This window comes from Lycium ferocissimum, chromosome 6 (genome assembly GCF_029784015.1).
Source record: "Lycium ferocissimum isolate CSIRO_LF1 chromosome 6, AGI_CSIRO_Lferr_CH_V1, whole genome shotgun sequence".
In the NCBI taxonomy this organism is placed as follows: Eukaryota; Viridiplantae; Streptophyta; class Magnoliopsida; order Solanales; family Solanaceae; genus Lycium; species Lycium ferocissimum.
The window spans coordinates 72937147-73079987 of NC_081347.1; the positions used below are offsets into that span (position 1 = coordinate 72937147).

The 142841-nt window shown below is 34.8% G+C and overlaps 12 protein-coding genes, 1 long non-coding RNA gene and 1 other non-coding gene across 32 annotated transcripts; 5 read left to right on the forward strand and 9 right to left on the reverse strand.

The window, feature by feature from the left end:
- The first annotated feature begins 3465 nt into the window (after window positions 1-3465).
- Window positions 3466-8860, forward strand: LOC132060372 (mediator of RNA polymerase II transcription subunit 11). Of its 5 annotated transcripts, XM_059453395.1 has the most exons (5): window positions 4711-5193; window positions 5305-5341; window positions 6788-6911; window positions 7698-7814; window positions 8228-8860. In XM_059453395.1, the coding sequence occupies exons 1-5, from the start codon at window positions 5178-5180 to the stop codon at window positions 8423-8425; spliced, it is 492 nt and encodes a 163-aa protein (XP_059309378.1). In that variant the 5' UTR covers window positions 4711-5177; the 3' UTR covers window positions 8426-8860. The 5 variants fall into 5 exon arrangements, with proteins under 5 accessions (XP_059309380.1, XP_059309379.1, XP_059309381.1 ...); XM_059453397.1 differs by lacking the exons at window positions 4711-5193; window positions 5305-5341 and adding an exon at window positions 3466-3580; XM_059453396.1 differs by lacking the exons at window positions 4711-5193; window positions 5305-5341 and adding an exon at window positions 3696-3843.
- A 1994-nt stretch (window positions 8861-10854) lies between these two features.
- LOC132061014 (uncharacterized) lies at window positions 10855-12209 on the forward strand. Its single transcript, XM_059453896.1, has one exon. It carries the CDS (start codon window positions 11034-11036, stop codon window positions 11607-11609), a length of 576 nt encoding a protein of 191 aa, XP_059309879.1. The 5' UTR covers window positions 10855-11033; the 3' UTR covers window positions 11610-12209.
- Window positions 12210-15936: 3727 nt separating this feature from the next.
- Window positions 15937-19102, reverse strand: LOC132061016 (serine/threonine/tyrosine-protein kinase HT1-like). The gene is made up of 3 exons (XM_059453897.1): window positions 18643-19102; window positions 17423-17878; window positions 15937-16357 (listed from the first exon to the last, which is right to left on the reverse strand). The coding sequence occupies exons 1-3, from the start codon at window positions 19066-19068 to the stop codon at window positions 16106-16108; spliced, it is 1134 nt and encodes a 377-aa protein (XP_059309880.1). The 5' UTR covers window positions 19069-19102; the 3' UTR covers window positions 15937-16105.
- Window positions 19103-35376: 16274 nt separating this feature from the next.
- Window positions 35377-40585, forward strand: LOC132060373 (uncharacterized membrane protein At1g16860-like). Its single transcript, XM_059453400.1, has 4 exons — window positions 35377-36300; window positions 39228-39383; window positions 39692-39903; window positions 40047-40585. Exons 1-4 carry the CDS (start codon window positions 35551-35553, stop codon window positions 40237-40239), a joined length of 1311 nt encoding a protein of 436 aa, XP_059309383.1. The 5' UTR covers window positions 35377-35550; the 3' UTR covers window positions 40240-40585.
- Window positions 40586-41054: 469 nt separating this feature from the next.
- Window positions 41055-51060, reverse strand: LOC132060374 (tropinone reductase-like 3). Of its 3 annotated transcripts, none has more exons than XM_059453402.1 (6): window positions 50761-51056; window positions 42536-42652; window positions 42079-42213; window positions 41632-41757; window positions 41443-41544; window positions 41055-41368 (listed from the first exon to the last, which is right to left on the reverse strand). In XM_059453402.1, the coding sequence occupies exons 1-6, from the start codon at window positions 50890-50892 to the stop codon at window positions 41219-41221; spliced, it is 762 nt and encodes a 253-aa protein (XP_059309385.1). In that variant the 5' UTR covers window positions 50893-51056; the 3' UTR covers window positions 41055-41218. The 3 variants fall into 3 exon arrangements, with proteins under 3 accessions (XP_059309385.1, XP_059309386.1, XP_059309384.1); XM_059453401.1 differs by lacking the exons at window positions 41055-41368; window positions 41443-41544; window positions 41632-41757; window positions 42079-42213; window positions 42536-42652 and adding exons at window positions 46414-46858; window positions 46951-47052; window positions 47142-47267; window positions 48126-48260; window positions 49308-49424 and having other exon boundaries at window positions 50761-51043; XM_059453403.1 differs by lacking the exon at window positions 42079-42213 and having other exon boundaries at window positions 50761-51060.
- A 3780-nt stretch (window positions 51061-54840) lies between these two features.
- On the reverse strand, window positions 54841-54965 carry LOC132061734 (small nucleolar RNA snoR111). The gene has a single exon (XR_009416152.1). It is a non-coding gene; the product is annotated as a small nucleolar RNA snoR111 (small nucleolar RNA).
- A 5076-nt stretch (window positions 54966-60041) lies between these two features.
- Window positions 60042-63257, forward strand: LOC132060375 (uncharacterized). Its single transcript, XM_059453404.1, has 7 exons — window positions 60042-60307; window positions 60603-60679; window positions 60854-60890; window positions 61775-61848; window positions 61935-62028; window positions 62179-62261; window positions 62794-63257. Exons 2-7 carry the CDS (start codon window positions 60608-60610, stop codon window positions 62968-62970), a joined length of 537 nt encoding a protein of 178 aa, XP_059309387.1. The 5' UTR covers window positions 60042-60307; window positions 60603-60607; the 3' UTR covers window positions 62971-63257.
- Window positions 63258-64380: 1123 nt separating this feature from the next.
- Window positions 64381-66663, reverse strand: LOC132061017 (universal stress protein PHOS32). Its single transcript, XM_059453898.1, has 4 exons — window positions 66451-66663; window positions 66236-66345; window positions 65310-65428; window positions 64381-64728 (listed from the first exon to the last, which is right to left on the reverse strand). Exons 1-4 carry the CDS (start codon window positions 66623-66625, stop codon window positions 64644-64646), a joined length of 489 nt encoding a protein of 162 aa, XP_059309881.1. The 5' UTR covers window positions 66626-66663; the 3' UTR covers window positions 64381-64643.
- LOC132061018 (uncharacterized) lies at window positions 65592-66188 on the reverse strand. Its single transcript, XR_009416083.1, has 2 exons — window positions 66073-66188; window positions 65592-65633 (listed from the first exon to the last, which is right to left on the reverse strand). It is a non-coding gene; the product is annotated as an uncharacterized LOC132061018 (long non-coding RNA).
- An 11031-nt stretch (window positions 66664-77694) lies between the features above and the next one.
- On the forward strand, window positions 77695-83390 carry LOC132060376 (transmembrane 9 superfamily member 3-like). Its single transcript, XM_059453405.1, has 7 exons — window positions 77695-77923; window positions 80203-80243; window positions 80328-80913; window positions 81022-81159; window positions 81326-81482; window positions 82200-82684; window positions 82841-83390. The coding sequence occupies exons 1-7, from the start codon at window positions 77760-77762 to the stop codon at window positions 83058-83060; spliced, it is 1791 nt and encodes a 596-aa protein (XP_059309388.1). The 5' UTR covers window positions 77695-77759; the 3' UTR covers window positions 83061-83390.
- A 737-nt stretch (window positions 83391-84127) lies between these two features.
- LOC132060377 (pre-mRNA splicing factor SR-like 1) lies at window positions 84128-88923 on the reverse strand. Of its 9 annotated transcripts, XM_059453411.1 has the most exons (6): window positions 88471-88895; window positions 87384-87464; window positions 86087-86158; window positions 85099-85330; window positions 84783-84977; window positions 84128-84750 (listed from the first exon to the last, which is right to left on the reverse strand). In XM_059453411.1, the coding sequence occupies exons 1-6, from the start codon at window positions 88759-88761 to the stop codon at window positions 84476-84478; spliced, it is 1146 nt and encodes a 381-aa protein (XP_059309394.1). In that variant the 5' UTR covers window positions 88762-88895; the 3' UTR covers window positions 84128-84475. The 9 variants fall into 9 exon arrangements, 6 of the variants coding, with proteins under 6 accessions (XP_059309394.1, XP_059309389.1, XP_059309392.1 ...); XR_009415922.1 differs by lacking the exons at window positions 84128-84750; window positions 84783-84977 and adding an exon at window positions 86421-86472 and having other exon boundaries at window positions 85267-85330; window positions 88471-88896; XR_009415923.1 differs by lacking the exons at window positions 84128-84750; window positions 84783-84977; window positions 85099-85330; window positions 86087-86158 and adding exons at window positions 86444-86472; window positions 87608-87745; window positions 87822-87871 and having other exon boundaries at window positions 88471-88923.
- A 5555-nt stretch (window positions 88924-94478) lies between these two features.
- On the reverse strand, window positions 94479-98294 carry LOC132061019 (microtubule-destabilizing protein 60). 3 transcript variants are annotated; one of them, XM_059453901.1, is made up of 7 exons: window positions 98175-98294; window positions 97466-97561; window positions 96853-96894; window positions 96664-96762; window positions 95850-95909; window positions 95642-95736; window positions 94479-94888 (listed from the first exon to the last, which is right to left on the reverse strand). In XM_059453901.1, the coding sequence occupies exons 1-7, from the start codon at window positions 98205-98207 to the stop codon at window positions 94780-94782; spliced, it is 534 nt and encodes a 177-aa protein (XP_059309884.1). In that variant the 5' UTR covers window positions 98208-98294; the 3' UTR covers window positions 94479-94779. The 3 variants fall into 3 exon arrangements, with proteins under 3 accessions (XP_059309884.1, XP_059309885.1, XP_059309886.1); XM_059453902.1 differs by lacking the exon at window positions 96853-96894; XM_059453903.1 differs by lacking the exon at window positions 97466-97561 and having other exon boundaries at window positions 98175-98207.
- Window positions 98295-104270: 5976 nt separating this feature from the next.
- Window positions 104271-108793, reverse strand: LOC132060378 (zinc finger protein 4-like). Of its 3 annotated transcripts, none has more exons than XM_059453413.1 (3): window positions 108587-108793; window positions 105385-105797; window positions 104271-105006 (listed from the first exon to the last, which is right to left on the reverse strand). In XM_059453413.1, exons 2-3 carry the CDS (start codon window positions 105685-105687, stop codon window positions 104569-104571), a joined length of 741 nt encoding a protein of 246 aa, XP_059309396.1. In that variant the 5' UTR covers window positions 105688-105797; window positions 108587-108793; the 3' UTR covers window positions 104271-104568. The 3 variants fall into 3 exon arrangements, with proteins under 3 accessions (XP_059309396.1, XP_059309397.1, XP_059309395.1); XM_059453414.1 differs by having other exon boundaries at window positions 108577-108793; XM_059453412.1 differs by having other exon boundaries at window positions 108594-108792.
- A 32276-nt stretch (window positions 108794-141069) lies between these two features.
- LOC132061020 (ethylene-response factor C3-like) lies at window positions 141070-142200 on the reverse strand. Its single transcript, XM_059453904.1, has one exon. The coding sequence runs from the start codon at window positions 142103-142105 to the stop codon at window positions 141185-141187; it is 921 nt and encodes a 306-aa protein (XP_059309887.1). The 5' UTR covers window positions 142106-142200; the 3' UTR covers window positions 141070-141184.
- Between the last annotated feature and the right edge of the window lie 641 nt (window positions 142201-142841).

The following is a 142841-nucleotide window of genomic DNA, read 5'->3' on the forward strand; positions in this document are numbered from 1 at the left end:
CAAGAACCCACGTGAACGCATACACCGCGTATAACGCGTCACCGCGTGAACGATGGGATTAAGTTGCAAGAAAACGCTTTTATACGCGTGAACAAAGTATTTACTATTCAACTCAAAGGGCCCCACATGTCGGCGGACCTACTAACATAATCTTCATTAAATGATTATACACATGTATTTAATATATATATATATATATATATATATAGGTTTTTTTTCACGTCCCTTATTGATTAACTTTATCATTATTTATATCTAAGTTATAATCTCTCAATTAAATATTTATTATTTTTATGTGTCATTTTCATTAATGACAGAATTCTATTAAAGGGCAAATGTAAAAAAAATAATTAATTATGTCTTGCACTTCTATAACAATAAATAATCTGAGACAACTTATTCAAATGGTAATTAAAAATATTACAGCTACTTTAAAAAAATTACATAAATACAACTTATTTAAAATTTTAACTTCTTAATTACAAAAATACAATTTTTTATATTCCTAAAATATCAATAATACTTAATTTTAAGAGTTACTACCATTAATGCATATCCACTTTTTTCTAAAAAGTGAAGGTACTCGAATAAACGTTGTTGTTTTATAATCTTCATTAAATGATCATTGAAGTTTGATATCCACTTAATTGAACAATTGCGTTCAATTTACCATAATTGAGTGTTCTTTGTTGAAAAACTAGTAAAAGGACGAGAGGTTTGAAAAATCATAACACTAATAAAGAATTTCAAGGGTGGCGCAACTCATACAGCAAATTTTAGTTTTTTCTCATATAAGATAAGATAAGAAACCAATAATGTTAGCATAATTTGATGTATAATAATAATGCATATATTTAATTGGCAATGACTTTGAAATATATTGCATGATTTGGTTCTCGTGTTTGTCCACACCGGGTGTTTACATCAAATCATATAAATTTATATAGTTAAGTAATTTAACGAGATAAAAATATGTACTGCTTAACTATGATAAAATATTACTCCCTCCATTTCCCATTTTAGGCTTTTTATTTTATTTTAAAATAAATGGTGCTTTATGATTTCAAGAAGAAATTAATCTTATTCTTCTAAAATTACCCTTATTTACATAATCAAGAATCATTAAGTAACTTTTCTTTTTCTAAGATGGTAAAAACATTCTTAATTTTTTAGGAGCGTGTATAAACTAAAAACACTATTTATTATAAGACAGGGGGAGTAATATATTTGTACAAACGTATTTATACATAAGTTTAAGGACCGTCTTCAAACAGGCTCTTAGGGTGCTTAATACCTTCATTTCGGAATAAATCAAACCCTTATGTAGAAATAAACTTTTACCTCCTAGAGTGTTTTTTTTCCATTTTCTTTATTTGGGTCATTAGTAGTAATTTAGAAAAGGAGAAGAAATTAATCTTTCAATAGAGTGGTTTAAAGGAGAACAAAAGGAGAGCAAAAGCGGAATCAGAGAGCTACCACTAATACTGTCTGCCGGTGAAGGTATGATTTACTTCTCACTTTTAGATCTTTATAACAGATAATTCGCAGGCTACTATTTTTATTTTTCCTTTTCTAGATATAAATCTCGAAATAATTTAGGGTACATATTTATGAACAAATTACTGAAAAGACCATTAGGATTAGGAGAGAAAAGCATTGTAGGTGATGAAATTAGGCAGTGAATGAGTGATAAAAAAAAAATGGCAAAGAGAGAAGATGAACAAAGAAAGATTAATTAAGTAAATTGAATATATGAAATTAGTGAGATTTTGTGAGTTTAGGAGAAATTGGAACAAAGATGAAGCAGAATAATCATGATAATAGTTAGTTAAAGTTCTCTTTTTTTTTTTTTCTGTAGAACATTTGTATTTTGGGTGATATGGTTTGATTTAATTGCTTTTAACTATTGTAATGTTCAATATTATCCTTTTGTAAAACTGAGATGAATTGAATATACAACTACAACAACAACAACAACAACTATCTTCTTCATTTAATTTGAATCTCGTGTCATTGTCATACCAAATAAAAATAAAAATGATTATAAATTAGGAGAGAAAGGCATTGTAGGTGATGAAATTAAGCACTTATGAACAAAGAGTTAATGAGAAATGCAATATGAAATTGGTGAGATTTTTGAGAGTTTTAGGAGAAATTGAAGTAAAGAAGAAGCGAAATAATCAAGATAAAATAATTTTTCAAAATCTATGTTTCTATCATGAATGTCAATGGTGTCAGTTTAATGGGCGTTTGGACATAAAAATTTGAAAAAAGTAGTATTTGGGAAAAAGTTGAAAAATGGTATTTGGAAATTGGAGTTGTGTTCTGCCATGAATAATACAGCTCGGAAAAATGTTAAATTTTTTTGTGTAATTTGGAGAGAAGATGAACAAAGAGTTAATGAAGTAAATGGATTATGAAATAGGGAAAAAATTTGCGAGTTTAGGAAAAACTGGAACGAAGAAGAAGCAAAATAATCACTATAAATAGTTAGCTAGCGTTTGGCCATAGATTTTGTGAAACTTGAAAATAAGAGCTTTGAAGTTGTGTTGAAATGGTTTTTGGAACTTGAAGTTGTGTTTGTACATGCATTTTAAATGGAAATAATATGAATGTCAATGGTGGTGCCAGTTTAATGATTTTCACCATCTTGTCATCCATTGTGACACGCTCTTAGTGGGCGTTTGGGCATAAAAAAATGTGAAATTTGAAAAAAGTAGTATTTGGGAAAAAGTTGAAAATGGTATTTGGAAATTGGAGTTGTGTTTGGACATGAATACAACTTGGAAAAATGTTGAATTTTTGTGAGTGATTTGGAGTGAAAAATGTGAAAACAGGTATTTGGAGTTTTTCAAATTCCTGAAAATTGTGAGAATTCTATGTCCAAACATGACTCCGGGATACAATGCTGGAAAAAAAAAAAGTGAAAATATCATTTACTTCATCCAAAAAAAAAAAATTGAAAATTATCCATGGCCAAACAAGCCCTTAGTAGTTTACACCATAAACATCAATTTGATCTCATACTTGATGGTGGGGAGTGTGGAAAGTTGTGTGTCTCTCACACAATATTCATAAAGGAAAACTCATTTGTACTCTTTAACTTCTCTGGAGCAATCACCTATTGTCCATTCGCGAGAGAAAGATAAATTTTCTTTCCACAATCCCAAAAAGGAGAAGCTTTTTGGTTTGTTCACGAAGGGAATATTTTTGTTAACAGAACTCAAAATAGTGGTCCTAATAGTCATATATATATATAAAAGCAGGCAAAGGGCCAGCTGACGTGGCGCTCCCAATGACCAGCATTTATATTTATCTATTTTCTCCTTTTTTTCCAATTTCTACTTCATACTACTAAAAAAAACGTCAGGGAAAAAAAAGAAAAATCCCACCGATTCGGTGCTTTAGCATAGAATCTCAAGAGTCGCTTCTTAAAAACCACCCAATAAGCCAAAGCCTTCGGCCTCACATGCCGGTTCAACCAAACACGACTTCTCAAAAAAAATAAAAAAATAGAAGAGAAGTTTACCTGTGAGGATTGAGGAAGATCCATTTGTTAATTCATCTATTCTCAAATAAGGTACAAACTACAAACCTTCCTATCGCCGGCCTTGTATTGGTTTTTTCCCTTTTCCAACACATTCTTTCACATAAGAGAGAGGAAACCCTACAAACTTTGATTATTTATTTTGTGGCGCAATCTTTTTGTTGCTACAATTGTATCTTTTGATCAGTTTGTCATCTTTTTCGGTCTTTATATCGTATTGGATAATTCTGGTGGGATTCCTTTTATTTGTGGTTCATCAGATGTGGCTCAATGCCTCTACTATGGGACTCAGTAAGGTAGATATTGATGTGAATGATAAATTAAACTTATATAGCATGTTATCCAGGAAGGAAAAGGAATTAGTGCAATGAATGATTGAAATTTGTTTTGTTCGACTGATGTATGCCAGAAACTTCCTATTTGTTGACAAAAGGAATTTGGATTAGACAAAAATAATTTTGTTTCAGGGGTTAATTGAAGTTTGTTTTCATGGTGCAATTAAACTACTAAAAGTATAGCGATCTGTGCGGACTGATTGATACAGAGAATACGTGAGTTTTGCAGGCTTAGTTTTGAGGCTTTATTAGGAAGATGAGAGATTGAGAGTTGTGAAACAGTGAAGGAATAGGAAACATTGGTAGAAACAAAAGTTGAGGAAGTAGAAACAAAAGTTGAGGATGATGAAGTACCCACCCCCACTGTACACGACACCGGTGGCTGCTTCTGCTCCTGTTAAGGACGAGAACTAATGACGGCCATACTAGCCTAAGGTTGAAGAAACACCAGGAATAGCAACTTCAGCATTAAAGGCTTAATATGACAGTAAATAATGAACAAATCAATAACTTTTCTTATAATCTTCTTTTTATTTGCTCTTTTCCTCTTTCGTTTAAAGTAGACAAAAGCTGGATGAATTATCATTCATAGTTGTTCTTTCTTTCTTCCTTACCATTTGTAAGTTTATTTGCAATTTCTCAAACCAGTGTTCCTTCTGATTCCTCAAAGCCTTTTTCATTAGTACAGTACGATATATGTTTCCTACTTTTTATTTCTCTTAATTGCTATTTATAGTATTATTGTTTCTTAAGTATGATAATACAGAGGAGTCATTTCATTAAGATGAACCTACATGTAATATATCTTATGTTTTGGCTTTCACTTTCAACCGAGTAAGGATACAAATTTAACTGATAACATTGATAGTTTAAAAGCTTTCCGTTGTTAATGTAGTTTTTTCAATTGTGTTATACAATTTGCCCATTATGATCGTTCATGGTAGAATCATGAAGAGATTTTAGTTATCAAGGATTGTTTTTAAATGCCGAATTATTTAGCCATATTTTTACTTTCTTTATGAAGTATGGATTGGGAATCTCCTTAAATAGGCCCAATCTATATATTTATATAAAGTGGGCTATAGCTTAGGTGATGAGGCACTTCCAAAAACCAAGAGACTCATTTATCTTCTTTTTTCCTTCTTTTTTGTTGTTCTTTTTTTGCTCATTGTTTGGTTCGTGTTTCCTTTCCCTGATTGTTTATTTGTTACTGTAGTCAAGAAAGACAATAAAGAGTTGTGAGAGTTAAAATAAACAATCATGTCCATTATGACCCTCTAATTCTGGTGATAGTCATGGATAAGTTCTTCGGTTAGTTATAATCCTTTCCCTCTCCATACTGTTTTAAGTACCATCTTTTTGAGTTTCATATTCTATCAAAACGTTGAGCATTATTCATGAGTTTCTTTTTGTAATTCTCAGAATCTCAAGTTCAAGCGAATAAGCAAAGAGCTCATAGGTACATGTCGAAATGTCTTTATTTCGGGAAGTCCACGATAAATAATGTTGTTAATTGAATATGAACAGAGGTACAAGCATTACATGCTGAGAAGTAAGAAGCACAGATGATGCTAGGAGAATCCCCAAGATAAAGATAGTACTTCATTACATCGAATATATAGTTGCACCTTATCCAGCAGCCTTAGCTTTCTTTCTAGCACACACATTTTAACGGATATAGTTCAACCATTGTCCTCTGTTACAAAATTGGCTTCATCAAAGATATAGTTTTCAACCATTGTCCTCTGTTACAAAATTGGCTTCATCAAAGATATAGTTATACTTATTTCTTACGCTTATTGATATTGTCTCCATATAACTTAATGTTCAATACTTTGTACCCGAGTCTGTGAAAATATGAGAGTAGTGTGCTTGAGGCAGTTAAGTGTTCATGCAATGATCCATTAAGAGATCGATGTTAGTATTATTCATAATAATATTCTCGTAAGTGAACTTATTCAAGGAGGTCCCTCTCTTTCTCTCTCGGACAGGTTTGTGTCAAACTATACTAGATTTATTGGTGTATTGATGTTAGCAAGTGTTCTTCTATACCAAAATCTCTATGAGGAGGTATCGTATTTAGCGGATGGATCCCTTTTAGTTATTCTATATTAAAGCAATAATCTCCTAAAGCTAAAGTGATAATTGTGTAGATACTAACTTTTATATTTTCCTATAGTTTATTTTCCTATAGTTTATATTTGAAGCATATGATATTCTTCCCCTGAAGTTGGTTGTTGCTTTATGTGGAGGGAATCTAAAGTGTGTGCAAAGGGCATGAGTTTCGTAAGACTTCTTAAATTTGACCCCTCATCTCCTAATTGTTTCTTAGGTATGAACACCATGGTGCATCACAACCGAAAGAATTTAACATAAAAAACTGATATTTGTTTTCAGTAAAACATGTAATAGTAAAAAGGTGGAAAATATACCTTTTTAAAAAAAATTAAATAAGAGACTGAAAAGTTGCCCTGCCGAATTCATAATCTACTATCATATCAAGCCTTTAGTGTTTCCAGTGTTGCTGCTGGTGCTGCTTCTACCTTGGTTGGTGAGGCGTCAATCCATTTTTAAAAAGTTTTATTCTCAGATTGAAGTCTTTCAGAGCATTTCATTTAAGGTTTTCGCCGATATTTTTTATGCATATTTTATGGAGTCATGGATATGTTTGATTATTAAAGAAATTTCCTTTTATGAAAGTTAAAACATGGACTAATCAACAATATTTAGAGACTTCTCCGACCGCGCGAAGCGCGGGTAAAATCCACTAGTTTTTGTAGTATTGCAAGAGTATAGTGGTGGTAAGTTTAATGGACATAAAACTTATTAGAGGTAGGTTTCTCTTCTATTTTCCCCATTGATTACAGAAGGTTTCTCTGATTGCCCCTTGATTATTTGACTGCAGCAAAATTCTGTTTAATTTCTCCACATTAGCTCGCTCTTCGGCGTTGCAATTCAGTCATCTTTTTAACACCATGGATTCGCAAAGCCAGAATACTTCGTTGCAGAGACTGCAAAATGTTGAGAAGGTAGGTGCTTTACAGAATTATTGACTTAAGATGGGTTGATTTCAGTAGCTGCTATATTTGTATCTTTGTCGTAAAATACTTTAAGTTTTGATTTCAGTAATTGATACTAAATTATCATTCCTTCCCTACCTGAGTTTTTGTTACTTGCTCTTCTTTCCCGTATACCAAAATGTTTCAAGAAAGAGAGAGAGAGGGAAAAGAAAACAAAGAGAAGAGTCTGCTTTGTGAATTGAGGAGGAATCCATATTTCGTTGATTGGGTGAAACACATAGACACGCTTAGGGATGTGTTACTCCTTGGAAAGGAACTCTACCATTGAGCTCTCCTAAGCCTTCTGGAGTTCCGGATCCTTCCTCAAATCTTGGGTCTAAAACCAGTTCAGTAGATCCAACTTCTCATTGTTTCATTGTTTGTGATGATTAACTGTTTTTACCTACAATTGTGCATCTGAATCTGATGATGGTCAATAAAACAACTCTATTGTTGATTCTTCCTATAAGCATACGTGATACTACCCTCTGACTAATTACCTTCCCCTAGGCCGAATTATCTAAACTACCAGCCGTATAGGTGTTGTGGGATCTTTCTTAGTCAATAAAACTTGAGAAGATAGGATGACGATGCTGTAGTATTTCAAGTGCTATGGCAACTAATTGTAACTTGATGAGGAAATGATGATCTTTACTTTCAACAGGGAATCATTTATCGCTTATCTTGATAAAAAAAAAAATGTAACTGAAACATTATTGACACATACCGGCTGTTGTTGTACTCTGATGTTTGCAGAGGATAGTCAGAGTTCTGGAGCTAGCAGGAGGCGTAATGGATGAAATGGCAAATCCGAGCGGTCCTAGGAAGGAGCTTATTGACAGCCATTGCAGTGAGTTCATGCAACTAATCAAGGTTTGGATATTCTTTACTTCTTTGTGAAAAATTGTAAACAAAACCATGTAAATGTGTAATAAGAAGCTGTTAAACTTTCTTGTTGTTACCCCTGGCATTTAAATGTGTAATTCGATCACTATTCTCTTGTTTACTTACTGTTTTCGGTCCTCCTTTATGTGCATTTATTTGCTGTTTGGTACTATAAAATTTGAAGTTGTACTATAAAATTTGAAGCTTCTTTCCATGTATACAAGATAAAAATGGACAATTCTGGTTGGTCTGTGAACTTTTACATATAACAAGCTAGTCTGCTGTTGTCATGGCCACTTAACATTATTTTTGTCCGGAAGTACTGAGTCCGTACCTTGAGTTCTGATTGAACTAGATTCATTTTGAGAACTAAATGAATGATGTTTTACCAATTACAACAGGACATCCAGGTCACACTGCGAGAAGAAATCAAAAGTGCATGTGAATATCGTCCTTTCGAGAAGTGTGACTATGTACCGAGAATATCAAACGAGATCTGTTGCAAGAAACTGGAGTATGTCATCTCTCAGTTTGATGATATGAAGCGAACAATTGAGGGGTATCATGCTGCATCATTAGACAATATGGCCCTAGATTAGTAGGTATTAGTCAGTGCTGCTTCCTGTTCATGTGGCAACATAAATATATACAACAACCACTACACCTCAGTTCCAAGCAAGTTCGGATCGGCTAATCTGCCAAGGTTTAAGCATTTAAAGATTTCAAACCAATGCTTTTGTGTGAATAAGATTGCTGATGGATCTCTACTAATGATTTTAAAACTCTTGTTGTCGTTGAAAATTTCTTCAAACATGATATTACATGGGTCTGTGAAATTGTAGGCTCTTGAGTAAGCGATGATGAGTTGAAGTACTTGGAATATTGAATCAAGAGTTCCCTTTGAAACAATTCTTGGATTTCCCTGTAATGCTGGGTTTATCTATTCAATCAATACTTTAGTTCACTATTCTGTTGTTGAATTGTAGGAATGATACATTTGGTGCTCACTTGTTTATGCAATGAACTTTGCTAAATGTTGCAAAATTGCTCTATTGTTGGTTATGGATTTCATATTGTCCTTATTCTTCTCCTGTTCAACGGAGACCCCATTATTATTCACTGCTGTCCATGCAAGTCGACATGTGGATGCCATGTTTAATTTAAGAGCTGGCTTCGTGCAAGACATTGCTTAGGACCTACGGGTCACACGACAAGTGCACGATCTACTTTGCAAGTTCCATTCTTCAACCCTTCGCCTATCGGCTTGGTAGGCAAGCTACCTTTATCCGTTTTTGGTTTTGATTCGTTACACTCATAAGCTCCAACAAGCCCTAGAGTCTCTTGCTGCCTAAAATTCTGCAAAGAGAGTATTGCTTTACGTTTGATCCTTGTACTCGTAGAATGTTTTGCATTCTCCACTTTTGGATCTCGCAAAGAGAATACATGTTTTTCCCTCTGATTCTCTCTCATTTGCCGAGCGAAGAAAGCGGGATTTGCCCCAGCTATCGCTATCTTTGGGAAACCAAAAGAGCTGTCGAATAAAAGAGATGCAGTCTCTCCCTTGGTCTTTGGAGAGGAAAGGGCAAATAAGAAAATGTTCTTCATGCAAGTATTTTTTGTTTCCTATGTCCTTACTAGTCAAAAAGGGGGTAACTCAATAGAAATAGTTGCTTTTATGAAATATCTAGATCGTCAGATCTACGTATGATTTTACCTGCATGTCATAGCTTATAACTTAAGGTTATTCTGTTTACATTTTTATAGGTATCATATAAGGAGAATGTTGTGTGTTTGGAGGAATGGAAGGCGTACTCAACTGGTACAAATATAAGTTTTGTCCAGTGAGTGATAAACACTAGCAAGTAAACTACATAAGGATCTTGCTTGGTGCAATATAAGCGGACAAGTTAGTTATAATTAGCTAAAATGTTACTCAAATGTTACTTCTTTGCCCGGTTTTGGTTGTTTTGACTTAAGTTAGCAAATAAGTGAGAAAATAATAATAAAAAGAAAATTTAATAGGGTAGAGAGATCAGAGTCTTTATTACATTCCGTGAAGTTGGGCCCGTAATTCTCATCAGATGTCTCTGTTTACTTGGGTCAATGAGAATTCAATAAGACCAATCAAAACTCGGGCAATTCGCAGAATTGCCCTTGTTTGGAGTGGCTGTTTTAAATTTTGCCCCTCATATTTGAAATCTTTAAATTTTGCCCTTCGGCTAAAACCCATAGGTTCCAGGTTCAAACCCACGCATTGAGTCAAAATTTTAAAAAAAATTCGCAAGGCAAGTTTAAATTTCGATCAATTTGCCAACGGCATATACAAGGAATTCTAAAGTTTTCCCTTTGCATACTTATGCCTTATGGGCAAGATTTAGCATAAGTATGCTTTCCCGATAACTTTGATAATTCATTCAAAAGTTTATGCTTGGATCAAGCATAAAAGTTTGCCCATTAAAAGTATCTTCCGCATAACTTTGTGAAGGAATTACCAAAGTTATGCCGAAGCATACTTATGCCTTATGGGCGTACTTAGCATAAGTATCTTAGGGTCCCGCATAACTTGATAATTCCTTCACAAAGTTATGCGGTCCGCATAAAAGTTTGCCCATTAAAAGTATGCCCCCACCGATAACTTTGTGAAGAATTATCAAAGTTATGCGGACTCGGCATACTTATGCCAAGTCCGCCCATAAGGCATGAGTATGCCGGTCCGCATAAAATGTGTAATTCCTTAACAAAAGTGATGCCGGTCCGTATACACGCGACCTAAACCTTGTCTTGCGATTTTTTTTTTTTAATTTATGCTTGAGCGGGGTTCGAACTCGAACCTCATTATTTCGACGCGAAAGTTCAAAGTTGCAATGCGAAGGGCAAAAATTAAAGACCAGCAATATGAGGGGCATAATTTAAAGATCACAAATATGAGGGGCAAAAATTAAAGACCACCCCAAAAGAAGGGCACTCCGCGCAAAAAAATGTCAAAACTCTCTATAAAGCCTTTCATCATTTACAATAAAGCCCAAAAGTATTGTCATCAACTTCTAGGCACCTTGTCTCTCTCTTTTCTCTTCTCAAAAAAATAACAAGACCTCATCAACTCTTCAAAGACCTCAAAAAAGAATTCTTTCTCCCCTTATCCTCTAAACCACAAAACCCCCTTATTTCTTTCATTTTCCTTAGTACTTCCATTTCTTTGAATCAACTATGAAGAATCTTTGTAGAAAAAGCACAGTTCATCCAATTACTCCACCTTTAGTATTATCAGACCAGCTTTCTTTGTTACCAGCTACAATTTTGGCACTAACAGCAGCTTTATCTCAAGAAGATAAACAAGTCTTGGCGTATCTAATTGCTTGTTCTTCCAATAATTTCTCCAACAATCTTGGAAACACTCACAAAAACTCAACCACCACTTCTACAGCCCATCCATATTGTTTCAACTGCTACTGTTTCAATTGCTATATGAGTTACTGGGTAAAATGGGATTCATCTCCTAATCATCAACTCATTCATGAGATTATTGATGCTTTTGAAGATATGGTATTGAAGAAGAAAAAAGGAAAGAGCAAGAAGCAGAGGAGGAATAAGAACATAGGATCATATGGTGGTTCTTGTGAGGTTAAAAAGAACACTGAAATGTGTGAGAAAACTTGTGGAAGCAATGATGGTGTTGTTAGTGAAGATGGTGATCGAGAACTGGATGAAGGAAATGAGAAAGGGTCTGTTAGAAGATTTGTGAGCTTTCTTGGTCAAAGCTTCTGGAGTGTTTGGCTTATCTGAAAACTTTAAGGTAATATTGAAAAAAATTAGGTTGGTTTTGTTCATTTTGGTTGTTTTTCACCCAGTATCCGGTACTTGTATTGTGGCCTGGTTAAATGATTCGAGTCGGAAAGTCCCACATTGCGGTTAAAGTGCTGTCTAACAAAGTAGCCAACATAAGCTCGACCCCAAAACCTTTAGTTAAGGATGAAAGAGTACTTATTACTTTTCCACAACCCTGGGTGGTTTGTCCATTTTTCACTTCTATAGAAGTTTTTTTTTAGTTTCTTGTTGTTCTTTGTCCCTGTTCCTATTTTTTGGGGGTTCTGTAAAGACCCTTTATAACAATGTAAAATATGGCCCTTTTTGAATGTTCACTTTCAATTTTATTCTGTGTCTCCATATTTTTCATCAATGCTTAGTTAGGATTTCCTTTTAATTTTCCCTTTTGCTTAAGAGTTATGAGTGATTGAGATAAAGAATAAACCAAGTCCAAAGAAAGTGAGTTTGTTTCTTTTTGAGGAAATATATTGTAAAGGAGATACATTCTGTTGGATTTTTATGCTAATAAATTCAAAAAAAAAAGAACAAAAAGAGAGAGAAGTATTCAGTCGATAGTTATATGTTTTACATTCTTTGAAAAATGGAACTTTAGTGAATTTTGTTTATTACTCGCACCATGAAGGTGTTACTATTCAGAGAGTCATATAAATTGTTTGGTTATCATTTCTCAATTTTTTTAAATATTCAGAATTGTCGATTTGTAGTACTTTTCATATAGCGTGCAAACATGTACATTTTGTTTTACAAAAAATATAAAAATATATACCCGAATTCACATTTAAAATTAAGTGTTTTGATCATTTTGCTCGGAACCCCTTAACATATATTGAGACATCAAAAGTACTCCACTTCTTGATGATAGAGAAATTTTTTGCAGCTGACATGGTTCGATACTTATAAATAAAATAATGGATTTGTTTCTCCATCTTTTTCACTTAAATACCAAATTTAGAGAATTTTGTTTATTTATGGTCAATGTAAGACAGTAAGAGGTGGGAAATTCTTGGTCATCTATGGACAGTTTGAAGACCTTATTAGAACTGGTCGGCCACTATTATTGTTATTATCTTAAAATTGAGAAAAGTAGTACTCCATTGACCTTTTGGTAGCCTGATAAAATGACAAGGTCTAGAATTGTGGTTTACAAGTGATTCGAATTGATTTTGTGCATATATTCAGAACCAACATTCCTTCATTTGGCTCGAGGAAACTCAAAAGGCTACTTCTAGTTTTTGTCATATTGCCATGAATGAGTCAGATATGCATGTTATGCTACTTGTGTGTTTCCTCAACTATCACTAAATATTTGTAATACTTAAGATGAGAAACAAACATACCCAAAAATTATGTGGTAGGCTATAACATGTACGGTCGTTACCGTCCAAATTCATAACGCGTAGTATTTTTTTGGTACGATAGACCTCACAAATGTATCTTTTGGGCTACGCTATAATCGAGCTCAAAAGTGCGTGTACCATGTGAACTTATATTATGCCTTATGAAACGCTTCACTTTCCTCTTCTATTTCGATGTGAGATTCAACTCAAGTGTAATATGCATCTTTCTTCAGAAGTTTGCTAATCTAGAAACTTGTCAAGTCGTCTTTTCGGCTAGCCATAATTGGCCCACCCTCCGTCATGGGTGTCATAGGAAATAGATCCAACTATTATCAAGGAAATAACTAGATGAGATGGCAAGAATTTTGAGTAAAGATTTATTTGACTATCGAGAAATTCTCGAGCCCTGAAATTTGTTATGTTAAGATAAAAATTTATTTGCATTCGATATTTATACCAAATTATTATTTAATATTGTGTATTCCATTTACAACAATTGTTAAACAGATAGGGAATATTAAACTCGATTTTTAATTTGGACAGGTCATGATCCCTTCTCTCCCTACCAACAAACTAGTTCGGTAGTTCCCTGCATCAGCACTATTTTAATTTTAATTATTTTCCTTAAAATAATTACAAATTTTTCATTGATATAAAATGATCAATCATTGGTACCTAATTAAAACCTCTTTTTTTTCTTTTGGTGAAGGACGTTGGTCTCAACTCCTATTCCCTCCATAATCAAATTATTAGATGTTGTTATCAGAACCAAATCTCTAATTTAATGATATTATAATTCCTTATTATATGTCCTTTTTTTTTTTTTTTTTTTTTTTTGTTAAGGAACTTATCTCAACTCCTATTCCGTCCATCATCAAATTGTTAGATTTTTTTTTATAAAAATAATCAGAACCCAATATTTAATTTAATAGTATTACAATTCCTTGCCACATGTCATGTCTTAAATATTTTTTGCTAAGAACATTGATCTCAACTCCTATTCCCTCCATCATCAAATTATTAGATAAAATAATGAGAACCCAATCTTTAATTTAATTGTATTATAGTTCCTTGCCATAGGTCATTCTTTTAAAATACTGTTTTGGTAAGGATATTGATATCAACTCATATTCCCTCCATCATCAAATTACTAGATGTTGAATAAAATATACAATACACAAGCTTCATTTTAATGATAATATAATTTTCTAGAATATGCCAGTATTATAAATTTATCCTAGATTCCCTTGTCATTATTCTTCACAAAGCTTCGTACTATAACATCTTTTCTTATGTCAATATCAAAATTTCTAAGTAAGATATATTTATCTAGACTAGAGGATCCAAAATATAAAGAAGTACGTAAAAGAAGAAGTCATAAAATAACATTTATAAAAAAAAAAAACAATTTTGATCTTATATATAACGTGTATTTATTCTAATGGAGAAGGTTCTTAATTAACCCTTTGCATCCCCTACCTATATGTATAAACACTTATATAGTTGAATATTTTCAGAAGAAACAAATAAAATCTAAATTCACATCCAATGTAACTAATGAATACTATTCCACAAATGCTGATTTGAAATTTTGAATCGGTCTATTCCATTATAAGGTAAATGGATAAGAGATTACCTATGTAATTAATACTTAATGTGCCAACTGGTTAAAACTGAGCACTGAGCACCAGAAATCAGTAGGATCTTACGGTATGTTCAACTACGTAATAAAAATGGGATGAGATAGCCATGGACTTTGTCTCCGAATTAGTCATTAGTCAAAGTCTATGATTACAAATAATCAAATATTACACGTAACTATAGTAAAGACTTTTCTTTTTATTCTTTTTTCTGAGTAATTGTGACCAAGTCAAAATTAAATCTACGTGGAGCATTTTCCTGTTGACGACTCAACTCTCTGTTGAATGAGTCTTTCTACGTGTGAAACAAGTCAAGAAAAATGTTGAAATTAGTGTTTTTGGTGCCATGAAAGAAAGTGGAAAATGTTTGCCATTGAATTAATGATAATACCACCGGTAGTACTTTGACGAAGATTTTAAGTCCTAAAGATTAATGAATAATGTCAAAATGGTAGCTCGAGCAAGTAACATTAAGTTAAAATTTAAAATAGTTTTAAGGAAAATATATAGATTCAAAAAGTATGGCATCAATCTTGAGTACAAGAAGCAGTATTTTCAATGAGTTTAAATTTCACATATTGATAGTGTGAAAAGAATTAGATAATCGTATGACTTATAAAGGTAATTTCTGGTAAATTTATATGATATGCATTAATATGTCCCAATGCGAGGGCCTAACATGTTCGTAGCCATCCCAAGGTGTGACCATAGAGAGGACCAAGCATATGCAATGCGCCACAGGAATATGATAGCAAGTTAGCAAGTCCAGGCTGAGGCCATAACATAAAACGGAGGGTCGTGCCAAGAAATCTGGGATAAAAGAAGATTGACTTGTAGTCAAGTGGAACTACAGGCGCCATGTGGGCTATTTGCGTGCCACTGACACTAAGGAGAAATAACTAGCCTCTTTAACAGGCTAAACTACACAGATCATGTAGAAACTATTTACACTATCAGAGTGTGTAACATAAATTCATTTGATGTTTAAGTATAGGATATCTAAGAATGCTCTGCTTGTATAACATCTCTTTAAGATTCAAAATCAATCCCAACCCTTATCAATGATTAGTTCAAGAAAGGTAATACGTGAAGTCTTAGGTGTAGTCACATGCAAAAGGTGGTTAGTTGAACATCCTTCGTCGGGAATTTCTACTATGTATATAGAAAATTATACTAAGTATATGGGTAAAAGTTGCTTTATATACATATATATATTAAATCTTGAACACCTTTAGCTAAGTTCCTAACTTCGCTGACCACTTGATCAAGAGATCATAGACAGAGATACTTGAAATGCCACCTTTGAAGTCCATTCACAATAATGTTTATCAAATTTCCTCAACACATGTTATGTTACATCATATAAACAAGAGCAGAACTGAACATATATGCAAGTAACTAGTAATTTACCTATTACCTGTTGAATAACTAGATGATACTATATAATGACTAAGAATTATTAATGATTGATAAAGATTCAGACATTTACAGATATAGATGAAGAACTCATGGATACACAGCCTTTCAAGCGTTCAATAATGGCGTTCCGACTAACTAGCCCTGAATGAAGGGTCATCGGAAGCCCTTCCTTGACACACTCGTCGTACTTTTCTAGAGCAGATACAATGTACGTGAAATCTGGCCTCTTTGAAGGGTTAGCGGCCCAACAACGCTTTATGAGTTGTGCAAGTGCGGGTTGACAACTCGCTGGCATGAGTGGTCGTTCATTCTGCAAAATAGCGAACGTTAATCAATCAATTAATCAACTATATCTTAATCTCAAATGTGTTGAGACTAACTTAAAACGAGAAAAACTTTTTAAAAAAATGGGTAATGTGACACCAAATGTAAAAGAAACTAAGGCCATGACTTCCATTTGGCACATCACCAGAGGTGGATTCAAGATTTGAGCATGATGGGTTCTATCTTCATATTCTTACTACAGAACCTGTTATAACTTTAGAATTATGGGATCAAAATGTGATATTTATTGGAATTTGAATGAGTTTCACATATAATATATCCAAGCTTTGTGTCAAAGATGCTAGGTTCAGTTGAACCCGTACCTTAAGCCACTAGGTTCTTTGTAGGGAAAAACTTTTGGTATAAAATGTGGAAGTCAATTCTACTTCTCATATATTTGGTTGAGACTTTTCTGAGTGTTTTTTGTGCTTCCAGGACCATAAACCATCCAACAGTAATACATTATTTGTAGGTAATATAAGAGGTTTTGTACCTTTTGTGAGTTACGTAGCAAAACATGAAGTTAAGAAATAAACTGCAGTAGTAATATTCAAGAATACCACCTGTTCCTGCATTTTTATTATCATCTCTCTTTTTTCCTCTCCATTAAAAGTTTTCTTTTTTGTGACCGAAAAAACCGCGAGAAGCCAAACCTTTGGGACAATCACAGCTTTAGAAACTCAGAGATAATGGGTTCGCTCCTCTATCCTTCTCCACTTAAATAATAGAGTTAGTTCCTTTCTCTCCATTATAAGTTATGATGACATGACAGGTATCTGAACCCCTAAACGTGTTAAAAATATCCACTTAATAAGTACAAATATAAATTTCGAACCTAGTTAATCAAATAGATTGTGATAGAATTTCGAACTTGAACTCGTAAAGTTCAAATTCTGAATTCGACTCAACAAGAAGTAACGGCTAAATAAGGCCATTTGCACCCTAGGCTTCTTTGCCTAGCTCAGGAGTCGTGCAATTTCAATTAATCTAAAGACCCAAAATCAACTCTGAACTTCATTATGTGAAAGAATGAGATTTAAATTAGGCAAACCTTTTCAGCAACAGCAAAAGCAGCCTGCACTGGTGTCATTCCTTGAAATGGTAACAAAGCTGTTGTGAGTTCCCACAGCACAATCCCAAAACTGTAAACATCAACTTTCCGCGTATACGGTTTCTCCTTTATCATCTCCGGTGCCATCCATCGATAAGTTCCCATATTGCCTTTCGCCTCTCTGCACTGTGTTTCAAGACACGACGTGCCAAAATCAGCGACCTTAACACGCATCTCATCGTTTAAGAGTAAATTACTCGATTTCAGGTCTCTATGGATCACTCCTTGGGAATGAAGATACTCCATTCCTCGCGATATGTCGAGGGCCAACCTAAGAACAGTTTCTGTTGAGAGTGAATATGGCTCTTTCTTGTTGAGGTACATCCTTAGAGTTCCTTGTGACATGTACTCTGTGATGATACAATATACAGGAGGTTTCTTACACGCGGCGATGAACTGTAAATAAACAAGAGATGTTTTTGTAAGAAAATTTGGACTCATTCGCAAAAATTTATCAATAACTATGTTGCTCAGATCCTCCAAAAATGCTGCTGCACCAGTGTTGGAGCGGATCCTTTCTAAATTTGGAAATAATTTAACTTGAACGTTCCATTTTACCCTTAATGAAAATATAAATTATTGCCAGACAAATTTACGACATGTTTAAGACCACGAGCTTTAAAATTTTTACAACGACACAAATGTTATAACATGTTTAAGACCACGTGTAAGAAAAGTCGTATAGCTACTCAAATGTTATGAAATGTTTTAAGACTACATGTTTCGAAAGTCTTATGGCCACACAAATGTTATGACATACTATTTGATATTTAAGACTACAAGTTCCAAAAATCTTACGACCACACAAACATTATGACAAGTTTTAGCCCACAAATTTCTAGAACTCTTCCTTTCTATCTCAAACTCTTTGTCAAGTCAAAATTCTCATAACTACTCAAATCTTACAGCATGTTGAAGACTATAAGTTTCAAAACTCTCACAAATGTTGACATACTAAGATACAAGTTTCAAAAATCTTACAGCTACACAAAAATGTTACGGCATGTTTAAGACTATAAGTTTCAAAACTCTCACAAATGTTACGACACGTTTTTGACCACAAGTTTCAAAACTTTTCCTTTTCTATCTTAAACTCTGTATCGACTCAAACTACGTCACATAAATTGGAACGGATGGAATATAAGAAAAGGAAATTTGACCTGAACTATATTGGGATGATAGAGTCTAGAAAGCAGAGCAACTTCAGACTTGAACTGTTGTTCAAGCTTAGCTCTAGTCTCCTCCTTATGAGTTGGAATCCTCACCATTTTCACAGCAACTGCTCTTTGCTTGTAAATTCCTCTATAAATTCTGCTATGTGCACCTGATGCAAATTTATTACCAATAAAAAGCTGAGATAAATCAGCTGTCCAGTCTTCTTTTTGATCCTCCTTTGAAGTTTCCCATGTCTCAACATTATCAGATTCCAATATCATTGACCATGAGTCTAAACTATCAAATCTCTTCTTCTCCATTGTGTCGTTATTTGCTGAATTCCACTGTCTTCTTGATGATGATGGTGGAACTGATAATTGATTGCTCTTCGACCTTCGCAGCCTAAACGGATTGAAACAAGAACTAGCCATTGAAATATTATTTGGTTAAAGATCAAATCTTTTTTACTTGTTTCAGCCTAAAAAGATGTTGGAAAGTGCTGACAAGAATAGAGACCAATTGTTGATTAAAGATCAAATAATTTTCACTTGTTTCAGTCTAAAGAGATGTTGGAAGGTGTTAAAAAGAAGTAGCCACTGAAATAGAAACCAATTGTTGGTTAATGATCAAATCTTTTTTCAAGATGTTGGATAGTGTTAACAAGAAGTAGCCATTGACATAAACCAAAAATTGGTTAGAGATCAAATCTTGTTCACTTGTTTCAGCCTAAAAATACGCTTTGAAAAGGGTGTTTTTTGATCTTCTTAATGTGTGCACTGATTTCAAGAGACATGGATATCAAAGGGTATAAGTTAAAAACACGTGAACTTCATTCATATATCTATCAAAGAAGAAGGAAAGATGAGTTAATCTCCAAAGAAGAAAAAAGCCCATCAAGACTTCTACAAGTTGTACAACAAACAGATAAGGAAAAAAGTAAAAATTGGTTAAAAAGATCAAATATTTTTTCACTTATTTCAGCCTAAAAAGATGTCGAAAATCGTCAAGATAGAGACATTTTTCCAAAGGGTGTTTGTATTTTTGATCTTCTGAGTGTGTGCATGAATTTCAAGAAATGCATGGAACTGATTCAACAAACATGGATTGCAAAAGGTAAAGTTAAAAATAAGTCATGAACTTTCATGTATCTATCAAGTCTTGCAAGTTACAAGAAACAGAAATGGAAAAGGCTCATCAACATTTGCAAGTTACAAAAAACAGAAATGGAAAAAGTAAAATTGATTTAGTAAAGAAGAAGAAGGCTCATGAAAGTGCAAATTTTTCCAAGAAAGAAAGAGAGTTGTTGTCTTGTGAAATTGCCATAACTTTTTTCTGTAATAGTCATCTGAAATAAAAGCAGTTTACACGAATTTTTCTCAAAGCAGAGAGTTTTTTCAGGGATGTCTCGTGAGTTTCTAAAATCCTAACTCTTCTCTTGTTCTCCTTTTGCATTAATCAATCAATGCTAAAAGTGCGCAAGTGGCCACATTGTCAAAGCTTTATAAACTCATTTCTCTCTTCTTTTAATTTCTATTTACTGAATTTTCAACTCCTAGATAATTAATAAGAATTAAGAACATCTTTCATTAATAATAACCACTGAATATTGTAGTGGGATGAATAGAATTTTTTCACCCTTAACCAAAGTTCTCAAGTTTGAGCAGTAATATGGAAAAACTCTTGATAGGGAGTGATTTCCCTTTTAATAGGCCTTACGCAGCTCAGATAAGTCAGGGCCGGTCATCGGATGGGAAGCCGAAAACAAAAAGGGGAAAATTACAGCCTAATACCATTCGGCAATCTAGTTTACCTATACACAACATATACAGCCAAAGTGTACACTTTATACTAAATATACATATACTATACATACCTATACACAACATATACAACTAAAGTGTATAGGTAGTGTATACTACGGCCATGTTGGTAAACTAGTTGGCTGAAAGGTACATTTACGTAAGTTTCCCTGCATAAATACTGAAGATTTTCATGTTACAACCTCTAAAGTAAGGCTCGGTTATTCTTATAAGATTTAAACGTTTGAATCTAAATATGCACTTGAATATTGCTTTTAAAAATAAAAAATAAAAAAAATAAAAAGCTTATTTTGAATTCCTCATCCTATGTTAGCATTCCATCCCTTCTTTAATTTATATTACATCTCTTTATGTTTAGGCAGTCCTTATTAACACTTTATTATTCTTGTTAAAGTTGTTTGTTTGATTTGGCATAATTTGAACCAAGTTACAGGGGCATTCTTAATTAGCCAAAGGAATCAAAGTATAGCTACATGAGTCTTCAATCTGCTTGTAAGACAAGTCTAGTAATTCCAAAATAATTCGTATAAGTTTGGAATTATTTCAAGTAGGATACCTTCCTATTCAAGATGGCAAAAGATATTCCTAAATTCACTAGAAACATTATCGTTTTAAATATTTTGACCAAGAAGAGAGTCGCAGATTCTTTAAAAAAAATTGTTTTCAAATGACAAAGTGGCAAGATGACATATGACACATTGTCATATTTTTTCAAGTTATCGAATTTTTCCACTAAATTTTAAGAAGGCACATCACATTTACTACATGCCTAACTCTTCGTTTTGATAGACCGTAAATGAGAACGTGTTTTTTAAGTCACCTCATTCGTCCAAAAGAGACTGGACCGGATTTAAGACTTACACGACCACAACAAATTTAACGCGATTTATACTCGGAGTCACTCCCTTAGCTGTCCTGCCACCACGCCGCAAAGTGGAAACTCTTGTAGAACCTCTAGTGGATAACACTCTCTCGAAGTACTAATTAGTAAACAATATATAATCATATGAAGTTAATTATATGGTACAAATAGAATAAATAAACAAGTATTATACCCGAGAACTAAAATTACATTAATTGAACGTGATTCATGTAAGATGGACAAATCTCAAAAATATTTCAGTTTGGGTTTAAATTTCAGTTTTGTGTGAACAACCAAAAGATTGTTCAATGAGTTCCTTTTGTAAATGCATTTTTTGCATGGATTGACCTTCAAAGGCGCTTGTCTTTATTTTTGCCCTTCGCTTAAAAAAGTGGCCGAAAATCCCCGAAGTTTTGGGTTCGAACCCCCACTCAGTCAAAAAAACAAATTCGCAAGGCAAGACTTCGCGAAAATTCTGCCTTAAGGCAAGTTTGCCTGAAGACAGAATTTGCCTTCAGGCAGAAGTTTGCCTTGAGAAATTTTGCAAGACGTGATTTTTTTTTATTATTTTACTCTGCTGGAATTCTACAAAAGTTCCCGAATAGGCCTAATTTTGCTACGAAATTTGCCCTGCGATTAATAATTTTTATTGAGCTGGGGTTCGAACTCAGAACCTCGTATTTTGGACGAAGGACAAAAATTAAAATCAGCAATTTGAGGGATAAAAATTAAAAACCACCCCCGAATAACGCTAACCGTGCAAATTGCCTTGTAAATGTGGATGGTCCATGAGGAAGATGATGGATCTGGACTGGCTTCAGGCCCAACACTTGAAAAACACAACTGTTCTGGGCTGGGGAGGAGGCCCAAATCAATCTCAGTTGCCCATGTAAATAGTCACAATTTTTCATCTGTTATCCCTTTTTGGGATGATTGTTTAGTACATTATCCTCTTTTTTATTTTTTATTTCTCTTGCAATTTATGTGTCTTTTAGATTCAGGTTTAAAGATTTCTTTTTAGCAAATTGAAAATCTTATGAGAAAACGTTAGGCCACCGTCTATGATTTTGTAGACTTAAACAACATTTTAATGTTTTTTTTATGCCTCATAGGTAATATTTGCACTTTTTTGAAAAACTAGAGATAAAATCTAAATAATGGCATAAAAACGGACATTTGTGTTAATCGTCCGTAACTAGTTTATATTTTTTTCCAACACTATTTACAAAATTTAATTGGCAATACCAAGTTCATTTTCTCCTAATAGGAAATGGATGGAAGAGGCAGACTAGTTTGAAATCAAAGTTTTCGTTCAACTAAATTCTGTTGACAAACACGTCAAAGAATTTGAAAATTAGATATTCAACCTCAACTAATTTGGTGAATCACTTGAAGAATAGCATTGTACTCTAAAAATAGAAGAACAAACATTACTTTCCATCTCATTCCTCATCAATTTTGGCTCTTGGAAAGAAACCAAAATAACCTAACTATATTGTCATTATACATTTGAATTATTTTGATTTTCTTCCCTTGTCCCTCAAAACTCTCGAATCGAAACTTCTTTCTCCATTTAAGTCTGGTTTTTACCTATCTTTATCGATGATATGTGCTTGGGCTAATAAAAAGAAATAAAGAGTTTATGCCTTTGAATTAATTATCATTGATTGATCAATGAAACGAGAAATCAAAAAATAAACAGAACAGAGTGATCTATCAATCGTTGATCTTTCTCTAAGCAAGTCACAGGAGACTCTCTACTTAGTTGAAAACAAAAACTACATAGAATAATTTGGAAAACTAAACAATTAAAAGGTGACCTTATAAATATCAAATATTCTTTTTAGAGTTTATAGCTAGAAAGTCATTTTGTTATGCCTAATTAGTGTTGATACCAATTATCATCATCCATTAGAGATGGATGAGTTTGAGCGTACAAAGAAGAAAGAAGACAATTCGTGTCATTTTGAGCTCCAAAATAAGCTATGAGCTGTACAGTGAAAGAGACAGCCACGTGGAGATAAATGAGTCATTGATCAAATGAAAATAGATTAATCTTGTGCGTCCATTTGTGTACAGCTGTTGTACTAGAATTAGATTTATTGCTTTTATAATTATTTTATTCATGCAATAGGAGATAGACAAGTGTAGAGAGTTTGTTAGAATTAGATGCTTTTCTTTCCTATAGATGATCGTGTACAGTGAATAATTAATACACAGAAAATTCTGCAATTCTCATCATTCTCATTATTTCATTTTTGTCTTCAATTCCTTTATGGTATCAGAGCAGGTCTTCTAAAAGATCCTGCTAATTCACTCTTTCTTTTTTCTTCCTGAAATTCATCTTCAATGGCTATTGAAGAAACAGCTCACATCACAACCACACCTGTTGCTATGGATTCTAGCAACCCTCTTCATCTTCATTCGTCAGACTCTCCAGGAATGAACTTGGTTAACTCCACTTTCGATGGTAGAGGATATGGTGGTTGGCGCAGATCTATTCTAATCGCTCTTTCAGCAAAGAACAAAGTGGGGCTGATAGATGGAACCTGCAAGAAACCAAATGCAGATTCAGCAGATTTCAAGCAATGGCATAGGAGCAATGACATGGTGCTATCTTGGCTACTAAATTCACTCTCAAAAGAGATCTCAGACAGTGTGATATTCTCAAAGACTGCAAGGGACCTCTGGACTGATCTAGAGGACAGGTTCGGACAGTCGAATGGTGCACAACTATATCATCTACAAAAGGAGCTAAGCGACTTGGTTCAAGGAGAAAATGATATAGCAGGTTATTTTACTAAACTCAAGAAACTTTGGGATGAACTTGACACTTTGAATGCTAATACAAAGTGTGGATGTGACTGCTCTTGTGGTGGAAAGACCAAACTCACTAAATCTCTACAGGATGAGAGGTTAATCAAGTTCTTAATGGGTTTAAATGAGTCCTATGCAGCAGCTAAAAGTAACATGTTAATGATTTCACCCTTACCTAGTGTCAATCATGCTTATGCACTGCTGATTCAGGATGAAAGGCAGAGAGAAACCTTTGTGAGCAACCATTTTTCTACAGGGTCATCTTCTTTCCATGCTTCCGCTTCAACTCAGTTTGTAGCAAATCAGAGGTATGAAAGGCCAAACCAGTTTGCTGCAAATCAAAGGTATTATGCTGGAAATCAGTCTGTGGGAAACCAAAAATATGGAAATTATGAGTCAAGGACTGGAAAAGGAAAGATGGATGCAAGAAGGAATGACCAGTTCTGTTCATACTGTAAGAAACCTGGACACAGTATTGAAAAGTGTTACAGGATCATAGGTTTCCCAGTAGATTTCAAATTCACCAAGACAAAGAAGGGTCAGTCAATTCAGCCAAACATCAGTAGTAACTCAGCTATAGGAGAAGGAAGTTCTTGCTATTCAAGTAATCAGGGAAATGGAAATTTTGGACCTCAGCTTTCACCAGATATGATTAACCAGCTCATTCAAATGCTCAACAACACAAAAGGAGAAAACCAGGAAACTACAAACACTGAAGCAAATGCTAACATTGTAGCTTGTGCTGGTAAAACTGATCCCATTAGACAGTGTTTAACTTGTCTTAATCATCCTTTTGTTTGTGCTAATCATGTTAAGTCTGATTCTTGGATTATAGATTCAGGGGCCTCAGAACATATGGCCTTTGATCTAAATTTATTTTCTAATATCATCATGTTCCCAATTCCTGTAACAGTTACATTACCTAATTCACAAAAGGTAAAGGTAACACATAGGGGGACTGTTTCTATCTTAGACAATCTTATGTTACAAAATGTCCTTTTCATTCCAGACTTCAATTATAATCTTCTTTCTGTTCACAAGATTTGCATTCAATATCATTGCAATCTAATTTTTTCTTCTCTAAACTGTGTCTTGCAGGCCCCTTCACTGAAGAGGCCACAGGTTCTTGGTAATTCAGAAAATGGGCTATATCTTTTGAAGACAAGTGATCAAACATCCAAGATAGAGTCTAGAAATGATGTTTCAGTTTCAGTCTGTAATAAGAACTCTAGTGTGTTTCCTTTTTCTACTTCAGTTTCAGTGTTGCCTAATAGTAATTTTAATGTAATGTTATGGCATACCAGACTGGGCCATCTTCCTTTTTCATCTATGAGAAATATCAATTCCTGTTTCAGAGATTCTTGTTCAAATTTAAAAGTTCCTTGTGATGTTTGTGCTACTGCTAGACAGACCAAATTAGTTTTTCCAACTAGTGCTATTTCTACTAGTTCAATTTTTGAAATGATACATATTGATACATGGGGACCTTATAAATCCTCCACCTATGATGGATATAGATACTTCCTCACAATTGTTGATGATTTTAGTAGAGGAACTTGGACGTACCTTTTAAAAACAAAAAGTAATGCATTCCCAATTCTGAAAACTTTTCTTAGCATGGTGGAAAGACAGTTTTCAACAAAGGTCAAAATCATAAGGTCTGATAATGCAATGGAACTAGGAACTAGTTTGATTTCATCTGATTATTTTCATTCTCAAGGGATTATCCACCAAACCACTTGTGTGGCTACTCCACAATAAAATGGAGTGGTGGAAAGAAAGCATAGACATCTACTTGAAACTTGTAGAGCCTTGTTACATCAATCAAATGTGCCCATTTCTTTTTGGGGAGATTGTCTACTTACAGCTACTTTTCTCATCAATAGGTTTCCATCTAGGGTCCTCAACTTCAAAACACCCTATGAAATTCTTTATAATAAGAAACCTTCCTACAATTTCATCAGAAACTTTGGTTGTCTCTGTTATGTGTCAACCCTTTCCATTCACAGAAGCAAAATGGATCCTAGAGCTATGAAGTGTATATTTCTAGGATACCCTCCAGGAAAGAAAGGATACAAAGTTATGGACCTAAACACTAGGAAAATTTATGTTTCTAGAGATATTATATTTCATGAATCCACCTATCCTTTCAAATCCACATCAACTGATTCTACAACAGTTGCTTCGCCACATAATCCTGAAGAACATACTTTCCCATGTAATTCCTCTGATGATGAACCAGAACCAGCTTTACCTCTTCCTTCAACACCATCTGGTGAACCAGAAAATACTTCTACACCTCCCACTTCACCTTCTGCCCCACATTCAACTCCTATCAATCAACCACAACAAATTCCTACCACTCAACCTCAAGAAATTCCCACTTCTTCCAGACCAGTCAGAGTACACAACCAACCTAGATATTTAAAAGATTACATTTGCAACAGCCTTTATCTTACTGATCTGACCACTGCCTGTTTCACCACTCCTCTCCAACCCTCCATTTATTCTTTTTCAAAGACTCACACATTCAAACCAACAACTTCTAAATTCCATTTCAAACATCACAGAGCCTTTAAGTTACTCTCAAGCTGCTGCACATCCGGGTTGGCAGGAGGCCATGAAAACTGAATTTCAAGCTCTACTTTCTAATCAAACTTGGGTTGTTGTTCATTTGCCACTTGGATGCAAAGCTTTGCCTTGCAAGTGGGTCTACAAAGTCAAGCATAAATCAGATGGCAGCATTGAAAGACTAAAGGCTCGTTTGGTTGTGAGAGGAGACATTCAAAGGGAAGGGATTGATTTCACAGAAACATTTTCCCCTGTGGTCAAGATGACCACAATCAGGTGCTTATTTGCTGTGGCAAGAAGAAACAATGGTGTATCTCTCAATTGGATGTAAACAACGCTTTTCTATATGGTGATCTACAAGAAGAGGTTTATATGAAATTCCCACAAGGTATGGAACCATCAGATCCTAGGCTAGTTTGCAAGTTGAAGAAATCACTGTATGGGCTTAAACAAGCCTCAAGACAGTGGTATGCAAGGTTGACTGCTGCTCTAAACTTCAAAGGATACATTTCATCTCTCAATGACTATTCCCTATTTTTTAAAAGAATTGGGGATCTGATCTCAATAATTGCGGTGTATGTTGATGATATCATTTTGACAGGGAATGATCCCACCGAACTGCAGTTACTCAAGGTGTTTCTAGATCAAGAGTTCAAAATAAAGGATTTAGGAGATGTGAATTATTTTTTGGGTATGGAAGTTATACGTGAACCAACTGGAATGATCCTAAGTCAGAGGAAGTTTACCTTAGACTTACTTGCTGAGTTTGATTGTCCGGATTCTCCTGCAGTTTCCTCTCCACTTGATTCTTCCCATAAGCTCAGAGCTGATGAAGGTGATCTCCTACCCAATCCCACCATTTATCGCAGACTTTTGGGGAAACTCAATTTTTTAACCCACACACGCCCTGATTTATCTTTCACTGTTCAACACCTCAGTCAGTACATGCAAAATCCTCGAATGCCCCATTTCTTAGCTGCACTTCGAGTCATTCGATATTTACGTTCTTCTCCTGGTCAAGGGCTTTTCTTCTCTATTAATCCCTCTTTTCAGATCCTTGCCTTTTGTGATTCCGATTGGGGAACATGTCCTGAAACCCGCCGGTCTGTTAGTGGTTATTTCATCAACATTGGGGGTTCCCCAATTTCGTGGAAATCGAAGAAACAAACTTCAATTTCCCTATCATCTGCTGAAGCCGAGTATCGGTCTATGCGCAGAGTTGTTGCAGAATTAACTTGGCTTGCTCGTCTTCTCGAAGATCTTTCCATTTCCCCCTCTCTTCCCATTCCAGTTCATTCTGATAGCCAATCCGCGATCCACATAGCTAAAAATCCAGTCTTTCATGAACGAACAAAACATGTAGAAATTGATTGTCATTTTGTTCGACAACAATTTCTCTCTGGTTTAATTTCTCTCAATTTCGTTCCCTCTTCATCTCAGTTAGCTGATTTATTCACTAAACCTTTAGCCGGACCTCCTCATCTATCTATCCTTCGCAAGTTGGGTGTCTCGCCTTTCCCCTCCAACTTGAGGGGGGGTGTTGATACCAATTATCATCATCCATTAGAGATGGATGAGTTTGAGCGTACAAAGAAGAAAGAAGACAATTCGTGTCATTTTGAGCTCCAAAATAAGCTATGAGAGTACAAAGGAAAGAGATGACCACGTGGAGATAAATGAGTCATTGATCAAATGAAAATAGATTAATCATGTGCGTCCATTTATGTACAGCTGTTGTACTAGAATTAGATTTATTGCTTTTATAATTATTTTATTCATGCAATAGGAGATAGACAAGTGTAGAGAGTTTGTCAGAATTAGATGCTTTTCTTTCCTATATATGATCGTGTACAGTGAATAATTAATACACAGAAAATTCTGCAATTCTCATCATTCTCATTATTTCATTTTTGTCTTCAATTCCTTTAATTAGTGATAACGGTGGGCTAGGGAGCGAGGAGTCTCGGATCGCCAGAAAATTACACTTTGCTTATGTATATATACTTATATAGTATATGCATGTTGAATCCGTCTGACTTCTTCGTCTATTTACTTTTTTATATTTTAAATTTATATAGTGAAAATCCGCCATAAGTTGCAAATATCAATTGATATAGTATAGTAGTACTAACAACTATCAATTGACAATAATAATGAGTACCAAACATTAACGTACAAAATAGCTTTCCTAAGCCTAAAAGTTAGGTTTTTGTTTATTCATGTAGCTCAAGTTTACCTACAAGTTGGTGGTTTATTAACATTACTATTATATTGTTTGCAGCATATGATTAGCTCTAAGTTATTTAATAGAATGATTTGGTTGGTACGGTTTAAAACTTTTAAAATTAGAAACCTTGAGCAAGTTTGGTCAACAAATGCATTAATTTCTGTCTACGTCAATTAACAGCCTTGCTATTTTAAGGAAGATTAAGTAAATAAAATAACAAATTATAAATGATTGTTCCATAAAAAAATACAAATTGCAATAAATAAGAAGCAAAAATTAACAAGTTATTTCATATGTCTGGTCACGTGAAAAGATTTTCATGAGTCCTTTAAATGTGTAACTTTCTTCAGTTTTGTAAAAGAAAATTATGAATTAACTATTACACTTAGTAAAGCTACAAACCTGATCTATATTTTTCTCCCTGATTAAAATTCTATTAGATTGCATCATATGAGTCATGAAAATAGTGAAATTGCCTAATAAAGCAAATATCTAGCTCGAATTTTGTGTAATGTAGGAGTAACAAGCAACGAATTTATCCATTGACAACCATAGAAGTCCATATTGCTCTATTCAGCTTCTTTTTTTTTTTTTTTGGGGGGGTTAAAATATTCAGCTTATCATTCGACATGTATTTTTGGTTATTCAAAACTAGTTAACATCAAAATAGTTACCACCAAAGGTTGTGTTTGTGTGGATAGAATCCCTCTACTCTTAACTAGAGATTTCAAGTTCGAGTTTTGAGTATGAAAAAAATCTTGATAGCCTTAAATGGCCCTTACGCCGTTACACAGAGCAAATCTGAATTAATCGGACTCACTGCGGATACTGGATAACACATAATATGCGTGAAGAAGTCTCATTTTGGGGTTAACTAATTCTACCAAAGGCGTCTATACTCAATCCGAGACTTCAGATTAAGAATATATGAAGAGGTACTTGTCATCCCGTCACGACCTTTAATCATTAAATCCAAAATTATTTTCGTAGCCCATTAGACTATGATAGCTTGGTATATTTGATTATGATGTGATAATTTGAAGCTTATTAAGCTTGAGAAAATGAATGTGTTTCATTAATTTGAGTCTAAATTGTGACAGCAAAGGTCAACCACCCTGTTTGGACATAAGATTTGAAAGTGACTATACCAGTTTAACAAATTGAGAAATTCAAATATCAATTATCTTGCACTCATTTGGGTACCTTCTAAATCTCTATTCTTGATTCCTCTATATATATATATATTTATATATATATATATATATATATATATATATATATATATATATATCAACTATTAATAAATATTAGCTCTATATATGTATACTAGCAAACTATGCCCGTGCGATACACGGGACCCAACATGATTAATTTGGTTACTCAATTTAGTTAGTCTTTATGGTTTATATATTCTGCAAAGGATATCACGATTCTCCTTAGGGAGTCTCCATATTTTTTTTCTTTTCGTCTTATTTGTCCCCTTAATCTCTCAATTGTTGTTAAAATTTGGCTTATTTTGGTTATGTCCGCCTCTTTTTATATTTAGTAAGTTGACAATTCAAATATCCTACATGTCAAGTTTATAATCACAAGATTCAAAGGATATTTTATTATGTTATACACATTTTTAATTTAGAACCACAAGATAGTCTATCTTTATTTCTTAGACTCCGTGTCTAGTCAAACGTATACACTTAAATTGAGACGGAGTAGGAGTATATGCCAATGAAGGAAATGAAAGGACAATTGAGACAGCTATGACACGTTAATAACTTAAAAAGTAAACACACAAGAGATGAGTATTATATTAATGTTAATCTTCTGAAATGTACACATGTTAGTCCTGGCTTAGAGTAAAATTTCAGTTGCTTTTTGTACAACTTATTATTTCTGTGTTCGTCCACTTGGGCGTTTGTTTTTAAAAAATTAAGAAAAAAAATATCTTATTTTGATTATGTCCGCCTCTTTTTATATTTAGTGAGTTGAAAATTCAAATATCCTACATGTCAAGTTTATAATCACAAGATTCAAAGGATATTTTATTATATTATACACATTTTTAATTTAGAACCACAAGATTTGAAAGTCTATCTTTTTTTCTTAAACTCCATGTCTAATCAAATGACAGAAATGAACGAGGGAGTACATGCCAAATGAAGGAAATGAAAGGACAATTAAGACACTGCGGACCTGTGGAGACTTAAAAAGTAAACACACAAGAGGTAGAATTAATGTTCAACTTATGAAATGTACACATGTTAGTAGAAGCACAATTTCAGTTGCTTTTTGTACAACTTATTGTTGTTGTGTTCGTCCACCTTGGGCGTTTATATATAAGAAGAAGAAAAATATAGAATAGAAAAATAGACATATATTTTTAGTGATGTGGCTAAGTAATATGGGACGAAAGGAGTACTTCATTTTTATTAATTTTTAAAGAACGTGAAAAGTCAAGTATAGGTATGTGGCTAAGTAATATGGGACGAAAGGAATACTTCATTTATTAATTCTTAAAGAACGTGAAAAGTCAAGTAATGTGGCCAAGTAATATGGGACGGAGGGAGTACTTCATTATTAACTCTTAAATAACGTGAAAAGTCACAAGTGAACAAGTAAAAGTGTACGGAGAAAATAAAAATGTATCGGAGAATTAAAATTGAAGTGCATACATGTATACATGAGATGAGAATTAATATTCAGCAAAAACGTAAAAAGTCAAAAGTGAACAAGTAAAAGTGCACGGAGGAAATAAATATGTGTCGACAAATTAAAATGGAAGTGCATACGTGTATACATGAGAATAGAATAAATATTCAGTACTATGACATATATCCACGTGGAATTTATTAATTATTAAAGAACGTGAAAAGTCAAAAGTGAACAAGTAAAACTGCACGGAGGAAATAAATTTGTGTCGGAGAATTAAAATTGAACTGCATACGTCTATACATGAGAAGAGGATAAATATTCAGCAAGAACGTGAAAAGCCAAAAGTGAACAAGTACAAGTGCACGGAGGAAATAAATGTGTCGGAAAATTAAAATTGAAGTGCATACGTCTATACATGAGAAGGAAATAAATATTAAGTATTATGACACATGTCCACGTGGGATAAAAAAATAGTTGGGCAAAGTGTACAACTTATATAGCTTATGGTACAAACATTCATTGCGTGTACAAATTTTCAAGCTTTTGGTACAAGTTGGTGATGCTGTGTTAGTCCTCCTTAGCCGTTTATATATAATAGAATATATATATATATATATATATATATATATATATATATATATATATATATATATATATATATATATATATATATTTTCTATTATATAGGCAAAGTAATATGGGACGGAGGGAGTACTTCATTTATTAATTCTTAAAGAACGTGAAAAGTCAAAATGAACAAGTAAAAGCACACGAAAGAAATAAATATGTGTGCGAGAATTAAAATATAAGTGCATACATGTATACGAGAAGAGAATAAATATTCGCACCATGGCATATGTCCACGTAGATAAAAAAGTAGTTTAGTAATGTGGCAGTAATATGGACGGAAAGTACTTCATTTATTAATTCTTAAAGAACGTGAAAAGTCAAAAGTGAACAAGTAAATGTGCATGGAGGAAATAAATGTGTCGAGAATTTAAATTGAAGTGCATACGTGTATACATGAGAAGAGAATAAATATTCAGTAGCCTAGTAATATGGGACGGAGAGGGTAAGATGGGAAAGACTTAATTAATTTTATCTTGGTTTTGTAAATAAACAAGTAATTTGGACATATATTTTTAGTAATGTGACCAAGTAATATGGGACGGAGGGAGTACTTCATTTATTAATTGTTAAAGAACGTGAAAAGTAAAAAATAAACAAACAAAAAAAGTGCACGGAGGAAATAAATGTGTCGGAGAATTAAAATTGAAGTGCATATGTGTATACATGAGAAGAGAATAAATATTTAGTATTATGACATATGTCCACGTGAAATAAAAAAGAAGTTTGTTAAAGTGTACAATTTATATAGCTTTTGGTACAATGTCTTAAAGAACGTGAAAAGTCAAAAGTGAACAAGTAAAAGTGCACGGACGAAATAAATGCGTTGGAGAATTAAAATTGAAGTGCATACGTGTATACATGAGAAGAGAATAAATATTCAGTAATATGACATATGCCCATATGCAGTGTAAAAAAATAGTTGATTAAAGTGTATAATTTATATAGGTTTTGGTACAAATACTCATTATTGTGTTAGTCTCTGTTGAACACTTATATATAATAGAAAAATTGGGGAACTATGACAAACAGATAAAGAAAATTAGGCAGAGAGAATGAGAATGCAATACACGTGTTAATAAGGAAGAGGGCAAGAGACTAACTACCAATGAAATAAGTTCAGATTTGCTGTACAACTTAGATAGCTATTTGTATAAGTTGTTGATGCTTTGTTAGTGCTCCTTAGCCATTTATATATAATAAATAAATAAATATATATATATATATATATATATATATATATATATCAACTATTAATAAATATTAGCTCTAAATATTTAGATAAATATAACTTTTTCTCAATATGTGAATAAGTAATATTATCTTTATTTAAGAATTGATAAATATAAATATACATAATCAAAATATTACACAAAAACCTAACTTATAGGGGTGATATAAATTCTTCTTGAGGCTCAAACAAAATAAAATGATCAGAATATAAGGACAATAATTTAATTTAAAACACAATTATGTAACTAAAAGGACAAAGTCCTTTAAATACAGTCAGTCCTCTTCATAACCGTTATCCTCTATAACAATATTTCACTATAATAACGAAGTTTTCTTTGAAACCAATATTTCATGTTATGTGATATTATAATATGTCCTCTGTAACAACAACAAAAAAATTTGAGACAAACGGCGTCATTACAGAGGTTTGACTGTACTATCATCTTTATAATATAATAATATAAACACAATATTTACTAAAGGGTTTATTTATATCATTTTAATGATTTAACTAAACTTTAAACAGTAATATACGTAGGGGGCCTTGGCCAAGTTATTCACATGACAAACCAGGACCTACAGATGGCAATAGCTTATTTGCCACCGACACAAATAAACAAAAGAGAAAGATTGGAAAGAATATGGAAATTAATAAATAGATTTTAAGAATTATTTACATAAAAAGCCAAAAATTGACGGACTAACTGTCACCTCAAGATCTGCTGTGTAACGTCATTGGCTTTCTGTTAGCAACTTAAATAGAAAGTGCTTCGTCTTCTTTAAATGTGTTGAATTATTTAAATTTTGAACTTTAATGTGATGTGTTCTCTGCATAGGTAATTTTCAACCATAATTATATATATAAAAAAATCTCGTCAATTCCAATAAAATAAAATAATCCAAAATAACAATTTAATTTTATTTTGTAATAAAATATAATCACATAAAATTAAAGGGAAACATGGGTGATAAAAATTATATATATTCATTATTTTGCTTAGCAGGCGTTTGTATATGATATAGTTAATACTGTAAAATGAAGAGTATTTAAAGTTTAAGTTGAAAAAAGGTATAAGTTGAAAAAGGGTATCCGGAAGTTGTCCTATTTAAAGTTTCAGGCCAAATATATTTTAAAAATCTGTTGATTGAGTTACACCACATCGAGCACGAAAGCTTGTGAATCTTTAGAATTTGTGCTCAATTTGTTCTACATAAAATTATTTTTTTCGAACATTTTTGACGTGAGGGGCTTAATTAAGGAGACTAGCGCATCTGGTCTTGAGAAAATTGTTAGCAATAAAGTATGTGCCACATATATTTCACAGATTCGTTGGTCAAATTACACCATATCAAACATAAAAGTTTTGAGTATCATACGTAGTTATGTTCTATACTATAAAAAAAAAAAAAAAACTTATTTTTTTCCCTTCCTTTTTCACGTTAGATTTACTTAAGGAGACGTCTGCATCTCATTTTCAAAAATTTATTACTCCTTCCGTTCACTTTTGACTTTACACGCCCCATAAGAATTAATAAATGAACTCTATATTTTACTATGATACCTATATTAATTGGTGTATAGTTTCAATAGATTTGAAAAATAATTTAAAAAAGAATAATTAATGTTAAGGATAAAATAGAAAAAAAAGTTTATCTTTCTCTTAATATGTTAAAATAGACAAATAAAAGCGAAATTTAGAACGGAGGGAGTAGCTTAAAAGTACTGTCAATACTTCTGCTGTCTATTTTTGTTCTCTGTCACATTTTAACAGTATCTTTTATTTTAGTTTGGAGAATGTAATGTACATTAGTACTAGTTATAGGTGAAAAAAAAAAAAATAGTACAATAAATACTTATAAAACTTAAATTTTAAGACCGCGTAATATAGCGACACACCAAAGAGAGAATGGACAGCGCACGTTGTACAGCAATTTGTAGACATGGGACACAAATGTCAGTATCACTAATCTACAGCTCCTTTTTCGTCTTTGTACCCATCCATCATCTTCATTTCCATCCCATTTTCCTCACTCACTCACTCCAAACACTCTCACACTCACCTTCTGCAACTTCACACAAAAAACACACTCTTTTCTCTCTCTAAAAATGGGTTCTCGAACCGGGTCACACCAGCTAAGCAACGGGTTAATAGTCTCGGGTCGACCCGAGAATCACAAGGAACGTCAACCCACAATGGGTTCCCGGGCCGTGCCGTATACCGGCGGCGACGTGAAGAAATCCGGCGAGCTTGGGAAAATGTACGGTGTTGGAAGTGGGGACCACCACCATCCGGGCCCACCGCCAATTCTGAAACCCTCATCAAGAGGATCATCTGCATCACAGCATAACAGTGGATCCGTGAGATCCGGCCCGCATTCCGGCCCGATGGGCCACAAACTCACCAACTCCGGCTCGATGCCGAAGAAATCCTCGTCTTCTTCCGGTCAGCTGACTCCGATTCAACCTACCGGTCTCATTACATCCGGTCCTTTGAGTTCCAATATCGGTCGGCGGTCAGGTCAGCTTGAACCGACCGGTTCGTTTAAGAAAGTTGTTTACGGTTCGTCGGTGACGAGTTTAACTGATGATGTAAAGATGGGTTTTAGGGTTTCTAGGGTTGCAATGTGGGTGATTCTCATAGTGGTGTTGATGGGTTTGGTTGTGGGTGTGTTTCTGACGGTGGCGGTGAAAAAGGTAGTTATTGTTGTTGCATTTGCTGGAGTTTTAGCTCCAATGGTGTTGATATTAATTTGGAATTTTGCGTATAAAGAACGAGGGTTGTTGGGTTATTTGAAGAGATATCCTGATGCTGAGCTTAGAGGTGCCATTGATGGACAATTTGTCAAGGTCACTGGGGTAATTTCACATCCATATGCTAGCTTTGATTATATTAGTTCTCAATTTGCATTCTTATTATTGAGTATGATTTGGTGGAGTTGATGTGTCTAAGTGGGCGTTGGGCATAAAAAAGGTGAAATTTGAAAAAAAGTAGTATTTGGAAAGAAAAAAAAAAGTTGTAAAATGGTATTTGGAAATTGTGTTTGGACAGGAATACAACTTGGAAAAATGTTGAATTTTTGTGAGTGATTTGGTGCAAAAAAATGTGAAAACATGTAATTGGAGTTTTGAATTCCGGAAAATTGTAACAATTCTATGTCCAAACATGATTCCGGGATACAATTCCGGGAAAAAGTGAAAATTATCCATGGCCAAAGGGTGCCCTAATTCTTGTCTTTAGTTATGGTTTTGTCTTTGGATGGTAGTTAATTGTAGTTAGTTTAATAGGAAATAACTGATGCTAGTTTTGAGATTTACCATTTTGTCCTCGGAGGTATAGATTAGAAAAGATTGCTTATTTTCTGGAATGATATTCTATGTGTGAGGATCTTTATTGTGCTTTGATTTTGAGTTAAACAGAACATATGCCTAAACAGAACATAAGTTTAATAGGACATAACTGATGCTAGTTTTGAGATTTACCATTTTGTCCTCGGAGGTATAGATTAGAAAAGATTGCTTATTTTCTGGAATGATATTCTATGTGTGAGGATCTTTATTGTGCTTTGATTTTGAGTTAAACAGAACATATGCCTAAACAGAACATATGCCCATATTGGCTTAGTTAGAAGTAACCAAGATTCTGCTTAAGGGTGGGTTAAAGCATATAACTTTATCTGTGGTTGCAGAATATTGGCAGCTGCACTATAGATACTTGTAACGTGGAATATATATTGTGGGCATATCTTCATCAAAAAAAAAAAAATATTGTGGGCATATCAAGAGGGGTAGTGTCATGACACAAATTATAGGATCCGTGACAGGCACCCGGCCACTACTGCCAAGCGAGCACCGCCTTATTAACATTCTAAGGCAATAAATGGTAGTTTAAATACCAATATATAGAGTTCACGAGCTAAATAAATCCCTCCTCAGTAAGCATCTTAGACATAATATCTTAATCCTAGACAGAGTACATGAAGCAACTACGAGTACTAATGCAGACACAACTCAATGATATAAATGAAACAAAAATAGAAACTAAGAATAGCCGTCACAATGGAAGAGTGGACGGCTCACCTCTGTGCGGAAGCTCGATGTTATCTACTAGCCACCTCTGTGCGGAAGCTCGATGTTATCTACTAGCCACCGCTGCTCACTAGTGCCAAGTGCCAAATATGCATTTTATGCAACTTTGGGTCATAAGATTTTATAAATATATTTCACAATTAAGGGGAAAGTTGAAATACATTGACACTATCCCCTCTGATATTTCTAGAAAATCCATCTACTGTTCCATATTATCAATTTGCCTACTCCTACACCTGAAAAATAGATTGTGCAAATGCTTTTTCTCAGTGAACCATATCTGATTCAGATCCTTCTGAAATTCCTGTCCCTGTCAGTACTCTAGCAAACCCCTTATGCTATTAGGCATTGTCCAAGGAATACCACAAATATTTAGGCTGTATTATTAAAGAGGCAAGCTTGAAAAGGAAATTCTTTTACTGGCATAAATTTAAGGTTTATGAAACTTAAGCACTCCTAAATAGAAAAGTAGAATGATGAAGTAGGAATTAAATTGCATTTATGTAGCCCCTTAGGGCCTTTTGTTTAATGATAAGAGCACAACACTTGATGTGTCGGTTAGACGTACGTCGCAAGTTTGAATCCTGCGGTGAACTAAAAAGCTTGGTATCTAAGTGAAGAAGGGTAGAGAGGCAATTTCATTATTTACCGAGTATTAAACGTTGTGTCAGCTCTCCCTCGGAAATCTCATGGTTATCTAAAGAAAGTGTACTTTTGTAAACCCCCTAAGTAATGGCTATGAAATATGCATATTTACTGAATGTCTGTGCCTTATTTTTTTGATAACCGAGAAATTATGAGGACCATGGTGCACGGTTCCAAACTTGGTGGATAATTATTCCCTTACTCAGTTACTCTATCCTTCTCCATTTAAATTCCAGGCTTTTGCTACTTTACTCTCTGACCACTAGAACAAAGCCCTAGGGCCCTAAAGGTAAGGGAACTTATTCTGGTAATAGCAAGCCTATTCTTAAAAACCCCTACCTTTGCCCTCAAGACCTTCCGTAAGATAAAGAAAAACTAAATATCTAGACAGAAGTTTTACTGATAAAAAAAATTAAAATCCAAACAGAAGTTTTCTGTAATGAAACAAATGAAAAACGTAGAGATAGAGAGGAAGAGAGAAAAGCCAGGATGTATATTGATCCCCAAGCTTTATGCTATCATTGTCAAAACAAATAAACTATTGATCCCCAAGCTTTCCCTTTCCCTATAGTAATAACATGTTTTTTAACTTGTGGCCTGAGATTGTGTAAATTAGTTTCCAGGAGTCCATCTTTAAGTTTCCATGGTAAGTGGTTACCTTCCTTCTCAGACTGCAAGATTACTTAAGAGTATGATGTCACTTCAGGTACATCTGATAAAAAATTGAATGTCTACTTGCTATCGTCTAAAATGAGAAAAAAAAAAAATCTTTCTTATATTCCTCCTCCAAATTTAGCCTGAGTTAAAAAATTGGGCATGTGAGGTGGATTCTGCATATCTGATTCTGCATATCTAGCTGGACACTTTACCAAATTTCTTACACATTCAAGAGCCTTTGAAAGAAAACTTGAAAGAAATTACCTAACATTTATTAATATTTGTTTTGAATTGTTATAGCATGTTGTTAGGCTGTAGTCAGATATCCGATTCCATATTTAAATTTCTTCCATTCCGAGAATAATATGAAGGGTATAATATATTGTTTTTTGTAGGTTGTCACTTGTGGAAGTATCCCACTCGAAACTTCTTTTCAGCAGATACCAAGATGTGTATATGCTTCTACAGAACTGTACGAATACAAAGGTTGGGGTGGAAAATCAGCACATCCTAGCCACCGTTGCTTCTCATGGGGACGCAGGCATTCAGAGGTTAGTTTTGAATATCTTAACTATTGCATTTCTAGGCAACATCACATGCTAACAGCTGACTTATTAATATCACAAACTTCATCATATGCTAGCTTTCTGACTAAGGGTTTGGCTGGTTATGGCTTTTGCATGGTTGCTGAGATTCTATTGCTGTAGTATTAGTGATAGTAATTTCTTCTGATGCTGTATTAACTCCCAAGACTTAGATGCTTCCTGCCAACCGGGTTTCTGTATGGGCCTTAATTCAAAATATTTTGTCCAAAACTCCTTTTGGAAATTCATGGTTTGTTTTTAACTCTTGATAACAGAAACATGTGGCTGATTTCTATATCTCGGACTTCCAGTCTGGATTAAGAGCTATGGTGAAGGCAGGTTATGGAGCAAAAGTTGTCCCATTTGTCAAGCCAACCACAGCCATTGACGTAACAAAGAGTAACAGAGAGTTGTCTCCCAACTTCCTGCGCTGGCTTGCTGATCGCAGCCTCTCAAGTGATGACCGCATAATGCGCCTCAAAGAAGGGTAAGTTGTGTTTATTTCAGCAAGTCACGAATTTGATAGATGATTGATTTCACATGGGGTTTCATATTTATATGCCTCCACTATAAAACTAGTGACAACCTTCCAAGACGTAGCTGATTCTTTATGGTGTCTCCTAATTATAGTTACATCAAAGAAGGAAGCACCGTAAGTGTAATGGGGGTTGTAAGACGCCATGAGAATGTCCTAATGATTGTTCCACCAGCAGAGCCTATTTCGACCGGATGTCAGTGGATCCGTTTTCTGCTCCCTACTTACATCGAAGGTCTCGTCTTGACGTGCGACGACAGCCAAAATGCAGATGTGATCCCTGTGTAAGTTTGCTCGTATAGTTTCAATTTTGATTTCTGATGAGTCATGGCGAAAGAGTTAAGCCGATAGCAACGTGAGGCAGCAGAGCCTCCTTGGTTGTGCCCATGCAAAGATTCTCATAGGGAACACGAGCAAGAGAAAACTGAAGATCGTAGATGTCTGAAGTCGATTTTTCCCACGTTTTCACCATTTTAGTTGAGATCCAGAAGGAAGAGAAGTAAAAATACATTCTACCTTATGCAGCTAGGCGTGTTGTATGCTGCAGATTTCATTCTGGTTTGGTTCTAGCTACTTTATTATGTACATAAACTATCTAAGGTGTTTATATATATATGTTCATATCTTGGCTCTAGTTTTCGTTTCATATGCACATTCGGCTAGATTAATGAGTTTCCCTATCAGTGTAATAAATCAGCTTCTCTTATAATTGTATGAGTAATATTTCTATTTCATTAGTTCCCTAATATAATCTATAATCACCGATTAATGAAGAATTTATTCCTCACTTTCTGTTCTGCGGTCTTACCTAGCTCAAGGTTTTCGATGTCTAGTTTCAGCTTATGGCAGTTTGTGACCTCCTCAAGGCTAGGAGTTTAACCCACTTTTAAACCAAAAGCATGAGATCGGCTGTTTGAATCCTCACTAATTATATTCTGTGGTTGCCTCAGGTAACCGTCCTTTATCTGGATTTGGGACTGGCAATGGAAGCAAGCTCACACTGGCGAAGTTATTTGTTCTGGTTGCTTGTGGGAAATTATTAGTAATATCTTTTCCTTCTAGCAATTGATAGAAGTAAGTGAACAATGGCCCAGAGTGAATGATTTGGTTGGGAAGGATAATATAGTGTAGCACCGACACACAATGTCTAAAACAAGTAGTACAACAAGTGGGGTCTAAAACAAGTAGTAATTTATAAAATGCATTGAAGTAAACACTAAAGTCTAAAGGGGATAGCATACTATCCCGAAGGAGACCAATAAAAAAGTTAAAGTCTAGAATGCATTCCTCCAGCGACAACCAGAGTTTCTCCAGTTACATAAGCAGCATCATCAGAAGCCAAATAAGCAACAGCTCCGGCCATATCTTGTGTTGTTCCAAGCCTATTGAGTAATGTCTCACCCTCAATCCCTCTCCTCTAAACACAATCAAGAACCAGTTAATAAATAAACAGTGAATATTCATAAGATATTTAAGTCAACGAGTACTCACCAAATGTTCATTCTTTGTGATGAAATCAGTAAAGTGTGTAGGTACAAAACCCGGTGCTACACAGTTTACACGAGTATGCGGACTCATTTCAGATGCGAGAGCCTGAAGTTCCACAAGACAGTTAGAAGAACATTACTAATAGGATATCGTTAACTTATGTGCTAGGGATGCCAACTTAAACATTAATACCTTAGTAAGTCCAAAAAGCGCGGTTTTTGTCACCCCGTACATACCCATTAAAGCTGGTGGTGAGAAACCAGCAACTGAGGAAATTAGAACAACTGATGAACCTTTCTTAAGGTAAGGAGCTGCATCCTATAAACGGTAGAAAGAGCAGAATATTGAACGCGCTATATCCAAAACATGAAAAAAAAAAAAAAAATTCGGACCAAGGAATTTGAAATAAATAGAAAGATGTGATAGAGAACAACCGCTAATGTGTCCGATGAGCATATGAATGCTCAACGAAGCTATGTTGTTCGAACTCTTCAAATATAACGACAGGTTTTTGTTGGATCCTCCAAAAGTAGTGCATTTTTGGAGGATCCTACATGGGTGTAGTAACATTTTCGGAGAGTCCGAGCACATTCATTTGGAACATTGTTCTTGTGGATTTATTCTCATCAAGTGACTTACTTGTAGTAATAGTATAGAGGCTTTGACATTGATATTCCACAGCTTGTCAAGGACTGATTCTTTGGTTTCTAGTATTGCATCAGGTGAAGGACTGACAGCAGCATTTGACACAATCACATCTAACTTACCATATTTCTGGAAAATTCCAAATGTCAATTAACTAAAGCTGGATCATACAACGTAAACAGCATTTACCTCCACGAGACAAAAGCACAGACCAAGAAGTGTCAATAAAAGGAAGATAGATAATAGGACATCGGAATATACACCAAGTTATCACTTTGCAAATTAAAGAGTTTGCTAGACAAAAATATAAACTAAATTAGTTTCTGCCAGTGTAAATATGAGTTATTGAAAAGACTCAGCAACATTAGAGACCTAAAAGAAACGCGTTGATTCAAAATTCTGAAGCAAAGTTGCAATTTTAAATCAAATTTAAGGGTCAGGGAATTGATACCTGAATGGTCTTCTGTATCAAATTCTTCCTCTCTTGTGCATTTGAGACATGACATACTAATCCCAACACTTCAATTCCTTCATTACTCAGTTTCTTTACTGCTTCATCTACATTTTTCTGTCGAATGAACAAACAAAACCTCAAGTCAAATCCCCAATATGAAGCCAATAACAATACACGCATATACACACATATATTCCCGTCCAATAAAGAAGGGGAAAGAGTCAAATTTGTCCCTTTACTATGCGAAAAGTATCTATTTTATTCTCTGTTACACTTTCCGCACAAAAATACCCCACCGTTACTCAAGTGGATCAAATATACCCTCTCTCTATCCAAGATGGACAGCCAATCCCACTTGGAACTGACATTTTGGTGAGGTGGATACCACGTGGCATGCCACCTCATCGTTCCAGCCCAATTTACCCGCTCCGGTCCACTTCTTTGACCACCAACACTCCCCCCCTCCCCCCCCCCCCCCAAACCCCCGCAATCATCACTATCGCCATCAACACCACCATTTTCACCACTTCCACCTTCTCTAAACCATAGATGGTTCCATCCTCATAAATCCAAACTCTCCAATTCGCTTTGACTGAGGAAGCATATGTGTGTTCAATGAAGTGGGATGAGAATCAGGTCTCAGGTTCAAACACAAGTAGAGGCGAAAACACCAAGTGATTTATGTCATCTGTCCAAGCCTAGGTGGACAGATAGGTGGACAGAGTTACTAGTGGTCACCAGTGCCGGTGGGAGATAGCAGGTACTTGTGGAATTAGGCAAGATATGCACAAGTTGGCCTGGATATCAAGATTATCAAATAAAAAAAATCTGAAAGGATCAGCTCTTCAACAAACACTCACTTTATGATACTTGTGTTTTTAACAGCATAGGAGAGACAGAAAAGAGTAGACAAGGTTGACTCCTTTAATATGGAAGTAAAATAGTTCTTATTGGGTAGATGAGAGCTCATCATTTTGTTCTGAATTTGATAATGAAAGCTGAGCCCACATTAAATGATCATCAGACATCAATATCAATGTTCTGTAATGGATGAGTAGTAATTTTGAGATGGTAAGATCTGTGAGTATAAGTGTAGGAGCAAGGTTTGATTTGTGAGAAGAGTCAAAGACTTACTGGATCATGTTGCACTTTATATGCCATAAATAATTATTTTTAAGTAAGAAAAAGTTACTGTTGTTATGAATGCACTAAATTTGTGAATGTCCATTTAGTGCTCCATGCAGAATCAAGCAGGCAGTTTTCTTAAAAATCTTGCATTAATTTTTTAAAGAAACTTGCAATCAGCCAATATCTTGCAGGTAGCTCCAATAGGCAGCTTCTTTCAAAACCCTTATCATCAATTTACTGATGTGAAACAAATATATCATTCTCTTGATATTTTTCTTTGCTTTTCTTTGTAATTTAAATATTGTAACCCGTTATTATCACGAATATTTTGGAAGCATCTAAGAATATATAGATCCCTCAAATTTTATTTGGATATCATGAAGACATTTGTGTAATCGATAGTGAAACAACACACGCCATATTCCCTGTTTAAAATGTATTGTAAGGATATTGACCAGTTTTACGCTGGTTGGCAGCCTAACAACCTTCGAGGGGGAGAGGAGGGGGAGGATCGAAAAGGATAATATAGTGCTAGCATCAAGATACAATGCCTAAGTAGTTTTATAAAAGGGGAAAGGGTCAAATATACCCCTCTATTTTAGTTTAATAGTTAAATATACCCTCCGTTAGTCAAAGTAGATAAATATATCCTTTCCGTTAGTCAAAGTAGATAAATATAACCCTTCCCTTAAGAAAGTACACAAATATACCCCTCAGTTGACAGAATCCCCAATTCCACCATTAATTATCCGATTTAACTTTAAAAAAATCATGCCCGACCCGCCCCGCCCCGCAAATTAAATTCTTTCCACCCAAATGTACCCACCACCACTACAACCGCCCCAACACAACCACCACCACCACAACCAGTAAATTCTTCATAACCATCCTTAACTATGTCCTCATGCATCACTGAACAAAACAAAAAAGATCATTCGATCTCAGTAAATACATTAAATCCTCAATACAGTATTGAATATCATATGCAAAATACCAGAGAAAGCATGATTATCATCAGTCAAACATGATTATTATAATATTTCATACTTTATAAAATACTTAGGTATCCAACAGAGAGCTTTGGCTTAGAGCAAACTGAGATAAATTTCTTTAAGTATCACTGTATCACATATCTAGGTAGATAGCAACATTAAAATCAATAAAAATGAAAGTTCTAGGCTCAAAAAGGCTAGAAAATCCCTACCACAAGCCTCTTGTCTAAACAACGGTCCTCCAATCTAAAATTAAAAACTAAGAATCAACAATCTCTTGAAGTTTTAGACACAAAACAATTGGGGTTGTGGTTAAGGATGGTTATGAAGAATTTACTGATTGTGGTGGTGGAAGTGGTGGTGGTTGTGTTGGGTCGGTTATAATGGTGGTGGGTATATTTGGGTAGAAAGAATTTAATTTGTGGGTCAGGGCGGATCGAGTTTTTTAAAGTTAAATCGGGTAATTAATGGTGGAATTGGAGATTCTGTCGACTGAGGGGTATATTTGTGTACTTTCTTAACGGAAAGGGTATATTTATCTACTTTGACTAACGGAAGGGATATATTTATTTACTTTGACTAACGGAGGGTATATTTAACTATAAAACTAAAGTAGAGGGGTATATTTGACCCTTTTCCCTTTATAAAATGCGCCGAAGGAACAATAAAGGGGATAAGCATACTATCCCTTGTGTTCGCATTGTTGTATAAAGCAACGGGCCCAATCACACTGTCAAAAATAATTGTTCCAATTACAGCATATTATTTCTTTTTTCATTTAGCATGTGCTTTTGAATGCATGATATATGATGACTATTGAATGTACAGTAATAAATTAATTATCATATATCATAGTAGTTTACCAGGAGTTTTTTCCCCTTTGAGATTTTTGTATTGTGATCTTGCTGATAATGTAACGCAGGATCGGAGGAGTTTCACCTATATATCTTATTTTTCTTTTTAAGTTTGTAAAAAATATTTATACAATTATGTCACTCATAAAATAATTATAATAAATTTCATATAAGTTAAATTTGCTAATACATGTGTTATTTTATATATTTTCTTGGGAAAAGCCCAACCTATAGCATAGCGTCAAGAATGGTCATGGTTAGGTCTCAAATTGAGATAAAAAGCATGTACTAATTAATTATGATGTAATAATAAGAGTGTATATGAAAATACCGAATTTTGGATAAATTTTTACCCAAAGATGAGCTCTATGCCTTTATTTCAAATTATGATTCCTCGAATACTAATTAATCTCCTGAGGAGTAATGTCATTTTAGCAGATTGAATAGCTCCATTTGATGTAGCTTACAGATTAAATACTCCTTTAAGGAATGTTGTGAAGTGGTTCACTGTGATGAATAGTTGATTGTCCTGATATTATTGGTCATTGTAGAGTGAATAATGTTTAAATTAAATTAAATTCCAGAAAAGATATTACATATATGCTTTACCCTGCTATAGTGACATCGTAAAGGCTGTAAGTAGAATAGGTGTTATGCATATGTGTCAAACTGGAAAATTCATGGCCCCATCGTCCAAAGGGCACACAATTGTCTCTAACAAAACTCTAGGCAATAGAACAAACAAATAATGCACAAAATAAAAATGTAATGACCAAAATACCGTCAGCATGCCTAAGCAGGCATGTTGACCTCGTGTGTGCTAACTGCCTTCTATAAGATAGTAGAATATCAGCATGGTACTAATAGAGCTAAAAGCAAGCACCTATTACACAAGATAGGATTTCCCTTAAACATCATAATCAGGTAACACTTTCATTTGCTCTCAAGGTGATCGAATAGAGCAAAAAGCAAGCAAGTTCTACACAAGGAGTTTAAGAATAAGGTAATGAAATTTCTGTTGAAATTCCGGCATAGACTTCTATTGCTGTAACGACAGGTAGAGAGCAATGCCCTATTGGTCTAATTCCTGCTTCCTTTTGGTACCGGTCACAAGACTCACATAACATCATAAGCATATCCTCCTAAGCTGACCCAAGCGAGCTAAAACCAGAAGGAGAGGTACTGCAATCAAGAGGTTAAAGTCTGGAAGGCATTCCTCCAGCGACAACCAGGGTTTCTCCAGTTACATAAGCAGCATCACCGGAAGCCAAATAAGCAACAGCTGCGGCCATATCATGTGTTGTTCCAAGCCTATTGAGTAGCGTCTTACCCTCGATCTCTCTCCTCTAAACACAATCAGCAACTAGTTAATCTATTAAACAGCAAATATTCATCAGACTTTGTCATGAGTATTAGATTTAAGTTAACAAGAACTTACCACATGTTCATTCGACGTGATGAAATCAGCAAAATGTGTAGGTACAAAACCCGGTGCTACACAGTTTACACGAGTATCCGGACTCATTTCAGCTGCAAGAGCCTGGCATCCCAAATAAGACAATAAGAAGAAACATTAATAGGATATAGTAGTTACTCATATACCGGGGATACCAAGTTAAACATTAGTACCTTGGTGAGTCCGAGTAGCGCAGTCTTTGTCACTCCATACATACCCATTGAAGCTGGTGGCGAGAAACCAGAAATTGAAGAAATTAGAACAACTGATGAACCCTTCTTAAGGTAAGGAGCTGCATCCTACAAGCATAGAAAGAACAGAATATTATGCACTATAGCCAAAACATGAAAAAATTAAATTTGGCGGTTTGACAAAAATGGTCCCTTAAAATGAGGGTGAGTTTAAAAAATGGGCGTCCCTTAGTCAATAACAGTTTTGGTCCTTTAAGTTTGAAATGAGTTAACACTAAAGTCTCCATCAAATATTTGCTCCTTTTCTTATCCACATTATTATTAATTCTAATTTCTTTGTTTGTTCTTTTATAATTTTTTAATACCTAAGAAAATTTTTCTTCTTTATTATGCCTATATATAACGTATCCATAAAAAAATTGTCTTTTTGACAATAGTTTGACAAGATTTCTCATGGATCAAGTCGGGCGACACATCACCCCAAGTTTTCATGGGCTGAAATGATCTGAGCTAATAAATGGGCGGGTCAATGCCCAAACTTGGATGGGTTGGAAGGGTCATGTTTTCATGGGTAAATTTTTCCACCCCTAGCAATGGCCAAAACATGAATTTACCCCAAAACTATCTGAAAATGTTTTATTTTATCATTCGTTATATTTTTTGTCTATTTGTGTCCTTGGAGTTAGCAAATCAGCCTCTTACTTGCCCTTGTTATTACAGAGCTTCACCATGAAATAAGTGGATCTAAGTTCCTCAAGAAATAAGGCCTAAATTTATACCGTCCTTTTTTAACTATTATTAAAATTAGCAAAGAAGTAGGAAACCGGACTAAAGAATTTGAAATGGAAATATGAGATAGAGAACAAATAATTAGTCTCAATTAATATATTCGATTAATGCTCTAGGAGGGCAGGAAGTAACACATGCAATTGCAACATTGTTCACTTGGAATTATTCTCAACTTACTTGTAGTAATAGTATAGAGGCTTTGACATTGATGTCCCACAGCTTGTCAAGAACTGATTCTTTAGTTTCTAATATTGCATCAACTGAAGGATTGACAGCGGCATTTGACACAACCACGTCTAGTTTCCCATATTTCTGAGAAGATTACAAATTTCAATTAACAAAACTGCATCATACGAAGTAAAAAGCATCGACTTCTATTTTTTCGTAGTCAGACATCAGACAAAGCAATTAGCTTTACATAAATTGTTGGATCTTAAACCGTTCCCAAGGAAATAACAAACACTTGACCTCCAAAAGATGTAAGCACAAACCAAGAAGTGTTAATTTATGGAAAATAGATATAGGACATTGGAAAATACTCAAAGTTTTATCACTGATTGGATTCCATTCAAGACTAACAGTTGAAGAATGGTGAAAATTAGGAATAGGAATACCCTGCTGAATTTCATATATGGAAATGAAGGGGGTTTAGGAGTAGATAAAATTTTCATAACAGAGATTGAAATGGCAACTTTACACTCCTGCAGAGCAACCAAATATCTTATACTAGATTTCTGCAATTTTGTATGTAATCATAATCCGACAGATAAACCAATAAGATACTTAACCTTGATCAAATTTGCCTATACCTGCAGTCCTGTATATGAACTGATCACGAAGACGGCGATTGATTAAAAAAACAGGTGTAAAAAAAATTCCAATTTATTTTTAAACCAAACGCCAACAGAGAGTTTTTCAGGTTTACAGACGTTTTTTGGAAACAGACACCTCTAAATCTATAGCCTATTGAAGCTCTCTTTTAGTTCCTAAAATCTTACTATTCTTCACCCTTTTCAATCACTGAATTGGAAGTCTTACTGACACTTGGTAGCAAACTTCAAGAATTATTCCCCATAAAAAGATTTTGTAGAAAGACTCTGCAACATTTTCTTATCGAAACGATTCACGAAATAGTTGTACTCCCTTAGAGACACCCTTAAACGAAGAACAACTGGAGAAAGGGTACACTAAAGAGTTTGCTAAACAAAATTAGTTTCTGCCCGGACGAATATGAGGTTTTGAAATGATCACAGACACTGATAGACCTGAAAAAGCCCCAGCTAACTCAGTACTGAACACAAGTTACAACTTTGAATTTCAGGGTCAGGGATCACAGGTACAGTGCATTATCATTCATACCTGAATAGTCTTCTCTATCAAATTCTTCCTCTGTTGTGCATTTGAGACATGACATACTAATCCCAACACTTCAATTCCTCCATCTCTCAGTTTCTTTACTGCTTCATCTACATTTTCCTGTTAAAATGAATAGACAACACCTCAAGTCACATCCTCAATATGAAGAGAGCAACAATACACACATACACAAACATATTTCCGTCCAAAAAAGAGTAACACTATTTCTTTTCTTTGACGCAATTTTTATCAAAAATAACTTGTAACTGTAAAAATTTGTGACTTATTGTAATATAAGTCATGTAAATTCTTTTTGATGACCATGGTGTCCGGGCCAGCTTGCACGCACCTCGACTAATTCCATAGGATCACTGCTACCTCCCACCAGCACAGATACTGGATAACTCTATCTACCAAGGTTTGGACGGCTAATTCACACAAAATTCCATTTTTTTAGGCAACCAGTTAGATCTTGTTCCTATTTCTAAAAGTTGTGCAAATATAGCTCTTGAAAAATTACTCTCTCGTTAGACTCGGACCTAATGTTTGCTAATATATTATTCAAACTTACAGACAAAACATTAGACTGACGTCTAACGTTTTGCATAACTAACAAAATTTCAGATCGTGATCTAACGTTTTCCCATAAGATTTTCAGTCTGTTCAAAAAGTATCTATTGGCCACGGTCTAAAAGGTTCACAGGTTGCAACTTGCAAGAGAAATTAAAAAGAGTCCAAAAAAGGACAAGGGGCAAATTTTTTGTGCTTGGACAGATGGGATTTGAACTTGATACCTCATCATGATTCTCTACCCACTTCATTAACCACCGAAGCGTTAATCCCGAATTCACACTGAATTACATGTGTCCATCCTCATATTCCAAACACTACCATTCGTGAGGATCATATGTGTGTGTGTGACTGAAATTCTAAAAGGTTCAGTTCTTCAGTAAACACCCTTTTTAGCATATGCAACCAGATAAAAGTAAAGGCATTAACTTTAACAAAATCTGAAAAATCCATTTCAAGAATCGTCCAAATTTTGGCAAAAAACAACCCAGAAAATATTTTTAAAAAGGCATTAACAAATTTCAGCAAACACCCTTTTTACCATATGCAACCTTTCAAAACCTGAAAAATAAAAGTAAACGCATTACCAACTTTCAGAAAAATACACCTTTTAGCATATGCAACCAGATAAAAGAAAAAGGCCCTAACTTTAACAAAATCTTGAAATACCAAGTTCAAGAATTGTCCAAATTGTGGCAAAAAAATAAAAACAACCCAGAAAAGATCAAAAAAATAAATAATCAGAAAACTCCCTTTTTATCATATGCAACCAGATAAAAGAAAAAGGCATAAAGTTTAACAAAATCTGAAATACCCATTTCAAGAATCATCCAAATTTTGGCAAAAAAAAAAAAACTAGAAAAAAAAAAAGAGTGAAGAAACAAACCTGTTTGCGAGATGAGATAACAACAGAAGCACCTTCAAAACCAAGTCTTTCAGCTATGCTAAATCCAATACCTTGTGTTGAAGCTGTTACTATAACCACTTTCCCTTCAAATCTTTTCCCTATTTTCTCCATTCTTATATGAGTTTATGATGTAAACAAAAATTCACAATACAAAATAGAGGAGTAAAATAATTGTACTTTTCTTCTTGTTGTTGGATAGATGATGATGATGATGATTACTCTTGCTGTTCAGATTTGGAGACTTTCACGTATTGAATTTTATTATAATAATGGAAATATGGCCCACATTACAATCGTCAATGTCAATGTTAGTGTAGTACTCATTGGTTTCAACTTATGCTAACTTATTTAAATGGATGCAAAATTTAAAAAAAGAAGAGAAATTTTTAACGTTATGGTGTTAAATAAATCACATATATTTTATATGGTTATAGTTACGAACTTATTTAATTGGATGCAAAATTTAAAAAAAGAAGAGAAACTTTTAACGTGATGGCGTTAAATAAATCATATATATTTTGTATGATTATAATTCATTGCATAAGGTAAATTGCTTCTAAATATAGAAAGTGATCATATTTTGCACAGATTAATAATGAAATAGGTTCACATAATTCTTTTTGAGGGAATAAATTTAAGAATAACTACATGACATAACAAATATATAGTGGGTATTGACATTTAGTAGCTATAGTTTAACTTAATTACTTTTTATAACAAATATTTGTGTATTAATGACATTTAGTAACTATATATATATATACACACAAAGTAGAATACCCATCACACTATTCACTTCCAACCCAACCCTCCCATCTCTCTCCCCCCTCTTCTCCCCACTGCTCCCGCGCGGGCCAACGACTCCCGAGCTTTCGTGAAATGCCGTGCCCCTTCACCACCGTCAAATTCCCCTTTTCTCTTTTCTTGTCCGACCGTGCCCCTTTTTCCTTTCTTCTCCGGTGTCAAAAAGGAAAAAATAACTCAGATCTACGCCAGAAAAGAGCCAATACCGACAGATCTGAGCAGTGCATACAGTGTTTTTCATCGGAGCGACCATGGAGCTCCAGATCTATAGCTTTTCTGGTGAGATCTGAAGGTGACGGTGATGATGACGGAGAAAAGAAGCTGAAGGAGAAGAAGGTGTACACAGATCTGATCGGAATTTTTGACCGAAATTTTTTTGGCAGATCTGTGTATACATATTTTTCGAAAGTTTTTTTTTCAGATCTGTGTATACATACACTGTATACAATATTTTTTGCTTTTTTCGAAGAGATCTTTTTGTATGCAAATGAATAGAGTGAAGTTATGCCTCTATACAAATGAATACAATCAATTTTATTTTTTGTATTCAATTTTTGAGTGTATTCATTATTATTTTTGGTGTACGTATGTTGTATACGGTGTTTTTCGCCATTTTTTGTTAATTTTTTTGGTATATCTATGTTGTATACGCCTGTATTTATTGTATACATACCGAAAAATATGGTGTTTGTTAATTTTTGGTGTATATAAGTTTTTATGTATTCATTTTTTACTCACTGTATTTATGAATACAGCAAGCCAATTTATAAATACAGATAGTCATTTTCATGAATACAGTGAAAAAACAGGAAAAAAAAAACTGTTGTATTCATGAATGCAACTAAAATATAAAACGAATACAGTGAAAAAAACGTATACAACCGTTTGGCGTACTGGTAGTTGCTACAAAATGTAAATATTGAAACATTTGCTATGTGGCTTGATTAAAGCCCAAATGTTTGTCATTTATGTAGTTTGCCCATAAATTTATCGCCTTAAATCTATGAGTATATTTTATTAGGAGTTTCAATTGAGTATCTGAATATATAAATAAGTATTTTTATTAGACAATTTCAATTCAACTTTTTAAAAAACTTACATACATGTTCTTAAACATCCATAATATGAATAAATAAAAAATTTAAAATATGTTTATGCACATCGGCCTTAATTGGAATACTTATTGGCACATTAGCCTCAATTGGAATGGGCACAAGGTTTTACTAACTTATTGAGGTTGTAAAATCAAAGAAGGCAACGTATTTCACTTTGTTTGGATTGTTGTTATATTGTTTCATAATGTATCGCACTGTATCGTAATGTGTGTTATTGTATTATTTTGATTAACACAACGTTTGGATAGATTATGTAGTTTTTCGTCGTTACATAATCTCACACATCAGCGATGTGATGGATAAACCAACAAAAAAAGTAGGTTACATGATAAAGCTACCATAAAAAGATAGGGTAAATGGATAAAATAAAGTTATTAGATAATAAAAATGAGAAAAAAAAAAAGATAAGACAACGACAAGATAACACCAAATCGGTCGTTACATAAAATGGAACTTTTCGTCTTTACGTAAAGATAGATTTGATAATACGATACATTAAAATTTAAGTAACAATCAAAACAAGCATTGTATTTAACAACCATCCAAACAAGCTATACCTTATCTATGTAATGGCTCTTGAGAACACAAAAGCTTTTACAAAGTTTTGAGTTATAAGCGTCCAATAGTACCACTTTATCATATGTGCATGTGTTAAATTGAAATGTGTTAGTGTCTAAACAACTTGGTAATTTTTAATGGTAAATACGTCTAATTTGCCAAACTTTGTTGGACCGCAACACGCTTGAAATTTCACATGGATGAAGATCTGTTATTGAGTAGATGGTCTTAACTTTATTATCATTCATCTATTGATGGTATATACTTGCTAATTCCACTTAATTGAGTTTACCAAAAATTTTCCTCTTATCTCCGTGCCTACATCCATTTTTCCTATGCCATCTTGGCTACTCTTGCCTTATATCCCACTAGGTTAAACTTTATCAATAAGATCTTTTGGTCACACTATTTTGACCACAATATTTCAAATGAGGTAAATTCATATAATTATTTAGGATAAATTTAATAATTTATGCTTACTTAATGTCATTTTTATTTTTTTCTTAAAATTTATCTTAATTTAAAATTGTGCAATAGTGATTATGATGATTTTTACATAAATGTGATCAAATTTGAATCAAATTGATGTGACCATTTAGCAACTCTCAAACTTTATTATGTATGTGATCTGTGGTATGATTTATGAAGAAAGCTAGGAGTATGAACCTAAGGTTTCTCGTTTGACATTTCTTACATAAACAAATCATGAAGTTATTGTCGTATTACACTTGTTTTTAATTGATTTAGCAACACGAACTAGCTCAAAATTGAAATTTCAGCTTCAACGGTTGTTCATCATAGCTTGATCAATGCTACAAAGAGGCTGAATGCAACTAATCAAGCTTATGATGAACATCCATTAAAGCTAAAAAAAAAAAAAAAATCCATCTCAATGAAGTTTTTCAGATTATAAATTTATCAATTTCATAGTGCATAAGACTGACATTTACTCAGTTTACATCTTTTATACTCCCTCCGTGCATTTTCACTTGTCTTATATTAACTTTACACATCTTGTTAAATAATTTCTCAAAATTTCCAACTCTATAATTAATAAATAGGTACGATTTAATAAATTAATTGATCTCTTGATCAAAATAAAAAAGCAAAAATGAACAATTTTTAATATAAATAAAATCGATGACTATTCAACAACACCAAAGAAGAGTAAATCATCTATCTTGATCCTGATTGACAAAAGAATAAAAAAATAAAAATACTGCATATATTACATTTATTTTTAATCAGAGCCATCGTTAACCATTGATCGTTAAGGCGTATTCTCAAAATCCCTATATCTACAGCTGTGACAATAGGGGCATGATTTGGTAATATGCCAATTTGATCACTATTTTTTCTTCCACTCCCCAAACAATTCGAAATCAGTACACTAGAATTAATATATTTCTTCAAATTGCTTCCATTTCTTTCATTTAAAAAAACCTACCAAATAAAAGGCCTCAACAAGTACAAGTAAAATTGGACTATTTTTTGTCAACTCCACTAAATCTAAGAATAATATATTTTTATGTTTTTTTTTTTAAAAAAAGGAGAAATGAAAATGAAAATGAAAGGATTTAAGATGTAGACGAGCAACAATCGAATCGTCAATTTAGAAAAATAACGACCGAAACGATATCTCGCCGATATTACTTTGCCTCCTGTAAATTCATATTAAAATGATGATACACATCAAAAAATGTTCATCATTCGATCAGAAGGAGGCATAGAACAGATATTATTTCAATATAATAAAACAAATAGTATGAGAATTTTAGCATTTCTATAAAGCCTAGATCACAAAGTTGCCATTAAATTAAAGTTGCAGCATTTGTTAGATACCTGAGAGTTACTATTAGCGAAATAGACGAGTGAATATAGTGAAAGCTATTAGGCTATTTATAGAGATGCCAAGCAAACCCTAGAAAAACCTTTAAGTTTTCGCTTTACGGTAATACCCCTTGGCTAGGTTTAGGCCCATTTCGAGCTTAATGGGCTTTGACATTTGCACTTCTGACTCTGTTTTATACTCGCCTTTAATTTTTGTTCCTCAAAGCAAATATAAGTTTTTTGCGTACATAAATTTATATTTTCACATTATAATATCTCACAAATTATATCCTTATTCTTAAAGAATTTATACTCGGCTAGGCATAATTTGATTTTGAATAGCAGAAATTAAAGATCAACCCATTTGAAGGCCAAAAATTAAAAACTAGCTCATTGAAGTTTTTGCATTGATTTCCCTTCAAATGAACTAGTCTTTAATTTTTATCCTTCATATTTGTAATCTTTAATTTTTATATCTCGAAGAAAATATAAGTTTTTTGTGGGCATAAATTTATATTTTCGCATTATAATATCTCATAAATTCTGCCCCCGTCCTTAAAGAATTTATATCCTACTAGGCATAAGTTTGATTTTGAATAGCAGAAATTAAAGACCAACCCATTTGAAAGGCAAAAATTAAAAACTAGCTCATTGAAGTTTTTGCATTGATTTCCCTTCAAACACGTTTGTCTTTAATTTTTGTCCTTCATATATGTAATCTTTAATTTTTGTCATTGATCTTAAATTTTTGTCTATGCTGCTCATTTAATGAAAATATTCAGACATATTTCATTCGGCATAGATTTTGTAACATTTATCATTGGAAACTGAACTTTTGCCTCGCTTGGCACAAGTTATATACTCCCTCCTTTTCAATTTATGTGAATCTATTCACTTATTAGTCCATGCAAAAAAGAATGACCCCTTTCTATATTTGAAAACAATTTATCTTTATGCAATGATTTATAACCACACAAAATATATGTGACTCATTTAACATCACAAGTTTAAAAGTCTTATTTTTTTCTTAAACTTCGTGCCCAGTCAAATGGGTTCACATAAATTAAATATGTTGAGTGTTAAAGTTTTGTCGTATCCGGTATAATTTGTGAGATATTGTGATACATATGGCGAGTGAATTACAAACTTTGCCGAGAGAAATTTGAACTTACGATGTGCGAAAACTGGTGAAGGTTTTTGACAAAAATTAAAGACCATCTCGAAAATATGACATTTGTGCGAATGACCCCAGATCATTTGAAGGGAAAACCGTGCAATTTCTTCCAGTAATACCCCTTGGGCCAGGTTTAGGCCCACTTCGTGTTTATGGGCTTTGGCCTGTGTCTATCAACCGACCCAGTTGACCCCCCGCAGCCCAATTCCTCTGCGAATTGCCCCTTCTTTTGGGGTGGTCTTTAAATTTTGCCCCTCATATTTGAAATCTTTAAATTTTGTCCTTCGTCTAAAACCCATGGGTTCCAGGTTCGAACCCCCACTCAGTCAAAAATAAAAAAAAAATCGCAAGGCAGAGTTTAAATTTCGCTATGCCCCCACCGGTATACACTTGTTAAGAAATTACCAAAATTATGTCGTACCTGGCATACTTATACCTTATGGGCAGACTTGGCATAAGTATGCCGGATCCGGCATAACTTTGGTAATTCCTTCACAAGTTTATGCCGGATCCGACATACAAACTTTAATGGGCAAACTTTTAGTTAAGCCTTAACTAAAAGTCTTTTCCTAGTTATACCTTATAGGGGCAGACTTTTAGTTAAGGCATAACTAAAAGTATGCCCCATAAGGCATAACTTTTCCTTAAGACATACACTTTGTTTTATAAGCCAAATTTGGTTAGTTCAAACTCCGCATATTGGCAACCAAATTGAACTTAATATCAGCAAAGTAGTAACGCTGGGAAAGAAACAGATCATACATTGGCAGAAACAAAGCATGCTCATAAAAGGCTGATATTTTTTTTATATTTTATCTACTGGTGCATCGTAGGATGTGTCAATTTGCACAACTTGGTAAGTGCAAATACTAACAGACTGAGGTACATTTGCAACATTTTAAGACCTGAATATACATTAAGATACATTTAGTTAGAATAGAACATTCACATTCTTTATTGGTTTGTTATGATTTACTGGTCTGGTCCCATTAAAAGTTTGTCCATAAATATGGCTGACCCGGCATAAACTTGTTAAGGAATTATCAAAGTTATGCCGGACCCTGCATAAACTTGTTAAGGAATTACCAAAGTTATGCCGGACCCGGCATACTTATGCCAAGTCTGCCCATAAGGCAGAGTATATCGTGTCCGACATAACTTTGGTAATTTTTTAACAAGTGTATGCTGGGTCCGGCATACACCCGACCCAAATCTTGCTTTGCAATTTTTTTTTTAATTTATACTTGAGCGGGGGTTCGAAACCAGAACCTCATGATTTCTGCGTGAACGCTCAGGGTTGCAACGCAAAGGGCAAAAATTAAAGACCAGCAATATGAGGGGCATAATTTAAAGACCACAAATATGAGGGGCAAAATTTAAAGACCACTCCAAAAGCAGGGCAATCTGCGCAAAAAAGTGCCCCTCATCTCTGCCGGAAAAGTGAAGAGACTCAATTTTGGATCATTTGCACTTTTGGTCCTATTTTGTGTTGGTCTTTAATTTTGTCGGCCAATTTGCACGATTGTCGTTTGTTGCGGGTGGTCTTTAATTTTTATCCCTCAAATTGCTGCTCTTTAATTTTTGTCTTTCGCCTAAAATATTTTAAGGTTCTGAGTTCAAATTCTTGCTTAGTCGTAAAAATTAAAAAAAATTCGCCAGGCAAGGCTTTGTAAAAAGTTCTGTCTTATGCGACAGACTTTGGCTTAAGATAAATAAAAAGCATAACTAAAAATTTGTCTTAAGGGATAATTAAAAGTCTGCCGGAGAGGGCAACACTTTGCTTTATAAAGCAAACTTTTAGTTATGTCTTAAGGAAAAGTTTTGCTTTACAGGCCAGACTTTGCCTTAAGGCATAACTAAAAGTCTGCTCCGTAAGGCAGAACTTTTCCTTAAAGCATAACTAAAAGCCTGCCCCGTAAGACAGAGCTTTTCCTTAAGACATAACAAGGCAAAGTCTATGCCTTATGGGACAGACTTTTAGTTATGCCTTAAGGCAAAGTCTTTTTTTTTTGCGCGGATTGCCCTTTATTTGGGGTGGTCTTTAATTTTTGCCCTTCAAATTGGTGTTCTTTAAATTTTACCCCTCGCCTAACAACCCAAGGTTGTGGGTTCGAACCCCAACTCAGTTTAAAAAAAAAAATCGCAAGGCAGACTTTGTAAAATTCTGCCTGCCCATGCAAATTCTGCCTGAAGGCAGAATTTCTGCCTTAAGGTAGAATTTAAAGACCACTATTCTGAGGGGTAAAAATTAAAGACCACCCCCAGCAAAAGGCAATCCTGCAAATTGCCCGGTAAAGTCTGCCGCATAAGGCAGAACTTTTTGAAAAGCCTTGCAATGCGAATTTTTTTTACTGAGTGAGGGTTCGAACCCAGAACCTCAGGATATTTTCGGCCACCTTTTCAAGCGATGGACTAAAATTAAAAACCACCCCAAAGGAAGGATAATCAGCGCAAAAAAAATGATTTTTGTCCCCTCGTAACAAATAGCTTTCTCGTAGGTTATAATAGCCTGTTTGGCCAAGTTTATTTTTTCTCAAAAGTATTTATTTAAAAAAGCGAGGCTTTTAGGTAGAAAATAGTTTCCCAAAAGTACTTTTGAGAATAATACACTTAGAGATACTTTTTAGTCAAACACTAAATTGTTGTTTAAAAGTGCTTTTTAAATTAACTGGTCAAATACAAACTGCTTTTTGTCAAAAATATTTTTTTGAAAAATACTTTTCAAATAATTTTAAAAACTTGATCAACCAGGACTATAAATATATATTTCGCATTATAATTTTCCACAAATTATGCCTCGGTCCTCAACGATCTCGTTTAGTTCGATTTTGAACGGTTAAAAATTTAAAGACCAGCCCCATCTCAAGGACAAAATTTAAAAACCAGTTCATTTAAAGCCAAATCGTGCAATTTCTTCAAGTTGAAGAGACTCCAATCAGCTGAACAAAAGAAAATTTCCGCTGGAAGTATTTTAACTCGATAGCTCATAGCTCAAAGGTCCAATTTTAACTCTGTTCATTTCTGATTCTTCATATTTCGTTTCTCCTTTATATTTAAATTAGATTTGTTTGGTTTCATTTTTCTCTTTGTTTTTTTTTTTTCTCCTTAAAATGAGAGTGTTGCCTTTGATTACTTTACACTTTAACTGTGAAGTAAATAGGATTTTAATTTACTGTTGGAATAGAACTGTATCTTTGGTTGATTGAAATCCTTTTTAGCACCTTGAGTTTAAGGGAAAATTACGCTCTATATCTACCAGGCGAAAATATTTACACGCTTTAGCCCATATTTTGAGTTTGTAACCCGGTTTAGCTCATAGTTGTGTATAAACATCTTTTATATAAGGTTGATACATTCTGTATAATGCTTTCCCTAGGTATAATGTTGTATAATATTGTATAAACTGAAAATATGGCTACGTGCAGTGGCGGAGCCACGATTTTCGCCTAAGAGGTTCAAATATATGAAGAAGTAAATGCACGAAGAGGTCAAGGGGGTTCAACATCTACTATATATACATAAAAAAAATAATTTTAACCTCGTATATAGTGTAATTTTTCGCCGAGGAACCCCTTGGAGACTAGTTAGCTCCGCCACTGGCTACGTGGCGTAATATTTTATGTTAGGGCTGTATATTTTTGAAAAATTTCCCGTGTTAAAAGCGTTATCTTTCTCTTTACTTTTCTTCTTTGTTTAGATTTGTCTTTTGTTTCAATTTATTGTAGGAATCTAATTATTAGATGTTGGGGTGATCTTAAGTTATTATTGGTTTTTTTTTATTATTGGTTTTTTTTGCTTGAAAGGAAAAGCTTTATTAACTTGTAGTAACTAGTTAGAATTGAACAATGCAGAAGCAAGAGAGAAATAGTTGTGAATTCGTGATTAAACTAGTTAACTTGTATTTTGTGATGGTTTCGCTTCCGTTATTTATTTTTTCCAAACTGCTTTCATTTGCTTGCCTTGAGCCGAGGGTCTATCGGAAACAACCTCTCTACCTCTGCGTACACTCTACCCTCCCCAGACTCCACTTGTGGGATTACACTGGGTATGTTGTTGTTGTTGAAGAATCATTTAGTATTTGAATGAAATGGACCAGAGTAGAGTGGAATGGATATAGAAGATTTCATAGTCGACCTATAACTAGTATAGGATTGAGCCGTAGTTGATTGATACTAGCTCGTTTTCATACTTTATTACTTGGAAAATGTAACCGAGACTTTTTGTAGTATGAATCCTAGTTGCGTGATGCAGAGTTATATAGTTACTGCTAAGTGCTAATCTTGGTCTATGTATGCTTGATAAATGTTAAAATGTTTAATTTCTATCTTCCCTTCTTGCAGTTTACATGTTTACAAATATCCAAAGGCAAGAAGAGCGCACCGGAAAATATGGGACTCCGAGGGTGCAATACCTTCAGGTTAATCCTGCAACTCATTATATTGATTGCCTGCCATTATGAAAGAAAGAACACTAGAACTGCAATATTTTACATGTCAATACTAAGTAAAAAGTATTTGTGCATGACAATTCCTTGATTAGCACAGATCTTGTTTGCATGTTTTCCCAATCAGTTCTTTGATTCTTGTTTCAGGAATTGGTGAGTCAGTTTCAGAATGCATCTGCTGAAGGTATGCTTAGATATTTATTTAACTGCTTTGTTCTGTATCTACAAACTTGGTTGCTGATTAAGACAAAATCTTTTATCAGAATATCATATTGACCTTCTTGTTGAGTCAACTCCAATTATTTTATCAACAAGTTCATAGGTGTTTTCCAGCTTACAACAATGCTTATATTAATATAAGAACAAGGTAGCATTAATACTGTCAAGTCACTAGGAATTTGAGTTCATATTTGGCACCCAAAGGTGTGGTCTAGTGGTCAATGAAGTGGATTGAGAACCATGAGGTCTCAGCCTCTCAGGTTCAATTCCCAACGGAGGCAAAACACTAGGTGGATTCTTCCCATTTAATCTAAGCCTTTGTCGATAGAGTAATCCAGTACCTGTGTAACTATGTTAGTGGGAGGTAGCAGGTGCCCCATGGAATTAGTCGAGGTGCGCAAGCTGGCCCGGACACCATGGTTATCAAAAAAAAAAAAAAAAAAAAAAAAAGTTGTGTTCATATTTGTGATTTCAAGGTGATTTATTGCGGTTTTGAGTTTTCATGCGAGATGTTGAATGACAAAGCAACTGTTAGTCTGACCAACAGATATCTGTTAGCTGTGGCTACACAACTACTTTGGTCCCCTCAAAAAGAAAGAATTTTTTTATAGGAGTAACTGCCTAATTACTCAGATGTCTGTCCTCCCATTAGTATCAGGCTATCGCTCAGAGCGCAATCAGTAATGCTGACTAATAGAGTCTAGCGTATTTTGGTGGCTGTTTAGTGGAAAGTTAATTTCATGTTTGTCAAGATTATGGCACATATAGTAGTCAGTAACTGCAATTTGCTTTCGTTTCTCACTTCTTGTTGTGGCCTCTATATGGTTTGATAAATTCTTGTTATTACAGAGACAAAAGAGAAGATTGTTGCTAATTTGGCGAACTTTGCATATGATCCTTTCAACTTTACCTTCTTGCGCCAGGTTAAGAAACTTCCTAATGAGTGTTTTGAGTTGTGTAATCATCATATTTGGTCTCTCGCCTCAACATATCTTGTGATATTAAACAGCTTAATGTTATAGAACTTTTCCTCGACTGCTTAACTGAGCCTAATGAGAAGCTTGTGGAATTTGGGATCGGAGGGATCTGCAATGCGTGTGCTGGTAAGATAAAAGCTTTTAGAATTTTATCTTGATTCCATGATAGGGGAAAAAATTTCCTCTATCATGTCAGAATCATTACAGACTTTCTGTAATAAACTGCTCCAAGAATTAACTCTGCTCCATGTCAGTTGATGCATTTGTAACTTGCAGATCCAGCAAATGCTGCTGTTGTCACTCAAAATGACGGTATCCCTCTCGTCATCCAATGCTTGTCAAGTCCTGTTAGGAGCACAGTAAGCACATTAACAAACATTTTCTGGTGTTACTGTGTTATTGAGTGCTTTGCTCTTTACATGGTAAAATTTGCACATATACATAGTGAGGAGCACGTCAAACTAGCTGTTGTAATTTGAATTTCTAGAGTACCACTGTTTTGTCAATCTTGTTAATAAACTTGAATAGAATTTGCTAGGTGCAGACTTATAACTCTTATACAATGTACTTACTGTTAATAGTTGGTCTCATGACTTTTTGCCACTTCAGGAAGACTTAATCTTTTAGTATTTATGGTCCAGTCTCAACTGTTCTTTTTTTTTTTTTTTCCTTCTTTTCGGCTGGTCGTTGTTACTTCTCAAAGTCTAGTGTCAATCACTTACCAACATCCTCTTTGAAGGCTCTCAGGAATCCTAATTGTCGATGTCTTCACACTTGTCCTACAAACACATTATTGTCTTTGCATATGCACACGAAGAGATACAGTCACGTAGTTATATGAGTTTATGGATTTCAGTCCAGGTTGTAATGATATGAAGTTGAAACTGGCAGGTAAATTACGCGTTAGGAGCTCTGTATTATCTTTGCAATGCATCGAACAAGGAAGATATCTTAAAGCCAGAAGTAATTGATGCAATCAAGAGTTATGCAGCTGCAGGTGAAGTTAGTACAAGCTTCAGTAATTTGGCTCAGGCTTTCTTAGATAAACATGTTCCTGAGCGTAACTGAGATGAGTAGAAGGTTACAAGCACTCTCTGAACATACTCCAATTGTGGTGTTGATTGAGGCGAATCTAGGACTAGACCTTTATGGGTTCTGAATTCTAGGACAAGGACCTCAAGTGCTAGTAGCTGGGTTCTTTAACTTAATTTTTGTACATGTTTAATGTATTTCTTAACACATATACAGGTTCTGGGAGGGAAAAGAAATGAACTTCTGTTGGAGCAATGTTTCGGCCACTTTTAAAGCCATTTAAAATGCATGACGTGAAGAAATCGATATTGATCCTAACTCAATTCTAAAAGTTAGCTCCTGAGTTAAGAATTGTGTGAGATATGTAAAGAGGCAAACAACCTCATCCTACACTGATGTGAGACTTCAACACCTACACTGATTTATTCTTCTCCTTTTTTCCTTCAAGTGAAATAGAAAACTCTCTTCACCATACAACACCTTCTGTTCTCATTCTTCATTTGTTGTGTTTCCTTTTCTTTTGGTTGATGGTGTTTGTTCACTAGATTTACTAAAAAATTCCATGTATCCCAGTTTAAATGATTGTTTTAGTCAGGTTCTTCTGAACTTACCATTTACATTATTCATAAAGAAACTCTTTCTTAAGTGCCTGCTTGGACATGCATGGTTTTCACTATTTTCCGAAATTTTAGTCCGGAAAACTATTCGGACATAGAGATGATACAATTTTTTCTTAATTCAACTTGAGGTTGACTCCCGGAATTTGCGGATTTTGAAAGCTTCAAAAACTCTTTTCACGATTTTCATTTCAAATCACTCACAAAAATTCAAAAACAACTCCAATTTATATTCACGTCCAAACAAAATTTCAATTTCCAAATATCGTCCAAACAAAATTTCAATTTCCAAATATCGTTTTCAACTTAAAAGCAGATATTTAATTTCACAATTCTTATATCCAATCGCACACTAGATATCGTACAAATGATTCTTTCACGAATCCGTCATATCCCATAACACGAAATACAAAATGGTCCTTTTATGTTTGCGGATTCAAAATGATCTTTTAAGTATATTGGTCGAAATGTCAAAAGTGAATATTTTCATCTCCCGTAAATAATTACTAATAAATTTTGACTCTTGAGATTTTATGAAAACTTCCAAATGCTACACTTATCTTCCTATTTATTTGTACGTAACAGAATGGACTCTCAACTATAATTAGCTGTTGTACGTAAAATATAGTTAGCGTTCATCGTAAACAAAATTTTATGCACTCAGCGTAGTAAATAAAAATGGCATTATCTCTTCTATATAAGTCAAAATGTTTTTCTTGATACTTTCAACCAAACTCGACGTTTCAAGGTTTTGCTTTTCGTTACACATCAATTCTAAAATTAAACGTTTGGCTTCTAACAAAGACAAGTGTCCATAATGACAAACAAGTAAACAACAAATATACATAAAGATGATAAACTTGAAATACAAAGGATAACCCCACAATCGTCTCTCATCAAAACACACTCAAACAAAAGCCAACTCATACCTAAAAATCAGAATAAGTAAATCCAAACAAAATACTATTCAAAAACAAAAATAGAAAATGGCTAAAAGTGCAAATTAGATACATGAACGGTTCTCCCAAAATAAGGAAAAAGAATTTTGTTGATTTTTTGTTTTAAAAATAAGACACAAACTTTGTAGGCTTTTTACTTTGGAGGATTGGCCTTCACAACAGTGACAGGACACGTTGCATTTTGCACCACGTAATTGCTTACACTTCCAAGTAATACCCTGCAAATATTAAGCAGTTGCAAAATTAAACCCCACATTTAGTACAACTTATTATATTGAATTATGCTAATTTAAGATCACTAGAACAATCAGTTGGATAGTGCAGCTTGTATATTCTTTTATGGCCCTTGAAAAATTACTGAATGTTTGTTATATTTTTTTAATCTTATAGATAAAATATTAAACTATCGTCTAAACATTTGAAAACTTTAGACCGTGATCTAACCTTTTTTATAAAATTTTCAATTTGTTCAAAAAAATCTTTAAATCATACTGTAAAAAGTCCATAAGTTGGAAGAGAAATAGCCCTCTTTTGGACAACTCGTGAATTTTTTAAAAATAATTCACCTAAGTGTGACCCGACAAATGAGGTCTAGCGAGGATGAGTGTTCGCAAACCATACCCTCATGACCTTACCCCTAACTTGTAAAAAGGTAGAGAAATTATTTTCAATAAAACCCATTGTAAAAAGGCAGAGAAATTATTTTCTATAAAACCCTCGAAAAGAGATTTTCAAAAACAGGTTTGAAAAATACGAAAGAAAAAATGACCACTTTGATTGATGGAATTATGGGGTTTACCTTTTAAGAACTCCTAAACCTCTGCTTCCAACCACAAGTGTATCAAGCTTGAGATGTTGTGCAGCTTCACAAAGTTTCTCCCTTGCATCTCCCCAATACACCTTTGACATCACTGTTACCTGTTCTCAATTTTCCCACAAATTAATGAATTCATACCATAAAGCGGTAGATTCAAAATTTTAAGTTTATAGGTATCTACAACGATTTCATGTAGATATACAATAATAACCGGACCAACAAACTAAATTCCAAGATAAATATTCTTAAATACTTAAAAAAAAATTAATACAAATGCATGATTCAGATAAAAATTACTGGATTCCCCTGAGCCCGCACTAATTAAAAATCTCTATCTTTCTTTTTCAACACAATCTCTCGGACCAACAAACTAAATTCCGAGCTAAATATTCTTAACTACTAAAAAATTTAATTTTTTTGATACAAATGCATGATTCAAATAAAAATTACTGGATTCACGTGAGCCCGTACTAATTAAAAATCTCTATCTTTATTTTTCAACACACTACAATAAAAAGGGTAATTTGCGGAGATTGAAAATTACAATTTGCCAGAGTTTTGGCCTCCTCAAGCAATTAGGTGAGGCTAAAACTCTCGCAATTCAACCCCACAAATTATTCCTTTTTTTATAGTGACACAATCTCTCGGACCAACAAACTAAATTCCGAGTTAAATATTCTTAAATATTTAAAATTTTAATTTTTTTAATACAAATTCATGATCCAGATAAAATTACTAGATTCACGTGAGCCCGTACTAATTAAAAATCTCTATCTTTATTTTTCAACACAATCTCTCTTCCTTAAATAAGAGGAAATTTGAAGACACGTGTCGTTGGTCAAGTCATCGCGACAGAAGAAGGTGGAGGAGAAGAACAAGAAGAGAAATAAGAGTGAATATATTACTACCTTTTTAAGCTTGGAAACAGGGTCAAGCATATCAAGAACCTCTTTATCAGGGTCTAATCCATAATACTTAGACACATTTATCTCTTTAAATTCATCCAAAGGTATCAAAGCTGCAAAATGATACCAAAAAATGAAAATCAGCAACAAATATATCCAATTAATCACAATGAAATAAGCAAAAAGAATTAAGAAAAATAATAATAATAGATACATACGTGATCCAGTGTCCTCAAAGAGTTGCTTGTTAGTTGGATCAACTTTAGAAGAAACAACATGGATGATTATAATTGTATCACCTTCTTCTATTAGATTATCAATTGCCCATTTTAGAGCTAATTTGCTTGTTGCTGAATAATCCATTCCTATTCCTATTGTACGTACTTTTCCCATTTTTTTTCTTTCTATTTTTCTCTCTTTGTTTTTTTTTTTTTTTTCTATGTATTTATCAGTAGCTTGTTGGGTTCATATATATATATATATATATATATATATGAATATCTGGCTTTGGAATCTTAATCTAATGCATAGAGTAGATGTTCTTGAAGGACCTAGAAGGTGCATGACTTTATGTTTCTTAATTGAAAAAAGGAAAAGAGAACTAAATTTGCTATCCAGATGGATTTCTGGGTGTGTGGAAAGACGGAAAAAAGTTTCTGGGGGCGGAATATAACGTTTATTCCTTCCGTCCTAATTTATATCAGGATTTAATTGAAAGACGAAATTTAAGTAAATGAAATTTTTTGAACTGTATGGTCTAAAATAAGTCAAAGAAATTTTTATGGTTAGATTTCATTGAGGGTAAAATTAAAAAAATTGAGCTAAATTGTTACTAAATATGAAAATGTGTCATTCTTTATGGAATTGACTAAAAAGAAAAGAGTGTTACATAAATAGTGATGGAAGGAGTATATTTTTAACAATACGGCTGTTCGATTGAATTTCTATGGGTTCCTGTGATGATTTTAAGTTAATTTATACGATATTAAGTGACAATTTTAAGTTAATTTATACGATATTAAGTGAATATTTTATTATTATATCATATAAATAAAATTTGAGCAAAAGATATTAGGTTTTTGTGCCCTGATACTTAATAATTTGTTATTATATACACAGAATCTGAATCAAGATCACGTTGAACTTATAACTTTCTAGAGGTAGTATTAAAGACTAAGAAATGTAATATTTGTTTTCTCTCTTGAGATTTTTTTTTCTCTTTACATTTTTTTGATATTTTACTCGGCGTTTGTATCTACTATGAGATTCTAATTAATTTAACTTTGTATCGTATAATATTCATAAAAAATAAATTACTCTCTATTAAAAAATTTAATAATCTCTAAGCTCGAATCCAAGATTTCAGATTAAGAACAAAGAACATGATAAATGATGATTTAGGAAAAAATGAGAAATATACACCGTACTTTTACTATGTCTTTATGAGATGACAAAGTGAATATGGCAAGATGTCTTTTGATGATAAAGTTGTCCCAATCCGATCTAATCATGCTTTAATTTGTGTCATTTTCATCTTTTTAAAGTTTTTTAATTACCATTTTGTAGTTAATAAATTCTCACAGTTTCTCGAATATTTTGTGTGATGTCGAAAAATAATTAGAGAACTTCGAATATTTTTAACTTCTCTTTTTAAAGGAGTCACCAATGGTATTAAATCATACTATGTTATTTAATTGGTCATCTAGTTTTCTGTCTAGTAAGAGAAATCAACTAATATTCTCACGAAATGTAGTTATTTTTTGTTACAATATTTTCTTTGCTCTTAAATGTTCTGTTCTTTAATCAACACATAAATTTTATATTTTCACTCTTTGATAATCGATATCACCAAGGACCAATCTCTAATTTCTAGCACTAAAGATTTAACAAATCAACCTCCTATGCTCTATAACTTCATGACAAACCAAATGTCGAAAAATAAGTTGTGAATAATCAATCATAGAATATTTTTCATAAAAAATATACACATCTCGTGAATTATGAGCTTGCCTCTCTACTAATTTTCACTTAAATAATGGTCTTAACTCGCTTATCACAGGGTTAGAACTTATAACCTAGCATACAAATCCCTCAACCTTTTCCAATGGAGCAGACCTAGCTCACCTTGGGGCTAATTTTGTAGGGTTATTAAGATATAGTTGTCCCTTTGGGAGAGAACTATTAGTGGCCTTTTATCTTTTAATTGAATTAGTCATCGTAAAGAATTGTGGTAAGATGGATATAATCCCTTCATTCTTAATAAGAGATTTCGCGTTCGAGTTCTGAGAACGAAAATAATTTTTAGTTTTTTTTTCTTTAATAGATCTTGTGCGATACGAATCCAAATTACTCAAGGTCCCAAAATAAATACCGAATACTGGATGACAAAAACAAATTAGTCAATTCTTTGGTTCTCTTCAAAGAATCTAACATATGCAAATATGTTAACCAAGGAAAACAAGTTGGTGGATTCTCCATCTAGACTTCTCACCAACTCATTTGCCTTTACAATTATACCCTCATGATTTAACATAGTGCTGCTTGTTTCTCATTCTGCCATGTGGACAAGAATAGATTTTTATACTACATCATATTTAGGCACTAATTCTTGTCTTCTTATATCAGAGTAAGCTTCTGGAGACAGGATCACTACAAAATAGAAGTGTAAATATAGGTTTCCTTATTTATATTCACAAATTAAGGGCGATAACATATTTTATATATTTAAAAGTAAAGTAGAAAAGTTCTTAATATGTATTTCTTAGTTAAGAATTTAGCTAAAATCGAGCTGCCAAGCTTCTTGATGTTCGGCCAAAAATTGCATATATTTAGCCAATGTTGCCTCATATTTTTAGTACTTTTAATAGTCTTTTGAGTATCGATTATATAACTTTTTGCTTAATATTATATTTTTATTGTGTAGGAATAAAGCGGTGTGAAATTGAAGAAATTTGAAGCAAAATTGAATAAAGTGGAAGATAAAAGAAAGAAAGAAAGAAGTGAGACATAAAAGAGAGGGCCAATGATTGGCATATCATGATGCAATGACTGAAGAATACAAGAGAATGAAATTGAAATTTGAAGAACAAGTAGTACGTGGCAGCAGATGAAGAATGGAAGTGCAAATATGATGTGTGTACGTGGAAGAAGAATTCTAGAATGGGAATTGTTTCAGTTCGTGAAAGTGCTTGTGCGTCGCGGAGATTTCATGTCTCCGAAACTTTTTTTTTTTAATTTTAATCATCGGCGTTGCACCCCGCGGCGCGGGTGCGACGCGAGCCCGCTAATTTTTTCCGATCCGAGTTGAATTTGGTTTTTAAAAATTAAAAGTTTTTTGTGTGTTAAATATATATTCTACACTTTTTGACAGAACTTTTTTAAAGACTAGAAGAGCTTGGAGGCCGTGACAGGTCGTAGTCAACTATTTATCTTCTCTTCTGTGTATTACTCGTTTTTACGTTTTTATTCGGATGATTTGTTATTTTTCCTTCATTCCATTTTATGTTACTATCTATACTACGGTTTTGATCCAAAATTTAAAGTTGTCGTTTGATTATCGTTTATATCTATTGATTTTCCATCTTTAAAATTTATTTATTCTACTATATATTAATTTTTGATTATTTACGAAATAATTTATGCTCCGCCTATTTGGGGTACAATGTGAATTGAATAGGGATATGGAATTTGCATGCGTAATAAGAATAAATAGAGAGGATTGTCGATTAATCGTTTCTTTCCTACTTAGGATAGGAATATCTGCTTTCGTTTTTACTCACTTCTCTCAATATCTTTGAAGAAACGTGTTTTTGTCACCCCCGACGACCATAGAAATTTAGGCCTTATAAAGGTAGGGGTAAGATACTCATAAAGTTATAATTAACCCGTCAACCAAGAATCGCACCGGGTATGATTTGTTGACTGTTGTTGTTGTCATGTAGTTCTATCTCTTTCTCCGATAAAAAAATCCGCTCTTTCTTGGTTGAAGTTCATTATTTGCTTTCTTTTATTTTTATTAGTTTATAAATATAAATTTGGATTTTATTTCTTGTTTAGATAATTAGCATTAGTTTAATTTAGTAATTAGTTAATCATAGGTGTGGGTACGATATCTGGACTTTAAATCCTATTTTATTTTATGACAACCGCGTATACTTACGTGTGTGTTTGGGAGCAACAAGTTTTTGTTTTTCTCTGAATTTTTTAAAGGCAAACATCTTTCTGAAATTCTAACTGTGTCCTTCTAAATTATATACACTGATCAGACCTGGCAAATTTTAATTCTTAAAAAGAATAATTTAATTGATGTTGAATTCTATTGAATAATCGCATCGGTATACTATTTAAATGAAGTTCGACTATTTAGACCATTATATTATGCATAAATACATGCATATAACGAAGTCGGTATTGTTATAAATATTTGCCAAGCATATAAATATGTAATCATGTCAGATTAACCCGCAAATTATACATTTAAATAAGGTTATGAACTCAGTTTTCATGTGTTGTAACATTTTGAATGAACCTATTTTATTTTTCTTTCATACCAAATGCCGAATCTTTGCATATTACCATAACACGGCTTGTATAATTAATCACTCTGCACCTAAGTGGTAATTAAAGGTTTAAATTTCAGCAGGAGTTAATTATACCTAAAGATGGTCCCATTTAAAAACTATCTACTTAACTCTTTTTAATTGAAATTTACACTTTCATTATTAGGCACTCAAGATTTTTTTATATCATAGTTACCTACCCCACCCATACCAAAAAGAAAGAAGAAAGATTCAATATATACCTACTTCAATTTCTTAAGATTAAACCAATACTCAAATGGCTAAGAGGTTTGTCATTTGTGCACGTAAAAACCATAGTTGGGCCATTTGCTCAATTTTCACTAAACTGCTTTTAGAGGGTAAGCTAGGAGCCTAGGACAATAATATGCATGTGACACAAAAGTAACTTAGAAGTAATGTGGAACATCATATTACCTTATATCTGATTTATTTTTGTGACAACTAATTAACTGTATCCATATGCCACCGACACCTCTGGCCACTAATGAATTACTCGCTTTTCAATTTTTTTTTCGACATAGTTTGCTTCGGCACGAATTTCTAAACTTTTGGTATCCATTTTTTTGTTTGGTTAATCCGAATTCGCGTTGAAATGTCTCTCTTTGAAGGGTAAAACACTTCCTATCTAAGGTGACTCTTCCCAGTCCTCAAACCCAAGATTCATGATTAAGAATATATGATAATTAATACTCGGCACACAAATTTTATTATATTTTATTTTGATTTTTTTAGTTCTCATCCAATGACCGGTACTCATATTCACGCTCGTAGTTTGACTCGACGAATTGGTACAAAATTTAAGAAAATAAGAATTTATAGTTGTAATTTTAAACTTGTCATAGCATTTGTGTAGTTATGTGACATTTCAAACTTGTGATTTAAATATATTACAATATATGTGTAACTGTAAAATCTTCTCCTTAAGAAAACATAGAAACATGTCATTCTTTTAGAACAAATTTAATGAGATAGTGTTAAATAACGGGGAAAGGGTCAAAAATACCCCTCTACTTTCATTTATTGGCTAACTTTTTAGCCAAAGTAGTCTATATGCCTCGTTACAAGTTGGGGCCAAATATACCCTACCGTTAGCAAAGATTCAAAACTACTCCTTATTTCTAACATATTCCCACATAAGCAAGCCTAGTCATTGGAATTGGGTGACATGGACGCCACATGGCATTTAACTTATTCTATGTGGTGCCTACGTGGCAATTTTCTAAAAAACAATATGGAATTTTAAAAAAAAAATCTGAAAAAAAATGACTTTTATTAAAAAGCTGAATTTTTTTATTTTATAAAACCCTTTTTTTAAAAATAAATTCTCAAAAATTAGATTTTTAAATTAAAAAAATCTGGAAAATGATTTTTTTTTAATTTGGAAAACTGTAAAGTATTTTTGTAAAAAAAAATGGCCTAAAAATATGTATTTTTTTAAAATATGGATTAATTTAAAAAAAATCTGAAAATACTAATTTAAAAAAAATCATTTTCCAGATTTTTTAATAAAAAAATCCATTTTTCCAGAATTTTTTATCTTAAGACACATGTTTTATAAAATCAAAAATTTTAAAAAAATTAGATTTTTAATAAAAGCCATTTCTTCCAGATTTGTTTTTAGAAAAATCAATTTTCCATATTGTTTTTAAAAAAAATTGTCACGTAGGCACCACATAGAATAAGTTAAATGCCATGTGGCATCCATGTCACTCAATTCCAATGATTAGGCTTGCTTATTTGGGAATATGTTAGAAATGAGGGGTATTTTTGAATACTTTGCTAACGGTAGGAATATATTTGGCCCCAACTTATAACGGAGAGTAAAAGTAGCCAATTTATAAAAGTGGGAGGGTATTTTTGACCCTTTTCCCTAAATAAAGTGGAATGAAGGGAATAGCTTAATAATTTATAGCGCTGGAAGCCTTTGGAATAATTGCTTCAAGCTAAATATATACTCCCATATGCAACTTCATTTTTTCAAAATCCCCTTTTACTTAGTAAATTGATACAATGAGGCCTTAGTGTGTTCCATGTCTCACATAAGAAAAGAGACAGGAGTATGGGATAAAAATTTCTTCCATATTCTCCCAAGTGATGTGTTTTACGAACAAAAACACACATCTCTATGAGAAGTGCACCGAAGAAATTAACTTACACCATGTGCTAGCAATTATAACACATCTTTATTGAAACTCATATTCGTCCGAGTTTTTTGTTTTTTCACAACAGACAGTTCAGTGCACTAAATTCTCACTATATTAAAGTTTGAAAAGTATCTGAATTACATAAGTCTATTATATGTTTGAAACTATGTGGTTTGCAACAACCTTATATAAGGATTCATATGTCTAAATTAGCATTTCTAACACAAATTAAGGTCACATTGCAAACAAGATTAAATTTCTTGTACTTGTCGATCTTAATGTTGAGATAGTGAAACAAGCATATTGTGTCACTTCAAAAGAAAAGATAAATTCTTAAAAAAGTGGGGGGATATGGATAGGTTTGGTGGGTAATTTTAAATGAAAATCTATCAGATTAAGGATGGAGGGATTTCATTCATACATCATATCATCCCTTTTCAAATTTTTTTGACGTAGTTTGCTTCGGCACGAATTTCTACCCATCGTTTGGTATCCGTTTTGAGGTTTGATTAATCCGAATTCGCGTTGAAATGTGCCTCTTTGAAGGGTAAAACACTTCCTATCAAAGATGACTTCAGACCGGTGCTCAAACCTAAGATCCATGATTAAGAATATATGATAATTAATACTCGGCACACAAAATTTATAATATTTTATTTTCATTTTTTTAGTTCTCATCCAATGACCGGTACTCACATTCACGCTCGTAGTATGACTCAACGAATTGGTACAAAATTTAAGAAAATAAGAATTTATAATTGTAGTTTTAAACTTGTTATAACATTTGTGTAAGTACGAGACATTTCAAACTTGTGATTTGAACATATTACAATGTGTAATTGTAAAATGTTCTCCTTAAGAAAACATAGAAACATGTCATTCTTTAGACCAAATTTAATGAGATAGTGTTAAATAAAGTGGAATGAAGTGAATAGCTTAATTTATAGCGCTAGAAGCCTTTGGAATAATTGCTTCAAGCTAAATATATACTCCCATATGCAACTTCATTTTTTTTAATCCCCTTTTACTTAGTAAATTGATACAATGGGACCTTAGTTTGTTCCACGTGCTAGCACTTATAAGTTATAACACATCTTTATTGAAACTCATTCGTATGAAACAAGGAAAAGGGTTTTTTGCTTTTTCACGTTTTGACAGTATTAAGACATTGGTCACTAAGTTCTCAATATTAAAATTTGAAAAGTAATCTGAACAACATAAGTCTATTATGTATTTGAACCTACGTGGTTCGCAACAAGCTTATATAAGGATTCATATGTCTAAATTAGCATTTCTAACACAAATTAAGGTCACATTACAAACAAGATTAAATTTCTTGTACTTGTCGTTTCAAATAAGATTAAATTTCTTGTACTTGTCGATCTTAATGTTGAGATAGTGAAAGTGTGAAACAAGCATATTGTGTCACTTCAAAAGAAAAGACAAATTCTAAAAAATGTGGCGGATATGATAGGTTTGGTGGGTAATTTTAAATGAAAATCCTAGAGAAGTTGACAAATCAATTCACTAGCAAGGACCATCATTATATTGCTACCAAACCTAAGATCTAACGAAAGGTGTAATATTTGACATTAGCATGTGGAAAAATCTAACAAATTTTGATCAATCTTTCAACAGAATGACTTAATTAGTGGACAATAGAAAGACTTTAATGAAATTAATAAGATTATTGCAGCATTTTGCTGTAATTTTCTTGTTTATTTATGTCTACTGGGATGACTAAAGTTTTGTTTCGATAAATTGTGTTGTTTATTTATGTCTACTGGGATGACTAAAGTTTTGTTTCGATAAATTGTGAAAGTACATTTTTTAAAGTAGATGATGAAGTGGTGAGATGGATTTGATTTCTCTATCCTTAATTAGAGGTTCAAGTTCAAGATTATTGGAAATAGAGAATTTTAGTAGGGAGCATTCTCTTTTGAATAGCCTTACACGGCACAAATTCGGATTAATCGAGTGGATTTCTTTCCTAAACTAAATAATTTACTTACCTTCAATCGATATCATTTCACTTCGCCCTATGTAGCGCAAAATTGGATTAATTCGATTAATAAACAATATCGAATGGTTACACCGAAATTAAAAAGTAGATGGAGTGATGTGATGTGTAAATGGAATCCCTCCATCCTTAATTTGAAGTTTGGGGTCCGAGACTTGGGTATGAAGAGAGCGCTCTCCTTTTAATAGTCTATAATCTAAATTAATTGGATCTTATGTTGCGGGAATCCGAATTAATTTGGTACTGGATCAATGTAGTTATATATATTTAAAAAAAAAAGAAGAAGAAGAAGTAGATGGAGTGATCATTTTCTTCTCTCAAGTACATCATCATTATCCAAACACTGCTAGCGCAGAATTTGTTTATTCTAACATACTTAACATTTCCCGTCTTTAAATTGATAAATACTAATATTAAGCAATTTAAGTTTAGAATTAAGAGAATACATATATCATTCGACCATGATTAGATGTGAAAATTGTGTTTATGAAAGACACGTATTTTCTATTCATTGATTTGATGAAAATACCAAATGCAAATTAGTTTTTGCCCTTTTTATTTATCTATAATATTAGAAAAATGGAAAACTTGAAAGGAAGTTTACTTCTGTCCTAATGAGGCAAATTTGGGACATTGAAGGGGTAATGAACTTGAAACCTCATTTGAGGTAAATTATCATTTATTTTCTAACTTGATTATAGATAATTAGATATCTACAAGATTACAAGAATTCATAGCCTAATTTATTGTTCATAAACGAGTTAGATTCAAAGTATGTTCCTTCAATGTGTGTATATTCATAGAATGAATCCCAGGTTGTTTTTGTTGCTGGATTTTCTTGGAATAACTTTGAAAACTTGTTTGCTTAATTTTTTTTTCTATTTATGTAGATTAATTCCACCATTTTTTTTCTTTTAAAGATTATTAGTCCAAAAAATTGTCTAAATGTCATCTTTTCAACTAGGAAAATAGAGAATTCTATCTTTATTTTTCTTGAGAAACTCCACTATTTTACCGGTAAAAGAAAATATATGATGAAGTTCTTTTCTTTGTTATTAATAAAGGCTTAGCTAAAATTTGAAATCTATGAGTTTCGAATTTTAAATTTTCAAAGTTACTGGATTTTAAGTTAGTAATTTGTACATGTTCAGTAAATCTTAAGATTAGTATAGAACTTAAACCAAAGTTACTTATGTTTCAATGAATTCAGAATCGACACTCTACCTTTTGCCTCCAATTATTAGTATAGATAGTTGGTAGCCGTTTTAATTTAAATTCACATCGTGTAGAGTCATTAGGGGGAGGAGCATTTCCTATGAGAGATCTTTTCATGATAAAATTTCGAACACGAGAATTCTGATTATAAAATAAAAATAATAATAATAATAATAAATAAACAGAAAAATAATCTTTAAGTTGACGAGTCACGTTCTTCTTCCTAACACCCGTTCACACGTCGACGTTATTTCGGCTTCACTCTCTAGAGAAGCGCGTGGCGAATACCCATTGCCTGTTATTAGTTAACCAGTTACAAAAAAAAAATCCCCCTTCTTCCATATCTACTCATTTCATTTCCCAGGTAGATCCAGATCTAAACAAAGAAGTATATAAGCACACAATTCTATTACTTTTCCCGCCTCAATTTATGTGGTATTCTTTGACTTGACATATACTTTTTTTTTTAAAAAAGGAATTTTTTGGATCTTTATGGTCAAAATAAATCTTAGATAGTTGTATGTCTATAAATCATCTCATAAAGTTAAATTATTTCTAAATATAAAAACGTGACATTCTTTTTGGGACATAATAAAAAAAAAATGTGCCACATAAAGTGGAACAGAGGAAGCACTAATAACATTGATATGCACAAAATTGTAAAATGTCTCTATATTTTTTAAACAACGTGTCCAGCCAAACTAATAGCCTGTTTGGCCAAGCTTACTTTTCTTCAAAAGTACTTATTTTTTTAAAAATGAAATGTTTAGCCAAGCTTTTAGGAGAAAATAAATGTTTTTAAAGAATAACAGAATTTGTTTTTTCAAAAGCTAAAAAAATAGTTTTTCACCTGAAGCACTTTTTTGAAAACTAATTTTAAGAAAAATACACTTATAAACATTTTTTAAAAGCTTAGTCATAAACTAATTGCCGCTCATTAAAAGTACATTTTTGAAAAGTATTTTTGAGAATATACTTTTCAAAATAAACGCATTTTAGAAGCTTGGCCGAGGGTCTTTCGGAAACAGCCTCCTTACCTTTCAAGGTTGGGATAAGATTTGCGTACACTTTAAGGAGTTGGGTGGTATAAGATGGGATAACTTATCCAACTTCTATATGAGATTACTTAACTTATCCCACCTTTTATCCCATTTAGATGGGATTGGGTGGGATAAACAACCGAGTTATCCCACCAACCGAACATGAAATAATTCCAATCTCATGGGACTAATAATCCATCCCATCCAATCCAATTTCTCCTACCAAACGACCTCCAATCTCCCCATACCCATGTTGTGAGATTTTACTGAATATGTTAGACGAGTAAATAATCTTAAGTTGACGAGTCACGTTGAGCTTCACTCTCTAGAGAAGCGCGTGAGGTAGACCCACCCCCAAATATATTACTACTTACTCTAGTAAATAAGATCCTTCTCTTCCATATCCATTTCCCATTTGTTTTCTCAGTTAGATCTCGATCTATGCTAAATATATACACACACAAAATCCCATTATAAATATATAACACATTGAATCTCCACAAAAGTTTGTGAAGCAAAAAAAAAAAAATGGAGAAGAAGAAGAGAACGATGACGTGGCATTACGTCGTCGTTTTGCTGATTATTATCAGCTGTTCATCGCCGGTTAGATCGGACGGTTCAGATCATAAGTATAAAGCTGGAGATCTAGTTCCTCTTTATGCTAATAAAGTCGGTCCTTTCCATAATCCAAGGTAATTAACTTAAATCGCTGTTAGATCGGTAAATTAATGTGATTTTATGCATGATCAAGGTAAATGTAGTAGTGTTGATGCTTTTATTGTGGTTAAAAAGTTGTCGGTGGTTATAAAAATGATAGATTTCTGTAAATAATTATTGATATAAGCTTAAATTAAGTCTGTTTTAAAGGAGTGTTGTTAGTGTAATTAGGTATTTTGTATGTTAATGATGAAATAAAGGTGAGATTTAGGGATTGTGAACATGTGATTTATCGTTAAAATGTGGTAGTGTTGATTTTATTGTGCTTAGAAAGTTGTCGGTGGTTATAAAAATGAGATAATAGTAAAAAACACACCTGAACTATAAGGTGTTTGTGTTTCTTGTGTGTGAGTTGACCTACTTAATGTACAATGTAGAAAGAGCTAAGATTTGGTGAAATCGAGATAGTGATCCATTTGGCCATAGATTTTGAAGATGCAATTTGAGTTTTTGAAGTTGTGATTTTTGGAACTTGAAGTTGTGTTTGGCCACGCATCTTACTTTGAAAAAAAAAAAAAAATTGAAGTTTTGTAAGTAGAAGTGAAGTTTCTCCGAAAAACTGGTCTGAACCAGTTTAACTTGAAAAGTTGAAGATAAATTTTCACAATCTGATCCAAAATCTATGACCAAACACTAGCTTAGTTGGTGTTGATAAGCTTAAATTACATTTGTTAACGAGATTTCTTTTAGTCTAATTAGAGCTTTGATAAGGGTGAGATCGTGAACGTTTACAATGTGGGAAGCTGAGTTAAAACTGTATTCTATCTGGCATGATCAAGCTAGAAGCTATGTGATTTCTTGTTGAGATGTGGCGTTGTTGGTTTTATTGCGCTCAGAAAGTTGTCGATGGTTATATAAATGAGTGATTTCTGCTGAACTATGTGATTCCTGTGTTTGAGCTGACTTATTGTTTGTACAATGTTAAAAAAATAAAAAAAAATAATAAAAAAAAAGTATAGAAAGAGCTAAGATTTGGTGAGATTGAGATCTCTTATTGGTGTGACTCCATTTTTTTGTCGTATTGATATTTTTAAATTAAGTCTTTTTCGGGGCTTTGTATGTTCATGATGGAATAAGAGTGAGATTTACAGGACCTCTTGTTTTAGAACTACTAATTTTACTTGAACGACAAATTATTTAGTAATCAAAAGAAATGGGCCTTAATAGAGCAAATGGATATAGAGGATTTATCTAGCTGACCTTAGCTAACTTGAGGTTGAGGTCTAGCTGGTTGATCTTTTTAACTGAAACTTGGATTGCAGCTCACTGGAGTCCTGCAATCTCTGACCAGGATGATCACATTTAATTTCCGATTTGCCAGGCCTAGGCTCTTGGCACTCTCTTATAAGTGCCTTACTCACCTACAAGCTGGTAAAGCGAGTTGATGCAAATATAACCCAAAAATGTTGAGGCTTAAATGGTTTAATGTTCCTGTGTGTAACATGCTCTAATTATATTTGAGTGTACATGTTAATACGTACGAATGTGTATGATAGTTCTCCCTCCTCGCTTTTTACTTCATTCTTAGTTTGATCCTTAATAAGATGGTCTATCTACCATTCTAATTGGGTGTGTGTCTATATACACACAAACACATATATAAAGAGGAGTTAGTTATATAAGTTATCATGGGGTATAAACATCTCTCATGAGAATATTTATGCTATGGAGGAGCAATTTTATGGGGAAATTAATGAATAAAAGAGTCAGTTCCATCCTTGGTATGTTACAGCAAATTTAAGTAAAGAAACAAAGCCAAACTTGGTTTAAATTGTTGATGGTGTACTTGTCAAAACAGGAAAAAGAATAGATTATAAAATGTAGAGCAGACCACCTTAGTAACTTTCGCTACCAATAATTTGCACAATTAGTTGTTAGTACCTAAGTTGCTCGGACTCTCCAAAATGGCTGCCGCACCCATGTCGGATCCTCCAAAAATGCACTACTTTTGGAGGATCCGACACGTACCCGTCGATATTTTTGAAGAGTCCGAGAAACATAACTTGTTACTGAATCCCCTAAATAGTCACTAAGTCTCTTGTCCTGTTACAAATGGGTGGTACTAGTAGTAATAGTGAGCAAACTTTTAATTGCCAGGTCTTTTTTTCATGAGTTTTGATGTTCAAATTCTTTGGAAAGAAATAGTTGCCTATAGCTCTGCATATATCATATATGAACACGTCTCTGTTCTGTGTTTTTTAAAATTATCTGGGTAATAATTGACGGCTTGTTATGTTTTGGATTATCCTTCCAGTGAAACATACCGGTTCTTTGATCTTCCTTTTTGTACTCCAGGTATGTCACTATTGTTCTTAAGTTTCCGTTCTTAAGTTACCCTGTAGACTTTAAGTTTCAATTTACCGAGACACGTTCTTGCAGATCATGTGAAAGAGAAAAAGGAAGCTCTTGGTGAGGTCTTGAATGGTGACCGATTGGTTAGTGCCCCTTACAAGCTTGACTTTTTGTACGACAAGGACTCGGAAATAGTTTGCAGGAAGAAGTTGTCCAAGGAAGAAGTTTCTCAATTCCGCAGCGCTGTTGCTAAAGACTACTACTTTCAAATGTATTACGATGACTTGCCCATTTGGGGTTTCTTAGGGAAAGTTGACAAGGAAGGAAAATCTGACCCCAGCGAATACAAATACTACCTGTTTAAACATCTCCATTTTGAGATCTTTTACAACAATGATCGTGTGATTGAGATCAATGCACGAACTGATCCTAATGCCCTGGTAGATATCACAGAGGATAAAGAGGTTGATGTTGACTTCATGTACTCTGTAAAATGGAAAGAGACAAAAACGCACTTCGATAAGAGGATGGAGAAGTACTCACAGTCTTCGTCGTTGCCGCATCACTTGGAAATCCATTGGTTCTCAATAATTAATTCCTGTGTGACAGTCCTTCTCTTAACTGGTTTTCTTGCCACAATTCTTATGCGGGTCCTTAAGAATGACTTTGTCAAGTATGTAACAAGTTAGTTAATTTGTTTGGTATTTACTTTTGTTGGTCTTCCGACACAAAGTTTTGTCTTGGTCTTTGGCTCAAATATTATTCATATTTTCTTTAAAAGGTATGCACATGACGAGGAGGCAGCTGATGACCAAGAAGAAACTGGGTGGAAATACATCCATGGTGATGTTTTTAGGTACCCAAGTCACAAATCCTTGATGGCTGCAGCACTTGGTAGTGGCACCCAGCTATTTACACTGTAAGTATTTTATGAATGGCTTACTCTGAAAAATAAAATTTTCAGTAGAATATTCAAAAGGTCTGTTCCATGTGTATTTAATCTGATAGCTTCCTACTTGGTCATTAGGAAATTTTTCGTCTCAAGCATGCCTTTGCTTAACACTCTTTCTTCTTTCAATTCTCAGGACCATCTTTATTTTCCTTCTCTCACTTGTTGGTGTCTTCTATCCATACAACCGTGGAGCTTTATTCACGGCACTGGTAGTCATATATGCTCTCACATCTGGGATTGCAGGCTATACTGCTGCCTCTTTCTATTGCCAGCTAGAAGGGACAAACTGGGTTTGTTTTCTTGTCCTTATTATATTGCTTTTCCATTTGAATGTAGTTATCTTCTTACACTATATTCCTAATTGTGAATATTTGCTTATTATCATCCCAAAATCAAGGTAAACGCTTTGATTTTTTTTTTTTCTTTGTCCAATCATACTTTGTTTCTTCCTTGGAATATTTTTCTATCCTTTTCTTAGGACACCCAAAAATTGAAGGTTTGTGAATAGCAAGTCAAGTCATTTGTTTGCTGAAGGCACATACTCTAATGGCATAAGTTTGACCCCCTATATTGAGGGTTTAGACGATTCATGTGTTATCGATACCATTGCTCTTTTGCTAATCAAAGATAAAAAACAGAACTTGGTTACTCAAGAATCCTATTCAAGCAATCAAAACAAGCTGAAGATAGAGCTTTGTTCTTTATCCTTGATTTAAGTGTGTGATAATTTGTATGATAGATGATTTGTTACTTATTCCTTCTGGACAGAACATTACGGAAGCTGAGTTGTTATTTAGAGTAGTAGTTTATCTTCATCTTTTATGGGTTACACTTTGTCAAGGCCAATATATATTACACGCTTCGTTCTTTTTTGGTTTGTCTATGCCATCAAATAACTATGTCCCTGTGTTTGTTTACTTTATTGTTGCCTTAGCTAATGAAACAAAAAGTTGCAAAATTGAGGCGCACAGCGAAGTTAATCATTATATTTCCTTTCTTCTCTGCAGGTCAGGAATTTGATATTGACTGGAGGCTTGTTTTGTGGACCTCTGTTTCTCACATTCTGTTTCCTTAACAGCGTAGCAATTGCATACAGTGCCACTGCTGCACTGCCTTTTGGAACCATTGTGGTCATCTTTCTAATATGGGCTCTTGTAACGTCACCTTTGCTTGTATTGGGAGGGATAGCTGGAAAGAACAGCAGGGCTGAGTTCCAAGCTCCTTGTCGAACTACCAAATACCCAAGAGAGATCCCACCATTACCTTGGTACCGCGGAACTCTACCTCAGATGGCAATGGCTGGATTTTTGCCTTTCAGCGCCATATATATTGAACTTTACTATATATTTGCAAGTGTTTGGGGTCACAGGATTTACACAATATACAGCATCTTATTTATAGTCTTCATTATTCTCATAATCGTCACCGCTTTTATAACCGTGGCCTTGACATACTTTCAACTCGCTGCTGAAGATCATGAATGGTGGTGGAGGTATGTCTCTCATTTACTCGTGTGATTATTCCTTGATCTTTCTTATGAATAATTTATGCATTCAGCAATTTGAGAAACACCTTGCAATATGTTAATTTGATATTCCTTTACCACATCATCATACATTCCTAACTTGTATATGTTTGATCTGAATAGGGCTTTCCTATGTGGCGGATCGACTGGACTGTTCATCTATGGCTACTGCTTGTATTACTATTATGCCCGTTCCGATATGTCTGGCTTCATGCAAACCTCGTTCTTCTTTGGATACATGGCTTGCATCTGCTATGGTTTCTTTCTCATGCTCGGAACTGTTGGTTTCCGTGCTGCCCTATTTTTTGTCCGTCATATATACCGGTCAATCAAGTGCGAGTAGGAAGCTGGTGGGACGGTCTTCTGTCTCACACGGAATGCTTTACAGATCCGGTAGGGCAATGTTGTATCGAAGAAGGCCATGTAGGATCTTAGGATCTCTTGAGATGAATCATGTATTATCTATCACCGGGAAATTTAAGAACCATTTTTCATTTACAGCTCAGCGATTTATATCGAGTAATAGATTTAGAGTTTGTGTTCCATATTCTTATCCTTCAACACATTATCCTAGTCTCTCTAGTATTCCTTGTACTGCATTGGACAAACTTTTGAGGTATAATTGTACTTGCCCCAAGTTTCAAAAGATTGTATGAAATGATTCATTCACTGATTTGATGATATTCTGTTGGTATCTTACACTTTTTCTTTTTCTGTTTATGATACTTGAACATTTTCCCTTACTCTATTATTGCCACTATATGTTCTCTAGTTGTTACAAAAGTCGTTGTTGTCTGCACCTCCTCCAATTGTAAATGATTTAAAGATAACATAAGTTCATAACTCCAGTACGCAATAGATGTATCATTTAATTAAACGCACATATAAGAGTACTTCCTTCATCCCATTTCATGTGATATTATTTGACTGGATATGAAGTTTAAGAAAACCATAAAGACTTTTAAAACAAATTATATATATTTATAAATCATCTCATTATTGGTAAAATGAAAAAGTCTTGATGTTATGTTGTTTCTAAATTGTTCAATCATCTACCTACTTACAATCATGAGTACGTACAAGATTCTTTAAACCTAAGAACACTTAACTATGCATATTACATGGTATTCTATATCTTTGCTTATAACGTGCTCTTATTCAAAGTTCGACACGGTAGTAAATTCATTTTAACTTCATGACCATTTCAATGGAAATCGTGTGATAAATCAATTTGCTATTAGTGATTTAAACCCATTAAATGATATCATGAAAATAACTTCATAGCCCTCTATACGTCTGTTCATCCCATAATGCAACTTTCCAAAATTTAATGATTCCTACTCGTCTATCAATCTATCAGTTGCAAGACATCAAGCTAGGTAATAAGCAAAGCATATAGAAGAGAGCAAATCCTGCAATGATGAGTCCTATAAGTTTGTCAATAGCTTTTAAGTAGTTGAGTCAGCTCCATCTAACATAATAAGAAATAATGTTTGATCAAGTTACTGACAAAAATGTTTGAACAACAATATATCTTAAATCCATCCGATAATGTAACATGCATTTAAAATAGTAAAGGAAATCCAGTTTACACGCAGCTCTGCCCGACTGCACTATCATGAAACAGTATGTCCTCGCTGCAGCTATCAGTTGCATATTCCCTTTTGACAAAAGGCATTATACCGACAGTGTGCTCTTCTGGGCAAGTGGGAGGGTGAGGGTATCCAAACGACTCTTACAAAATGTAAATGTGACCAACTACCTCCATGAACCACCAAGTCTGATAACCTCCTCAGTACTTGAATCCCTATTTGGAGCCCTATCGTAGTCGCCTACGTTCTCCTTTTGACTGCCTAAGTCACCATATAGATCTTTAAGCTTGGCTAGATTGCTAGATGTAGATGGAGCCCTCTTCTCCTTGCTCTCATCTCTAGGTGGAGTTCGCTGTTGATCAAGATTGGCGCCTTGATCATGCAAGCTTTGGCTGTGGCTTCTACTCCTACTACGGCTTCTTCTGCTTCTCTCTACTGACCTTCGATCATAATCATACCTCCTGTCTCTATCCCTTCCTCGATCTCTGTCATAATCACGCCTCCTGTCTCTATCCCTTTCATCATACCTCCTATCTCTATCCCGATCCCTGCCCCCCTCCCTTTCTCTATCCTGGTCCCTATACCTATCTCTATCCCTATCCCTATCCCTATCCCTATCACGGTCTCTGTCCCTTGTTCTTTCCTTGTCCCTCTCTCTGTCCCGGCCCCTGTCCCTTTCAGAATTTTCTCGGTCAGATAAATCACGGCTTTGACTCCGGCGCTTGCTGGGGGACCGTCTTGAATCATCTGCAACATCCCTATCATAGAGTGGCGGTGGTGCAATTGTACGTCGGACGGGAGATGAATCTCTAGTTGATGCACGATGAGGTGCACGCTGACCAAAGGACACTGAAAGGGAAGCTTTGACAGAAGGTGGCCGGCGGGAAGTTTCCTCAGATCCACGACTAGAGTCCCCAGTTGAGCCAGAGAGTTTGGTTGGCAGATTCATTTTTTCAAGATTGGCAACTGCTGCTCGCATAACAGGAACAGGAATGCGGGGTAGTAGTGTGTCAAAATAATACTGCAATTGAAAAAAAAAAAAAGTGCAAGTGAATCATGGGAACAGGTTTGAAATACCAATAATAATAGCATTATCCAAGAAAGTCTCAGGTATAGTAGATCAATGCATATGAATGGAAATTGAAAATCCTGATCCAACAATGCATAATTCTTGCCTACGCCCTCCGGTAGAGGCTCCCTACTGCTAAGTAAATGATCTAATAAGCGAATTGCATAAATGTGAAGCTCCAGAACTCATCTAAACAATTAGGGAAGTACCCATACCAGAGCCTACGTGCTGTGACAAATGAGAAATCTTCCAATGAAGGGTCAGTCAAAGCATCTGAGTTACACCCAGCAGTTCAAAAAGCAATAATCATCAAAATTGGAAGATGTAGACAGCAGCTATTCGAGGCTAAGGAAACAATAACATGAAAGCAACACTCAGCTGTTTTTATTAAGTATAGGCGCATAATTATAGCCATGGAAACAGTTAGGAGAAAATTATCGCACCATTCTTTTCATTCAGCTGTTAAAATCGCACATGTTCTGAAGCAGAGCCAAAGAATTATCTAGTGTCAGACTCCTTTATATCAACTGGTTCACTTTTGACTAAGCTACGAATCATGATGTTCTACTTTCAAAATCAGCAAACAAATAAGAGGCAAAAAGAAACACCAGAGATAAGTTAAGCATCCATTAGAAACATTATGAGTGTATATTGCATCACTGTACTAAAATATTCTCCAAAAGGTCAGGTTTAGAGGTGGCACCTTACCTGTCCGAGAAATAAGTCACGCACATATACGCCCATTGTGGTCATTTTGCCACTGGATCCAGGAGAGAATTCCTGACATAAATAGTTAATAATAATCAGAATGAGCCCTAAAAATCAACTCTGATCATGAAGAATAAACACAGTAGGTGAACAAACTAAAGACATAACGGTTCAGTTTTCAGAGATGCTGATAAAACTACTGAAAAGGCTCCCACTGCTTCAAAACCCGGTTCACAGAAAAAGAAGGGACAGAAGACGAAAACTGTACAAAAATGAAGCGCAAAAGGTAAAATATCATAAGTATACCACCATACAAATATTAAAAGCAGTTCACCTGCAAAAAAAATCATGTCCACGCACCTTCAAGCAAGAGTGGTCCTTGCATCCTAAGGCATAAGGTGTAAGAATCATAGCATAAAGTATGCACAGGTCATGTAATACTTACGACACACAATCAATATCAATATCTCAGACGCAGAGCTGAGAACAACATGGTCCTACGGATACTAATAGCCTATTTGGCCAAGCTTCTAGGAAGCCAAAAGTGCTTATTTTCGAAATTTAAAGTGTTTGGCCAAGCTTTTAGGGAAAAAATAAGCGCTTTTGAGTAGTACCAGAAGCTGTTTTTCAGAAGCTAAAAAAAATAGCTTTCCCCAACAGCACTTTTGGAACATTGGCCAATCACAAAATGCTGCTCTAATATTGGCAAAAGTGTTTTTCAAATCAATTAGCCAAACACAAACTGCTACTCTCCATAAGGACTTCTTCGAAAATCACTTCTGCCAAAAGCAACTTTCCAAATAAGCAGATTCTGGAAGCTTGGCTAAACAGGCTATAAAAGAGAGAGAGAAAGACAATTCTACCACTAGGACTATTGGAAAGTGAGCTCTTGCAGTAGAAATGGTTAAGTGGTGATTCAAAGGAGACCATTAAGATTAAAAAAATGCTGATTCAAGACAGATTGATCAGCTAGTTTAAAAAGAACGAAAGCAGAGAGGAAAAGCATTATCATTCAGGAGGGGCAGGAAATTAACTATGGAGGCAACTTTCTGGGTGGATGGACAAGACAAGAGAACAGTAACAAATGATTGCATCTCTCCTTCAAACACTATATTCCACGAAATTGATGAAATGTCAAAGTTGCAAGCAAATCTATAGCATGGAAATGATCGGGATTGACAGACATGTAATTTGTATGCAAAATGCTAGAATCCTAACAGAATGCTCCAATGCAGCACCTCAATCCAGAGTAATACAAATAGAATGATCTAGTTCAGGTACAGCGCTTCATTTTTACCTCATCATCTTTGAGATAAGGCTCATACCAACTCCATAATGTCTTAAAATCCGCAAGATATCTCAGATAAAGGAACCCAACCTGCAAAAGAATAATACAAGCATCAAACCTTTTGCAAGAGGCTCAAGAATGTAAGTAGAACAATATAAGAAAACAAAACCACATGAATTTGAGGAAGCAGGGACATGGTTTAACTGGAATGCAACTGAATTATCTATTCATACATGTGACCATGAAAGGGACTGCTGTGCATTAGATGGGATTCCAAAAGCTTCATTTGATTCATTACTTGGTAAAGCAGTGAACGTGATGGCAAGGAAGTGGAGGGGGTTCCAGTTTGCTTAAAATCTAAGCATCAGCAACTACAAAAGGTAATTTTGTTAGCTTTCTGCAGCATTTAACAGAGAAGAATTGAGAGAGGGAAAAGTACGACATAACCTAGCTGGTTAGGAAAGACGAACTCGGTACGCCTCATTCCTCAATATCACCTAATTGGATGAAGTGGGTCATCTAAAACATTCTTACAGCATAAAATGTAACTTTATTGTCTATCAACAATTACTGAAAGCAAAGAAGTAATATTTTCTTCTCCCTTCTGCTTTTGGAAACACATGAAACAATCCATACTTCCACTCCTTCACTTCCAAATAGAAACCTTTCAATGGAAAATACTGTTAGAAGCGGCTAAAGCTGCAGATTAGGGTTCTCATTTTATCGAACTCCATTTATCATTTTTCCTCTATTATGGCACCTCCAACGACCGACACAATAGAATCACTGGACCAACCGCCAAGCTAACTGACAGCCTCGAAAACTCTCAACTTTCATTAATGGTTCTAAAGTCTTTTCTAATCAAAATTTAAAAAGGAATGAAGATTTTTAAGGGGGAAAAGATGCGCACTACTAGTGTACTACTAAACAGGCATGATCATCAGTTGAAAATAAAAGCAAACATCCCCTAAATATCTATACAGAAATCCTTAGGGAATCACAGTCAGAATCTGGCGAAAAATGAAAAAATTCACAGCTAAGAAAGCAACAAATCTAATAGATCAAGTGCAAGACGAAGACACAGAACACCACTTACAGCTCTAATGTAAGGAGAATCCGGATGCTTTAACAGGCCATGCATTTGCTTGACAGTAAGTTTCATTGTAAAGAACTTGTAGAGAAGACAGAAGGCTGTTGAAGGACCACGACAGTTGCCAGTCATCCATGGTTCCACATGGTCAACTTGATTATAGATTTCATCAATCACTTCATGATAAGTTTTCAGCCGCAACAGGTCTCTGAAGTAATCAGAAGAGAGAATGTTCATGCAGAGAACCTTCTCCAACAATTGGTCTATAGGTCTCCCAGAAGTCTTAACCTCAGCCATACCCTTAGTGATGTAAACACCAAAGTGCTATCTTTTCCTCCCCTTGCGTGGCCAACAATAAAAAATGATAAGTGGAAAAAATTGAGGTTCAGATACTGAATTACCTGCCACAGGAGAAAAATGAATAAATTATAAACATAAAGGCATTGAGTGAATCGAAACTTGCAAAAGAGCGTACAATGATATAACCAAGTTTGAGCTAAGATAACCATAACACGTCTGAACAACTAAATGATCACTATTGCTTGGCACATTCATACAATCAATCAACTAAGTGCCAATCCAACTTAGTTGTGATGGGCTATATGAATCATCTTAATTCATTCAGCCCTTAGATCCATTTCATCTCAACAGTAAACAATCATCTTTCAAGACAAATAGTGAGTTAGCTAAAAGGCCTCTAGAACTGATATGCAACACACAAGTCTCTTACCAAAATGAAATGACTCCTGACAAACATCAGACCTAATGCAAGTATACCCGTGCTTCTCACCAAACAAATCCACCAACAATGATTTGAGCTATTTTCCCCCAACAATAAAGACTCAAATTACACATCCAAATGATACTTGAATGAAAAAGTAAACACGAAAACAGATTTCTTCTTTACTGCAAACTTTTACAGATGAAAAGAAAATATCTTTCAAACTCAACTTCTTCCTCCTAATTCTACAGACCAAAATACACCCTCCAGCTCATAGAAACTAAACAATTACCTTACTGCAAATTTTACAACTAAAATTCTTGCTTTTACACAAGACACAATTAAATAAACTTTAATTTACAGGTTAGAAACACTACAAAGGAGCTAGATTTTAGATGTACCTCTACACAAATATTCACAAACTCGAGATTTCAATTAAAAACCAAATCGAGAAGATTTTAATGCTTTCGAGCTGAGAAGATCATTAATAACAGGAAAATTTGAATTATTTTTTACCTTCTAGGAACTTTTTCAGCTGTGTTGCCCCAAAAATTCCTTCACTAAAGCTTAAATTAAGCAAAAAAATGATAATTTTATGCAAATTTTACAACTTACTCTTGCTTCTACACAACAGACTATTAAAAAAACTTAAATTTGCGAGTTAGAAACAATACAAAGGAACTAAATTTTAGACCTACCTCTACACGAATACTCACAAACCCTAGATTTCAATTGAAATCTAAATAAAGAAGATTTTAAAGCTCCCAAACTGATAAAAATCGATTAATAACTAGAAAATTTGAATTAATTCAGCATGTTACCCCAAAAATTCCTTCACTAAAGCTTAAATTAAGCATTTAACTAATATTTGAGTGCCCAAAAAACTTAAACAAAAAACAAAACCAAAAAAAAAAAAAACTTTATGCAAATTAAACAAATTTTACATCTTACTCTTGCTTTTACACAACAGACTATTAAAAAACTTAAATTTACAAGTTAGAAACACTACAAAGGAGCTTAATTTTAGACCTACCTCTACACGAATACTCACAAACCCTAGATTTCGATTGAAAACTAAAAAAATAAGATGTTAATGATTTCAAGCTGATAAAATCGATTAAGAACTGGAAAATTTAAATTAATTAAGCATGTTACCCCAAAAATTCCTTCACCAAAGCTTAAATTAGGCATTTAACTAATACTTGAGTGCCTAAAATAAGTTAAAGAAACACAAAAAATGATAACTTTATGCAAATTAAACGAATGGAAAGAAGTTTAACAATACAATATTAAAAAAATTAAATTCACGAAGATTTTAATGCTTTTTAGCTCCAAATACCAATCAAAAATTGATAACTTTATGCAAAATTAAACAATAGAATATTAAAAAAACTTAAATTTACAGGTTAGAAACACTAGAAAGGAACTAAATTTTAGACCTAACTCTACACGAATATTCACAAACCCTAGATTTCGATTGGAAGCTAAATAAATAAGATTTTGATGATTTCAACCCGAAAAAGTCAAATAATAACTGGAAAAATTGAACTAATTTTTACCTTCTAGGAACTTTTTCAGCTATGTAACCAAAACAATTCCTTAACTAAAGCTTAAATTTAGCATTCAAATAATACTTCAATCCAAAAAAATAATAATAATAATAACTTTATGCAAATTAAACAAAAGAGAAGAAATTTCTTCTACGCTGCAAATTTAACAACTTACTCTCTTGCCTTTACACAACAGACTATTAAAAAAAAAAAAATTAATTACAGGTTACAAACACTACATGAATATTCAAAACCCTAAATTTCAATTAAAAGCTAAATAATTAATATTTTAATGATTTCAAGCTGAGAAAATCGATTAATAACTGGGAAAATTGAATTAATTTTACCTTTTTCCGGTTATTCACCGGATAATCAATGAGGAATAATGGAAAATTAAGCATTTAAGTAATACTTGAGTGCCAAAAAACGTTAAAAAAGAAAAAAAATGATAACTTTATGCAAATTAAACAAATTTTACAACTTCCTCTTGCTTTTACACAACAGCCTATTAAATAAACTTACATTTACAAGTTAGAAACACTACAAACAAGATAAATCATATTCAAAACCCTAGATTTCAATTAAAAAGCCGAATCGAGAAGATTTTAATGATTAATAACTGAAATTTTGAATTAAATTTTACCTTTTTTCCGGTTATTCACCGGATAATCGATGACGAATAATGGAAAATCAAGCATTTAACTAATACTTGAGTGCCAAAAAAAAAGTTAAAAAATTAAAAATGATAACTTTATGCAAATTTTACAACTTACTCTTGCTTTTAGACAACAGACTATTAAATAAACTTAAATTTAGAAGTTAGAAACACTACAAACGAGATAAATTATATTCAGAAACCCTAGATTTCGATTAAAAGCTAAATCAATAACATTTTAATGATTTCAAGCTGATAAAATCGATTAATAACTAGAAATTTGAACTAATTATACTAATTTTTTCTGTTAGAAACTTAAATTTACAAGTTATAAACACTAAAAACGAGCTAAATTTTAGACCTAACTATACACGAATATTCACAAACCCTAGATTTCGATTGAAAGCTAAATAAATAAGATTTTAATGATTTCAAGCAGATAAAATCGATTAATAACTGGAAAATTAAAAAAAATTGAATTTATTTTACCTTTTTTTTTCTTTCTTTGTTTATCGGGGAATCGAAGAGGAATAATGGAGAATTGACGAGGGAGAGAAGAACCGGGGATCGAGGGATAAAGTTGAATTTGGGCTTTGAGAGATCCAATTTGATAAAGTTTTGGACTGAGTAGTTAATAAGGAAGAAGTTATGGGTGGGCTTCCCGGTAAGCAGAGCCCAATATATATGTAAGGGCAATTTGCACGATTGGCCTTCATACGGACTAGTCTTTAATTTTTAGCCTTCACTTAAAAAGGTGGCCGAATATACCCTCAGGGGTTCGAAATTCAGAAAAGTAAATAATAATAATAATTTCGCAATGCATAGGTCTATTCGAACGAAGTTACATACAACTTATGCCGTAGATGACAGACTTTGCTTTGAGACATAACTAAAAGTCTGCCGGAGACGGCAGACTTTGCCTTATAAGATAAACTTTTTGCAAAGCCTTGCCTTGCGATTTTTTTTTTTTTTTTTTTTACTGAGAGGGGTTCAAATCCAAAATCTCGGGGTATTTCCGGTCACCTTTTTAAGTGAAAGGCAAAAATTAAAAACCAGCAATTTGAGGGGAAAAAAAATTAAAGATCACCCCAAAAGAAGGATAATCGGCGCAAAAAAATGAACTGAAAAACCAGGGCAATTTGCACGATTGCCCTTATTCAGGGTGGTCTTTAATTTTTTTCCTCTCATATTGGTGGTCGTTAATTTTTGTCCTTCACTAAAACCCCTTGGTTTCGGGTTCGAACCCCGCTCAATTAAAAATTTTTAAAAAAAAAAAATCGCAAGGTACAGTTTGGATTCGCAAGGCAGAGTTTGCAGTCAAACTCTACCTGATCAGCCAGAGTTTGACTCAAATTTTGCCTAATCAGGCGAGTTTGACTGCAAATTCTACCTTAAGGCAGAGTTTTGCCTTCAGGCATAAGGCAAATCTCTATCTTAAGGTAGAGACGCATTAAGGCAAATTTTTTTTTACTCAGTTGAAATTTTGCAAAACTCTGCCTTGAGGCCTAACTTTAGTCCGAATAGGCCTAATTTTTCTGCAAAACTCTGCCTTGCGATTTTTTTTTACTGAGCAGGATTCGAACCCCAAACCTTATGGTATTACGAAAAGGTAAAAAAATACCAGCAATTTGAGAGGCAAAAATTAAAAACCAGTGCAGTGCACTTGAAGGGCAATCCGCACAAAAAAAGAAAATGAAAAACGGGGTTGTGATTTTAGGGAAAGGATGGCAAGTTGGCAACGGAACAGAGCAGGGTGCTAGTTAAAGCTTATGTGGGGCCGGATGGAGGTAAATTTTAGGGGAAAGAACGTAGATGCCTCCTAGAAACAAAATAATTATACGTCCATACCCCTTTACTTTCATGCCCCAAAATTATTTATTCGGCCCCAAAATTATGATACCATGGTATCACTCTATCTCTTAAATACTGTAATGGTATCACAGAGGACTTCTTTCATTTCTTCAAAAACACTCATCAGCCCTCTATGAAACCCATGTGGTGTATATAATATATTGACAGGGTATCATAGATAATGTTCATTTATTCAAAAAAAAAAAAATCTTTCCTCAAAAAAGCCTCTATGATATATCATCTTATATACATATAGTGAGGTGGCATCGTGGAGGACTGCTTCAATCCTTCAATGAGACACTCTTCAGTTTTCCATGATAGTATCATGATATATACCATATACTGAGATTGTATCATGGAGGACTGCTTCAGTCCATCAATGAGACACCCTCTTAGTCCTCCATGATACCATCATGATATAACAATATAATGAGATGGTATCACGGAGGACTGCTCCAGTCCTTCTCATAATCCTCCACGATATCATCATGATATATAAAAATAGTGCGGTGGTCATGGAGGAAGGATTTTGGGCTAGGAGATACTCGAGTAAATATTTTCGGCCGGCTAAGTAAAAGCAAAATTGGTTTAGGAGGGGGCATGAGCGGGTTAATCTTTTAAATTTTAGGGGTATTTTGTGTTGTTTTTCCAAACTGAAATCGAGGTTCTAATACGAAGGATGACAACGGAACAGGGTGGGTGAGGCGGGGCAGGTTAATTGTCTTTTCTCTCACGATGTTGTTCTTGGGTTTGTCAGAAACTTAACGTGGTCAAGAAATTACACTTGACAAGAGAAAGTTGCGGAAGTGTTTCTAAATCTCATTAAAAGGAAGATTTTTTATCAAAACTTTTTACCTCGAACTTCCAAAGAAAAAAAAAACATTTAGGAAATGAACACCTAGTTACATTATGTGCCATTTTACGTTGGGATTCTTTTTTTTTTTTTTTTTTTTTTTTTTAAATATATATCTAACCAAACGATATTTAGAAGTTATGTCGGTATAAGAAATGCAGAATCAATAAAAAAAATAAAGTGTACGTTATTATGCATAGTTTTATACTAGAATCAAAAGTTGAATATTTAAGCGAAGATTACATTTGTAATAATGATATGTGAAATTCTATGCAATTTTTTTTTTTCCTTATGTTATGAAGCTCTTTACTCTTACTGCGGGACTTTGCAGCGCGAATCCAAATTAGTCGAATTTCAATGTAGATACCAAATACTGGGGTTGAAACAAACAAAGTCATTTTTTATGTAAAGGAACTACATATAGATTGCATTTCTTTATTCAACAAGGGCAAAAATTAAAATACATCAAAGTAGATCCTAACTCCCTAACTAGAATGTACAATAACCTAAACAAAATTACACAAATCTGATATCACAAAACAAACCGCATTTTATTTTTTATTCAACAATGAAAGTTAGAAGATGTCAAAAAACAAAAACTAGTAGTACAGAGCATATATATACAATAGACAAAAATGACAATTGTGAAACTAAGCTTCATTGTGCCTTCAAGAATCAAGATATATCACTTGACTTGCTTCATTGTGCTGAAAATTGAGAAGTCCATGCAGCTAGAGCATTTGTCATTCAACATGAAACTTGGTTCTCTTGGAATAGTCAAAGGCCTTGTTGATCTGAGGTAAATAGAACATAAAGTCTTAGTTAGAGGATGTATGTATAAAAAGTAAATTTTAACTTATATAAGCAATATAATTTTTCAATTAAAAATGTTCAATTGACTCAATCTTCACTCTATGTGGTTACGCCACTCGGACCTATAGTGTTAGGGAGAATTCAATTAGCCCATTATGTTTGACATATAAGACCGTATGGATGTGTGAAAATCTCGGGAAATAGTATAAATGTTAGGTCTTGAACTGATACTCTCAAAGAACTCAGAATCTTCAATTCATTAAGTTTAGATTCTGGAATTGTCGTGCAACACAAAGAGGGAGATATAAAAAAAATTAGGTTGTCCCTCAGCAATATGACAATATCTTATGATCACTATCCTCAGGGAAGGAGCCACTGATATAGTTATGGATTCGGCATGACTAGTAGCTTTGTCTCAAATCCTGTAGTTGTGTTAAATAAAGTATTTAATATATATGTATTAAAGAAAATCTATCCAAAATCCAATAAACAAAAAAAAATCATGGTGCAAAACCCATAATTTAAAAATTATGAATCCACGCGTCCTCTGACTATCTTTCATAAAAAAAAAAAAAAAACGTTTGTTCTTTGGCTCAATTTCATTTTTTTTGTCTAATTAGAAAATATGCATGTGAATTTAGGAATTTCATCTATTTTTTTTAATTTGTTCAGAGGGGAAAATTTTATAATAGAGAACTAACTTTTTTGTCCTTTAATTTGCTTAACTATTATACCTTTGTGGAAGGAAGGGCTTATCAAAAATTGGCATCAATTGAGCTCTTGGTATCATTTCTTTTCTTAGCATACGAACTTCTTCTTCCTCTATCATCTGTCCACAAAAATATTTGTTTGTTACACAAAACAAAACAAAAAATGGTATATATAATAAGAATGTGAATGTTATAAAACAATTAATGATTTTTAAGAGATATATATTCTTACCTTTTGTACCTTCTCTACTGTTTTCTTCTGTTGCTGTATGAAGTAAAACTTGGTTGCCATCTGTGAATTTCTTTTGTTAGAGTAGTATTTTAAAGTTTTCATTTTTTTTTCCTTGTAAGTGAAATTAAAGCAATGAAATGAGGGGATTTTCTCTAAACTAACATAATATTTAAGATGACTCTTTGAGCGCATCAAGTTAGATATAAATTAAACTCTCAGATAGTGTTTGATCAAAGGTCACACTTTTCAACGTAAGCAATTCTTTTCAAGTGTAACCTTTCTCTAAGGCAACTCTTTTCAAGAAGCAATTGAGACCGTTTACCAAAAAGCATGGTGTTTTCATTGACCAAAGGCTAGTGACAAATCTACATTATAACGAGCGCAATTGAATAGTTTTGACTTAGACACTTTACATATGTTAAAAAACATATTACATAGGTACAAATAATATTCTGAACAAAAAATTCAAATAAAATGTACGTACAAAAAATTCCGAATCCATAAAGTAAAAAAATCCTGGAACCATCTATGTCAAAAGCCATGCTTGATGCCCCCTATGGCTGCGCTTTTGATATTCTATGACTTGATCCTTATAGGCCACAATTTTCATGTGTGATTCCTAAAACAACACTTGTAAAATACAGTGGCCTTTGTTATCACACTTTTGTGAAATAGGAAAAAAATCGTATATATCCTGTTATCACATTTATTATCAAATAGTGAATAGCAGGCCAAATGTTTCGAAAATCATGCTAATTAAGGCGAAATTAGCCACATCTAATGACATGAATAAACATCAACTAATTACACTTACAGAGTAATTGAATAATGCACGGCTCCTTGCTCTTTGTTGAGTATGAAGTTTGATCTCCACTTGTTTTGTGTTATCCTTTGCTAGTGACTTTTGTTGAGCCTATACATAATTAAGTTTAATTTTAATTAGCTCTCAAATTTTGTGCTTAATTTTGAAGGGAACTTTATTAATCATACTCTAGTATTATACCTTGTTTTTGTCAACTGATTTCTCTTTTGGGTCATCTCTCAACTGTAAAGACATTTTAAAGCTAAGTATATAAATGTTGAAGCATCTTAAAAGTCAAGGCATAACATATAGACCATACAAATATTTCATATTTGAGAAAATTAAGTCAAGATTTATGAAAAAATTAGTCATTTCATTAAAGCTCAATTACATAAGAAACTGACACCAATGTCAAAAGAAAAAGACATTAATGTCTCCTTATAACTGTCTTTAGTAACTAGTAAATGTCATCACTGCCAAAAAAATCTGACGTTTTCATGGGAACACCATCGAAAATATGATATTTCCGATAAAAGTTTGTCGATAAATGTTATCAGCGAGTCAATTTCCGACGAACTCAGTCAAAAATTTGTGATTTTTTAATATGTACGGATTGATAATTTGGAAAAACAAATTAAGTAGCTTATTACAGCTGAAAAAGATCACACTGATGATGTAAAATTCTTCACACAAGCTAATAAATGTATATTCCTATATTTATTAAGTAATAGTTTATTCTATCAAAACATGTGATTGACTAATGTGTGAAACACTAAATGAAATGAGACTTTAAAGTTTAGATCATCTTAATTACCACATTATTGTTCTTCATCAATTGATGTCGAGGAGAACTTGATCTTGTTACTCTTCCAGGAGAGTGGATTGGAGATTGTGAATTGCTCTTCACGAGCTGAAATTTAAACAATCAAAAAGAAAAAGGAAGTTGAAAATATTAAACCAAATAGTAAATGACTTTAACTTATATACACCGATAATATTATAAATTAAGAATTTTTTACACTGCGAGATCAGAACGGAAAATATCTACAAGTAATTAACTCTCTCTAGAAAGTGAGATCTGGTGTAATCTTAAAAATAAGTCAAGAACCTTCTACAACAAGTAAAGATGACCTAATAGTGAAACTTTTTTAAAAACTCTCGTGTATATAAGTTCAAGTCATATCATAGAGTACCAACAAGAGTAATGATGGGATGAATAGGGTCTTCATTTAAACCAGTAGTGCCTTGGTTCGAGCCCCCATGAAAATCTTAGCAGGTGGAGCATCTCCCCCCCCCTACGTGTGGTGCGAATTCGGATTCGTCGGGGCACCAATACAAACATTGAACACCATGTGAACAACCAAAATAATTCATACTGAATAGTAAAATACATGGTGGAAGTTCAGAGTAATTGAGATATGTTCTACCAATAGAAATACTAGACACCGAGTAGAACGAAAGAAACTCATAGTAAAGAGTAGAACAGGTGTTTGCAGAAAAACCGGTAAAATCATAATTCTCACCTTTTGAGAAGATTTGATGTTTGGTTTCTCCATGTGGTTAGCTAAAGGGATATGATTAATTCTAACTGAAACTTACATTTATATAATACAAACACACCATGTGATAAAAAGGAGTTTGGAGATTTGCACTTGTCTTAGGATCAGAATCACTTGTTGTTGCTCCATCACAAACATTTTTCAGAAATTTGTGATCTCTCTTTTCTACCAAACTTTCAGATTAAAAATCCCTCTCATATCATAATTTAAACTTTGTAATTGCATATGTTTAATTAAGTATCATAATTTAAACTTTATAATTGCATATGTTTAATTAAGTATAAGTAAAAACTCATGCTTAATTCTTCATATGATGAATATTCACTTATGATATTCATGCATACATATCTTATCAGTAGCTTAAGTTAATGATAAGTTTACATTCTTAAGTCTGGTGATGACAATTCACTAGACATAATTACAACAAGTAACACCAAGGGGTTGTGGACTTCTGGCGGGATGGATATGATCACTCCACCTTATCCAGAGTTCGAACCCGTGAACTCTGGATATGAAAAATATTCTGATAGCGAGCGCTACCCCTTAATGGGCCTTACACGGCGAATTCGAGTTATAGCATGTCAAGAAATTCCTAAATGAGTAATAAAAAAATAAAAAAGCGAGAGAAAATTTTGTGGCTCAAGATAATGATAAAGGGAAATTCATGAGGTAATTATCCTCACACATATGTATGCCTCATTTTTAACTTTAATTTTCTCGATTCCATTCATATATATTCTGTCTTTATGATCACTCGGCAACTAAGGTGGAGTTCAATACCTAGACAAAACGGCAAAAAAGAGACTTACGGGTAAGCATTTCAGTAGACAAGATTATACCACATTATGTACAATATATTTTTTTTTTTTTTTCTGACTCAGTCAGATGTGATCTTAACCCACAAGCACAAATTATCGACGTGAAATATGTAGAACATATGTACAAAGGCATAAGCGTAGGCCGGACTCACGTTATATGATATATACTTTGTATAACTGTTTCCTATTCGTCTTTTTTTTTTTTTTTTTAATTTTCCACCCGATGTCCAATACTTGCTTTGAGACTCGACTAATCTCAGTTTATATGATATATACTTTGTCTATCCTATTCACCTTTTTTTTTTTTTTTTTTTTAACAAAAAATTCCACCTGGTTTCCATTACTCGCTTTGAGACTCGACTAATCCCGATTTGCACGGCAAAGTCTCATTATGTTGGGGAAAATCGTACCTACCAAAGACAACTTCATTCTCAGCGATCGAACCCGAGACCTCTGATTAAGAATGAAGGAGTACTTACCATTTCGCCACAAGTTTTGGTGGTCTTGTTCCTCATGTTGAAGATATTTAAAACTATTTTACCATACTTTAAAAGCTTAAGAATTGTGCATTAAACAATAAAAAAGAAAAAGGAAGTCAAAATCCATGTTAATTAAACAATCTAACTGTTTAACAAACTTGATGGAGTTATGAGTTTATGTCATTGTAATGAAAAGGGTTCAACGTAGGGATTAAGATTTTGATTAGACTAATTGCAGTCAATTATTCAATTAGTAAAACAGTTAAATAAACAAAGATGGAAGGTAGTCTTTCATTTCTTGGGCAGTTTGTTGGTATCTTATCAAAGGGGATAAATTAAATTGAGCATGTCATATAGTTAGGTCATGAAATCGAATAGCAACCAAACTAATTTTGAAATGCTTATATTTCAAGTTTGTTAGTACTTATTGCAACTTTATTCACTGATAACATAGTGTTCATGTATGACTTGGACAAAAGAGATCAGACTAAAACTAATTTTATATTAAAGACTTATAATGTAAGTGACAGAGCAAGAAGGAAATAGACAACAAAGCTAAGAACGTAAATATTTGACTTGGCAGCCAACTCCGCCATTCAACGGGTACCCATTTTCTTAAAAGTTTTGCACATATATCCATTTCGGACCTTCAGTGTCTGAAGCTAAGCTTGAAAAAAATAAATTTCAGACATAATATTTCAAGTTATGTATGAGTGAAGCTCATGCATCTCTGTCTGAAGTTCAAGAAAAAATGGTTGAGCTTTTATCATTTTTGTCTGAACTAAGATTGAAGTTCAGTCATTTTTGTCTGACTTTCTCCATTTTTGCTTAAACTTTAGCTAGATGGGCCATGAACTTTGGCCAAAAATGACTAAACTTCATGAAAAAATTACTAAACTTCAGCCATATATGCTTGAATTTAGACATAAATGAGTGAACTTCAGCGAAATATGACTAGATTCAAGCAAAATGGCTAAAATGAGGTAAAAATGAATGAACCTCAAACACATATAGCTGAAGTTCAAGCAAAAATGGTTGAACTTCGGCTATATGTGACTGAACTTCAGCCATATGAAACTTCGCAGATTGTGTATGAAATTAGGCTTGCGATTTATTAATCTCCGGATAAGTTCATAAGAAATTATTAGGCTTGCGATTTATTAATCTCCAGATAAGTTCATAAGTTGATGGGTCACGTAGAACTTCCCACGTGGAACTTAGTTCAATGAGGAGATTAGTGGATTTGCGAACAAAATCTCACATTGATAGTTGAAAAAAAGAAGAAGCTATAAACGTATGAGGTTTAGGAAAACTCTTAATGGTATAAGACCTTTTGAGAAAAATCGTGTGGGCGTGATGTATGAGCGGCCTTTTCTTATGAGTTGAATTAGTTTTCCTTGTTTTTAATCAAATAAAACTCCGATGGAAGGGGCAAATATAAGAGACTATTATTATTGTGCTGTTGCTGCTGCTGCTCCTACTGTGTATACATATGGCTAAGCGATGAATATAATTTGACCAACCGCAATTTAGACTGTTAATAATTCCTTCAAAGTAACTCATGTTCATATTTCATTATATCTATTAAATCCTTAGTGAAGCAAAAGCCAGGGCCGACTGGAGGGGGAAGCAACTAAAGCAATTGCTTTAGCGGCCCCCCCCCCCCCCCACACACACACACACAAAATGAAGGCCCCAATTTTTTCTATTTTATATACATTTTCTAGATATTATAAAACTATGAATAAAGAGACTAGATTTTATACTTCTTTTCTTAAAATGTGATAGAAGTTATTGAAATAAATAATTCTAATTTTATACTCTTTTCGTCTCATTTATGTGACATTCTTGCTTTTGCTTTTCATCAAAAGAATGACATCTCATTTTACCCTTTATGAGATAATTTGTAGTCACAAAATTTCTTTTGGCGTATTTTAAACCAAAAGTTTCAAAAATCGTTATTTTCTCTTATACTTTGTGTCTAATCAAACACCTTCACATGGTTAGAGAGTAATAAACATTATGCAATATATAAAAGTGAACAAATTGATGACTACTTTGATAATTTTAAAAAGATGAAGTCTCCTGTAGAGTTGATTGTTTCTTATAAATACTGGATTAAACCATTTTTTCACTTCAAAATAGACTTGAATTGTTCTAATTGTATGAAATTATTTTGACATCTAGATAGTGTTATGAAATTGAGATTATTAAATTATGAGAAGTTAGAAAAATATTATCGTAACCGTCTATATGTTTCTTACACAAATGTTTATTTAAATTTTAGTGAATAGAGTTACTAAATATCTCTAATAGTAAAGCTAGCATGTAACTGATTGAATAATCAAGATATACAAGATGAACTATATACCATATTCACAAAAAAAAAAAAAAAAAAAAAAAAAGTGAAGAAGAAGAAGGATTTAGAATAAAAATATATAAAATTTTGCTAAATATTTTTAAGGTCCCTGATAGAGGTTGAAAATTTTTCGAATGGATTTCGCAGTAGCCACGGCAAAGCCTAGTATACGTGAAACAATATTTGATGTTGATAGAAGCTTGACACGTCTAAATTGTGTAAATATTAATCTTCATTCTCCATAAAAAGGTTAGAAAGCTAAAGCTGAAAAAAAAAATGCATTTCTTGAAATCCCAGTTGGGAGAAGAGCAGACAGAGTAACAACCCAAGACGTGAAAGAGAACAACACATGAAGGCAAGAAAAAAAAAAAGTGATCATTGGCCTAACAAATTCATATTCACACCGCATAGGAATTATTAAAGAGGAAGCGTTCCTACAAAAAAGTTTTCCATAATATTCCCACATATGTATAACGGTACAAGAAAAAGAACATGACAGGTAGAAAAAACCAGTACAAGAAAAAGAACATGACAAGTACCAGAGGCGGACTTAGGATTTTGACACAGAGGGGGCACTAATAACTAAATGCCTTAATATTGACATGTCAATTGTTACTGTTAAAATTTGGCGTGCAACTCTTTGAAAACTTAATAATTATGATAAGGTATTAGTAAAATAGTATAAACTTCAATATTGGAAGGAGGAGAACGTGTTTAGAATGGGAAAAAGATTTGATTTGGGGCTTCTTCTTCTTCTGTTTTTTTTTTTTTTTGTGCGAACTGCTATAGCCAGAATCGAACCCAAGTTTCATGCAAGGACATAAGGGGCCCAACAATCAATTGCACCAAAGTAATGGATATATCTTGCTTTCGTCCTTTTAAATATACATACGGTTTTTACTGTGTATACCCCATATATATGCAATGTTTTTTCGAGATTAGAGGTGGCACGTGACCCCCCTCCGAATAGGGTGCGTCCGCCTCTGACAAGTACAATAAACCAGTGAAAGAATATGAACATCCCACTTAAAATTTTAAGGCAAAGGAGGGAGAGTTATAAACGCTTACACAACCAATGAGGGATAATTGTACTATTTTCTAAGGGGTCGTTTGGTATGCGAACTAAATTATCCAGGGATTATAATCCCACGATTATAATGCCGGAACTAATTTATCCCATCTGGGAGATGGGATAAAATAATCCCAAGGTTAGGCGGGGATAAAAAAGGGATATCCCATCCTGTGATTTGAGCTCATTTTTATACTCGTTTGGTAGCAGATAAATTTATACCTTCTACCAAGATGCATGATAAAAAAACGCTGGATATCCCGCTTATACCATGCACCAAATGTACCCCCTAACAAAATTTCGCACATACGTAATCAGCTTCGCGTTTACACGTGGATTATTATTATTAGTATTTGCATTTTTTTGAAGCAGAGGAGGCCCAAGAGGAGTGGGCCTGAAGTAGATGCGACCGGGCAATTTGCACGATCGTCCTTATTCGAGGGTGATCTTTAATTTGGCCTCTTCATTAAAAATATCCCGAGGCCTTTCTCGTCAATACCGCTAGTCAAAAAAAAATCGCAAGTGCGAGGCCTATCTCGGGCCCAACTTTGTGTAATCCACAGAGAAAAAAAAAAAAATTGCCTTAAGTCAAACCTCAGTCTTAAGGCAAAAGTTTTTATTTTTATTTTTATTTTTTATTACCTTTGCCTTCGGACAGAATTTTAAAACAAATCCTGCTTTATAAGACAGACTTTTCGCGAAGCCTTACCTTGCGATTTTTTTTTTGACCGAGCGGGTTTCGAACCCGTAACCTCGTAAGATTTTCATCACTTTTTGTGCCAACGGTCAAAAATTGTAGTACACTGTACTTTGAAGGACAATCCGTGCAAAAAAAATGGATGGGTCAGCATGCTAACGTTAGTGGTTAGGGTCGATGGGCTAATTTGAGAGCAAGACAATCCAAGAGCATAAGAACATGAGGAGAGAACAAAGATAGACACTTTGATACAACAAATCTCATTCTGGATTGTCACAAGTGCCTATGTATAACAAAGTTGCAAGTTTTTTTACCTAATATATTCTGGATGGTAACTCGCACCAGGAAAAAGGAAAATTTATCGCATTGGAGCGTCTGAATTGCGAGGATAATAGCTAAATGACATAAATGAAAATTTATCGTGTTGGAGCGTCTGAAATGCGAGGATAATAGCTGAATGATATACGTGCTTCGAAGTTCTGAAAAAAATTTAAGACATTAAGTTTTTGCAATCAAAACAAATCAGTTTTACAAATTGATTTGTGTGCACATTGTGCTACTCATATTAATACTGTTAGAGCTTGGAGGAAAAATAATTACAATTGCAGTATACATACACTATCCAGGGCATTAGTACAAACACAAAACTCTGTTTCTCTATTAGGATTAAGATTACACACCATGGAATTTGTCAATTACAATCATAACCTACTTAATACAGTAGCAACATTTGTGAAAAGTAAATACTAAAATTGGACCATTGTTGCAAGTCTTATCAATACATTGTACAACAATCAACTAACAATATTCCCAATACACTGACCTGAGCTGGTACTGGAGCAAAGATCTCGAATACAAGGATATGGAGACGAGCACATATCGTTCGTTAAGTTATATATATATTCCATAATACACACATTTTTCAGTTTCAACAGCCTAAAGCCTCAGTGTGAGATCTGGTGTCAATTCATCTTTTTCGACAGATGGAGTCCACTCTACAGAATTCACGTTCGAACATCCAGTAAAAGTAATCGTAGGACGATGATCAGAGCAATCAGTGTTAGTTACTTGACGAAAACTGCCAGGCCATAATAATTGATCAGCCCCATCGATATCCTCCACGTATAATGGCGGGCCCTGCTGATACTGGTGTCCATATTCAAATCTCGCGCTCGTCCTGAAATCAAGTGATCCCATTGCTGGTGGAAATCCGTGCACTGACGAATGCGCTTTGATCCCTAACGACCGTGCAGTGGACCCGTGCAATGGCAAAGCAGCTAAATTAGCATACCTTTCTGAGAAAATCCCCATCCTCATAGCTCGTTTTGCTAATGTTCTCTCTCGTTTGTGAGCATTCTGGTGACCGCCAAGTGCCTGTGAGTAGGGGTGGAAAATGAAGCTCATGAAAACATGACACGCCCATTTAGTAGCTTAGCACATTTCAACATCAAAAAATTGGGTTGATGTGTAACCCAAACTGACCCATGAGAAATATTGTCAAAATATTTTTGAAAAGATTTTTTATTTTGATATATTATATATAGCTATAATATCGAGAAAAAAAATATTAGTAGGTACTAAAAAAATTATAAAAGACAAACAAAGAAATTAAAACTTGGTAAGAATTGCGCGGGTGTTTAGCCCATTTCAGTCCAAGTAACTTTTGGACGGGTCAATACTCCGCTCATTTATTAACTGAGCCCATTTTAACGCGCTCAAATTGAGCTCAACTAGCCCAATTGACACCCTTACCTGTGAGCTGTAGAATTTACGCTTGCAGAAATTGCAAGTGAAAACTCTTCTAACTGCTGCTTCTCCTGAATTTGGTGATGCTGCGAGTTCATTGCTGCTTTCGCACGTGCTGGATACTGAAAATCCTATTGAATCTTGGCTGGCCAACTCGTCGATACCAGAATTAAGGCCGAGTGATAAACCAAGTGAAACAGGTTCGGAACTTAATTGAGAAAACTCAATGTTGGAAGCAACTTGGCTTGTTATATCAGAATCATTTCCAGATAAGGCTTGTAATTCAATGTCGAATTTTGATGCTTCCATTTTAATTCGGTTTAAAATCCGTTACAATGGAGGACAGTTTTGCGGAATTTAGTGATCAATAACAAGATTTAACAAAACCAATGGACTACATCTGCATTACTAAGGTCGTCCTGCACGTGACAAGAAAATAACATGTCATTTCCCTAAAAAAACTCAATGTTGTTCGGACTCTCCAAAAATGTATCTGCACCTATGTCGGATCCTCCAAAAATACACTACTTTTGGAGGATCCAAATTGCGCCCTCGACATTGTTGAAAAGTCAGAGCAACATATGAAAAATATCTGATCAATGCAACAACCATATCTGTGTTTAAAATAAACTGCTTCAAAGTGTATCTCTGGCTATATAGCACTATAGCAGACAGCTGAAACTCATTTTATTGTCAAAAATTTATAACTAAAGCTTCGCGACAGCAATTAGAGGCCAGATATACGCGAAATACTAGTTAAACATACGACACAAACTAGCCAGATGATTTGGTCGTGGATAATTTTTTCCCTTAGGACCATTGAACTTTTGTAGATCTACAAACTTCTGCAAAAGAACTCAAGTGACATTTGAATTTGATCTGATTTATTTGATAGGCTACTACCCGCAATCAATAGATTGAGAAACATAGTAGTCAAAAACAAATAAGGCACAGAACTTTGTTAAGTGAGCTCTGAGCAAATTGTGACTAGATGGCCAAATTGTTACTTGATCTCACTACACACACATTCTCACCATAATTGTAGACAACTACCAAGATAATAAATTGAATATAAATGGTTTTTCTTTTTCTGTATAAGTTGACTGTTTGAAAAGAGCATTCATTCTGCTTTGTCATTTGATTTGTATGTAATTTATTAATCCCAGAAGAAACTGGGAAAGTATGATGTAGTCTCTGTAAGAAGAACAGCGATGAAGTTAGATTAAATAAGATTGTGTTTCCTAAACGCATACAATTCAAATGTTCTGACTCAATCTTCCAACAAAATGATACTCCTATAACAAATCAAGATTGTAACGCATTGAATTAAATATGATGGTTAAGCTGGAGGAAAGTTATAAGAGGACTATGCAATCGAAAGATACCTCAAAGTAAAACGCAAGTTTTTATAGAACAATCCTGAGATCGGCAATACTAATATTATAGGAGTAAATGTTGAGTCTTAGAAGCTCAAAATAACCACAAGATAATTGTTTTAAAAATGTGAATGCTAGGATGGATATGCGATCAAATAAGATTGAGAAGAGTAGAAATGGTCAAATGAGTGAGCAAAGCGTGCAAGTAGCACACATAGAGGATAAAATGGAAGAAGATCGTCTGAGATGTTTCTACCATGTCCTACATAGACCTTTAAATGAAGTAATGTGAAGGTCGGATACTATGATTTGAAGATACTAAAACGAGACAAGGTGCATATCAATCCTATGGAAGTAAGGTACCTTAAAAGATCAACAATCTCTTGAAATCAGTACGAACTTAACTAAGAATAAAATACAATGGAAGCAAATGATCCATATAGGCGATCCGACCTAGCTGGGATTAAAGTTTTAGCTATTGTTTGCACTTAGATTAGGTTTGTTTAAAAGAGAAATTATTTACTATTTGAAAGAAATGAGCTCCATAGAAATGGAACGAATATAAAGGATTCATGTAACCAACCCCAACTAATATTTTGAAACTAAAACTTAGTTAAGTGATACTTGAACGTGATCAAACTTCAGCTGATTAGAATTTAAGTTAAGAGTTATGATCAAGTTCTACCATTTGTGGGATGGGAAATTCGCAAGGTCAATACAGAAGAAAAAATGATTAACATCCATATTTTTCTAATTTTAATCACTAAAACCATGATTTTTTTTCCAAATAAAGCTCATGAGTCATCTGACCCTTGGACAAGTAGCCAAGTAGGGCACCTCAGAGATCTGTCAGAAATATAAGGTACAGTAACATAAAACATTAAAGCTCATCTTTTTTTTTTTTTTTTTTTTAAATAGTCTGGTATTCGGGACTCATGGGCCTAGTTATATTAGATTCGAGATGTGTATGGCCAGCTAAAAGGGAAGAGCTCCCTAATAGAGTTTTTTTTTTTTTTTTAATTCCTAAGAGTTAAACCCTAGACATCTGGTTAAGGATGGAGGGAGGTTAGGTGATCGAAAGCTCATCTAGCAATCAATTCTAAAGAAGTTATTGTCTTCTATAATTTTTGATCCTGAAAGCCTAAAAAAAAAAAATAATAATAATAAGAACAACTGAATTCCATTTGCAACAATTTTCCAACTATTGATGAGACAAGATAAGTTATTGAGTACACAACTAACCATATAAGATACTATATGGTTATTGAAGAAGAGATTAACAAAAGGTTCTCTCACCTTAATTTGAAACTAGATTTATATATACACACTCCTTCGTAAACTTATCAAGTTTATTATATAGCTTCAAATTTGCAACAAGACATGATAATATCTTGCACAAAATCTAGTCTCTCCCTCTCTCTCTCTCTCTCCCACTCCATCTCTTGCTGAATATACAGAAAGTCTTTTATGATCAAAGTTCAAGATTGGTCGAAAAGAAAAGAAATACAATTAAAGCAAACATAAAACAGTTGAGGATTTTCATCACGATGTAAAGAGAATTGCATAGGATACACACAAAGATTTTATTTAGATAAATAGACTATTATTTCTTTACAAACTAAAACACTTCACTATTTGAAAGTACACAAGATTGAAGAAGCAGTAAGAATGTAAGATTGTATATGCTTGTTCACCAAAATCCGAGCTAAAAAAGACAGACAAAATTAACCAACAACTACACATAAAAAATTTGAGTAGAAATACCCCAATAAAGATCAAAATTTAAATTCACTAAAGTATATACAAGAACAAAATAAATTACTAGTACTAACAAGATACCTGTGCAGGCAAGCATACACATGTTCTTGAAGAGGAGGGGGAAGTTGTTGTTGTTAAGTGGTACCAATAGTACTTTTCATCAAAGGACAAAATATGGTGCTGTATAATATAGGTCCACACTTTCAAAGTTATGTACAAGAAAAAGGAACTTTAGGAGTGGGGATATGGAGGTCTTCTTTCATGTTTAATTATGTGAAACCCAAGTTCAGTTTGTGGGGCGGGTGGGGGGATGGTATTTTTTTTTTTTTTTTTTTTTATCGGTCATCACGTGTGTCCACCAAACTAAGCAATTTAACCTTAAAAAGAAGCAATTCGGATGTGAGTGGGTTTGCATGATTTTCATTATAAGCGGCGTCAACGTTATATATATTTATACCCAATATTTTCATTTTTCTTATCATCTATGTATACGTATCTATATAGCTAGTAAAAGAGATCAACGAAGTGATGTACGAAGCATCTCGCATTCATGCAGGATTCGAGAAAGAGTCGTACCTTAAGGGAGTGTAATTATCCAGGAAACCTAAGGTAAGTATTAATGGTTGATTTCACGACTCAAACCCCCATGACCTTTAAGTTATGCGGAGACGGCTTTGTCGTTGCTCCAATATTTTCTTCAATAATTTAGTTACTGTGTTAGACATACACATTAAGGGAATTATCTAAGGTACCGTAAGGGGTTCATGATCTGAATGCCCTTATGTCCTACTGGTTTCTTTCATGTTTACTTTGTTGTATTTTAAATTATCTTAGTAAAAATTCTGATTCCGTCGCTGAACCTCACCCCCTTTCAAAACTTTAGGTGTACTGTCTCTTTTGGTTATAATCACTTTTAAAGTAGACACAATTTGTGAGGAAAATATTTAGAATAAAGTAGAAGACGACAGAGAATCTTTGGTGGGACTAACGACATGAATGACTATATAGTATAACTGTTTTTTTGGCTTTCTTTTCACTTAGAATCTCATCCTTTTAGCTTAGCCATGATCTATTCTGGATTTTCTTGAAACTCACCATTTTTTAACAAACATGGGAGAGAGTTGTAGTATGTCTTTTTCTTTTTCTTTAGTTTAACTCAAAATATCTTTTCTCTGACCCTCTGACTTCCCACAATTGTTCCTCTTATAATTTTGGATATTCTTTTTTTCATATCTGATATTTAAATCAAACCAATAATATAAATTATATATCTTTCGTATTGACGTTTTCCATTTAGTTATGATTAAATGATATGAACCCGTAATTTTATCAAAAATATAAGAAGTTTAATGTTAAGAATTTTAAAATTTAAACCCATTAAATGTGTGTTTGGTATGGAGAAAAATATTTTATATTCGATTGGTTATTTTCGCACAATATTTTTTCTAGGAAAATAAGCTTAGAAAAACTTTCATTGATGATAGTAGGGGAAATTAGCTCCATAGTGGTATTTCATGATTGTCTCATGCCTACCCCCAATACCCCGCATCCAAACCCACCAGGCTCTCACCCCACCGACCAATAGTATTTACCTAAATTATATATAGATACTCTTCGACTATTAATATTGTTTGCTTACTAAGTAAGAAAATAACTTTCTTTGCAAAAAATAATTTTTTTTGTGTGTGTGGAAATGCTTTTCATGATCTCCTGCTCTTTCCTATTAGCTCATTATCAACTTAAAGAAAACTTATTAGGTCAAAATATTTTATATCAAATCAAATACACCCTAACTTTAAATCATGATTTCACCTTTTGCCACGATAAAGGGGAAAATAGACTTAATTTCGTAGTGGTGAATTCATATATACCGTCACCAGTCACTAACCTACCTTTCTATTTTGGTTGCATGTCCACCATGCCTCTCATAATGTAATATTTCAGTTCATTTTTTTGTTCCATTCATTCACCATGCAGTATTGCAGACTGCATATATAGAACAATAAGTTTTTTTTGTTTGTTTCCTTATTATACAGTCTGCTTCTGCGTACCAAAACACACAGACCACATGCCTGGTGCAGTTTGTTCAACCTCTCATTAATTACTTTCTCTTAAATTAAAGTATTTATTTTTAAAGATAATATTTATAAAATTTGATGGAGGCAAAAGTATAAGATGATGTCTTTTTATCTGTTCAAACTTTAATTGAGACAATTAGTCATATTTGTGCTAGTATAAAGTAGCACGTACCTCTAAAATTAGTAGAGGGGTGCAAAAGCAATCTGAACACAACGATTACTTTTATATATATATATATATATAACTATGAATATTTCTTTTTATACTTAATTGGATGATTTATAGCCGTGCAAATATTTATGCATTATTTTAGATCATAAATTGTAATAATTTTTCTCTTTCTTAAATTATGTACTCAGTCAAACTACATCACATAACTTGAAACTAGGGGCAGTGTGGTGACAGGGCCACAAGCAAGTTTTTATTTGGAAGTTGGATCCCAAGTTTTAATTATTAGGTAATTGGACCCCATTTAGGATTAAGGCTAATTAAGTGGAGATAAGTTATTGGGGCGCCAAAACAAGCCCCCAAGTTTTAAAAAAAATACATTTTCGTCGAAGGATTTAAAAAATAAAAAAACAGTAAAATAATAAAACAAAAACTATTCCAGGCTGTCAAACAATCCCCCAAGTTTTAAAAAATACCCTTCTGATCCAAAATAAGAAATAATAAAACAAACCAAAATAAAAATCTAAAAATATATCTTTTACCTTATAAAAAAAAATTATATTCTCCTCTCTCCATTAATTCCCACGTTTTTTCCTCCTACATCTGAAATATACTCCATTGACAGCTTTTGTTGGGGTTGTGACCTTCAAGCTTGAAAAAATGAGTCTTTGAAAGAGTGCTTCATTTCAAGTGGTGTTGTTAAATTTTATTGGGGATCTTTTGATGGATTTAAATCTAAAATTGTAGAGATATTCGAGAAGATTTAAGGTGATTTTGTATTGAATTTCATAGTTGAGCTTGAGGATAGCCATTGTTGAAGCTTGAGCTTCAAACTTGAAAAATTGATTTTATGAAGGAGTGATTTATTTCAAGTAGGTGTTATTGGATTTTGTTTGGAATCTTTTGAGGAGTCTAAATCTCAAATTTAAGGGAGTTTTGAGAAGATTTAAGGTAGTTTTGCGTACAACTTCATTTGAGTTTGAGGTAAAAGATAAACATTTCACATTTGAGCTTGAGCTTGAGGTTGAAGATGAATATTTCAGATTTATAATTATTTTAATAGACTAGACAACGTTTATGCAATAGACCAACAACAGAAATACATTCACTGCTGATTATGCCTTCATGAATGTCTTGTACCGCTTAGCTGCCTCATGTCTTTACCACAAAGAGGCCATTACCCATCAAATCCTAGCAATACATTTTGGCCTTCTCATGAATTAGAGATTGGCAGTTGTTGAAATTGGTTAATGAGGTACTTTGGGACAGGAGAATGGAGTACTCAAAAGAACTATGTGATCACACTTGCATACTCTTCTAATGCGCCAGTTACATGTTATTAGAATTTACAACCTAACACTTGCTTTTGTAACCAAATAATATTTTTTAATAAGAAATGAACTAATTTTAGATTATAAAACATATATTTGTAACTAAACAATATGTTATCACTATGAAATTAGTGAAACAACACTATAATGATCTAAAATTATGATAATTAATGAGTAATGTTAATGATGTGTTGAGGAAAAAGTTATGATGATCATAGCTATATGTAAAAACTTGGAGTTGGTGACATAACTATATGTGAACATCACATATTTTTTTAGCCATGTTGCAAATGGTTAATATACCAAATATGATCCATGTTGAAATTGATGACATAATTAGATGTGATCAATGTGTAATGTAGAGTCTTTATTGCAATAAGTGAAATAATTATGCGACCAACTAGTAGTGTTTTGATTAATAGCGAACGACTTGTATAATTTCATCTATTGTAACCAAAAAAAGATTCTTTTTTAATAAGAAGTGAACTAATTTTAGATTATAAAACTTATATGTGTAACTAAACAATATGTTATCACCACGAAATTAGTGAAACAACACTATAATAATCCAAAATAATTATAATTAATGAGTAATGTTAGGAATGTGTTGAAGAAAAAGTTGTGATGATCATAGGTATATGTAACAAGTCGGAATTGGTGACATAACTATATGTGAACATCACATATTTTTTTTAGCCATCTTGCAAATGTTTACTATACTACATATGGTCTATATTGAAATTGGTAACATAATTATATGCGAACAATGTGAAATTTTCTTGTCTTTATTGTAATAAGTGAAATAATTACGTGATTAACTTATAATGTTTAGATTAATAGCGAACGACTTGTATTATTTCAATGATATTAGTATTTATATCAATCATGACGTTATCATTTTGTTAAATATTCATTTAAATGCCAACAATGATAAGTTTCAAGAATTAATTCATCAATTTTCAACATAATTTCATCTAAACCGTAGGTTGCTTACAAAAATCATAGTCGCTTCTAATAAGCATAGTCTCTTCTAGCAAAATCTTTACTAAAATTTGAAATTTACTAAAATACACTAATCGAAGACACATTTGTAGCTGCTACATTCCATATAACACCCCCTTATAGTGTAGTAGAATCCAAATACAGTCTATGAGAAGGCATACTTCTAAAACCTCTCCTGATAAGGTGCTGCTTCACGAAAAGGTGTCTTGTTCAGGAAAAAATAGAATAGTCCTGATAGTGTATTAGAATAGAAATGGTCCTTGTAGTATAGTAGAATCTAGATACAGTCTATTAGAAGACACACATATGAAACATCTCTTGATAAGGTGCCGCTTCATGAAAAGGTGCCTTGTTCGGAAAAAAATAGAATAGTCCTAATAGTGTATTAGAATAGCAATGGTCCTTAAGTGTAGTAGAATCCAAATGCAATCTATTAGAATACACACTTGTGAAACCTCTCTTGATAAGGTGCTGCTTCACGAAAAGGTGCTTTGTTCGGGGAAAATTAGAATAGTCTTGATAATGTATTAGAATAGCAATGGTCCTTGTAGCATAGTAGCTTCCAAATACAGTCTATTATTAGACACACTTATTGATTCTAGGGGAAAGAGTGTGTTATTGTAGTTTACGTGCGTCTGTAGTTTACGTGCGTCTCTCCCCGAGCAATGGGAGTGCAGCAAGAATCCTATTGATTCTCCTATGCTACCGCTTGTTCTTATTTTCCCCCGTAAAAGTAATATGACGAATATTCCAGAAGTTACCATCAAGTTGTCGCACAAATTGTCTTAGCGTAGTGATGCTGGCATTGGTCGTAGCTCCTACATTCCATATAATAACTAATTCTTCCAAGTGATTAGAATCTATATATAGCCAACGCAGAAGTTTAGTAGAAAGTATAGAATGCTCAATTATCTGTTATAGACCTGACTAAGATTCTACTAGACCATTCCTAGCAGTGTCGTCTTCTTCATTTTAGACGAACAACTACCATAATTTGATCCGAAATCATATCAAATCTTAACGAAATTGCTTCAAATTTTAGATATGAGCTCCGCTCCACGTTCCGGTTCTTTTGAAATGTCACCTACGTGAAATAGAGCTATATTGCAGTACTCCAAAATTTGGACAATCATCTTCTTCGACCTTGAGGGTTGCTATAAAATCGATCCAAAATCATGTCAAATCCCTATGAAATTGCTTCGAGTTTTAGATATGAATTCTCCTCGATGTTTCAATTTTTTTGAGGTATCACTTACTCAAAACAGAGCTCGTTTGCGGTAACCCACATTTTTTACTTAGAGCTTCGAAGCTTTGTTAATGGCCGTCAATGGCTTCCAGCTTCTTCTTCACGTTTTTCAGCAACCAAAATGTATATATACTTCAAGTTTAGCTTTCAACGACAATTGCACACATAGAAGATGAAAGAATGAGAGAATTTGGGAGTAAAAGAATGATTTTCGGAGAAAAAGAACATGAAAGAAGAAAGAGAGAAAGAAAAATGAGCTTTTTTGAAAAATTTAAAACTTAACCCCGAAGTGTTTAAAAATACAAAGAAACCCTCATGTGTGTGCTAACCGCTAATCCTATCATTAATAATTTCTGAAGCAAAAAACAAATGTAAAAAAAAAATAGGGGCCTGCCACCTAAAAAAAATAGGGCCTGCCACCTATAAAAAAAAGTTTTGGGGCCCTGCCACCTAAATCTTCCTTGAAACTAAGGGAGTCTTTTCTCAAAAAATCTTTGAAACATTGATTCTTGATTTGTATGTCTAGCACAGTAACACGCATTATATATATGTATGTGATTATGAAATCAAAGAATCTTTATATAATTCCAACTCAACTTATTTGATGCTAATAATCTACGTGAGCTTCCTAACTAAGCTAATATAAATGTGTTGTGAATAAAAGTGCTACTATTATGTAGGAAACGGTTCTATATGATATTTTAAAATGGAGAGACTAATGTGACTTTGACCTTTTGAGACTAGTTTCTTCAAGCTAGCTCTAATTATTTCCAGGATTGGTAGCAAATTTAGTCCCTATATCTAACATAAAATTAGCAGAATTAACGAAACTTTTTTCATTCTCAAATAAAAGAATTTTAATTAAAATTGAATTAATTCCACCATAACTTTTGGTAATAGTGAAAAGTTGTTAATTGCGAAAAAAAAGAAGTCAAGTTTACTAGCACTAAACCACGTGCACATAGTACCAATCAGATCAGTTCAAGCAGTATTACTACTTTGTAGGGTTTGTCGGAGCTATAATTACTTATCGGTTGACACGGATTCAATAGCTTTTGTTTAAATTTTATATTTATGTTAAAAAATTTATTAATACATATCAATATTTAATTGTGATTCAAGTAACTAAACCAATCTGTGAATTCTGTAGCAATATTAGAATTTATAAAAATTTATTCTGACTCCGCCCCTCAGTATAGGGTACTCATATTCCAAATTTATGTGGGAGTTAAAACTATTTTTTTTCTCTCTATTTACGCTGTCTGCCTGTCCAGCCACTGAGTCACATATGATTATCATATGTAAGTATTTATTTCATAACCATTTTTAACTGCAACGTCCTTTCATATCAAATCTTTTGTCCCATGATCATATCATTTCCTTTATCGTAACCCATAATTAATTGTTTTTTACTTCAATTAATTATCATGATATTTGACGAAGCCCATAACCTATTTGATCTTCACCAATCTCTAGGACTAGACCCTAAACGTGCCCAACTAATTAACACTTGTACTCTTTAGTATTCTCTTAATTAACACCACTATCCCAAGTTAGTGTAAAACTTGGCTAATTTTATATGTGAAAACCATTTTATTTTCACTTTTATTCTAACTTTTTTAATAATTTGTCCCCCAAATCCATCACACAACTTGCACGTGACACCCTTAGATCCAACATAAACCATAGATTAATAAAATTAGGTTTTGGCTTAATCCCAAAATTAACCGACAAATGCACGTTGGCGCCGCTTAAAACGCGGCTCAAGACAGTTGCTTTAGACCCTTTAACCTTAAACTAATCTTCAATTAAGGATTAATTAATCTAATTGAAGCTTTTGTCAACTTGTAGAATTTTATTTTAGTACACACTCATTGGTTCTCCACCAACTAATAAAGCACCCACTTAGCTTTATTTTCCATTTTTTAATACTAACTAAATTGTAATGATCCAAAATTTATAATGCTAGGTTAACAATGAAGATAAGGTACTGTAATACGAGGCTATTGACGCAATTAATTAAATACTAATTAATTGACTATACATTCTTCCACCAAGTTAAGGTAGTGCACTTGCTTTTCTATACTCACATGCTTTACTTTTATTAATTGTCCTTTGGGTTAATTGTTTATCTATAAACATGTGGTGTATATCTCTATATCTCAGTGGTATATGCTTCTCAAGAAGTAATTGATAGATCTCCCTTTGGCATTAGATTCTCCAATTTGGTAGGATGAGGAGGGAAATTGAAAAATAGGTATAGTCAAAATTGTTGAGTTGTCAATATCAAAATTAAATTAATAGACATATAATTCAATTTATATATAGACTAATGGTTGCATTTATACTCTCTATATATCATTTAGATGCAGAGTTCAAACATTAGGGCAAAACCCTTTCCGACTTGCCACTACCTAAAAAAAATTAAAAGTGAAACAATGATGGGAAATTACTCTTTTTTTTAAAAAAAAAAAAAAAAAAGGGATGGAAAATTAGTCTATGTATAAAATAAATATCGGTTGTGGATGGGTGCTCTGCACAAATAAGATTTTTCGTGCCACCATTTAAATTTTTGACTCATTAAAAAAAACTTTGGAAAAAATAGTCTCCATGCCAGAAACTGGAAGCATGCCCTTGGTGGTTGCCAGGATTGCTTATGGTTATAAGATGTCAAATTTTTCGGCCTTCAATTGGTAAATATATTTTTTGACAAAAAATATGTCATTATTGATTGGAATTTGTATATATATAGGTGTTAATATCCCTAAATTAATTCTGTCGTGTATCCAACTGTGAGGCCCATTATCATCATACGTCCAACTTAAATGGAGTTTTTGTGAAAACAGTGAGTTGTCTTCATAAAGCCCAATTAACGGCCCAATCATAAACTCTGTCTTTTCATGGATTTGAACCTTGGTAGACTATAATCAAGCCTATTTCAGATACCTGTTTAGGCCTTAAAGGGGTGGGCATGGTACGGTATTGAAAAGTTTGGTATCGTAATTTCGATTTTCGATTTTTAAAAATACTATACCATTATCATACCAAATTAATTCAGTATGGTTCGGTATTTTTAAGTTCGGTTTTGGTATTTTTCGGTACGGTAAATCGGTAACCATAATTTGTTCGACTTCGACCTACATATACTTATATAATAGATAATTACGACTTCGGCTATTGAATAAACGTCTCAATTATATTGTGCCAACACATTACACATGTAAATATATTCAAAAGAAGCACAATTAATTCCCTTCGTAAATCAATTACACAAAAGGACATTTCAATTAACATAGATTAATCAAAATTCCAACGTTTAAACAATTAATTTCGTACTAATACTTGTTTATATATTTGTTAGTATTAAAATACTAATATATATGACTTGTATATGTAACTACATACTTCGGTATAGTATTCGGTATTTCGGTATATTATTTATAAATACCGAATACCGAACTTTTTAAAAATGCATACCAAATACCGTACCAAATACCATAATACCAAAATCACGGTACAAAAAATTTCGATTTCGGTATGGTAATCGGTATATACCATACCATGCCCATCCCTAGGCCTTAGTCCAAATTGGTAAAATGAAGATATTATAAAAGGGAAAAGGGTAAAAAATGTCCCTCTACTTTCATAAATTGACTACTTTTACCCTTCATTACAAGTTGAGGCCAAATCTACCCCTTCCGTTACAAGTTGAAGCCAAATATATCCCTACGGTTAGCAAAGATTCAAAAATTGCCCTAATTTCTAACATATTCCCACATAAGCAAGCATAGTCATTGGAATTGGGTGACATGGACGCCACATGGTATTTAACTTATTATATGTGGCAGGCACGTGGCAAACTTTTTTAAAAAAAATGGCTTTTCTTAAAAATCTGAAATTTCTTTGATTTTATAAAACTCGCTTCTTAAAAAAAATTCTGAAAAATTGGACTTTTTTTTATTAAAAAATCTGGAAAATGATTATTTTTTTTAAATCAGTTTTTTCAAATTCTTTTTAAAATTAATACAGATTTAAAATAAATAAAAAGTTTTTTAGGACACTTTTTTTTAAAACAAAAATACTTTACAGTTTTCCAGATTAAAAAAAAATCATTTTCTAGATTTTTTAATTAAAAAATCCAATTTTCGATAATATATTATTAAAAGACGGGTTTTATAAAATCAAACAAGTTTAAGATTTTTAATAAAAGCCATTTTTTCAGATATGTTTTAAAAAAATTAATTTTTGAGATTTTTTGTAAAAAATTGTCACGTGGGCACCACATAGAATAAGTTAAATGCCATGTAACGTTCATGTCACCCAATTCCAATGATTAGGCTTGCTAATGTGGAAATATGTTAGAAATGAGAGGTATTTTTGAAACTTTACTAACGGTAGGGATATATTTGGTCCCCACTTGTAACGGGAGGGGTAGATTTGACCCCAACTTGTAACGGAGAGTAAAAGTAACCAATCTATAAATGTAGAGGGGTATTTTTGACCCCTTTCCCTATTATAAAAGGGTGAAAATAATTTTCACCCCCCAACTTTGCTTTAAAGATTAAACCCCCGCCCCCCGCTCCCACCCCGTATGAACAATAGACATTCTCCCCCCTTTATCTTATGCAATGTCTAGTTTACCCTTAGCATTTTCAATCCTCCATATATGTGATACCTTTTTATATTATATAAAACTTATATTTTTAACCTAGGTATAAATTATACTTTTTTATTTAAAAGCATATTATAAGTAGAATAATCAATTTATGAATTTATCGCAAAATCAAATATTACTTTTTATGATTGATATTTTAATATTACATGCATTAAGTGTGCACACACACATTACCGTTTATTTTTACATATTTGTGTGTGTGGGCGGGGGGGGGGGGGTGTATGTGTATAGTTAAGTTTCACTTCTCTTTGATTCTCTATTGTCAATATATAAAGGAGTTTTGGTTGTCATTAATGAAATATTTTAAACTATAATTTGAAAAGCCATTTATAGTATAAATAGATAATCTTTCATAAGTTTGTTATAGAAGATACTTCTATTTTATTTAACAATTTTATATTGCTTTCATTGAAAAATATTTATAAAATTATTATTACATGTTATTTTATTTTTTTACTTGTATGAATAGATATCAGAGTTTTGATTATTATTAATAAAAAAAAAACTTATTCCTCTCATTTATTTCATTATAGAACAGCATTAAGTTATATACTCAACTAGTATTTCTCACTATTCTTTTTCCGTCTCGAAAATAATATTTATTTATTTTATAGGAAATTTGTTATATAGATTAAAGAGATAAAAAAAATTATGATATTAAAGAAGTAACAAATATTGTAAGGGTAAAATAGGAATTTCAAAAAGCCAATTAGGATAAAGGGGGGAGAATGACTATTGTTCAAAGTTGAGGGGGGAGTTTGATTTTTAACGTAATTTCCACCCTATTATAAAATCTGGCCAGTCCGGCAAAAGTTATGAACACTTGGATTAATTAAGACACGCAAGTTTTACTAATCCGATAAAACTTATGAATAATCTAAAAAGATAGGCAGAATGAAGATAATATCAAGTGTTGTTAGTTCGATCCGACATAACTAGTGAGTAATTGAACAACATAAAGAAGAACTTATAAACAATTTAACAGGATAGGTAGAATGAATAAGGTATTAAGATTGTCAATTTAACAAGATAGGTAAAGAAATACGTACAGATATTTTCAACCCACCAAAACTTGTGAACAATCTACACCAAAGTTAGGATTGTATTTCAAAACTCGTGAACAAGACAAATTTCGCCCATCCTAGAGAAATTGTATGCCCCAGCCGACATATGAAAACAGATGAAGAGCTTAGCGGACTAATAAATGTTTAACCAAATATTATCCAAATGACTAATAAATGTTTGCTCCCACACAAATTCGGATAGATACATATCTGCTAAGAAAATGACAAAATATTAACTAGATGGGGACGTATAAATTCAGTTTCTCCACTTCCAGAAATGAGTATTCTTTGGGACATACTTTATATGTGATGTGCACATCAACTTGTCTATCAAAATTAAAAGTTGGTGCACTACTTTCTTCCACTGCACGAGGTTGACCCTTCTCATACGCTTAAGTCCTCAATGTTGTCATTTATTCCTTATATTTTTTGGGCAAAGGGTATCCAAAGAGAGTTCCACAGGAAAAAAAAAAAAAAAAGTTTTCTGGTGATTTAATTAATTATATCAACAAATGCAATATTTAAAAGTTTTAATTGCAATATACGATTGACACGTTGGACTTATGTGCATTCATAACTTTAAAACTTCAAGGATAGCCGAATGAGGTTAATAAATTCTAAAGGAATTAGTTCAAGAATAGAAAAAGGTATGAAATCTATCATATTCAAAACTCGAAAGTGAAAAAACTGTTTTCCAAATATTAAAAAAGAAAAATGAAGAAAGGAACTTCAGTTAAAACGTACTTCTTCATTCATTTTACGTATCACTATTTGTGACGCCCATGTCTATGAAGAAGGATGGACGGATGAGGACTTGTCAAAGAGAAGAACTAACAGATTTTTAGGATGACACTTTAGGTGAATTCCATGTCGGAACGATAGGGAAGAGCGAGGGGACAAGCTTTGCAGCGCATAACACAAGTTCATACAGTATGCATGCTTTTGAGCTCGATAATGTGTCATGACAAAGGATGGACTAACAAAGGTGGATCACAGAGAAGAACTGACGGGCTTCTAGACTGATAATTTTCTAATGAAGGGATGCGTATGAAATCTTAGGTGAATCTCACATCGGAATGAGAGAAAATTGAAAGGTCTTATAAGACATACCGCAAATTTACATGGTATGCGCACTTTGGTATAGGATATGTGGTACTTTAATCTATTCTTTGATGAATAAAAAGTATATGCGTATATTTTTGCTTATGAAAGGGCGCGAGTATGAGTTGCTATGCTAATGATTGAGTAAAGATGTTGAGGATTATATATTTAAGCTTAGATTTTGTCTAGATTCCGTGCAATATTGGATGGAGCAATTCAGTGATTTGTTTAAACTGTCAACCGGATCAATAACAGCAGAAATCAAAGCGAGATAAAATTTATATGAATATTCTAAGTACAAAGCTCTTGGATCTAAAAAGCCAACCCTCAAAAATAAGGAAATGCCCCTATTTATAGTTTTCCTCTATGGGCCTTCTATACATCATGAAGCCCTTTTAGGATAAAGAAAACCTAATATGGATAAGGTTAGGTCGTACGGTCTGACACCCGTACGACTGTCAGAGGAAGGTGGCAACAAGATTTTCACACGTGGCGGGCGAATAACTGGTTATCCGGACCAACGGCCACGATCAGAATGGTCATGAAGAAAACGGGCTAACGACCACGACTGATTTCGCTATACTCGAACCGGACAAACGGCCACGATCAACCCGGCCATGTAAGAACCAGATCCCGGACTGACTACGATAAGGAGTTATTTTCGAATACAACGAATTTGTGCAGAGCCTCTTCGGATTAATCACTATCGCTTGTTTTCTTCCTTTTGTCGATCCCGAGTTACACCGGACAAACTTTACCTGGTTTTTACCGTATACAGATAGCCCCCACACTTTCCGGACCGAGATCATATCGGAGTAACGGGAAGTGGATGAGTCGTGAAACCGGGGATCACATTGGCTCGTTCTTATCTTCTCGTTTTGGCGGAACAGCTTGTCACCTTCTTCCCCATCCGCACGTCGTGCCCCGACCGGTCCAAGCTCTGCAACCGCCGCTACGCACGTCTCTTCAAATCACGTCTTCATTTATTACGGGACACGTGGCGCTCGTCGATTGGCCGGGATTTGTAACCGCCGTGTGATCCAAGCCTATATAAAGCCCTTCACCGCCTTCATTCCTCCATTTTTACCTTTTCATTTTCACCATCTTAACTTCAGTTTCTTTACTCCTTCATCTGTTCTTCATTCTCATTTCACTAACTTCTTTTTCATCGTTGATTCTGTTATCTAATCACCCACATTCGTCATTTAAATCAGCTTGCAAGGAACCCGTTCCACTCTAGTGTCGCTTTGCTGATCGTTTTTTTTTTAATTTGTGCTTCGCTTTTTTTGCTTCACAGTTTCCACCTTCTTACCTTCATCCCTTTATCAAATTTTCAAACTCTCTCCCATCACAAATGTCTGCCAATACCGAAACCACCTCCCAGGATATTCCCTCGGTTTCATCCCAAGGAGCCGAACCGGTGTCTCAGCCGAAGGGAAAAAATGTGGCCGAGCCTACGGCTTTAGATATAGTGCCGATCAAACCCAACTTCAATAAAGAGTTTGAAGCGAGTGCCTTTCATTGGTTTCGGATAGAGGTATGATGTAAGGCGATACCCTCTCTTCTATCACCGAGGATAAGCTCGATCGGGGTCCGACCGATTGCGGATGGGACAACCGTCCGGTGCAAGTGTTTGCTCCCGGCCCGACGAATCAATTACCGACCACCGAGGGGTTTTTTATATGTTTACACTTATCCCTTCACGCTCAAGCTCGATCCCGCAATTGATCCGGTCGTATTGGAGATGTCTCGACCTATAACGTGACCTTGCACAAATAGGTCCGATAACTGGAGACGCCAGCCTTGCCTCCGGTTGTTAGCCAACAATGCCAAGAAACCCTTCACGATGGCACATTTGATCCGCCTTTATTCCCCAAGACGATTCCGGGGAGGCGTGATAAAGTTAGCCAAACGAGGCCGGAATCCGATCTTCTAAAAAATGGACGAAGATAGAGACCGAGGCTGGTTAGAGCGCTTCGTTCGGGTGAGGACCTCGGATATTATCCCGGAGGAATACATGCCCTTCCCGAAAAAATGGAATGACAACCGTAAGTTCCTCGACCCCATATTCGTCAATTTGTTCTCATTTTCCTTAATTTAGTCCTTCGGGCTTACGTTCCCCCTTTTCTTCTCAATAGCCGTGGCATGGATACCCCCGGTCATTCCACATATGAACGAGTGGGTCGAGGCGCTCCTTGACCGGCATTCACACGAAGAGTTGACATGGGGAATCCTGGCTCGTGGCCGATGGATTGCTCAAAACCACGGTAACACCCCTTTGAGTTCGGGTGTCACGTACTGTTTTCCTTTCTTTAATTTGAACGTTACCCATAACCCTTCGATTTTAGGTTTACCGAAAGGTTAGGTGCAACCCAGACCCGGGACAGCAGCAGAGCAAGCTGTGCCGACACCAGCATTCGATTCGGCCGGGTCATCCAGAATTATTGCTGCTGCCCAAAAACGAAGAAAACCCTCGGGTAAAGGAGACAAACCAAGAAAAAGGGCAAGGCGCGTCGTCCGGTCTCTAAGAGATGAAGAAGAGTCCGACGTGATCATTCGTAGGGTCGGCGTAGCCCCCACCTTTGAGTCGGTCCCAGAGGAGGAAGTTGCAGTTCCACCCCCTTTAACCGAGGAAGGACCCTCCACTTCGGCTCGGTATCGGTGGGGAAAGAAATACTTTACCCAACACCTCTTGGGTCTACCGAGTTTGTTGATATTACGGGTGAAGAGTCTTCCGAGGAGATTCCCCTCGCAAAGACCACGGAGATCCGGACCCGAGTCGGCCGTCGGAATCGCTGCGACAAGAGCGAGTACCCACCGGTACCGTGGCACCGGAGGATCCGGCTTCATTACTCGCCGAGGACCCCGTCATCGGGTTTGAAGCCTCTACTTCTGCCGAGGATGCTGGTGCTATTCCGACCACACCCACTGCTCCTAGGCCGGATAATCTAGATGAAATGTTTTTGGACACGCCTCCGCCGACGGAGGCCGGGTTTTGGCCATCTTCCCATCCACTCGGTCACGAGGGCGGTTAATCGATCTACCGATTCCGGTGCGAGGAAAGCTTTGGTGAGCATCTTTTCCCGCTCCTGGCGTGAACCTGGAGAACCGGATCGGCGGTGATTACCGTCCCCGAAGATTGCGAGTTTCTTATCTCGTCGGTGGGGGTGGCAAGCTACTTAAGGCCCTCGTCTCGGATTCGGACAAAAGGAAAATGGTCGGGATCCATTGGCGTAGCTCAGCAACGAAGGAATGCGTGCGGGCATCGGGTAAGTCTTCTAGCCCGTGCCTTGTATAACTTGATGCGAGTTTTTGGTTTTTAACGTTTTTGCTTTTTTGACAGAGTGTGGTGCTTGTAAACGAGGGCTTCATCCGGGCCCAACAAGAGATTGATGACCTTAAAGGCCAGCTGGATGCCCAAGGTCGAGAGACGGCGAAATTCCAGCACCTTTTGCAAATAAAGGAAGACGAGCTGAGCCGAGCAGTGTCCCTTGCCAACCTTCAGCCCGAGCTTGACGCAACGAAGGCTGAGAACCTTCGACTGAAGGATGAGTTAGCCGGGGTTGTGCAGAGGAACCGGCTTCTGGAGGAAGAGAAAATCGGTCTTAGTCAAGCTAATATTCGGTTTTCTTCCCAACTGAGCGAGCTCGAAACACCATTTCCCAACTCCGAGGAGAACTAGACTCGGTTAAGTCTGATGCCGCCAATTTGGCCGAGAGGCACCGACGACTTGAATCCGAGAGTGCTAAGTATGCGGAGAGAATGAGGGTTTTCGAGCAAAAAGCCGAGGACAGGGCTCGAATGTGTGATGAACTAAGAACCAGACTCGGAGAGACGGTCGAGGCGAATGATATACTCAAGGCTGAGCTTGAATCGGCCAACCAATACCGGAGTATCCTTGACGAAGAGAGGAATGAGCTCCTGATTAAGCTGGCCCGGGCTGAAGCCGGTTTGGCGTGCCTTGAAAAATGTAGAAGTCGCGAAGCATACTCCACGGAGGCAGCGTAGTGGAGCATGAGCGGTGGAGATCTCGGAGGATCACCCTCGAGGAAGCCGAACGTGGCTTTACTGATCTCCCAGCCCTTATTCTAGAGGCAAAAAGAACTGAAGAAGCAGCAAAGAGGGCTCTTGACTCCGACTCCGAAGACTCTGAACGGACAGAGTCCGAGCATTCTGGTTCCAGTCATACCGGATAGGCTAGGGCTTGTTCTTTTGTTTTGTCTTTGTAATATTTTGAACTTTCGCAATTTTCTAGTGTAGAAGATTTGTATATATAAAAAGCGTATCCTTTCCGTTGACCATTCTTTTGTTTGAATGTTCGTTATGATTCTTGTTCAAACTACGGCTTTTCCCGAGGATAGTGAACATCGGAGTCGCTTTTGGACTTGTATGATTAGAGTTTTAATCTCATCCGGGATCGAATAGAGAAGTTTGTCCGCAGGAATTATTTATGCCTTGTGAATTCAGACGTCTCCAAATCACGTTAGGCATTTTTAGGGCCGATATTTTGTGGCAATTCTTTTATTTCGATTAGGTTTGGACACCTGAATATCTGCTTACACAAATTCTGGTGTAGCAGTCCCCATTCGGGGGTATTCAAGATTTAGGCTCGGTTTGCTATAACCTTATTGCCTTTGTCATATTTCGGCTGTAGTGTCCGGAATCGGATATACGGATAAAATGGTGCCCAATTTTCGGGGCAAAGTACTTTACTAGGAAGATAAATCCGAAATGTAATAATTTAATTTTTCAATAAACTTTATGTACTTGTACATCATATGAGGACTTTATCCGTTTACTTCTTTTTTTGCGGTTGGCAAATTCTAAGCGGACACGATTCGCTTTGATCGTTTGTCCTTACATCAAAACCTAATACGAAGGTGCGGCATTGGTTCCAGTAGTGAATATTAGGGGGACACGACTCAATTTTGATCGTTTGGTCCTTTACATCGGAATGTATTCTCATAGCCCCTTAGTGCTTATTCGAATTGTGAAATCGGGTAACCACTATCAAGCCCCTGGCCGTAGGGTGTTGCCCCCGACTATCCTAAGATTCATACTTTTACTTTAGTAACACGTTGTACTTGTCGCCTCATTAAAAACCTTGTCGGAAAACCCAATTGGGACAAACCGAGCCAAGGAAAAGAGTGCAACACGTGTTTTCAGACCTAGCAATTTAACTACGTCGGGCACTCGGCTCCCTGCAAAAAAGAAAAGGTAAGTGAATCAAATAAAAGGGTTCATACCTTAACAGTAGTATCTCTTCAAATGAGCCATATTCCGCTTGTTGCGCAACCGTCGCCCGTCCACGGATTCCACTGATAGACCCTTACCCGTTACCTCGGTCACCTTGTATGGCCCTTCCCAGTTCGGACCCAGTTTTTCCTCGTCGGGATTCTTGGTGTTCAAGGTAACTTTTCGGAGCACCAAGTCCCCAATTTGGAAATGCCGGAAGTTAGCTCTCCGGTTATAGTACCTTTCCATCCTTTGTTTCTGGGCTGCGATTCGGATGAGTGCGTTCTCGCGTAGCTCATCCGCGAGATCGAGTTTTACGGCCATGGCCTCCTCGTTTGATTCCTCGGTGGTGTAATCAACCGAGACTCTCCGACCTCTACAGTATGAGGGCTTCGGTCTCGTAGACCAACGATAAGGGTGTTTCCCCCGTACTTGACTTTGATGTGGTTTGTGACCCAAGACCCTCCGGTAATATTTCCTCCGGTGCTTCGACGTTTCAAGTCTCTTTCTCGATTTCGAATTATCGTTTTGTTCGTGGATTCCGCTTTGTCCGTTCGCACACGGATGATACGGTCGCACTTTTCTTAATCTTGATCCTTGAAGGAAATCATTAACCTTGCCACCAACGAATCGGGGGCGGGTTGTCCCGCAGTGATCTCGGCCGGAATGCCGAACCGCAAATAATGTGATCCCAAATGAAGTCAATAACTTCTTTCTCTCGTATTTTCTCGAAGGCTTGTGCTTCAACCCATTTCGAGAATAGCCGTCATAAACAAAATAAAGCGGGCTACTTTTGGTGCCCAAGGCAATGGACCAACGATGTTCATTCCCCATTTCATGAAGGGCCAGGGGGATATCACCGAGTGCAGTAGCTCTCCGGGCTGGTGTATCATCGGGGCATGTCTTTGACATCCATTACACTTCCGGACAAAATTCTTTGCATCTTCCTCCATCCGGTTCCAATAGTAACCGGCTCTAATGATTTTCCGGACTAAGGCTTCCGCACCGGAGTGATTGCCACAAGTCCCCTCGTGTACCTCTCTCATCACGTATTCGGTTTCACCGGGGCCTAGACATTTGGCCAGTGGACCAAAGAAAGACCGTCGCATATACCGGCCATCTACTGTGCCTTGTTTGCCGCGCTTTGGGCCCTTAGCGATCGTGATTCCTTCGGATCGTTGGGGAGCTTTCCATGCTGAAAATAGTCGATGTACTTGTTACGCCAATCCCAAGTTAAACCCATCGTGTTTACCTCAGCATGCCCGTTATCTATTGCCGAGTTCATCAAATGCACCACGATCCGTGGTTAATTTCTTCCCCTTCGACCGAAGATCCTAAATCCGCAACCATGTCGCCTCGCAGCTTCGTTTTGTACATGTTGCATGGTCCATTCTTTAAATCGGTGAAATATGACCTGGACCCTTTCAAGATACCTTTGCATCCATTCATCCTTGACTTCGAAAACGCCATTCACCTGGTTAACAACCAGAAGAGAATCGCATTTCGCTTCGATCACTTCAGCCCCCATGCTCCGATCTAATTCCAATCCTGCAATCATAGCCTCATACTCGGCTTCATTGTTAGTCAATTTAACTGTCCTAATGGATTGCCGGATTGTATCTCCGGCTGGGGTTTTAAAGACGATTCCAAGCCCGGAACCTCTAAGGTTCGAGGCTCCGTCCGTGTGTAATGACCAAATACCCGAGGTTGTCCCCGGTGTTAATAGGAGTTCTTTCTCCACCTCGGGGATCATGGCCGGGGTGAAATCCGCCACGAAGTCGGCTAAGATTTGTGACTTGATGGCTGTGCGAGGTTTATATTCAATATCATATCCACTTATCTCTACAGCCCATTTAGTTAGCCTACCCGATAATTAAGGCTTATGCAAGATGTTTTTTAAAGGATAAGTGGTCACTACGCATATCGGGTGGCATTGAAAGTAAGGCTTGAGCTTTCTAGAAGCGCTTACCAGTGCTAACGCCAATTTTTCAAGGGATACCCGGCTCGCATCCCCCAAGGTCCTACTCACATAATAAATGGAAAATTGTGTGCCGACTCTTCTCGACCAAGACCCCACTTCCGCTACCTCGGACACGGCAAGGCAGAGAAAGAGTCGCTCGTCCGCTTTCGGCGTATGCAACAGGAGAATCGGACAAGTACTCTTTTCGCCTTGTAAGGCTTTACGACACTTTCCGTGTCCACGTGAAGTCGTTCTTCTTCCCAAAGTAGTGAGAAGAAACGGTGGCTCTGTCCGAAGACCTTGATATGAACCGCTCGCCGCTATCCTCCCGGTGCTTCGCACTCGACGTTATTTACCACCTCGATATCCTCGATCACTTTGATCTTATCCGGTTAATCTCAATTCCCCGATTTGACTTTACGAAACCGAGGAATTTACCCGATCGGACACCGAAAGCACACTTCTCCGGATTGAGCTTCATATTATATCTTTGGAGTACGTCAAAGGTTTCCTGCAAATGTTTTAAATGGTCCTCTGTTTCCAGGGACTTAACAACCATGTCATCAATATAAAGTTCCATTGTTTTTCCTATTTGTTCTTCGAACATCATGTTAACTAGGCGTTGATAGGTTGCACCGGTATTTTTTAATCCGAAAGGCATTACATTGTAGCAATAAGTCTGATGCACGGCAACGAAAAGATGTTTTCTCTTGATCCTCGCGCATCCATCAGTTGTGCCGGAGTAAGCATCGAAAACTTAACATCTCGTGTTTCCGCCGTCGCATCGATCATTCTATCGATGTGGGTAACGGAAAACGAGTCCTTCGGCATGCTTTGTTTAGATCCTTATAATCAACGCACATTCAAAATTTATTACCTTTTTTCGGCACCACCACTACGTTAGCCAGTCGTCCCCATTTTACTTCCTGAATAAGCCTATTTTTAAAAGCTTTGTTACTCTCATCCTTCACGAAGGCATGCTTCGACTCCGCCATAGGCCTCCGTTTTTGCTTCACCGGGGAAATCTCCCCTCCTCGAGACTAAGCTTATAAGTTGTTACTTCCGTGACACACCTGTCATATCTATATGCGACCATGCAAAACAATCGGCATTAGCTTGAAGAAATTTAATTAACTTGTTCCCCGAGCTCCGAGGTTAACCCCGTGCCTGTGCATACCTTCTCGTCCGTAGATATTCGAACAAGATGACTTGCTCCACCCTCCTCTATTGTAGATTTGTCGCGTCCGACTCATCCGGTAAGACGAATGATCTAGGTATGTCGTCATCTTCTTCGTGCCCCGGTCCGATCTTTTCGCTCCGTTGTTTGGACCCGTTAACGTAATTGCTATTTGGAATCCTTATCCCCGTCGATTCTCCCCGCGATCCCGCCCCTGCAGGGGCGATGATTCTTCGACCGCGAACATTTCTCTCGCCGCGGGTTGTTCTCCCCGAACGGTTTCACCTTCCGTTGGGAATTTGAAATGTTGATGTAGTGTAGACCGACGCCTCATGCTTACGTATCCAATGGCTCACCAAAGAACGCGTTATTTCACGTCCCCCCTCGATTACATAACGCGGTTCGCTGATGGTGCCGTCAATGTTGACCCAAGGAAATCACCCTTCGTAGTTTCACTCGCCATATCAATCCACTAAGCACTCGGCCACCGCACGATCCGGTCGAGTAGCCTTAACCGTTCAACCACTCTCCACCCATGATGTTCGTCGAGCTACTCGGGTCAATTAAAATACGTTTAATCCGAGATTTAAAAACAAGAATAGAAATTACCGATGGCATCATTGTGTGGTTGAATGATGCCTTCCGCATCTTCGTTGTCGAAAGTGACGGTGCGCTTCGATGTATGATCCGGTTGCGTTTTCGCAAGTGTGGAAAATAAAGCGCGTTTATTACACGGTCCTCTGGGGGCACCGTACCCCTCGATTATTATGTTGATTATATCTTGTGGCTCTACCGGCTCACCCCGCTTGTTCGACTCCGCTTTCCTTGTAGTGGGTTTTGTCCCGCCAATCGGGGAATTCACGAAGGTGCCGGCAAGAACGAGCCACCTCTTCTCGCAATCGGCGACGTGTCTTCGGTGTGACCATGAGTACCGTGGTATTCACAAATCATGTTCGGGTCCGCGTTGACCGGGATCCGACCTCGGTGGCCTCGGCCACCCTTCGAGGAATGCGACCCGGCCGTAATACAGGCGTCCGAGGTGTTGACACTAAAGTTATATTCTCGATATTCTCGGCGGATCACCTTGGTTGCCGAACTTCGGCTTCACTTCTAAACGACAACCTCCACTGTTGACGGACGTTCGGTTCTTGTCTCCTGCCGGAGTATTGAGCGGACCGGACCTCGACTTTTCCGGTCTAAAGTTTATTTTCTCCGACTGAGGATACGGCCGATATCTTTCCCTCGATGGCCGCATCTCCGGGTCAAAGTTTCTTCTAGACCTCTCAGGTCCCTTACTTAGATTTACAGGACCCGGAGGAAGTTCGAGCTGATCATCCTCCACCCGAATCTTGGACTCGTATCGGTTGTGCACGTCTGCCCAGTCCACGGCCTCGTATTCCCGGCAAATTTTCTTTGAGTTTGAACGAGCGAGTCGGAACTTCGGGGATTAAGCCCTTTGGTGAACGTTTGTGCTGCCCATTCCTCCGGAACCGGAGGGAGTTCCATCCGTTTCCTTTGGAAATGATTGACGAACTCCCGTAGTAACTCATCGTCCCTTTGGGCTATTCGAAAAATATCCGCCTTACGGGCCTGGACCTTTCTGGCTCCGACATGAGCCTTTATGAACGCATCCGCGAGCATTTCAAATGAGGTGATCGAATGCTCGGGCAGATGGTCATACCATGTTAATGCCCACTTTGACAACGTTTCCCCAAACTTTTCGGCCAACACGGACTCGATTTCGTCTTCTTCGAGATCGTTACCCTTTATAGCACAGGTGTACGAGGTTACGTGTTCCTGAGGATCCGTCGTGCTGTCATATTTTTGGATGTCCGGCATCTTGAACCTCTTCGGGATCAGCTTAGGTGCTGCGCTCGGAGGAAAAGGCCTCTGAATATCTCTCTTCGAATCCGGCCCCTTCAGAATGGGAGGAGCCCCCGGAATCTGGTCCACTCGAGAATTATAGGTCTCGACCCTTTTCTCGGTTGAGTCTACCCGCTTTGCCAACGTCTCCAGCATCCTCAACACCTCGGTAGACGAACCAGCTCCGGACCCATTAGTTTCAACCATTTGAGCTTAGGGGTTCGCGCTGCCAAAGACCCTTACCCTTTCCCCGAGCCGAATCTTCCTTCTTGCTTTGCAATTGGGCTATCGCAACTCCTTGCTCAGCAATAGTAACGCTCTTTGTTCCTGCAACATTTCAAAAATAAGATGCAAATTAATATCATCCGGGGTGTTATAGCCCGTATTTTGTACGTTCGGATAACTCGGAATAATTGCGAGAAGTTAAGGGTTCGACCATTTTCCAAGATTATTTTTGTGCAGAGGTCGTTGGCGAATATTAATTATGAACATTATTAGTATGGAAATATTGAAAAGGTTAAGGGTAAGAAGGGAAATTTGCAAAGTGACATCATGGAAATAATGTGGAAGTCAAGGGGCAAGATGGTAATTTCACAATGTCCAAGGAAATTCTTGAAAACTCTCATGTTGGCCATGTGGCATAAGTATATGCCCACATTATTTTGGGGACTAAAGTGTACAAGAGAAGACATTGGTCTTCTTTGACCATGATGGAAAAATCAAGAAAAATAAAGAAAATTCTAGAGAAGGAAAAGAAAAATGAAAAGAAAAGAGAGGGCATGTGCCCCTCACATGTTAGTAGCTTATATATATATATATATATATAAGAGAGAGATGACTAATTATTCATCATTCAAAGTGAAGAAACAAGAAAAAAAAAAAAAAAAAGGGAGAAAGACATGAGGTTCGGCCAAGGTGGGGCATTTTTGCCCCCATGAAATCTTGTCCCAAAAATTCTTTTCTTCATGTATTTATACTAATTCAAGGGTCCTCTACAACGTGGTATAATTATTTCGGAAGATGGGACGTTCGTTTCGACGATTCCACACCTTGGACAAGTGAAGAAGTTAAGGAGGAAAGGTGAGATTTAATCCCATTTTATATATTATGAAGAGTTTGTTTACATTGTAGTAGGTAGAAATGGATAGAATTCATGAAAATAGGGAAGTTGCATGGTGGTTGTGTGTATATGCATGTGGCCGTGTATGCATGAATTGTGTAGGCAAAATTAATTAAGTTTTATGTAGTATTCTAGTTGTGGTTATTATGGACTCTATATTGGAAATGAAAGTTTGATGATTTTGGTTGAAGTTGTGAATGTGGGAGGTGGCCGAATATAGTAGTGTAGGTGGAAGTGATGAATTAATTTTATTTAGAACGTCTTGGTTGTTGTGTTGCGGAATTCCATAATGTAAAATGGATGAAGAACATGAGATTATGCATGTTGTGATGTGGCCGAATGAGGTGTGGTTTGACAAGCCATGATAATTTAATTCTATTTGATATTTTAGTTGTTGTTATCATGGATTCTATGATGAAAAATGCAAGTTTGATAGTTTGGAACGAAGTTGTAATCGTTATTGGGATGTTGAAGAAGTAAGGTGACATTAGCTTAAATTCTTACATTGCATGAATGATGTTGATTATGAGTGGTTGTTGATATGATTTATGAATTTAGAACAAGAAAAATGTGTGATTACATCTTTGTTGAAGATTTCGGGTACTATGGAATCATTGTGAATATTGTAAGCATTATTGGGAATAATTGTTGGCATTGCTTGTAATAATGTTGGCGAGTTTCATTCTCGGGTTTGTTGTTGAAATTGGCCAAGTTGAACTTGGTGGTATGGTGTATTTACGGAGAAAGTCTTTGAAAATTTCGGTAGCCAAAATGATAATTTGGAAAAAAGGGACTCTTAAGCATCCATGACTAATGTTTGGTAATTGTGACCAAATGTAGATTTTGGAGAGTTTGGGATTGGATCTTGGATTGGCATAAGAAGTGAAAAAGGTATGTAAAGTCTTTCCCTTCCTTCTTTGGCATGTCCTAGACGTAGTAGGTCCGTATATGAGCTTTGAAGACGACTTTACTCTTTGAAATCCGAGCCTAGACTTGGCCCTTATTTATCCAATAGAATTGAATTAGGTACCTTGTACTTTGCTAGGAAAATAGTTTAAACAACTATAACTTCATAAACGAAACCGGATTGCCTTGAAACATTTATAGATAATTTTAGAGTAGTTAAGGATTATGACTTCCGTACGCCACCTCGGGTTGACTCGAGATATGTGCACGCTTCCCGAGGCCTTCCTTGCACGATCTAGTCCGATTTGACCTTCGACTTCGTCCCCGAGGTATGTTCCGTTTCAAACATTCCGTTGAGTCTTAAAGTATGTTTTATATTTGCATATAGTTTCTCATTTTTTCGCTCGTGCGGAGTCTATTTCCATCACCGAGTCCCGGTCAAGTTTATATCGTGCGCACGGTTCCCGAGCTTCTCGCTTGAGGGCCGGGCACCGTATATGAATTCCGAAGTATGATGTGTTTACGAAGTATGATGTGTTTGGTTCTATGAACCATATTTGCATATATGTGCACTTTGATATTATGATGTGTGTCGGAGACAGGAGCAAATCTTCTGAAGTATGATGTGTGTGGCGCCCGTTTCGTAGAGTGGCGACCACGTTCCCCGGGTCCCGCAAGGGGCCGGATACCGTTCTTGCATGCATGTTTTTCTTTGATATTCTGTACATCGTGCTTATTTTACGTACCTCGCTTTCCGGACTTTATTTTCTCGTTTATAATTTTATTTACGACGCTATGCTTTACATACTCAGTACATAGTTCGTACTGACCCCCTGTTCTTCGGGGGCTGCGTTACATGCCCGCAGGTACAGACGACCGGTTGGTGGCGCGACAGATAGAATTTCCCTTCAGCCATCGGAGGTGCTCCTTTGCCCGGAGCCATCTTTTGGTGCTTATTCTACCGTATGCATATGTTTATTTGTTCAGGGGTACGGCGGGGCCCTGTCCCGTCATATGACTCCGTTGGTTCTGTTAGAGGTCTGTGGACATAAATGTGGGTTGTGTCTGGGTCCTGTTCAGTTATGTCTGTATGATATGTGTTTGGGCGGTCCCATCCGCCACGACAGCTTTGCCGGTTTCTATCGGCGCCTATGATTGCGTATGACATCTGTTCCCTACATCTGTACAATTTGTCTGTAAATCTGTTTTGGGTAATACGTGTGAGTATGGGTGCCCAAGTCGAGCACCAGTCGCGGTCCATGGAATTGGGCCGTGACACGGGGCATCTGGCGCTTTTACGGCCATGTGCTCGGGTCAAAGTGACAGAATTAAAAGTATTTAAAGGATCAGTGGCCGGCTGAGCGGCGTTCTCCTGGTTCACGGTATTTTGTCGGTTGAGGCCCTCCCTCGAATCGACGAATTCGGAAAGCAGCGGGATTCACTGGCAACCCCTGCAACCCGATGTTATCATTTTCGGCCACAATTTCGTTGTTTACGTGACCAGATTCTCCGTTGTTAGCCATTTCGTCCGTTTTCGCAGTGACGTACAGTAGAACTGAGATCTTTGCATGAGCGAGTAGAGCGAGATCAAAGACCACAATAATCCTAGCCCCACGGTGGGCGCCAAACTGTTTTACCCCGAAATTGGATAATAGGTTAGATTTATAAATGAGGTATAGGATATGTAGTACTTTAATCTATTCTTTGATGAACAAAAAGTATATGCGTATATTTTTGCTTATGAAAGGGCGCGAGTATGAGTTGCTATGCTAATGATTGAGTAAAGATGTTGAGGATTATATATTTAAGCTTAGATTTTGTCTAGATTCCGTGCAATATTGGATGGAGCAATTCAGTGATTTGTTTAAACGTCAACCGGATCAATAACGGCGAAATCAAAGCGAGATAAAATTTATATGAATATTCTAAGTACAAAGCTCTTGGATCTAAAAAATAACCCTCAAAAATAAGGAAATGCCCCTATTTATAGTTTTCCTCTATGGGCCTTCTATACATCATGGAGCCCTTTTAGGATAAAGAAAACCTAATATGGATAAGGTTAGGTCGTACGGTCTGACACCCGTACGACTGTCAGAAGCAGGTGGCAACAAGATTTTCACACGTGGCGGGCGAATAACTGATTATCCGGACCAACGGCCACGATCAGAATGGTCATGAAGAAAACGAGCTAACGGCCACGACTGATTTCGCTATACTCGAACCGGACAAACGGCCACGATCAACCCGGCCATGTAAGAACCGGATCCCGGACTGACTACGATAAGGAGTTATTTCCGAATACAACGAATTTGTGCAGAGCCTCTTCGGATTAATCACTATCGCTTGTTTTCTTCCTTTTGTCGATCCCGAGTTGCACCGGATAAACTTTACCCGATTTTTACCGTATACAGAATATTCTTTGGGACATACTTTATATGTGATGTGCACATCAACTTGTCTATCAAAATTAAAAGTTGGTGCACTACTTTCTTCCACTGCACGAGGTTGACTCTTCTCATACGCTTAAGTCCTCAATGTTGTCATTTATTCCTTATATTTTTTGGGCAAAGGGTATCCAAAGAGAGTTTCACAGGAAAAAAAAAAAGTTTTCTGGTGATTTAATTAATTATATCAACAAATGCAATATTTAAAAGTTTTAATTGCAATATACGATTGACATGTTGGACTTATGTGCATTCATAACTTTAAAACTTCAAGGATAGCCGAATGAGGTTAATAAATTCTAAAGGAATTAGTTCAAGAATAGAAAAAGGTATGAAATCTATCATATTCAAAACTCGAAAGTGAAAAAACTGTTTTCCAAATATTAAAAAAGAAAAATGAAGAAAGGAACTTCAGTTAAAACGTACTTCTTCATTCATTTTACGTATCACTATTTGTGACGCCCATGTCTATGACGAAGGATGGACCGACGAGGACTTGTCAAAGAGAAGAACTAACAGATTTTTAGGATGACACTTTAGGTGAATTCCATGTCGGAACGATAGGGAAGAGCGAGGGGACAAGCTTTGCAAGGCATAACACAAGTTCATACAGTATGCATGCTTTTGAGCTCGATAATGTGTCATGACAAAGGATGGACTAACAAAGGTGGATCACAGAGAAGAACTGACGGGCTTCTAGACTGATAATTTTCTAATGAAGGGATGCGTATGAAATCTTAGGTGAATCTCACATCGGAATGAGAGAAAATTGAAAGGTCTTATAAGACATACCGCAAATTTACATGGTATGCGCACTTTGGTGCGATATTAGCGTAACTCAAGAGACAAATCTATGAGATGCATGTTGGATCAAAAGAGACAATACATGCTATGGACTCGGATTGTGACACTCTTTCTTTATTAATCTATTTAAAAAACAACTCAAGTATAAATTTCTAAATTTTTTAAGTAACTTAAAGATGCTTTTATAACCGGTCAAATAACGCCCCTTGAATTAAAACGGACGAAGTAATAAATACTCTTATGATTTATTTGCTATTTGAAGTCGTAGGGGATCATCTTGGAGCTAACATCTGGACTTTGTCGTTTACCGTCGGCGGATTCCTCAACCACTTCTCTTTTGAGATTTAAAACCATTGAAAAGCATATACTCCATCCGTTTCAATTTATTTGAATCTATTTTCTTATTAATATGTGCAAAAAAGAAGGACCCCTTTTATATTTAAAAATAATTTATCTTTATGCAATGATTTATAGTCACACTAAATAGATGTGACTTACTTAACACTGCAAGTTTAAAAGTCTTATCTTCTTTCTTAAACTCCGTGTCCAATCAAATAAATTCACATAAATTGAAACGGATTGTGTATATTATTGTGGACATTATTTTTTTTTCGTTCCTGATATGTGGATATTCATTTATATAACTTGTTAGCTTTTTTGTGGACATTTTCAACCAACTTCACGATTAGGCTTAATGCAGCCCCCTAAATTTGTCCCTTTTATTCATTTTGATACATTGCTATTGATCATGCTTAAGTGTTGTTCACAGTGAGCACTGAACTGGTCCTCGCCGTGTATCAAATACAATCTTGAGGACGAGTTCAGGAGTTCAATAGGAACAACACTTAATTAAGGTGCCAAAATGAAAAAAAGGGACAAATTCAGAGGGTTGCATATACATTAGGCCTAACGATTATTGGGGATGAATAAATTCCTTTTATCCATAGTTAGACATTTCGGGTTTGAGATTTGTTATAAAAAGTCCTGATATTAAGTGTTTTTCCCTTAAATATGTTTACGCTACGTAAATTCAAATTTGTTAGGATTTCAATACGAATTACAAATATCAAAAGGAAAACGAAAAAAGATATTTTTAAACTCATGGAGGAAAAATATAATCCAATGCTCCTACTTTGACTTCTACTTGGAATAACTATTTAATCAATACTTAAGACCGGATGTAGGATTTTGAATTTACAGATTCTAGATTCTAGAAAATATACTTTATTAGGTTTTGCATAATTATTTATAAATATTAAGTGGATTATTACAAAAAGTACGGGGTATGTAGCTCCTCCCCTGCTGCTTGAAACAATCTCTGTGCAAAAATGCAGCAAAATTAGTTGTGAGACATACTAGGGGTGTCAAGAATGCAAGTAAAACTGAATTCACGTGCTAAAATGAGTTAGAGCCCGTTTGGCTTAGCTTATAAGTTTCAGCTTTTTTTTGAGTGTTTGACTGCCAGTTTATAAGTCATTTTATGCTTAAAATAAGCCCAAAAAAATAAGTTGGCCCGTTTGGCTTAGCTTAAAAAAAGCAGCTTATACCCCAACTTATTTTTTTTGGTTTATAATCTGTTTTCAGCTTATAAGCTGCTTTTTTTAAGCCTATGCAAACAGACTCTTAAATAATTTGTCATAATTCAACCTGCCCAATTCTTGCCAAATTTTAGTTTCTTTATTTATTTCTTGTAAATTATTTTAAAATGAAACAAAACTAATAGTAAAAAAAGTTTTCTCTTAATTATGATTATATATATCATATTAAATAATTTTGTTTGTTAAATATTTGATAAGATTTTTATGAGTCAATTTTGGGATACATATTAGGCCCAAATAAGTACAACGCTCAGTTGGACTGAATTAAGCAAATTCAAATGAGTTGAGTTGACAAATGGTCAAATCATCGATCCGCCTAAACTTGGACGGATTAGTCGAAGCATATTTTTATGGCGTATGTCCTCTCTGTCCCTACTACCACGTTAACGTATTGGAGCCTCAGAAAAATTAATTGTACACTGCAATTAGATGAATATTAAATAAAAAAAAGAAGAATAATTATGTGATTTTTTTTAATCTTAGTTTCCGTTTTGCCTGCACAAAATCATAATTTTTTCTTGAACGACACTCTACTTGTTTCAGTATATATTTTATCTGTGAAGATTCTTTTTTTTTTAAAAAAAAAAAATACTAAGTAGAATTAGATGAAGACTTCAATCAGTTTTAAAGACTAGTTCTTATTGTATATTAATATAAAAAAAAAGCCTTAGAAATATAGGTAGCTGATACTGAGGAACATTTTTTAATAAGCAACTTCTAGATTTTATTTTGGAATCTTTTTTTTTTTCCTTTTTTATATATATATATATATATATATATTTTGGTATCAAAGTGGCATATTCATTAATGATTAAATAATTAAGTTAAAGTTGTTGATAAGATTATAATTATTAATTCGTACAAGCGTCCCACCGCATGACTCGCGGACCAACCATGGAAATGTCAAAGAAGTACAATGATACAAAATACCGAAGGAAACTTAAAATAAATAAATAGTACAAATAAATAAACCATGGCCCCAGCGCGAGAATGACACGGATAAGTTAAATTATTAAAGAATATAGTGGAATGAATGAGATTCGTTCACTCTTAATAAGTGGTCTCGAATTCGAGTTTTGTAAATGAAAATTTTTAACGATTGGGAACGCTTCCATCTTCAATAAGCTTAAGCAACACAAAATTGAATTAATCGGATAGAAGATACGGGAACGAGTGAGTACTGACTACACAAAAGAAAAAGGGGCTTTTACAGTACACAGCAGTTTAATAATGCCTACAATGAGAAATAACCTTAATCTTTATTTTGACAAATTTTAACTAGTATGATCATTGCATAATCAGGGAGAACAGTTTTTATGCTCTTAATACATTTACTATACGCGAAGTATAAACCGAAGACAGCTACAATCTGTTGCGACTAGGATGTGAAATATTTCTTAGCGGACTGACTAAAAATATTAAGAATCAACTATTTGTATGAGGTAATTGGACAATTATTGTGCTAATCATTACTCAGTAACTTGATAAAAACGATATTAATTATCATATCAAACTGTTTTGATTCAGTAAAAAGCTTTTATATTATTATAAATTATATACTATGATTCATAGTATATTTCACGGGAGAACATTAAGACAAAAACAAAGGGAAAAGGACACATCAAAAACAAAGGGAAAAGGACACGTCATTGGTTTGCAGCCTGGAAAGGAGGAAACCCGACAGGCGACAGGACTAAAAGAACAATTAGAAATATTTTTAAAAGGTGAAGTGTGATTCACTTACATTGAATTTGTAGCTTAATAGTCGCAATTCACTTCATATTATCACTTTTTAGGATCCAAATCTTTCCAAAGTTCTCTCGAACATCTTTTATACTGATCACTTTGTGAGATGATATGAACAAAAAATTTTGCACCTTTAATTAAGAATTTCGAATTTGTGCCATATTATGTGAATGAACAAATCCTAGTATAACTCTCTTCCCACTTAATGGGTGCGACATGAATTCGAATTATGGGGGCTAGTAGCCTAGTAGGTTCCGGACACTGCATGGTTGTACAAAAGAAGGAAACATCTTTTAAATTCACCAAGGATATGTGATGAGATGAATAGATTTTTTTGCCCTTAGCTAAAGGTTTCAGATTCAAACCCTAATAATGAACAAACCCTTGTTAGGGAGCGCTTTCCCCTTTAATATGTCCTATGCGACGTTAGTCCAGACTAATCAGATTGACAAGTTCGAACACTAATTAATAGTTATACCAAAGAAACATCTTTTACATTATCATTTGCCCTCGAACTAGGGGCTACGTTAGCATTATAGTATGAGTTTGGTATAACTTAATTACTTAGGCACAAATCGTGTATTTGTGTTAAAAAACTATTTACGGAAAATGTTTAAATATACCATTAAATTATCGGAAATGACTCATTTATACCACTCGCCAATAGTTTGGCTCGTTTATAAGTTTGGCTCATTTATGCCATCGTCGTTACTAAAATGGGTCGAATTTTTAATTAATTTGGGATTAAAAATTAAGCTAGTTTAATTAAACAACGTGAACCTCTAATTGAAGGTCATGTGTCATATCTGATATTGTAAAACCGATGTTAATGAAAAATGGCATGAATGAACCATTTTGATAACGATGATGGCATAAATGAGCCATTTTGTAATGTCGATGGCGTGAATGAGCCAAACTATCGACGAGTGACGTAAATGAACCATTTTTGATAATTTGATAGCATATTTGAACCTTTTACGTTCTATTTAATGTGGATAAGTAATCTATTCGCAACGGGTAAATAAAAGAGAAATGTGATTTAGATAAACTAAAAATGCTGACTCTACTTCTTATCAAAGGTATATACACGTAGAGTTCCAACCAAAAATAAAACTGAAAAATGCACAGAAGAGTACTGCGGAAAGAGCAATTTTCACACACAAGTAGAAGAATTATTCTGAGATGAACTCATCAAAAGCTCATCTAACAAGTCAGCTCCCAAGTCTTCAAAAACCAAAACAGTTTGCCTCTTCCTCTTCTTCCTATTTCTCTTATGTTTCACACATCTCATTTTATTTTTTGCCTTTAAAACAGTAGCTGGTGAAATTCCATCTTCACAAAAATACTTAATATTTTCAAGTGATTCTCTTACTTTGTCCATTGGAAAATTGAGAAGAGCCAATGGACCTCTCATTGAAAGTGCAGCTTGATCATATGCTAAAGCAGCTTCTTCAGCAGTATCGAAAGTCCCTAACCAAACTCTAATTCCATTTCTTGTTGAGTCCCTTATTTCTGCTGCATATTTTCCCCATGGTCTCTTTCTAACTCCTATATAGTGCTTTTTTTCTTGAAGTTTGGTGGGATTATTGTGTGATGTGACCTCTTCGACGTCATGATTATTGTTTTCTTTCGAGGAAGAAGTGTCGTCTGAGGATGAAGAACTTCTTGGTAGTTGATGATGACAATCCTTCTGATAAATTTCCCATGGATAACTTCCTCTCGGGGAGTTAGTGTCTGAGAATGACGAACTTCTTGGTAATTGATGATCCTCCGTCTGGCAGGAGGAGTCAACTTTCCATGGATAACTTAATTTTGAGGAATTTGTGTTTGAGAATGAAGAACTTCTTGGTAGTTGATAAACATAGTTCTGATCGACGGAATCAACTTCCCATGGATAATTTGTCGAATGTTCATCTAAGAAAAGTTGATCATTCCATGTTACTAGTGGTGATTGATCTTGGAAGAAATTGAAAATTGGATATTGAATTTGAGGGGATGAAAATTCCATTTTTGTAAGGAACTTATTCAATAAATTTTCATGACATTTTTCTTGAGGTTTAATTTGGGTTTTCATATGTTATTGTTGTAAGGACTTGAAGAAGTTATATATTGATGGACAATTATATATGTGCACATGACACTTTCAATTGTTCATAGACTTTTCCCACTTCCTGTCTTGACTTGACTTCATCAACCACCTAAGTCTTCCTCATAAAAAAAGAGGAATGGTGTCATATTCATTCATTTGTAATTTAAAGTATAAAAATTAAAGATATAAGTTGTACACACTAGCATTACAAAAGATAATCACATGATCAGTGAGTTTTAATTCATGATAGCAAATTATTACCATTTTTACCATATAATCAATTTATGCTCATCAAGAGATTCACTTATATAATTAACTAATAAATGATCTGATTACATATATATTTTTATATCATCGATACATATAAAACTTAAACTCTAAAAACAAATATTAGGGGAAGCCCCAAGGAGAAGCAATACACCTAATTGGCAAGAATTTAGTGCCATGGTTGTGTGTCATGATTGTACCAAATTGACATCAGTTTGTCCAAGTGGCAACCTTTCCACGTTCATCTTTAAGATTAGAAAGTCTCATGAAGTTCCCTTTATTAATGTGTACTCCATGTTTATATCAAATCAATTAATACATGATAGAGTATATGTTTTCACATATATTCTTATTATTAAATTATAATTAAGAAATATAATTTTTCTTATTAATTTATAATTTAATTATGGTAAGTTAGTATGTTTTGGAAAAACACCGGTTGCTGATAAATTTT

Excerpts from the sequence above, each read along its gene's own strand:
- LOC132060372 (XM_059453395.1), top strand. Across the intron at positions 6,912-7,697 it reads GACTGCAAAATGTTGAGAAG|AGGATAGTCAGAGTTCTGGA; the intron begins GTAGGTGCTTTA and ends TGATGTTTGCAG. Across the intron at positions 7,815-8,227 it reads AGTTCATGCAACTAATCAAG|GACATCCAGGTCACACTGCG; the intron begins GTTTGGATATTC and ends CAATTACAACAG.
- LOC132061014 (XM_059453896.1), top strand. The coding sequence starts at position 11,034 with ATGAAGAATCTTTGTAGAAAAAGCACAGTTCATCCAATTACTCCACCT.
- LOC132061016 (XM_059453897.1), bottom strand. The coding sequence starts at position 19,068 with ATGGCTAGTTCTTGTTTCAATCCGTTTAGGCTGCGAAGGTCGAAGAGC. Across the intron at positions 17,879-18,642 it reads ATCATCCCAATATAGTTCAG|TTCATCGCCGCGTGTAAGAA; the intron begins GTCAAATTTCCT and ends GTTTATTTACAG. Across the intron at positions 16,358-17,422 it reads CTTTTGCTGTTGCTGAAAAG|AATGAACGACCACTCATGCC; the intron begins GTTTGCCTAATT and ends GCTATTTTGCAG.
- LOC132060373 (XM_059453400.1), top strand. The coding sequence starts at position 35,551 with ATGGGTTCTCGAACCGGGTCACACCAGCTAAGCAACGGGTTAATAGTC. Across the intron at positions 36,301-39,227 it reads AATTTGTCAAGGTCACTGGG|GTTGTCACTTGTGGAAGTAT; the intron begins GTAATTTCACAT and ends TGTTTTTTGTAG. Across the intron at positions 39,384-39,691 it reads GGGGACGCAGGCATTCAGAG|AAACATGTGGCTGATTTCTA; the intron begins GTTAGTTTTGAA and ends TCTTGATAACAG.
- LOC132060374 (XM_059453402.1), bottom strand. The coding sequence starts at position 50,892 with ATGGAGAAAATAGGGAAAAGATTTGAAGGGAAAGTGGTTATAGTAACA. Across the intron at positions 42,653-50,760 it reads TTATCTCATCTCGCAAACAG|AAAAATGTAGATGAAGCAGT; the intron begins GTTTGTTTCTTC and ends TTCATTCGACAG. Across the intron at positions 41,545-41,631 it reads CGCTTTTTGGACTTACTAAG|GCTCTCGCATCTGAAATGAG; the intron begins GTATTAATGTTT and ends GTGGAACTTCAG.
- LOC132060375 (XM_059453404.1), top strand. The coding sequence starts at position 60,608 with ATGTTTACAAATATCCAAAGGCAAGAAGAGCGCACCGGAAAATATGGG. Across the intron at positions 60,891-61,774 it reads TCAGAATGCATCTGCTGAAG|AGACAAAAGAGAAGATTGTT; the intron begins GTATGCTTAGAT and ends TTGTTATTACAG. Across the intron at positions 61,849-61,934 it reads ACTTTACCTTCTTGCGCCAG|CTTAATGTTATAGAACTTTT; the intron begins GTTAAGAAACTT and ends GATATTAAACAG.
- LOC132061017 (XM_059453898.1), bottom strand. The coding sequence starts at position 66,625 with ATGGGAAAAGTACGTACAATAGGAATAGGAATGGATTATTCAGCAACA. Across the intron at positions 65,429-66,235 it reads CTGTTTCCAAGCTTAAAAAG|GTAACAGTGATGTCAAAGGT; the intron begins GTAGTAATATAT and ends AATTGAGAACAG. Across the intron at positions 64,729-65,309 it reads GGTTTAGGAGTTCTTAAAAG|GGTATTACTTGGAAGTGTAA; the intron begins GTAAACCCCATA and ends TAATATTTGCAG.
- LOC132060376 (XM_059453405.1), top strand. The coding sequence starts at position 77,760 with ATGGAGAAGAAGAAGAGAACGATGACGTGGCATTACGTCGTCGTTTTG. Across the intron at positions 77,924-80,202 it reads GGTCCTTTCCATAATCCAAG|TGAAACATACCGGTTCTTTG; the intron begins GTAATTAACTTA and ends TTATCCTTCCAG. Across the intron at positions 82,685-82,840 it reads GATCATGAATGGTGGTGGAG|GGCTTTCCTATGTGGCGGAT; the intron begins GTATGTCTCTCA and ends TGATCTGAATAG.
- LOC132060377 (XM_059453406.1), bottom strand. The coding sequence starts at position 88,761 with ATGGCTGAGGTTAAGACTTCTGGGAGACCTATAGACCAATTGTTGGAG. Across the intron at positions 87,465-88,470 it reads ATTCTCCTTACATTAGAGCT|GTTGGGTTCCTTTATCTGAG; the intron begins GTAAGTGGTGTT and ends ATTCTTTTGCAG. Across the intron at positions 86,159-87,383 it reads CTTATCTCAAAGATGATGAG|GAATTCTCTCCTGGATCCAG; the intron begins GTAAAAATGAAG and ends TATTTATGTCAG.
- LOC132061019 (XM_059453901.1), bottom strand. The coding sequence starts at position 98,207 with ATGGAGAAACCAAACATCAAATCTTCTCAAAAG. Across the intron at positions 96,895-97,465 it reads TGATGAAGAACAATAATGTG|TTGAGAGATGACCCAAAAGA; the intron begins GTAATTAAGATG and ends ATGTCTTTACAG. Across the intron at positions 96,763-96,852 it reads AATCAGTTGACAAAAACAAG|GCTCAACAAAAGTCACTAGC; the intron begins GTATAATACTAG and ends AATTATGTATAG.
- LOC132060378 (XM_059453413.1), bottom strand. The coding sequence starts at position 105,687 with ATGGAAGCATCAAAATTCGACATTGAATTACAAGCCTTATCTGGAAAT. Across the intron at positions 105,007-105,384 it reads GTAAATTCTACAGCTCACAG|GCACTTGGCGGTCACCAGAA; the intron begins GTAAGGGTGTCA and ends CCCTACTCACAG.
- LOC132061020 (XM_059453904.1), bottom strand. The coding sequence starts at position 142,105 with ATGAAAACCCAAATTAAACCTCAAGAAAAATGTCATGAAAATTTATTG.